Source organism: Lipophrys pholis (genome assembly GCF_963383615.2).
Source record: "Lipophrys pholis genome assembly, chromosome: 8".
Classification (NCBI taxonomy): Eukaryota; Metazoa; Chordata; class Actinopteri; order Blenniiformes; family Blenniidae; genus Lipophrys; species Lipophrys pholis.
In genome coordinates, this window is record NC_137630.1 from 14,948,986 (window position 1) to 15,089,738 (window position 140,753).

Consider the following 140,753-nt stretch of genomic DNA (forward strand, 5'->3'; position numbering starts at 1 on the left):
ACTTCTTTATTGTGTTAAAGGGAGGTACTGTTGGCGCTCTGAGAATCACGTTTTATCTCGAGATAAGAGGCGCTCGCGCAACAGATGAGCGCAGCTCTTAACATCCCTGCAGTATCAAATGCTGTCCAGACACTGCTTCTAAATATTTGGCTTTATATTCACATCAGTGCTTTACCATATTTATTTTATTGGATAATATTTTGTTTCATTGATATTCCCAACTGAATGTTTTTGGTTGGGTTTTTTTCATACATTAGCCTAATAACATCACAGTAAATGAAAAAAAGGACATTATGACTCATTGATAAGCTGTTTTCAAGTCAAGTAGAAACAATCCGGTGTGACGTTTCTCTAAAATAATCACGATGATGGCTGAAAAGCTTGAACAGATGCATCGGTTTATAATAGAATTATATTCTAATCTATATACATCTTTATATAGATTAGAATTATTAATTGATTCAACATGTAATCAAAAGTGTCGACCAAAATGGTTCATGATATTACAAGAGAAAGAACTATATTTTAATAGGCCTATTAATTAAAGAATTCATGAACAATTTATCAGACCAAAGTTTATTATAAGTACTTCAAATACTATGTGTAGCTTTAAATCAACACAGCTCAGTGGAATTACATATTTTACATTTTCAGTTTTGGACACGGATATAAGATCAGTATTGAACAAAAGTTAATTCAATGGTGAGAATGAGTGAAAATGATAGGTTATATCTACTTTTTTTTTTAAAAACATTTATTTATTGATCAATACAAAACATTTTGACTGTTGGTCATGCACGGAAGTCATGTACTTGAAAGTATCACAGAAAATGTTCTCTACTTGTCAAATCTTTGTTGTTGTTTCTATTGTACTCTGTACCATGTCTCAACAATGACTCACATATCTTAAGCCTAACTTCTTAAATAAACATTTACTTAATAATGAGTGGATTGCTTTGTCTTATTCAATGATGAATGTCAAATCTAACCTGCATCGTAGCATTTTTTAAATGTTTTCATAATGATCATTTGTATGGCGTAGCCATCGATTAACTACAATGACCAGGGGTTCACTTCAGACCCCTGCAACCCCAAATCAGATAAAACAATAAGATGGATGGTTAATGTTTTGATTGCTTTGAAAAATTGGTTCTAAATCCAAAACATTTTCTGAGTAACAACATTTTCAGGCCAATCTCGAGATGTTCTTTAAAACAGCAGTAAATAATTTTCATACATAATATATCTGGTATTATTTCTGTTTGCTATTATTATACAATCAATAGAGTGCTCCAACAATAGCATTCAGTGCAAAACATTTCACTTTAAAAACAAATGTGTTCCATTCTGTTTAAGACGCTTTACAAATTTCATCCAATAAAATTATATTGCCGTTTTAAATATTGTTTACATGCTGTAGGGCCACTTGAAAAGAATTATTTTATTGAACATTGAAACAGAAACTTAAGATGTTGGATAATATATTTAGTTATTTAATCTTGTTTTAAATTAAGGAGTCATTATTATTATATTACATTTATTCAAAACCTACAGTTCCCACAATGCTTTGAGGGATGTAAACAGGAAGTGTGTTGTTGCCATGACATTAACTGTGGATTTATTCCATATTTCCAGTTGAATAAATGAGCAATTACCCAAAAATGTAGAAAATATATCAGTTTGGTTTTTTTCAGATATTCAATATATGAATGTATTGGAATTACCGTAGTATAGCAAAACATGTAAACCGTGGCTATTTACACAGATTGAAAAGCATCTTTTCTAAAATGCTTAATGAATTTTATTCGGTTGAACGTCCCACTTTAAATTGTCTAAATATCCGTATCGTGTGTTTGCTGAGACGTGTGACCACCCGCACCCCCGGTGAGAGCCGCGCAGTCCGTTATTCACGCAGACGTAGAGGAAGAGAGAAGTGGGTCACACGCCGACGTGTTTCCCTTCCACTCAACAAAAGAGCGTCTAAACACGAGACACTTGTGCAGAAAACGCCTCTCTTTTAGTCTTTTAGAACCCGACGCAGAATGATGGCGAAGAGAAGACGATGGCAGCGGGTTTGATTTGTCGTGACCTTGTTTCATTTCCTGTCACTTGGACGCGGAGACAAGCGTCGTCGGTATCCGCCAAACCTCTCGCATTCTGGTCTGAACCGGTTCGGAAAGCGCGCGGACCCGTGCGTGCATGCGCGCACGCGCTGCTGCAGCCTCCTTGCACGGTTTCACAGTGGCACTCCGCGCGCCCTCGCCGGAGCCCCGCCCTTTCACCCCGCTTGGCCCTGTCCTATTGGTCAGGTGCGGCGGCGGCCCGCCCACATCTTCCGCATGTTGTCTCAGCAGGGAGGCAGCTGACTGCCTGTGATTGGCCGACGAGGCGCAGCGCGTTTGGTTTTTTTGGGGGGACACGCCCCCGACAGTTTGTCGCGCACGGGGACGCGGCGAATGGAGTTGTAAACGAAGCGCGTGCACGTTTCAGCACCAATACCTCGTGGAGAGCAGCCAAAGGCGGCAGAGATTGGTCGTGTGTGTCGCTGTACTTTACTGTAACAAACCCAGGAGTTTGCGGGTTGGATCGCCGTGATATCGGGACAACTCAACCGGCAGCTCGGAGTCGGCGAGCGGAAATACAAAGCGGCGCAGCTCTGAGCTTTGTTCGCCCGAGCAGCAAGAGCTGCGCTTCGGCTGAAAGAAACAAGTTTCTGCGCTTGAAGCAAACTATTTTTTTTCATTCTCTGTGTCGATTTTTCTTTTTCTCTCTCTCTCGGTTTGGGTTCAACCATCAGCACCCCGGGAGGAGTCGATGGCTGGAGGCGAAGGGAAACAAAGGTGATAAAGAAGACTCTCCGTCCCAGCCGGCTCCGGTCCAGACAGCGGTTGAGTCGTGGTGCTTGTTTTTAGCCACATCACAGCCCAGATCAGCTCGCTCTCCGCCGCGGCCGAGGTCTCCATTGTGTGAGCATCCCCCTGCCGCCCGAATCCCGCGCAGCCTGCCACTGCACACCTGCCGCCCCCACACGGATTCCCCCCTCCACCTCCACAACTTCTTCAATCCCCCAAAGAGAGATGTGTTCCCGGGTATGGTTCGTGACCGACCGGCGCATCAGCCAGGAGTACCCCCAAGTACAGATCCTCCGGGCGCTGAAGGAGCGCTGCGCCGACGAGGATGTGGAATTCCGCTCTCTCCTCATGGATCAGATCGTGTTGACGATCAGCGAGGGGCAGCTAGGCAAGTATCCCCTCCTCCTACCTCCCTCCTCTTCCCCTAACATCGATCAGCGCTCGCCTGGTCGTAAAACTGCGTGTGATAATGATGCCGTTTGGTTTATTTTGGGATCGATCGCGCGTTGTGCGCCTCCGGACTTAATGGCTGGCGGTCATTGTCTGGTGTGGAGCGGGGAGACGGGCTAGCCCGGTCTGCCTGCCTGCTAGCAAGGAAGCACAGCCGTGACCGCCTAACCCACTTTCCAGATAGACTGCCTCCAGACTGAGGGGCGCGATGACGCTTCATTTAATTCCCCTCAATACGCTGCGACCCCCCCCCCCCCCCCAAAAAATAAAAAAACATAAAACCGCTGTGGATGATCATACGTACATATGGAACACAGTCGTATTAATACTACTAAGCCTTGTGAGGCTGTGTTCTCAGGTTTTGACGAGTCTCATCTTGGAGGGAACATCTACAGTATCAGTGACACATTTCAGTTAAAAGCAATAATCTTTGTCCAACCAGAAGCTGTGAAGGAATCTTGCATCTTGTGGCAGGACAATGTGTCTGTTTTCAACTGATCCATTTCTAGAATTAACTTGACAGAAACCTAAAGTAACTCTTCATGTTGGGTTTGGCCTACTATTATGTATGCATGATATTTTATCTGCCCTACCAACACTGTGTTATGATCACATATTCACTAAGGAAGCCTCAATGAAGTGACGGTAACAGTATAAACTTTCAGCAAACGGACACGCAAGGAATTCAGCAGGGTGGTGCGAAGTGGGGCCAGAGCACACTATGAGGGGTGTGAAACTCTCAATTAACACACAAATGGTGTAGGCTGACATTGGCACAGGCTGAATTGGACTGGAAAGGGGGGGTGATGGGGTTGAGGCTGGACTGCATGTCCCTCTCCTGATGGCATACTGTCACCTCATACTGCCACACCATGCTGCCTAAGACTTTTTGTGAGTGTTCACGTATTAGCAGGTTGGTATTTAAGCGTGAGACTTGTCAATTAGGACTTGACATATATTCCACCGTGCAGCACATTAGATATGTGCAGACTGTGCCCGATTTGAGAACGTCTCACCATCACAACAAACTAATCTAATTAGCACAAGATGACAAAACATGGCCGGAAATACAGCTTATATGACCCAGTGTAGGTATGTGGGTGAACACCTGTCTAGACCTGCAGTTTAGGACGGCACACACGAGCAAGGCAGTTTGCATGACCTGCAAATCCATGCTTGCCCTAAGTCTGCCGACAGTAAATGTCTTCTGGGCCAGGGCTTGACATCTCAGATTAACGGCCAGTGGACAGATTGGCCACGCTGTCAGCTTGCTGCACAGGAAGCCACAGAGCTCATACCTCATGGCTGGGGTCTTGAAAGTGCACACTGGCCTTGTGCTCGTAGCATTAAGTACAAGTCTCCAGTCCAAAAACCTAAAGGGGATTTCACATACTGACCGCATCATCTTTATTAAAGTGGAGTTGGTTTCAATCTTGTAACATGCACATCCCTCCAGGCTGTTTAAATGTTTCTGGGTTAGAACAAAGGACTGGAACTCGAGTTAATACAAGTATGAAGGCGGACGTAGAAGTACTTTGGGAGGGAAAGGTTAGTATCGATTAAGAAATAAGATAAGGTATATTTTACAATTTTCATTCTTTCTCCATTCGACACACAGCGTTTGACTGTTATGAGATCAGTAATCCCTTCGTGGTCACAGACCTCCCTGTTAAAATGTTATTCACCTAAAGCTTCAAAAAGTGGAAGATGAATAATGATAATCTCCATTAAGTGATTCAGTTTATAAATAATCACATGGCTATAAAGAAGCAGCTTTAAAACCTGCATTAGTTGATCAATCAACATTTATTAGTAAGAGAAAGAATGCACACATATTTGTTTTGGGAAAGGTCAAAATGCAGTTGCCTTCTTACAGCTGATAACAACTTAACAGTCTGCTGTTTCAAAGGTTTTTGCCTCGTCTGTCTTTAAGTCTGGTTGAGGTCCACATTTTGTGCAGAAGTTAATGGGTTCAACGTGTCCCAAGTAGGGGAGATCAATACGCAGTCTCACACATGCACATTGTTTCATTTAAATGGCAAACGATGCCCCCACCCCCCACCCCCCCTGCATGAGGGGCTAAAGCCAGAATTCAGCAAGCTAGAGGCATTTCACATCTCATGACTGGATGGATTTAAGCAGAGACCGGATATGAATTGATGCCACAATCCTCCGTGATCCTCCTGTGTGCTACCAGACTCAGTTTTCTTTTTTTTTTTTACCCCACAGATGATAAATGTAACACTTGTGTGTGAGTGGAGGCTGAACATTGAGGCAGGTTGGGTTTCAATTTATCGTCTGTGTGTGTGTCCGTTTCAACAGATATGCTGCCCAGATGCTTTACTTTTGATGTCAACACTTTATTGGTTGTCTTGGGGAGAAAACCCTGTTTGGATGTGTGTTGCATATTTGATTCAAGGTGGCTTAATGATTGCTGCTGCTTCACCATCGCAGCAAGTAACTTTCACGTTGTTCTTGTTGCGTTACCACACTCCACAAGTTATTTGCTGCGAGGCTTACCGGTTGAAGCACACACATGTTCGGCAGACATGCGTTACATCCCGAGACAATACAGGGAGTGTGCTGTCTTTTCTGGGGTTTAATAGATGTGTTCTTCCAGAAAAGCGGCTTGTTTGTCAAATTAGCCAGCAGTATCTCATTTGCAGCTTCTCCCATGCAGCCTGCAAAAGGTCAATTTGCATTTTATTGGTTTTGCTGACAAGGCTCAGAGTATTTGCGTTTTGCTGTCGATAGGATGGAAGCCTGCACGGCACACATCTTCACTTCACACACTGAGTTTTACAACTTTAGTCATTACTAGTTTTGTCAGACATGCAGCATTAAGCGTTGTTTGGACTTGTAATGCATGTCTATTCAAAACACGTTTTTTTAAAAAGAAAAATTGTTTTGTCTAAATATAAATATATACTGCATATAATTTCCATGGTGGCAGTGGTCAGAGAGAATAGTGCCTTGTCTATGATTACCGGTACTAGAGTCTGAAGTCTTTCAACATACTTTCCAATGCTGAAAGAAGTTTCTGATCGCTGTGGAAACTGTGATGGGAATTAACTGCAGTCAATGACCACAAATCCTATAAACATTATTGAAGGTATGACGGTGCATCTTCATCATCCTGTCCGATTTTCTTCTTCTGCCATATCTCTGGCGCATCCCGCAGGATGCATATTTTTGTCATGTGACAGCTAAAATAGCAGCAGCGTGATGTTTTTTTTGTTGTTTTTTTTTTTCTGCCACCAAGACTTGTCAGAAAGTATTTCCGACATTGCATTAGGTCAAAATATTAAAAATAGCCGTTCCGCGGGCGTCCGGGAGCGTGCAGGCAGACTCACTGATACTCTCCTGTTACCGACCACAACACGTAAAATAGGTGTCATTAGTCACAGTAGTCAGCGTTTTATTTAACTTGAGTGACTGAATTCAGCAGGCCTAGTTTCGCCACTGGCTTTCATGTGGATCAGCCTTCACGTGAATCCCTTTGCTCAGCAAGGAAAAGAAACACCGTCATGACTACTTAGAATTAGCATGAAGATCGTATGAAACCTCCTGAGCTAACAAATTCTCAAGTGTTCATCTGATGGAACTCAGACATGAGAACATGTGGATTGATCTGAATTCTGTCACACTCTATGTGGCTTGCTATGTCAGTGTTTTGGATGCTGCCATGGGACACAAAACACATCTTCCTTATGAAAGAGATGCGAGTACAGTAGTCATTACATGCCCTTGCAATAAAAAGACAATGGCTTTTTACGGTCTGTCACCTTACATACAAGATCATCTCAATGCTATTGCTCCACCTTCCGAGATACTGCTAGTGCATTTAAATTTTCCCGAGATTTTTAGATGAAAGTTTCAGAATTCAGTGTTTAAGCACTCTCCTGCCCTAAATCCCCGATATAAATGATGTCGCTGTTCATCTGAGCGAGTGCGGTATGGATTTGTGTCTTCTAATCTGAATATAGTCCAGTGACACTGTACATGCTTCTCTTGCCAAATGTTTATCTTCTGATATGTCTTGTCAGCCTCAAACGGCTTAGAGTGGCAATGTCCCTCTTTCACTGCACGGCTGCTCAATATACAAGTGGTTGTTTCTTCTCTTGCCGGGCCTTGCAGTGGGCTTTTTTTTAATGGATGTTTTTGTCTGTGTTCTAAGAATGAGAGATACAGAAATATGCAATGAAAGAGGTTGTGGATTAAAGTGTTTCCCCGGCCACACTGATGTATAGAGGACATCAAGTTCTACCGTGAGACTGCAGACAGGGCTGGCAGGTTCCGCGAGCCAAACACTGGCACAGCGTTTTGTCGGCTTGCTTTGTGACGTTGCAGTGACATGCTTAGAATGCTTGTTATGCTTGTTGGCATTGTCAGGCAAATTAATAATGGCACTCACTTATACAATGCCTCCAACTGTGAAAACATCACAAAGACCATGGAAGAAGTCAGGAGGAACTCTGAACAGGTTTTAGCCACAGAAATTCAACCTTTACAAGCCTAATGCTGCAGTCATTATAAACCAGAATGATCAGGATTTCTGAAAGCTGTTGCAGCGATCACATGACAGGCGGCGCGGCGCACACGGACGCTCACGCAGATGAATAGGACTGATTCATGCGGTTGCCTCATTGGTGTCTGTTTGGTCCCCCTGGAGATCGGAGACGAGGACTGTGAACACTGTCTGTCAAAAACCATGAGACCACCTCCCCTGACACTTCCCACTGTAACACCACTCACTGTGCTCTCGCTGGCTGCACAATCACAGCAGTGTGTGAAGAGTGCTGAATAGGGTTGGAGAGACAGTGAATCCTCCTGCTTCTGTACTGAGGCTGTGAGGAAGAGGAGGAGGAGGAGGAGGAAAAAGGGTGGGGCCTCTTTGCAGCTTCATACTCTTATTTTCATCCGCCACGTTTCCTCTGCGGTAGCTACAAGACATTGCTGACCTTTTCCGCTGCCTTTTTACATGTCGACCGTGCTTTACCTGTCCGTGCACACAATGACCCAGAAAGCCGTGGCGCGCATCAACCAGGTCCTGATGCGCAGCACATCTGCTGGCAGTCGGACGTCTCTCTGTTGTAATAACGTGTGCAGCAAGCTTCAGGCTTCTCTTGACCTGTGATGATCCCAGACAGTGCCGCTGCCGCTGCCGCTGCCCGTGAGGCTGCACAATCTAAGATGGCTGAAATCCCTGCCACGGTCGAGGTGAAGTGCTGTGCCAGCGACAAATAGGTCTCCTCCCTTGTTTTTCAGTACAAAGAGTACATGTGACACCGTGCATGTAAGCGCTGGGGTTTGTCGTCACTTAATCTGCTCATCCTGACGAGCTGTCGCGTCGCAGGCTCAGAAGTCTCGCAATCTGCCTTCATTTCTTCCCCTCAGACATGCTGACAAAGTATCACCGGCCACAAGTGAAACGCCGCCCAACTGTTGGTTCACGGCTCGGAAATGTGCCATCTGTATCGGCTAAATCTCGAGAAAAGGATTTCGCTTGTTTCAAAATTGGAGTTTGTACTGGAGATGCGCGCACCTGAGAAACCCTGGAGTCGGGTGATGTCAGTTAGAATTGTGTGTGCTTATTATTTTCCCAGTCAGAGGTCCTCACTTTGCATCTCAAGTCATCAACAAACACAAAATTGAAAGTCGGATATTTGTTGTTACACCTTTCGACAAATGTGCGCCGTTTTAGTGAGCCCTGCTTTTAGTTTTTATTAGGTCTCTGTGTATATTGTTAAAGTGGCGAAGCACAGTGAGTGCAAACTGAAAGAGTCTTTCTCTACAGGCCAGTAAGAGCTGGAACCTTCGGTTTTCATTTCGTTGCTTCCTACGTCAGGCGACGTCTTTTTTTGATACTTTGTTTTCTCCTTTGCTTCCTCGTGCCAAAGTGTGGTCAGATGGATTCCTATTTGACATTGAATTTTTTCAGGAATTTTTTTTATACAAATAATATTCATGCTGTCCTCTGTATTAGAAGTCGGCTGATAGTAATGTCTTTTGTGTGGAGGTAAAAAATGACCTTTTATCATCTGGAATAATAGTTTTATTAAATGAGGGGAACAGAAAAAAGCACAAGGGATACATTTTATCTGTTAACAGTGGTATTTACAAATTCTCCTCTTAATTGTGACTATGTAGTTTTGAGTAAAGTTCTTAGCAGAAGATAAACACAGTGCGTGGTGGCGGTGCAGGTGGAGCATGGCAGATGTAAATATTCATATCAGCGGGCACTGTTTGTTCCAACTTCTCGACTCAACAACATCGGCCCTGCAGCTGGCCAACTCTTCCTGGCGCTGCAGGCCAGCCGACTGCTGGAGCCGTGTCCACAAACAGTCTCCATCACAGGACTAAACTTTTCCACCGTTACAGGATGGGTTCCAGATCAAGGACGAGCAGTCTGAAAATGTTTCCAGGCTTTAAATATGACTTGTAGGATGTAATGGAAGCAGTAAACAATGGCGCAACGCGAGGGAGGATACAACAGTTTATGTCTAATCCTGATCATTCTCCCACCTCTCCAATCCATCCCCCTTGTTGTCATCTGGCAGGACTCCGAGTGGAGCAGGAGCTGGTGACGTCTTACCCACAGGTGGTAGTCGTGCGGGTGCCCACACCTTGGGTGCAGTCAGACAGTGACATCACCGTGCTGCGCCACCTGGAAAAGATGGGCTGTCGGCTCATCAACCGGCCTCAGGCCATACTCAACTGCGTCAACAAGTTCTGGACGTTTCAGGAACTGGCCGGCCACGGGGTGCCTCTCCCCGACACCTTCTCCTACGGTAAGGCAGGGATTCACTTTTAACCCTCCCACATTGTGTCTGTCAGGAATAGTCCAGTGTGTCCAGGGACGGACGCAGTCTGACTCTACCAGGATGATGTGGAGCTTGGAAAGCTTGGAGGTGTAACGAAACCTAATGTTTAATGCAAAACAAAGCTTTCCAGCTCCTGCTCGTCGGCCCCGGGGTCTTAATGTGTCGGCTCCCATGAAGTACAGAGAGCAATCAGTCACGCATCTCACCTGTTACTATTTCCAGCCGCTCCCAGAGCCACGTCCCCTCTCTCGCCTACATCTGAGCAGGAGCACCACCCGTCACCACGTGCACATTCTCACTGTGCTCGTCCTGTTTGCCTCATTAGGCTGTGTGCACACAGCACAGTGTGTCAGTGCCCGAGCAGTGGAGACGGGAAGCAGCATTTCCATTCATTTGACTGTGTTTTTAAAGACATATCGTTTAGTTGCATTATTTATATTTTATTCAAATGAAGTGAACCAAAATTAACAGGCCACACACTAGTATAGTAGTAGTTTGAATCAGTGCAAAAACATCTCTGATTCCTCGGTGACTCTTAAGTTGAGCAGGGATGTGAGTTTGTGGCCGTCTGTTTGTCCTGTGATGGACTGGAGGAATGTCCAAGGTAGAACCTGCCTTCACTTTCGGACACCTAAGATGGATTAAGCGATATAGAAGATGGATGAAGTCAGTGCAAGTCGAAAATAGATGCGAACATCGTCTAAGCATAGATGCATCCATCCATTATAGCATTCCAGCGCCTGTTAACGTCCAGGTTGGTCTTTTCTCACTATGAAGGGAGACTGCTCACTGTGCAGCCTGTGTTAATTCAGTTTCACTTCATTCTACTAAAATATCCAAATGTAACTAACCTAAACCGGTAACCTAAGACGTGACGGTACTGACTGACGTTGTTTTTCTAACATTTCAATCACATTAGTTGCAGTACAGGCTTTAGCACACATGTGCGTGTATAAAACAGATTAATAAGCCCTGAGTCAGACGTCCACATCTCCACTGTAATTGCTCCAAAACAGAGACAGCGTCTGGATGACCTCATAGCTCTCCACCAAACCAAACCAAACCAAACCAAACCAGTGCTCGTCATTATGTTCACACTGCCTCCGGCACTGTCGGTTTCATACCTCTGGCTCAAAAAACGGAAGAACAGCCAGAAGACAAAACCATGACTTGTTTTTATTTGTTGTACTTTGTTGGTGTTATGAATCACTACAAAAAGCTGTCAACCAGGGACAAACATTACTTCCTGCCACCCCACCCACCCCACCCCCCAAAGAAAACTGTTCTGTATTGTTTCAGAGGAGGAAAAGAGAAGGATACAGATAGTGAAAGAAATAAAGGTGGAGGAGGGGGATGTTTGGCCTACATTCCTCCCTCCTCTCTACACAGTAGGCCAGGCCTTGCATACAGAGCAGCTGGAGAGCTTATGTAACACGCCCCCCCCCTGCCACTAAAGACCCCACCCCATGCCCCCTCATGATTTTTCAAAATAAGAGATGCCACTGCCAGCATTGCCTTGGCTGATGCAACTTATGACTTGGTTTTAACCATATTTCATTTGGTGTCTGCCCACCCCCCCTTTTCTTCCCCCTTCTCACTGAAAACACATGTGAGTTAGTGCATCTGGAAAAAGCCATGTGACAGGGTCACTCACATCTGTTCCCTTGAAAGAATGCCAGATAAGAACAGACAGGAAGACAAAGAAAGAGAGAGAGAGAGGGAGAGCAAGAGACACAGAGAGACCGTAACAAGGAAGTGGACTTATATCGACACCTCTTTTTTTCTTTTTCTTTTTTTTCAATATTTCTTTTACACATTTTCTGATCGCCACTCAAGACGAGGCCCGAGAAAGCCGAAGCACATCTGTTGCTACGAGCTGCCGTTATAAATCAGCATCAGATATGGTCAGCTGCTTCACATTAATGCATCGTTCAGTGACTCCTCTGTTCCGATCTCATGAATCAAGCAGCAAATATAAGCTGAGGACACCCCTCCTGCAGCCTCGCTGTTTTGAGTCGCTTCAGTTTCCATAGCGACACGCCACATTCCCTCTCCCCCGCCCTGCTACGTCGCCCGTAATGTGTGAACCATGCTATCAAAACAAGGACAGCGTTTAATATTCTGTACTCTGTGTGTGTGTGTGTGTGTGTGTGTGTGTGTGTGTGTGTGTGTGTGTGTGTGTGTGTGTGTGTGTACGGGCGTTTCCCAGGAGGACACGACAACTTCCGGAAGATGATTGACGAGGCGGAGCCGCTGGGCTACCCGGTGGTGGTGAAGAACGCACGTGGCCACAGAGGTGATGCACTCCTCTCACTGTCACCTGCTATGTTCCCGCCTCGCCACGCCTCAGACTTGTGTACACCCCGAGCCCCCTGATGAGATTCCAGTCCACCCTTATATGAAATTCATTAACAGAGTGTTAAATGATTAGGACTGTGCTGCTGCTGCTGCCAACTCGAAATAGAAGCTTGCGGTAAGGTTGCGTGAGCAAAAGATTAACCTCGGTGTCTGCTGACCCATTAGCTCTTTCCTATTCACAGCAATGGACACTTGGCGGGCTCTACCATTGTGTGAAGAGGTGACAATGCTCCTGCAATGCCATCAAAACACGTTGTCAGAAGAAGCGGCCTTTGGTCAACCACTAACTTGACCCTGTTTTTGGGGAGTTTTGTGTCTCGGGTTGCTTTCAGTCTCTCTGCAGTTGACCGTTGACACTGGCCGAAGTCCAGCTCGCCATCCTTCCTCAGCACAGTCCTTTGGACAAATACAAAAGAGGGTTTCACATTGCTATCAATTATGGAGCATATCCTCGATCCAAAATTTTAATTCAATTCAACCTCCTCCCACAGATATGCACGGGTGCATAATCTCCCTTGTTTTTTTGTTTTTTATTTCCTTTCAATTCTCTAAAACCATCCAGGAAGGCGCACGTGTCCAGCTAAGTCACAGAGCCCGTTTTTGTTTTTGATTTACTAGTGTTACGTCATAGCGCCTCCGTTTCCTTGCTTCCGTCTCCATAATGTCACCGATGATGTGCGCGGACACGCGCCGCGGTCACACGGTGTTCCCTTGGAACAGGGGTCGGAGGTCTCAGCAACAAGGAGACGGAGCCGGGCGGTGCTAATTAAAACAGGCGTCTTCTATCCTGTGTGAGAAGCAGTTGTGTGGCTGCTCAGAGCACAGCCCTGTCCTTTGTATGAGAAATGGGAACTGGCATGAGATGGGGTCAGCAGAAGACGCGGCCCATCAGCAAAAACTTTTTTTAAGGAAGTCATCCAAGACAAAGTGAAATTGCACAAGCAAGCATCTTATATGAATGTTGATGGTTGAGGTGTCACTGAAGTGTAACGGCCAGCTCGTCGCTCAACGTCTCCCTCCATCGTTTGTTTCCTTCCAGGCAAGGCTGTGTTCCTGGCGAGGGACAAGCACCACCTAACGGACCTGTGCCACCTCATCCGCCATGACACCCCCTACCTTTTTCAGGAGTATGTCAAGGAGTCTCACGGCCGCGACGTGCGGGTGGTCCTGGTGGGCGGCCGCGTCATCGGCTCCATGCTGCGGTGCTCCACCGACGGGCGCATGCAGAGCAACTGCTCGCTGGGTAGGCACGATGACAATGATCACACACACTCGTATACACGACGGTCCTGCTACAGCAGACAGATAAAAGCAGGTCCCCCCCCCCCCCCCCCCCCCCCCCAGTCACGTGGTTAAATTGTGTCGCTTCCTCTGCTCTGCTCCAATTACATATGAAAACTATTTTAATCCTTTTGTATGTTCGTTTTACATATTTGTTTGTTTTTTTAACTTAACTAAGAAGTAAATGTGAAGCAACGGAACTTGCTTAAAGAGTTTAAAGAGATTCTCATGTCTACGGCCTGAGTGAGTCAGGATCGACACAGACAAAAGCGCATACTTTGTTACAGTAATGAATAGCTGAAGTAAAACCCCAAATATTTGATGATGCCACCCAACTAAAACCCCTCATGTGTCGCACTGACTTTTGTTCAAACACAGCTGCCAGTAATTTACTCTGAAGTCCTCAGATTCACAGTATTTCGTGTTTCAACACTCATATTTTGCAGTTTGAGCTTTTATTATGAAAACGCTTTTGCGACTCATAATAACAAAGACAACTTTGTGTTTCACTTCACATTTAATGAGATGCATTGTGCATGTAAAGCCGGTAAAAGTTTACTGTCCATTTTCAAACTTGCACCCAAAAGTAATATTGAAGGTTTTTTTTATTTGCAAATAACTCATTATATCATCCAGCACCAGTGGGGAAGAAAAATCTTTTACAAATGAATGTAAGTTGGTGTTCAGTGTAACTTTTGATTTAATTGAGGCACACGGAAAAGATTTTACCTTCTCACAAAGGTCACCGCATTTACATAGTAACTCCGGCTGATTGTATTTTTCCAAAAATTGCTTCCCCCCCCCCCCCCCCCCTGTCTTTTCGGGTGGTGGCCTGGAGCTCAGTTATTTGGTGGTTGTAAGCAGGGAAAACTGGAACATTACTGCTGTTTTCCCACTGAAATGGACTCATGATTACTGCCTGTTAACAAAGATCAGGCCGGCCTGTGTTGTATTTTTCTCCAACAAACGGACCACGTGTCCTCGGTCATTGGAAAACTGTAATCACTCTTAAACATGAACACTGAATCGTTGTCAGCTTGTGGTCAAGCGTCTGCTTCACATACTCGTCGAGTGAAACTGAAAAACCAACGAGCGCGACCTTAGTGTCACCTTAAGACATCCGGAGGCGCAGCTCTACCGCTGATGAGACTGATTTTCAGTGTCAGAGCATGAACAGTTTTACTGGAGCTAAGCTGTAATGCACTGTGACATATTTGGGACATCGGTCATCAGATTATTTAGTATTTATGTAACAGTTCATGATGATGTTTTTACTCACTCCTGACAGATCTGATAAAAGTGCTTTTGATCATTTTGAATTTTGAATTTATTCAGTGTTCCACATGGCTTTTTATGTCTTTTTTTTGCTTTGCTTTGATTTGATGATTCTGCTTTTCACCGACTGACTCCGTGTGTGTCTGAATCGTTAGGTGGCGTCGGGATGATGTGCCCATTGAGCGAGCAGGGCAAGCAGCTGGCCATCGAGGTGTCTAACATCCTGGGTATGGATGTGTGCGGCATCGACCTGCTGCAGCTGAACGACGGCTCGTTCGTGGTGTGCGAGGCCAACGCCAACGTGGGCTTCATCGCCTTCGACCAGGCCTGTGGCATGGACGTGGCGGGCATTGTCGCCGACTACGCCCTGTCGATGCTCCCGAGCCGCCTCACCCGCAAGATGTCCCTGCTGTCCGTCGTGTCGAGCACCAGTGAGACCAGCAGCGAGCCCGAGGTGTGCGCCGTGCCGGCCGGCGGCGGCTCGCTGCCCGAGGCCGTCTGCAACATGAGCGTGGGCTCCACTTCCAGCGAGAGCGACCCGGAGCTGGCCGAGCCCTCCCAGTCGTCCTCGCCGCGCCAGTCCACCCCCCCGGCCCTGCCCAACCTGCCCGATCCGGTTTACAACTTCAACACCCTCCTCGCCAACGAGATCAAGCTATTGACTGAGTGAGATTGAAGCGACGCCCTGCACACACAGACAACACAAACGCTTATTAAAACACTCACACTCACACACACACACACACACAGACACACACACACACACAGATGTACAGATGGCAATGAACATTCCTCTCCAACCACACATATCAGTCCAAAAAGTACTAAAACATGATGCTAGTGGCAAAACATGAGCAGAGATAAAACAGCACACACTAACACAAGCACTGACACCAAAACATTAGCCTTCTCCTACTCCAAAAAAAACAAACAAAAAAAAAAAAAAAAATCCGATCTGAGGCTGCTCCCCTGACTCTTCTCTCTATGAAACTCTATTCCTAAACTAGAATTTCCACTATCAAAACTTAACAAACACAGCAGCATTATGGCAGGACCGGGATACCTTACATGAAATAACTTCCAGTACGGCCTCTAACTAATTCCTATTTTCTACATTTGAGTAGGTGAAGGATTCCCACGAGTGCATACAATGGCAATATTATTTAAAACGAAGAGAGAGAAAAACAAAAACCTTTTTGAGGTGTTGTCTGTGCGTCGTCACAGAAAAGATCATCTTTTCAGACTTTGGCGGCGTCTTTTCAAGCTGTAAGGGAGAGGAGCACATCCTCGTGCTGGGCACATTTTACTGTCAGTTTCGATGTAGCAGGCGAGAGAGCAGGATGGAGACGGTCCTGGAGCAAACTGGGGATGTACACATTTTCTGTTAAGCCTCCGGCTTTCCATCACGCACACAAGGAGTAACGGATCCGATTGTCGCCGCATATTAACTACAGTTCAAACCACTCTCAAATTAAAGGCCGACAGCGGGACCCGGAGGCTGACATTGTGTCGCGGTGAATTACTTCTCACGCACAGCCCAGAATATTACCCATAATGACTTAACCATCATCCCGATTGTGAGTTGGTTTTTTTTTGTCTTAGAATTCATCTGCCGTTCACTGTACAAGAAGCAAACCGACTGGCCCGCCCCAGCAAACTGCTCGGTCACAGAAATAACAAGGAGACATTTTGTTTCGGAGGCACAGCCTCAATTCTAAAAATCGATTCATCGTTTGATTTCATCCTCCTTCCCTCGATATGTTTCATTAGCCTTACCAGCAGCAGCAGCAGCTGCTTTAAAAAAAAAAAAAAAAAACACTCCATTAAATGCCTGGCACTTTATGATAAACAGATAAAAAAAAAAAAAAATGTTCTCGCTCAGCTGACACACTTAGGAAAGACGAGGCCGAGTGTGAAAGGTGTGTGTGCACCTTCAAGCAAAGAAAAACAACAACAAATAAATGAAAAAAATAAAAAAATACCTCAAAACAGTGACTTCTCACTGCCATAGGATCACACAGACGTTCAGACATACAGTACATATCAGCCCGGGTCGTCATGGCACGCCGGGCGTTCCTTCCCTTTATGTGTAGAAACTAACTAAAAAGACAGTTGTGTATTTTTGTTTCCTTTTTAGTTTTTTATGTAAATATTTAGGTAGCGAATGACCTTCTCTCTGCGTTCTGGTGTCCAGCGGGTGAAACTGGAACGGCTGAACTAACTGCCAACAAGGACATTTTCATAAGCTCTGGTGGACAAACTAGTTTGTACAGACCTGCAATATTTAAAAAAAAATTAAAATTAAAAAAAAAAAAAAAAAAAAATTGAGACTGAAATTTGGTGCTAACACTTTCTGGATTTGGCGAGATGCGATTGTTTGTTTTTTTTGTTGTTTTTTTTCAGTCAGACTATTTGTCGGATTCACTTTTATAGTTTTGGTGTTGATAAGATGCAGAATCCATATCCACAAATACGTTGGGCAAGATGTACAAACTATATTTTTGCAGTCTTCTAAAATGGAATGTCACTTTTTCTTTCTTTTAAAGGAGAAAGAAAAACCAAAATCCAGGGATTTCAAGCAGCCTTGTTTACAGTTTTAGTTGCGTTTTGGATTTACCCCTCTGCGCGCCATCTGAAATGAAAACCACGGTCGTAGGCATCACGAGGTTATCCGCCAGTCATCGAAAGATTTTTACAGCTCTGATCAAAAGCACAAATGTAAAGCTGGGAAGTTGTTCCACGTAGTGACAGCCATGTTGTTTTTTTTGTTTTTGTTTTTTGTTTTTTTTGTTTGTTTTTTTGTTTTTTTTTAGGCTTGTAACCCTTTCTGTTGAACACCAACTCAGGGAAGCAGCCTGGATCTCAGTCCTGACCCCCTCCAAGCTGGGAGACAAACCCCAAAACACAACACATACCTACAAGCAAAACAACAAAATACACACAAACAACAATGAAAAAAAGGTTGTAAACTACAGTATAAGACAATGTGGTGTACACCATGGTTAACATGCACTTTTTTTCCTTGCTTGTTTTTTTTTTTTTTTTTTTCGTTTTTTTTTTTTAATTGTTCTTTGTTCTCTTCCTAATTTATGGTATTCTCAAAGAGGAAAGTGGGTTTTGTGCACTAATATTGTCTCAATAAAGTGTAACCGCTGTGAAGCTTGATCTAATTTTCCTGTTTTGTGCGCCCGTGATTCACAAAGCGTCTCCCAGGCTAACCGGGTGAAGGGTGCCAAAACCTAAGCTCCACCAGACGAGAAAGAAAAGGCAAGAGTTCAGTCTGCCGTCGAGTTGTCCGAGTGGCTCCACCGAGGGAGTGACACCATTTACACTACTGTGACGTTGTCTGGTGTCTGTAGAGCCAAAAGAATGGAACAGGCATAACTGTGAAATCCAATGAAATGCAAACGCTGGTGGAGTCCATCATCAAGTCATATCCTGGAAAAACTCCGCCTTTTTAAAAAAAAAAAAAAAAAACTCCCCACCTTTCTATCGAAACTTCCGTCGTCCCACCACTTTGTACATAAGTGTAAAGTAACGATCACATATCTTCTCCGGACATGTACTGCCAGCCATGGGAACATGTGAACTGTTGATTTCTCTCCTCCAGCGCCTGTGTTTTTAAGAAACATCCGTAATTATGCCGACAGAGCACGTCCATCCAGCCATCGACGGTTCACTTCACAGTGCCCGAACAAACTTTCTGAATGCCTTGAGTTGGTCTGGTTGGAGGTTTACAGCGTCCCAGTACCGGCAGATTGCGGCCGTGATGTAGTGGATGTAAGGCAACGGGGATACCACGTTACGAGGAAGGTCTCACTGAGACCTGTGTGATGCTCGGCCAGCCTAGAACAAATATGTGTAGGGACCTCTGGACGCGTTTAACAGCAGAGCACAAGGTTACTATTTAAATCCAAACTGCTGCTACTGTATATCTGGGTCAAAAACTAAAAAGGGAATATAAGCAAATCCAAGTGTTTCCATTGTTTTGCTGCCTCTCAACACGTCAAAAAACTGAATCTGAATGCCAAATAAAAACACACGTCATTGTATAATACAATACAAATAACACGAGTAGTGAGATGATTTTAAAAAGGATTGTTTTGATATGAAGAATAAATGTTTTAGAACTGTATATATTATGTAAGATTCGACAGCAGCGATCAGGTTCATTTTATGTCCGTTTTAAAACGAAACTGACGCCTGCTGAAAGGTTTACAATATTCTTTTATTTCCAGGAGGAAAATGCAATGTACTTGCTTTAGTGGAATAATGCAGCAATCTACTAATGATATCTAAGATGTGGGAAGTCTCAACTTATATCTGCACACGATGACTTGTTGGTGGCGTTCTTGGTGAAAAGGTACGAGATGAGCGAAAAACATGTTTTAACAGATGCCCTTTGACAATTCTTGTTCTGTATCATTCTGACAGTGTTGGGGGGGAAAAATGGATCGCAAAATCATGTAATTCACAAATGTGCAAAATGATGTAAATATATATTCCTCTTTTTTTTTTTTTCTTTTTTTTTTTTTTTTTTAGATTAAAATAAAGATGAATCATTATTCAAAACCAGTGAAATGGTGTTCCTTCCTTCCTCCCTGTACTGCGCCAACGAGAGCTCAACACGTGCAACTCATTACGAGTGCGTTTTATTGCAACTGTAAAGACACGGCGAGCTGTTTCGTTGGTATTCCGTCGTCGGGCGGGTGTGCTTGAACAGATCCAGTGCGATGACTAGTCAGAACCGGGACGTGGGTCTGCCTGTGGATTCTGCACCAGCTGCAACAGGCCCCGTATGGACTCTGCCAGGTCCTGGTTTGGTATCAGCTGGCTGGCCTGCAGGGCTGCGCTGCCAAATCCCGCTGCCTGGCTCACAAACACAAACAAACACAGCAACTGCAGCTGTTAGACTCTCTGGGGAGAATAAAGCCGACTTATATAATGATATCACTGGAATTGGACCGCGACCCGGCTGACTTAATTCACCCCACTTTACCCCTGATCTGCTTGGCTTTTACAGTATCCCGCACACATCGGTTAATCAGCGGCAGAAATGTGGAGGTTCTGTTTGATGCTGTTCACAGAAAAACCTGGGACGGAAACGCGTCATACTCAGTTGCAGAATGTTTCCAGCTTCTCAAGATTCAAAGCCGTAAATTGTTTGTGTCTTTAGAATTATAACTACCCACTTAGTGGTGAATACACACAATCAAAGCTGGGCTTTTTGGGTGTTTCTTCCATCCATCGCATCATCATCCCCTCAAAACTACTAAGTGATCCTAATAAAAATAACTCTTTGTTTTCTTGCAGTGATGTCCTTTTTCTCAGTACAGCGCAAACCCGGCAGCCCACAGGAGAACCGTGACGTCCGACGCAAACAAAGAGCACAAAACCAAAATTGCCATTACACACCACCGCCAGTGAACCTCCCAGTTATTTTCTTTGACTTAGTTCAGCGAACAGAAGGAGACAGAGACTCAGCAGTGGATTTTAGGCTGGATTGAGCGCCATCTGAAATCATCTTCCCACCAGAGCTACGTGACATGTCAGTTTAGGAGCGTATTTGAGAGGACGCAGGGTTCCTCTGTTCCCCGAGGACACATATCTGTTGCAGCCAACTGTACCATCCGTCACAGTCGGGGCAAAATTTCACAGTCGGGGCAAAATAATATTTTTCAATCTGCTGAGGAATGGGGAGGAACGAGCTTCTGGCTGCTTTGATTTGAGCATAATCTTGGCAAACCAATCACTTGAGTCCATATTACAGCTGCTGTTTTTACTCAGCGTGGCAGTTATGTAGCAACTGAAGTGAAAAGAAAATCCTCCAAGTGCATTTATTTCATTCAATCCACCAAAGCACTTGATGTGAAAATGACAAATTCCAAAACACACAGATTAATTTGAGTGCGTTATTTATTCATCGATTCTGTCCTACATGGTTCTCTGCTTGAGCTTTGTCGTTTAATCTCATCCAGCCTCACCCCCTACTCACAAGAAGACCTGTGTGGTGTCTAACCGTCTATGCGGATATCGGATCGGAAGGCACTAAGTACACTGCTGTGGTTTTACCCTCTCAGCTGGTATGAAACACCAGAAATCTGCTGATTCACGTCACACAAACAGTTTAGCTGACGCCGGCAAAAAGCGTCCACCCATAGAGCCGTAGATATACGCTGGGGCTGGAAACCAAGATGGAAGTCACAATGTCGGGCCAGCCTCACCGACTAAAACCTAAATCCCAACCTTATCTTTGCGGCTTCAGCAATTAGAGATAATCCCGCTCCGAGACAGCAACGCAGGAGGAAACAGGGGAACTGTGTCAGAGTGTCACGGGGTCAATCTGAACCTTTAATGCCTGACCGCGTCAGGTGGCTCACCTTTTGGACGTCTACTCCGAGGAACCATATAATAGCCAGACAGTGGTTCAGCAGCGCTTCCTGCGTTGAGTCTTTGCTGGATTCTTTCTGCTCAAACTCCAACATGGTCTGAAACATCTTGTCCGCTTCGAGCTGCTGTGATTTGTCTGATTGAAATACAAGAAAGCAAAAGTTTTTCTGTATGGTTTTGAATATGTCTGGCGCTTTTGGCTGACGGGCGCAGCACCAAGGTTTAGGGTTTGGGTATGGAATCTTTAATTAGCACACATATTGGCCGATCGTGAAGCACGGTTAGGGTTAGGCACTAAGGGATCCATCATACAAGAAGCGCAATTGGTAGATCGTGCCCATCGCCCAAAAGCACTGGACAGCACTGTACACTTACACATACTTACTACTTCTCATGATTTAATGAACACAAAAGATTCAGGTGAGCAAGGTCGAGGCCTGCGTTTATCTCCTGTCTGTTGGGAGCATCTTTTCCTTTTCGTGGCCACTTTTGTCCTCCAGTCAACATCCCAGGACGCCTGGGAAATTGCAGTGCAGCTAACAGGCTTAGCAACATATGTAGGGCAGCAGCTGTGATACAGGGTAGTGGTGCGGATGCTGCACGGCCAGAGATGTGTCAGCAGTGGTCTCTCGTCAGCCCTAAGCGTGCTCGTGTAAATCTGGGGTTTAGCTTTCGGATTGCACAGCAAGACAGCTCAGCTAAATATAGTAGAGTTTGACCTTATTTTTTATTTATTTTTTTTCCTAGTGATACGCCAGTGGAGAGCTCCTCTTGGTATCTGACATGATGCATGATGGATTGGTGACATCACCGCCTCACTCTACTGTATGCAATGCAAAGGAATACTCTACATTTTTGGCTTTATAGATTCCCCCGTGTCTCACATATTTAATAATAAAGAAATATACCATAAGAGAAATGAGGGTTGTGGATGTTGGTTCGGTGGAGCTCGGTCAGGTGGCTGTGCCACGATTCAGCGGCCTACAAAAAGAGCAGAAGACTTTAAACTGCAATATCAGGAAAGAACCATGAAAAAAAAAAGAAGAAAAAAAAGAAGATCTAGTCACAAGGGCTGCAGCTAATATTGGAACTGGCTTACCGCAGAGTACAAGGAACGAGCAACGGGCAACTTCCCTTGTTTGACAAATACACCAGCGATTAGAAAATAGCCATCAGAGACGACGGTGCTTTCTAGACCAAACGCCTCAGCGGCATAGTATATCTGAAAACGTTAAAGACATGAGAAAGAAACATACAGTGAATAAAGAAAAACAGGCTGTGATATCCTGGTTGTCTGTGTGGCTTGATCGTGAAATATAATCTCGTCTGAATTTAGGTCACAAGTCCAAATACATGAATGTCACAAATAAATTGTATATGTCTTTGTTGGTCCGTCACGAAGCATTTACAGCACAGCTGTACTCTGGCTTTAATTACTGGTTGAACGTCCTTCAGAAGCAGTAAGCTCAACCAAGCTCCTCCGGAAGCGGCTAATCAGACCTGCACGACAATCAGGAGGAATTACCGCCGTCTCCTCCCTTCGTGCAGGTTCCTCGGTTCAGACGTCTTCTTCCGATGTCTGTTGTCAATCTCCCTCGACCTCGTTCCAAAATATCTCTATTGGATCGGAAGTCTGTGTTCTGCGACCAGAGATGGACTTTCTTTCCATGCACTGCCATCCTGCACTGGATTTACGTTTTGCAGGGCTCCCGCTGCATCACCATCCTTCTACTGAGCGGGTGGGAACCCGAATCTGACGTCACGCAGTTGTTTTTGTCTTTCAGAAACAAATGTTTTCAAGGAAGCAAAGCAGCCCCAAATGAAGATGCTCCCTCCACCGTGCTTTCATGATGTGTGATGATTCTCTTGTGTTTGAATGCCATGTCGAACAGCTCAACATTTACCTGATGTCATGTGTCTACTGAACTCATGAACAGAGACATTAACCCGTTCCCTTTACTTCTACATGCAGCAGTGAGGCCTTCTTTTATTTTTAAATTTCACTTTTCATTGACTCACCTAGTGATGTTTGCTTTGACATTTACTTTTTGTGAAAAGTAAAGTAAGTAAATTCTGGTAATAGGTCAACTCAAATAGAATTTACTGGACTTCTGGTCGACCAGCTCCACCGACACTGGGAATCTTTCATGTTTTAATTATAGAAATTATAGACGTTTTTGTGTGGTATTAGGTGAAACTTTCTTTTCTAAGCATCTGTGACGTTGGTGCTAGTCAGATTACATTTGATGTGATATTCCAGCAGACAACATGAAAGATCAGTAATGTAGAGTCGATGTGCCTGAAATAACAGGATAAATTATTTTCTGAAAAATAGAAAGATGGGAAGGAGCAGTGGCTGGACTACATTGAACAACTGGACACTTTCTATTGTCCTTGGTTTGTCTCAAAAAAGTTCAATAAAGTTCCATCTAGTCTATGCGTAAGACTGCCTCTAGATTTCATTTGAAATAGTCAAAAACACATCTTGTATTTAAACTCTTTGTGAAGTGTGTGGAATAATGATACCGACATCATTTGCAAAGTTGTACAGTGCAGCTTCCAGGTCTCCAGTCAGTACATGGACGCGGCCCAGGCTCCTGTGCAGCCGGTGGTGAATTTCATTTGGACAATCTGGACTGTTTGACACCACCCACTCTGTCTGGGACAGGAGCTGCTTTACCAGAGTGACATTACCCAAACCTGCAAATACATGAATGAGCATGAAGGCACCGCGCAGGATCAAGCGTGTGACAGGGAGAGGAGACGTTAAGCAGCAGGTGCACTCTTGCTCTCTTCCCTCACCCATATTGGCTTCAGCCAGCAGCAGGTAGGCAGGGGCCAGCTCATACGAGCCAGAGCCGTGGACATCTATCGAGCAGCGAAGGCAGGAGTGAGCAGCAGGCAGTGCCTCGTGAGGCGTTCCCTGAGAGAGCTTGTTTTGAGCCTCAGACCTGCAAATCTCAATCAGTTCTACCTGGGTAGGAAACCAAAACCGAGTCACGCACCAGGTACATTTCTCAGATTATAGGATGATTAGACAGAAATGAGGAATTTCACACACAAAACAACATGTCCTGGAGTTTTAAGCTTTTAAGCAAAAAGCCTAAATATGCAAACGCCCTTACCTTTTTCAGGTTGAACTCAAGATTGTCAGAACACAGCTGATCTGGGTCACGGAGGGGAACAAGCAACTGACAAATTCTCTTGTGGATCCCCACCCAGTCAGCACGCTGGTGCTCCGCATCACTGGGGGATCGCAAATAAAGTCATCAAGTTTTGGAACAAGACTGACTTCACATTACAAGACATATACAGTGGGTGAGAGATTACCAGTAAAACATGTGCATGAAATGTAGAGATTCTACCAACACTTTCAAAGTTAAGTCCATGTTCCCCTTCAATGAGTGAACGGAGGGCAAACTAAATTGTATGGCATTACATAACTGGTCTGTAATTTTGTTCATCTGGCTCTGCTGCTCTGCACACTGCTGTGGAAAGTGTCTTGATTTTCCATGCGTTTCTCCTGCAGAGGAGCATGTGCATCTACCCCTGTGTGTATGTGGACTGTACGCAGAGGCAGGCAGACATCTGGCCACGTTGCATCAACAGTTGCTCTGGCATAACTTATGCATATGTGTGCACACACCATGACTAAGCGAAGGCACATCCTAGGATGATTTTAGTTGTCTCTGGAGATTTCACTGTGCAAAAACCTTGTCGTTTGACCATAAACAGTCACCACAAGCAGTAAATAAAATTATTATGGCTCATTTGGGGTCCACTGAAACCATTTAAACTGTGAAAGTTTTATTATTTTGACTGCATAATGAGTAATCTGCAATGGAAAGACAAAGACATCTTGGCCCCCACAATATCACTTGTTTTTGGGATATTGTGGATGATGTATGGGCTACAAATGTTTATCAAATTCAAAACATGTGCCTCTCATTCATTCATTTTCAAGGCCGGCAGGAAAGTAAGCAGAATAAGAGGCCTTCGGCTCCCTTAGACTGGCTTTAGTGGCTCATCCCTTTCAACAAATCCCTACAGGGAGGGATGCTCCACCACATGCTCCTCTTCACTCCTCTTACTTTGCCAAGAAGGAGCTCAACATCCAGCACCATCTTTATGGTGCGTTGGGGGAAGACATGGATCAATAGTGATCAAATAAGATTTTTGCAGAATAGAAGAAATGCAGGCAGCAGTCTGGTGAACTGCAATAACTGTTGTGGTAATGTGATTTCCAGCTGTGTTCCTTTTCCTCCTGACAACACAGCCACTAAAGCACGCCCCTCCATACAGACCTGCTTGTAGTTCAGCTGGGGGATAAGAACATGGCAAACACTGCCATCTAGCGACCAAATTGGAGAACATCACTTGACCAGATTCTCTCACACACACACACACACACACACACACAAAAACTCAGATTTTGATCTTTTATAAACATGTTACAATGTTTACACCTTAAGTTCGAGCAAGTTTTTCGTCTAATCCTTGATACAAATGCATCTTACCAGTAAAAGGTGACTTCACACGCAGCACATTGCAGGCGAGCAACGCTCTCACAAAGTTCACAGAACTTTTCCGTCCCTTTAGGTAAGGCAAGGGGATTTATTTTTCTAGCAGGAAGTCCTGTGTTCATCTTGTACGGCTGAAAATAGACAAATACAAGCCCGGTGGTATCTTCCTCTGCTCGGTAAAGTTTCAGCGTCCTGTTGGGTGGAATGTTTACTGTTGCTATGGCGACCACTCCATCACTTTCCCTCTCATTTGTAAAGTTTAAAACATACAACTATAAAAATTCTAAAAGGAAATTTTATGTGCCTGCCTCTCCTTTCACGTGGATTTCCGTTGATCTCCTCCATGACGTGCCTCTCCCATCCACTTTGCGTGGGAAATCTTTCACAGTTTTTTGCCATTTCTTTGGGAACGGTCAGCCGAAATGTTAACAAAAGTCAGACTTTTTGTGTCCATGCTCCCAACAGTGCTGGACTAGTTATGTGCAAAAAATAAATAAACAGCCGCCTAGGTTAGTAATCTTTGTCCCTCACCTGTTAGAGGCAGCCACAAGAATCTCCAGGCAAAAAGATAATTACTCAAAACTTTGACTGTTTAAAGGGGTATTTATTGGGGGAAATACTAAATAGTTTGTTTTGTCAGGTTTGGGTACAAAAATAGAATTCCAGGAAGAAAAAAAAGCATGTTTAATAAGACCAACATCGCACAGAAACCAAACACTTAAAAACAAAAAGCTTAAAAACTTTCCTGTGGGGAAATACTACAGTAGTTTCCAATGCATGGGAATAATTGGTAATGACTTGAGAGTAAGTTACCTTGTTCTGGAGAGGTTTCTTCCTGGATTGAGGAGTTTCCCCTTATGGACATTGTCTATGTCTGCTCAATGAGGGATTGTTTTTCCCTGACAATGCGCCATGAGATGGTTATGTTATAATTGTTATGAGAAAAACCCAAGTGAATCGACAAAACGAATTAACAGAAGAAACTATTGAACACACACTTTATAAATGACTTACGATATATTAAGTCCAATAGACAAGACTTGAAATGATAACATAAGATTTAGTCCAAAACCATAAGTTATGAGGGTTACACAAACAAATACCACATATTTCTAATAGCGTTTTAATGCCTATGAATGCCAACAGAACTTAACAATAATATATTTTTGATAAAACAATAAAACAAACCAACAAAAAAAAAAAAAAAACATTACAAAGTCCAGCACTCAACCAAAAAGTAGTACAAGATGTGAGACAAAGTTTGTGTGTCCAGCGAGTTACAGAGGCTTTTGGACAAGATTTGGACAAGACAAGGTTTAAAGCCTGTGAAGCGGCTCAACACTCGAATCTTTGAAAATCACTGTTGTAGAGCAAATAGTGAGGGTGGATCAATTCAGAATTTTCTATGGAGTTACTGTAGCATAATATGCCCTTTATATGTTTTCCAAACTATCTGATATATACAAATAAAACATACACTTACATCAGCTGAAGCCTGTGCATACTTATAATATAGCCATCTGCACATCACTTTTTTAAAAAAGAAAGAAAGAAGAAAAACCAAGAAGGTAAATCAGTTTAATCATCTTTCAAATGCTGGAGATATCATCATCTGCCTTTTTCTGGTCACTCTTTCTTGCGCAGATGGATGTATATGATCCCACTGCACAGCAACAAAGGAACACACACCCAGGCCAGGATGAAGCAGTAGCCAAAGTGTCCTGAAGTCAGATCTTTGGAGTCCGGAAGGATTTCCCGATTGTGTAACGTGTAGATGAGAGCGGCAGAAAAGGCTGTAAGACCTGTAAAGACACAAAACAACAACAAACAAACATGTTTTATTCTTATATGGAGTGCAGCAATGGCGTTTTCTTTGCATGTGACTCGCTTTTAAAAACGTAGCCTGAGTGTGTCAGTCCAGTAAAAGCAAAAACAAAATAACCTATAAATAAATCACTCTCAAGAAAAATTTTGGCATTTTTATCGATGCATTGAAGTACAAAATAAAGCAAAATTTTCAAAAACTGTATTCTTCATTTGCAGCATGCTTTTATTGCATCCCCAAAACAAATGACTTCATTTAGCTCTCCAAAATTTGCAGGACAGCCTCTCAATTTTTGCTGCTTTCCTCTTGCTTTTTTTTTTTTTTTTAAAGTAATTTCACAGTATGGGTTTGATACAAAAGCCACTTTGCCCGTTTCAGGTAGAAACAGAAAGATTATATTAGAATGAGCAGGTATAGATGCTCCGGTCGGACAGTTGGAACCCAGGGTAAATACGTTTCACACCCAGATGATAGAGAGAAATCAATTACAGCATCCACAGAGGGTAAATACTACAGAGATAGCAGACATTGTGTGTTATCATTTTTGATGAAACGTGTGTTTAAACAGAAATCGTCTCGCAATGATTGCACATTTGACCCAAGAGGCAGATTTGAGAATAGTGGGCTTCACACGAGTCACGTTTAAATACGACTAAAAATGAAACAAGGGTGCCCTGGCACTTAAAGAGAGTCAAATAGGCACCGAACGCATGAGCTGACGTCTAGATTTTTTCCTGAACAATTCGGGAAGTTTCCATTTTAAAAGTGCATCTCCTGGACCTGCCATGTTGCCTTTACACCCTCTTTTTCGGAGAGTCTAATTACTCTGGGCCACGTCAGCGTCACATTGTTTCACTCCACTGTTACCTGCAAAGACTTGACACAGTCCAGTGAAGTAGAAGAGCCCGCCCTTAGACATGGTGAACAGCTGACCCAGGAACACCAAGAAGGAGACCGAAGAGAAGACCACCGAGAGGACCATCAGGACCTGAACAGCCTGAAGCCACTCTGAGACAGAGAAAGGATTTTATTTTCTTAGGTTGTAGTATTTCTTTTTTTATTCAAATTCTTCTTCTTTTTTCTTTTTTTTCCACATTCAGTAAAATAAAAATGATTGCTGACCAGTTTCTTTGGACGACGCACACAGCCAAGTTCCTGTAGAGTTTTCAAACCTACAGTTGTACCACAGGTCTGAATTTTCCATGCCGTCCCACACCCACCAGGACTTTGAAGACACATACAGTTGGATATATTGAAGTGACCCAGCATACACGTTAGAACTGAGCAAACAGCGTGTGCAAACCTCTATACCTTCTCCATGGTCGCAATGAACAGCATTGCCAGTGTGATGAGGTGCAGCAGGGTGACAAACATGAGCAGGTACGCCATTTTTCAATTTCCTGCCGAAAACAAACAAGGTCGTTTAGATTTCAACTACTGTGTGAAACATTACACCCGGCGAGGGGATGGGTGTGTGCGTGTGTGTGAGCGCTTTACCATCTATGTTGGTTCCTCAGTGAAATCAGTGTTGGCTAACCTGAGGTTTTGCTTCGAGACATAAAGTGGAAAATATGAGAAGGCGAACAGAGTATACTCTGTGTTACGTAAGGCCACACTTCAAAACAGAGGGCGAGGAGGGATTTCTAAAGCCTCTCTCTGACTGGCCTTGTGTGTTGCCGATGCAAAGCAACAAGGCAAAAAAAAAAGAAAAAAAACCTGGGTGTAACCCACTGAAATCTAAATAGTACAAAAATATTTACCCAATTAACCTCTCTGCCCTTCTGAAAGGTTGTCCCCCCCCCCCCCCCCCTCGTCTTCGTGAAGGGTTAACAGTCAGATAATTCAACTCAATTCAACTCACATTTGGAATTCATTAAAACCGCTCCACTCGTAAAAGGAGACGAGATTAAAGTCTGATGAGAACACAGTGGATTTTACACACACATCTGACTCTGCAACTACAAACCCAATCACAGAGGTAGTCGAGGGTTAGTTCAGTTCACAATAAAGAGATGAAACAGACGACAGACAGAGAAAGGGGAAACGGGATGAAATTGCCTGTAAAGATGTGTATCTGTAGGAGAGGCCCGTTAGGGTGGGCGGTGGCGTCACAGTTAAAAACAAATTATGCCATTACTCCAGCTTTTTAACCATCATATAAGAATGAAATGTAAAACTTGACAGAAAGTTGACATTTTTGTTCAAAAAACACAATATGCTGCAGATTGTCTGTTCAAAGCAGAAGCATCGACACCATATGAAAAGACTCAGAACATTTGATGACAGTTCATTGGTGGAAGATGTGGTACAACAGGGTGACACCTCTCTCTTATAAAAAGTCCTTTGGAGTCATGTTTTCACCACACATGCTGAATTGATATCAAAGAATTAGGAAAGAAATCTACTCACGCAGGAATAATCTGTGTTCCCCTGAATCAGATCTCAGCAGCTTCACCACCCTACTACATCGTGCCCCTCTTGGTGGTCCAATCTTTTCCAGCTTTGCCACACCTCCTCTGTTTTTTCACTCCCTCCAAAGTTTCCAAGGAGAACGCCCATTTCCTCTGTGGAGAACAGAGCTCTCTTCAACTCCAACTTGTAGTCTGCCAGTAGTTCCCCCCCGAAAAAAAAACCTCTCAAGTGAGACCCACCCATGCAGGCAGCGTGGGCACACACACACACACACACACACACACACACACACACACACACACACACACACACACACACACACACACACACACACACACACACACACACGACCACATGAGAATATTTCTTCTGTAAACAGTCCTCTATGGTGTAACGAGCTCACTGCCATGCCCATCAGTCCATGCCATTGGTAGATCTGAGAAATAAGCAAGCAGCTGCAACATCGCACACTTCTCTCCAACAGAACATGACGAGTATTGACAGTTTGCGGCGTCTATAGATGGAAAATATGTGCGATAGCTTCAAAACTAAATAGATTAGAATAAGTGGAGGTACATTTATAAGATTAGAAAACAAAACAAACTCAGAGGTAAACCTCACAGCTTCAAAACCAGTGTAATTGAACGTTATCGTCTTAGTAAAAGAAGAATTCATGGCAGAGCTGTTGCGCTTCATCCTATTGATTTGCACATAGTTATGGAGGGACTAGGAGGTTTGAATTCCAAATAATTCTTCTTTCTGATAAAATGCTCCTCCAAAAGTTGCTCATGAGATGTTTTACCTTTATATTGCTGACATACAGTCTATAGTTGTGCACAAATGCACCTGATAAAATGATAAAATATTGGGAATATTTAATTGTCTAGGCCCCTCTGTTGTTTTCTGTTTCATGTGACCTGGGAAAATAATAGGTAAGTATTTCGAAGCAAGTATTGTGACTAAACTTTCAAATACTCCCGTCTGTAATATAACAAGTCTCCTCTGATCATATACATAGAAATAATAATTCAAAATGTAATCTTTTATAATTTGTAAAAAGAGGTATATCTCACTATGCACATCACAACATCCACCAGTCTTCTCTGAGGTCTTCCTCTTCCCCTGCCTGGGAGCTCCATCTCCAACATCTTTTGTTTGATCTATTCATGAGCACATGTCCAAACTATCTCAAACTGGCATCTGCAGCTTTATCTGTAGGCTGCTGCACTCAGCGGTCTCTCTGCTCTGTTCTTTTTCAGTCCTGTCCATCCTGCTCACTTCCAATGAATATCTCAGCATCTACATCTGTGACACATTCAGCTCAAACAGTGTCTACAAGCCAAACACCATAGTATATTTACAACTGTCTTGTAAACAATCTCTTTCACTCGAGCTTCATCAGCACTGACACTCATCTCCACCCACTCCACACTGATTCCTATCAGCACTGTCTTTTTCCACATCTTTTGTTCATTATTCTGGAGGATTGACCACAAACATCATCCATCCTGATTCCTTACTACCCACACTGCTGAGCTAGGGGGAAAAAATTATATTCAACCATACAGAAAGAATAAACAGTTTCTGTGTCGCCCCCTGGTGTTGATATTAATGCCCTAGATGTATGCATGTATGTATACACGTTAATAGATTGTAATATTTGTTTATCTTATCTATATTAATGTTTATGGTAATTGTGAATTACATAGATGTCAAAGTTTAAATAAAAATGCAAGGTAGTTTGAATTGGTGTAAACGATTTTCTTTTTTAATAATAATAATAATAATAATAATAATAATAATAATAATAATAATAATAATAATAATAAACAATGCTTTTGTGAAAGTGTTGTCATTCACCAAATCAATTTAATTTGAGATAATCACAAAATAATACCACACCACAGTAGGTAGTGATGGATGCTCCCCCGCCGCCTCTCGGAATGGTACGGTCCGTTGCCTAGGCGCTACTAGAAGCCAGTGGACTCCGCCACGCCTGTCGCTCCGCGCTGGGCTTTCTCTCCGCTTCAGAAGTGAGTACAAACTTTTGGCCTCCACACTGCATGCACTCTGCACTTCACTCCGCCCCGGCGGAGTCCGTGTTGCACCGGACTATTCAGATACCATAGCTTCACAAGCTTACGGGAGCATCAGTCGCTGCTAAGCGGCCACGGGAGAACGCTATGGCTGCCCGTTAGCCAGCTAGCGTTAGCTGCACCTGAAGTATGTGACTTTGAGATAAAGTTTGCTCTCCAGCGAGCTCTGCGTCTCACTCACATCACTCAGTCTGGGGCTTGTGTTGGTGTTATTAACTCAACCCGCTCAGCAGAACTGTTGTGGCCGTATTTACCCGAGCTGGGTTGAAGAGAACGCAAGAGGCTGCTGTCCTACTAAAACCCTCTTTTCGCTCCTCCTCCTCCTCCTCAGACATTTTGGAGAGACGAGGTTCAGCACGAAAACAATGATTTACAAGTAAAGTGAAAGTCTGCAGTTTGTTCCTACTCTGCAAGAAGTTGGGAAAGAGTGTGTCGGAAAAAAATGCAACGCACCATGCAAAGGAAAGAAGGATTTCAAGGCACCATCACACTGTTTTCTAGATGCTAATTCCCACGAGCGTGACATTTTATGTGACCTCAGGTGATCAGGAATCAGCACATATAAGCATGTAAACTGTCCCGACCTGTCAGGTAGCCATTGTTATGTCTGCAGGCTGTGTCATGTCTTGTTCTAAAGGCACTCTCATCTTTTGCAGGGGAGTTTAACGCCCTGGAAGTTGTCATGGATGGATTACAACAACAGCAATGAACAAGTTTGAGGATCTGCTGATCGTTGGCACGTCGTCTCAAACTGAGCTGTGCACTAGGAGACATCATGTAGGCAGAACTGTGCACCAGTATTTTCACTGCTGAGGGGGAAAAAAAACAAAAACATTCATCCCTCACAGATGATGCAGCCTCATCTGACTTAATGAATGACAATGGAGCATGAGGAGGTAATGTTTACTGCTCACAGATGGCTTTTTTTGTTGTTGTTTGTAGCTATTTTGTTGTTCTCAGAGCCTGACTGCTATATCAGAATTGTAAAATTGACAAAGAATCACATTGGATATGACTGTTTAAAAGAAAAACACTCTGTAGCCAACGTTCTTCAGTATCAGGATAATGTTAGTAGTCTATATCTGTTCTTGTCCAACCTTTTTTCAACAAGATTATAGACTGGTTGGTTTGATGTTTAAGTACACCAGACACATGAGACCTGATGCTGAGCTCATGACAATAGGTTGCATGTTGCTGGAGCAGCAGCAGTCCTTGCAGCCGTCTAAAGGCTGTCTGAGGCCTTCTCCGGTTTCAGGCTCTACAAAGTACAGTATTGAATTCTGCAACAGGTGTTTAGTGCTGGCGTGCCACTCTGACGACAGCTCCCTATACTATGGTATGTGTCAAAGAGATCAGATTTCAACAAGACTGGCAGCCTTGATGTTGACATTTTTTTCTCTGGACCTCAGTTATCAGGGGAGTTCAAAATGATTGTTTTAGCAACTGTATGTAATTAATTATTACACATTTTTGCAGTATTATGTGGCATGTCATATATTGTTAAACACCAGTCTCTAGGATCATGTAAAATTGTATTGCGTATTAAAGTTTGAGAACATTCTGATGTACATGGGAACAAACTGTCCAATTTCTCCTCTTGATCTTCAGGTGTTGACCAACACTGACCGTATTTCTATGCGGCTTCAGGAGGATGGGCTGCCGCCACAGGCCAGTCCCGAAGAGAGGCAGCAACATCTGTGGCAGCAGCTGCGCAAGAGTGAGGCGGATCTCCAGTCAGCCACCCAGGAGTTGCAGACATTACGTCTGCAACAGGCAAACGAGATGAAGGAGGTGACATTTTTCTGTAGCGAGCATTATATACATGATGCAGAGCTGTGTCTGATGACTAAAGCACATGTATGAAAGCTCAGACCCATTTTGAAATTTTGAAATTTTAACCCAGCCCTAATTTTGCAAAGCCTCACGTCATTTATTGCCCGGCAGGTGGAGAGCTATGTTGCACATATCCGAGGATTGTTGGAAGAGCGTGAATGCCTGACTGCAGAGTATGAGAGAGACAATGAACACTTGCGGGATGAACTTCACCAGATCAAACGGCAACAAGGTAGAATTGGTGTAAAGTCTCTTTCACACTATCCCGGCAACTCACCCTCCCAATTATGGGGTGCAGTTATTGTGAACATGTTCAGATGACATGGGGGAGCAGGATCAGCAGAAGCTCCTCTCTTTTAGGGTTGTCATCAGTGCAGACTCTGATTTTCAGCTGTCTGAACAGCTTTAAATATGAACTCCACTCAATAATCAAGTTGCCTAAACGATTCTTCTGACCTGTAGGGACCTGCTTGAAACTTAAAGCACCATGACGATGCTTTGTGCTGCAATATTGCAAGTCGGATTATACTTCTTCATTTATAATGTTACTATCATGATGACACCACAGGAGGGGGAGAAACATGCTCTTCTGATTTAAACCTGGGTCAGTGTGACATTTGCTAAATGCTGATGATGCACAGACTCTGTCCCAATTAAACGAGCTGTAGTTTAATGTGACATTTCTTTCTTCTGAGCGACACCATAATCCGCTTTGTCAGAGCTACTGTGTGGGATCGCTTCTATTTATGCAGAACCGTCTGCTTGTCCAAAATGTGATTGCATGGAACTCCCTTTTTCTTCCAGAGGGTCAAAGCAAAGAGCTGGCTGAAATGTTGGCTCAGGAGGACTTGGGCGAGATGGGCTTGAGCAGCCCCAGCGAGCAAGTAGCTTACTTGCTTGTGGAGCGGGCAACGCTGTTGGAACGACTGGAGTCTGCTGAGAGGAGACTGGAGAGTCAGAGTCTCCCTGGCAACACGGAGCAGGTCAGCCACCAGGAAGAGGACATACTGAACCTACATACTGTATAATCAGATGATCGTTTGGTTTCTTATGAATATATAGCTCTTGGCCACTGTTTTGCAAAGAGGCACAGATTCTTTTTCTTTTTCGAAACTATGAGATCTTGAACAACACGTGTGCAGTCATAGTCGTGTTTATCGTAGAAATGTATATGCACTCATCATTTAATACTTGCTGAGTATCAAAGGTATAAGCCAGATAAATATGGATAGATTGGAAAGGCGAGTCTGTCCTCTGCCTTGACAGGAGCGGCTCTGCCAGCAGATGGGGGAGGAGTTGAGGCTGCAACGAGAAGACATACAGAAGACTATGGATAGCATGACGAAGGTAATAAACTCTTATTTGCCCCGTTTGAATTACAGGTGTGGGACGTAATTAAGCTTGGAGCCACAAGCAACTGAACATTTTCTTTTCACGACCATATCGAGACACAGCTGGATAGTTTTATAGTGTCTGTTATGACTGTGCACACGCTGGTCTTCCCTCTCAGCAGTGTTCGTCACAGAGTCCATGGAAGAAGCTGTTTGGCCTGCGGAGGTCTGGTCAAAGCAAACACAATATTACCCCTGTAGGTTCCCACTTTTCAGGTTTCACTAACCAGCTAACCAATCAACTAACACTGGTATTGTGTCAAAGAACCAAACCGAGGCGTCACAAGCTTGTTTCATGGTGTGCTGCTGCTGCTTTTGGAAATACTTTTCACACTGTTTGTTAATATCCACGTGACTGCTATGAAATGTCACCATCATATCTGTGAAGTAGTTTTTTCTGCGATTTCCTGGTCGGCTGATGGTTAAAGGTGCAAAAACACACTGCTGCAACATTCAGTTGGCCTCCCTGCATGTCATATCTCTCCCCTTGTGTCTAAAAGTCCCACCCAGGAGCTATTGCGCACTGGCAGAATGATATGTAACAGGCAACAGCATCTATTGATGATCTTTCGTTGACTGTGAAAACTCGGATATAAAAGGCCGTCTCTCACTCCCCTGCTCTTTTCCAGGCCTGCAGTGATGATGAATGTTCACCACTATACGCATGCCTCTTACAGCTGCATGTCGGTTCTTTGCATCTCCAAGTCTAACCAGCAATTTTCTTCCCTGCTCTTCTCCTCCCACTCTAACCATCCAGGCCTAATTTTTTTTCCCCCTCTCCATCAGGCCCACAATGAGCAGATTTCTCAAGAGCGAAATGAGCGGCAGCGGCTGGAACGCGACCTGGAGGAGGCGTCGAGGAGACTGACGATGGCTCATCAGGATATCCGCAGACTGACCAATGAGCTGGATGCTGCCAAAAACAACAACATGGAGCCAAGTGGTAAGACTTAAAGTATCTATTCCTGGATGGATAGTTAGCCTATATTAAACTTTGCTGTGATGCTTTTGTGGACTGCAGTGATACAGTTTGGTGTTGTATATGTCTTTAAAAAGGGCCTCAACATGAACGCCTACCATTCTATGGGCTCCCTCAGTAACTGTCCAAGTTGTTGCACTTATGAAATTATTTGATGTCTCATACACTGGCAGTAATGGCTTCCCTTAATGCAAATTGTCAAGCGATCGCAAAAGAAAAAAAGGGCACAAATGAGTAAAAAAATAAAAAATCTTTTGCTGAAGAAATACAAACGATATGCTTGTAATCTCAGGGCTTGAGCTTCAGGGAACTGTCCAAGAAGTAGAGAACCTGAAGATGGAAGTGGACAAACTGAAACACTGTGGTGAGACAGAGGTCCTCCAACTTTTATTAGATTTTATTGAGCCATCACATTCTGTGAGGATCTTAAAATTGATCAGCAGATTTTGAAACTTGATGCTTTTACGTGATGGACTACAAATACGGAAGGTTGGGATGTTAAGGATGCAACTATTTTAGCTCACCACTGAAATGCGATGATGGGTGTGGTATTGTTCTAAAAAATGCTTTTTGATTCGGGAGTGGATTATATACAGAGATACTTTGAAAATTGCCTTTAAAAATATGTTCCTCTATGAAGCTGGACACATTTTTTATTGCGTTGGTCTTATTACTATTTAATGTTTCCTTGTTTCTTTTACTGCTCTGGCAAAGTGTTTCCTTTTCTGAGAAATCTCAGTTTGATCATACACCCATAACAAAAGGCCAAAACAATATCATGTAATTGTAAGACCAGTCCGACAAAATACTTCTGTACATTGTTGTTTTTGTGATTTGTTCCACAGATATGACGAATTTGCAGCGAGCCAAAGAGCAAAATGACATATTAGATGCTGAGAACAGAGCACTGCGGGAAAGGGTGCTCACTGTGGAGTCTGAAAGGAAGATTCTCCTGGAGCAGGTTTGCATTCGCAGAATTATTCCAACGAAATAGAACTTGGCATAAGTTGCTGCAGAAGTTTAACGCTCTTGGTTGTTTTGCTCAGATGACAATGAATGAAACCGCCAAAAAAGATCAAACGAACAAGAGTTCAGTCAGTGAGGCACAAAACGATCAGTCTGCTGTCGCGGCTCTGGAAAAGGATCCCGTTCATAAACGGTAGCATTCAAACATGCCATACGTCTTGGATCAGAGTGTGACCCACTCTGCATCCCACACGCACTCTCTGACTTTCATCCCCGTTGTTTGGTGACAGGTGTCACGAGGCGCTGGAAGATGGGCTTGTTCAAGTGAGAGAGCTGCAGCGGCAGCTCCAGAGACGACGCAAGGAACAGGAGGAGCTGGAGGAGAGGAATGAAGAGTTGGAGGCTCTGCTGGGGGAGGCTCAGAATGTTAGCAAGGAGGACAGGCATCGGCATGAAGGAGAAGTGGAGGGACTGCACAGGAGGGTGATGAGCAGAGCAGACATGTTGCCGAACATTCCTGATTTTCTTTTCTTTTCTTTTTTTTTTAACTGGATTAAAGCTGAACAGATTATTCGTTCCTAACCTGTCCCCCATACGATTCTGTGATTTTGCAGATCAAAAGTCTGGAGGCAGAGCTGAAGAAACAGGATGCTCATGAAAAAATGTTGAAGAACGGAGAAGAGGTCAAAACAACGGAGTCCTTTTTACAGTTGGTATGTCGTTACTTATTGATTCATATTTTCATTTTCATCCTTTCGAGCATGTACAAAGTCAAATAAACAGTTCACACCAATCAACCAAAAGATTTCCCACCAAACAAACCGTGAATAGTTAACAGCAGAAGGATGTAATCTGGTTGCATGTCCGAAAAGGAGCAGGAAGAATTATAACTTTATAATCTCACACCGTCTCCATAAATAATAAAACCATTTTTTAGCTTCCACCTATTTATTAATTAATTCATTTAAACATGTTAGAACTGTTATATTAGGACTAATTATCTGTTGAAAATACGTAGATACATTCCATATATTTTGCTGAAATAAGGTAATACGTATATGATATATAATGAAAATATTTTCCTAACAACACTAACACAACTAACACATTAACAGAGAGCATATAATATAATCTAAATAGATTTTTAATTGGTTGATAAGGTAACTACTATTCACCTAATTAAATCTGATTTAAATAAATAAAAAGGTTGGACCAAAAAAAAAAACAATCACGGAGAACCAAATTAAAACCAGTTCTTCCTTACAACTACATTTGAATTTGGCCATCTTCTTAGATTTTTGGATTTATTTGATATTAAGTTAAAGCTTTGAATATTAAACATTCATTCATTAAATAATTTGCATTACGGGCTTCAGATTGCATGGCTCAGTGTCACATTTAAATGCTTTGTAATCTACTTTTGTTGTGTATGAAGCACCTGAGAGACAGCAGCCAGGAGAGACTGGCTCTTCTCGAAGCTCGTCTGACTGAGGAGAAGGACTGGAGGAAGCAGCTGGAGTTGGACCTCAGTGCTGCTCAGGCTGCCCTCAAAAAAGACAAGGAGGTAATAACACAAAGCAATGCTTCGTCTATGGTGGACACTCACTCAAATATGCACCTAAAATACATTTAAAGTCAACAAACCACCTCAGGAAACCAAGCGACTTGGATAAAACATGCACAGGGAGATCTTGCAAACTCCTCATAGAGAAGCACAATCCTCGACTCCAACTGGGAATTTTCCCACCGTGAGGCGAAAGTGCTCACATCTACAGCACTGTGCAGACTCGTATCGAGTTGTTATTGTAATCAAAAGTATATTCAGAGTGTCATGTCAAACAATAACTGGGTGTCGTTCTCCTCTTCACTTACGCCAAAGGCTTTGCAGATCGGTGAGCGAGAGCTGAAGAAACTGAGACTCGAGGTGAACAGCCTTCACACAGAATGCCAACAGGGAAAAACTCTCATCAAGAGCCTCACCCAAGTCAAGGGCGAGAAGGCCGTTCTGGAGGAAAAGGTTTGTCCATTTCACACATCTCTCTGCTGTTTAAAACACTTCCTAAAAGTGTCCCCTCCAGTGGTGTTGATGATAATCTAGAAATAAGCATTCAGTCAAACCTTAATTGAGGTTACAACTGAATATGCTGCATACATTAAAAGTTGCACACTTACAGTATTTCACATTAAACACAAATACATACATTGTATTAAAGTTGAGTGTGCTCCTGACCAACACACTGAAATACATGAGACCACTTGTAAACATAGGAACAATCCTCATTGTGCACCTTTTCATACCGACATGTCTTTAACTGTCAGGTGGCTCAGATGGAGCGAGCTCACAGCAGACTGCAGAATGAGCTGGGAGGCTACATTAACAGTAACCAGCTCCAGGAGGACCTGCGGGGAAACAGGGTTCAGTTCGACCAGCTGCAGGAAAGGGAAGACCGGCTGACTGCCGAGCTCAGCAGCCTCCAGAAAGAATACAACACTTTAAGGTATTTTTCAGCTCAGGCTTCAGTATTTTGGAGACTTGTGGTTCGTAATCAATAGATGATAAAGGAGCACAGGAGCGAGCTTAGTTTGCGTTCATATGCATTGTTTCCAGGGATGAGATGGCCTCGGCGCGGCTGCAGACGGCTGAGCTGGAGGCCAAGCTGAGTGCAAGCATCCAGGAGAAGCTTGCGACTGAGGGGGGACAAGAGAGACTGGAGCTCGAGATACAGCGCCTCAATAAGCTGATCCAGTGGCATCAAGAGCAGCTGTCCTCAACAAAAGAAGCACTCAGCAGCAGTCGGAAGGCTGAACTGCATGTAGCTCGGACAGAAGCGAGGCTCAGTCCAGTGGACAAGGCCAAGGGAGAGAACTTGGGTCAGGTAACTACACCGTACCTTCGGATGGGGTTGCATGATTCTCATATTAAATGACATTGCTTTTGTGATGTAGATTTTAGAAAAACATTCCTGGTGTCATGAAAGAGAAAGAGTCTGTTTTAGGCGTCAGACTGAGTGTGATACAACACCAACACCAGCAACTTCCTGTTACTGATGACCTCTCCCTTTACTCACCTGTACATGATAATGGGGTTTCCCCTTCTACCACCGACATGATTCGTACATGCATGTGTATGTATGCTGTGTTCAAAGCTGTCATGTCTGATGCAGGAGCTGAGTCATCTGCAAAGTAAGCTGGTGGAGGAGCAGAAGTTGGCCTCTCAGCACCAAATGGCCCTTCAGGCTCAGGTCAATGAAGCTCAGGCACTTATCAAGGTACGTTTGAACAGAGCAAATTGTTAACATGCCTCAAACAGCCATTTTGGATATACATTATTATTTTGACAATATGTTTCTATTGTTTATGCAGTCAAATTCTGGGAATGCGATGGGATTATTGATTGATAGTAAACGCATAAATCTTACCTGAACATACATGCAGAATTTCCTGTATTTGTCAGTAATTCTTGCGGCATAAACATCTGAACACGGTTTTCAAATTCAGTCCCAAGACTCACTACTGAACCAGAAGGCAGGGGAGGCCAAACAGATGAAGCAAGACCTGCAGAGGGTCCAGAGCCTGTTTAACTCTGCAGAGAGAGAGCTGCGCTATGAGAAGGAGAAGAACCTGGACCTGAAGAAACACAACACCATCCTGGACCAGGAAAAACTGAAGGTTGGTCTTTGACGGGACTTTCCTGAATGCTTGTGACATTTATCACCTCATTGACCTTTCTTTGAGTCACTTCTCTTTCAATGTTGTCTTCATGAGCAAATGTGAAAGTGTAACACAGGAAGCAAACAATTCAGGGCCGTTTATTTATAGTTTATTTCATAGACGAGGCAGTACGGCGGAATCAAAGAATAAAGAAAAAGCTGAATTAAATTCACAAAACAGTACGACATTATGTGTTAACAAAACTTATATATTCAAAATTTAAACTGCTTTAAAAAAGAAAAGTTCAATCATAACTATTATTCTGGGTTTCCTCTCAAATTTTGGGCTGATTTATGTTTTGTTAGTCGTTTGTTCCATTTGCTTGTAGCATAACAGTTAAATGCTGATTCACCATGATTCATTTGCCTCACCTGAAAATGTAGATCTTGGAGGCCCATTAGATTTATGTTTGATTAATATTAATTTAGGAAAACACAAAACAGGCTGACTAAATTGCAAGTAAAAGCAAACTGCATTGCATCTACTGCTGCCCTATTGATCTGAAGTTTCCTTTCCATGTTGCCTCAGTGACGCGTCCTCACATCTGCTTTTCGTCCTTTAGCTTTGTGCAGAGCTGAAGCAGATCCAGTCCAAGCTGAGGCACGCCGAGCAGAAGGTTCAAACTCAGGAGGCCGAGTGTGAGCGGCAGCAGCAGAAAATAAGGGAGCTGGAGCTGGAGCTGGCTCGCAACAACACAAACCGCAACGCCACCTCCAGTCTACAGGAGGACCTGCAGGCGGAGAGGGCGAGGCTCATTTCTGCTGACAAAAAGGTCAGTGTTGTCAGGAGGAATCATTCACTGATGGCCCAGCATTGATCAGCATTACAGATGCTGCCATACAGACCTGAATTCATCACAAAACCTTATCTAATTTGGTGTTTTGTTATTTAAGTATGTGTTTAGCTTGTTTTAATAAATAGACATTTGTCTACAGTTATATTGAAAACCACAGAATGAAGTAGTTGATTGGCCTGAGCATTGGTCTGTGAAATAGTATGTTATATGTCCGGATTTCTCTGCAGCTGCTTGTCTGAGTAATCAGGATACATATGATGATACTGTGCAAACAGCATTGATTTGTATTGCAGTATTAGCAGTCACTGAGTACCTGATCTACAGATCTTGGAAGAGGAAACTGCGATACATGCAGTAGTATTTGGGGCATTGTGCAGACACTACCCCCTTTACCCACTTAATGTGGGTAAAAAACAACGACATGTCCTTCATTTGGCTTCTGTATGAGTGAATTACCAGTGCAAGCTGTTTCCTAAACCCTTCATGAAATATTTCTGCTGTATCGGAATATCCAATATGCAGATAAGATTGTTCCTCTTAAGCTTATTTATTCAAGACATGTTCTTCTTCTGTGAAGTTGCTCTGCTGCACACAATGTTGGAGCTTTTCCACATGATTCACAAGCACTAAAGGCCGTTGCCTGGAAATCCAGACACCCGTTGAGAGTGTAAGCTGTGATGCTGCTCAAGTTTATTTGCGCTGGTGAGTGAAGCTCGTGGCTCTGTTGTGACGGAAGGTGGTGGAACTGCAGCAGCAGCTAAAGAGCGCTCAGCACCAGCTGCGGGTGGAGGAGGCCCGGGCCAGCGAGAGCAGCCGCCTGGAGAGGGACAGCAGGGATCTGTCTGACTCCTTGTCGGCCTTGAGAGCCCAGCAGCAAGAGCAGCACATCACCAGGTGACACAGACAGCAATGCAGCTGAAACCGTAGTAGTGGTACTAGTAGTAGTACTTGACTCCTTATGTCCTTTCTTAACATTTTCCCAGGAAGCTGTTGGAGCAGCGTGAGGAGGAGCTGCAGCAGCAGGTGCGGTCGCTCCGGCTGAAGGAAGCCTCCCTCAACAGGACAAACACGGAGCTCAGCCATCGTGTCCAGCAGCTGGACACTCGTCTGTCCATCCTCGATGCCGAGCTTGGCAAGGCAAGAGAGGAGGTGAGAAATGGTGATCTGTATTCAACTTCCATCCACAACATGCTCCTCTAGTAGCTTTATAGGCTGTGTACAACTTCACTCTTATTGTGGTTTCATCATCTCAAGTCTTCTTCTACAGACACGTAAGATAATGTCTGGTTATCTTATTGTTTACATATATATATAAAATAAAAATCAAGCATGCTTAAAAAAGCTGTGGAGGTTCAGCCCCTGCTCATGTGTGCAGTATTAATCTGAATTAAACTGTTTGTGTTTTTTGTTTTGTCCAGACGAAGGAGAGCCAAAGGTCCAGTCACCGAGTGCAGGAGGGACTAATGACCAGTCAGCAGGAGTGTGAAAGACTGCAGGGGGAACTGCAGCAGGTTCTCCTTCAACTTGATGCCTACGTCAGGTAAACACACACTGTGCAGACGGTATAATGTTGGATTATGGAATTAATATGGCAACACAGTGGTATAATGGTTAGCACTGTTGGATGGCCGTAAGTAGAATTAGTCAATAAGTCACTAAAGGTTTTTGTTTCTGTTCACCTGTTTATGTCCTCTGTTCCACAAAGCAGAAAGTACAATGAAAAGCAGAGTCAGCACAAAATCAAACTGCGCCAGGCCAAGCAGATGTTTCTTAAGGCGACGGCACAGAGGGACTGCACCATCCAGAGACTGGAGAACGACCTGTCGCTGGCCTCCAGCCTTTCACACAAGGTCACGCATGATGCAGGATTCACAACAATCTTCTGATAAATATTTAGTAGTTAAGGGATTAACTTTGGAATAATGCTCAAAGGATGTTTGGGCGAGAAAATAAACAGGCTTAATAGGCTTTTATTTCACAACAATCTCCCTGCTGGCTGACTTTCAGGAGAGGGAAAGGATCCACACAGTGTTGGAGGAAAATGAGAAGCTTCTGGAGGAGAAGAGGGATCTGTTGAGAAAGATAAGCGAGGCAGAAGAACTGGGCAGCAAAGGCATGAGGACTGCCTCGACTGTCCAACACAGGTACATCCCGCCATCCATTCTTCTTCTTCTTCTGTACCACGTTATCCAGTCCAGGGTTATGGGGCACTGGAGCCAATCCCACCTAACAGTGGGCAAAGGCACGGTACACCCTAGGACACTTTATCAGAGGACAAACAGAGAGACAGACAACCACGTTCAGTCCATTCAGATTTAAGGGTATTAGGCAGGGGTCTGCAACCTGTGGCTGCTGGATAACACCAAGTCGCTGACCTGTGCATTTCTGTGGCTGTGTTGGATAAGTTTGTTGGAAAACTGTGAGTGAGTGTGAGCATGTATCTGTTCAAAGGGTGAACGTCTTGGAAGTGGAAAACAGACAACTGCAGGAGCGAACGCTGAAGCTTTCCAATCAAGTCAGTTCCTTAGAGCGTGCCCTGAGGAACGTCCAGTCGTACTACAGCTTGGAGGTAGCGCTGCACTCGCCCTTTGTTTTTAGGTTGTTGTGGATGTCGTGTTCCCATCGTGCTCCAGGTCGTGCACGGTTAGTGGTGTCATACCAGTGTGAAATGTTTGTCATGTGGCTGACAATAGTTCAGGAGGGCTCCAATCTCAGCCGATGCTTTATGTTTTAAAGGTAAGAGAAGTACAGTGACTTAATGTGATATGGCTGATCTGCACTTCAGTTTGCTGTGATTAAAAAAAACAAAAACAAAAAAAAAACGATGACGAGTTTTGATGAGAAATGGTTTAAATGCTCTACAGAATGCCAAAAAAGGGCTGCCCCCCTCTGACGGCATCCTCCAAACGTCTGCCCTCAGGTAGGCCCACTTTGAGCTTTGAGAGAGAGAATCGCTGTTGAACTGATCGCTGGGAGTGTGAGCACGTCTTCACGGCTTTGTCGTCTCATCAGTCTGACCGCAGGTGCCTGTGACCCGCTGGACATCCTGGATGCCCTCTGTCGGGCAAAGGTGGGTGAGCACGTGGTGGTGGACGCGACGCGGGCGACTTTATCCACACAGCCACCCTCAGAGCAGGGGTACCTGAACCTCGCCTGCCCACTGGGTCCTCCAGTCGCCAAAGGCACAGGGGAGAGTTTGAATAAGAGTCACCAGGTATGAGAAGGACAGTTGTTGTCTGCAACAGCAGCTACCAGGATGGGAGCAGTGTTGGAAGGTCAAGCATTCACCACCAGAAACCTGAATAGGAAACTGAACAAAAACATGTGAAATGCAAATAGTCCTTGTCGAAGGACAGTAATAATGTGAGGAAGCTTCCACTGCAGTTCTGCTCAGGGCGTCTTTCGGCTCGCGCTGTATTTTCATCCTGCTCCACTCCTGGAGCATAATTTGGAGATTTACTTAACAAGAAGCCAGCGGAGTGTTCATGGAATATTTTATATTTAATATTTTATAGAAATCCGGAGGTGATGGGTAATTAGTTTTTTTTTTTGTAAAGCTTCCACACAGTCTTGTGGGCCGGTGTGGGTCAGCCGTTTGCATGACATCAGAAGTGAAGGCCTCGTTTCAGCTCGCAGGAGAGGTCGTCTTGTGTGAAGTGACAGAGCGAGACAGGGTACTTCACAGTCAATGTCAATGAGACACTAGAGGTATTTAAATAATATAAACTAAGCACTTTATACAAGGTTTTATGTGTTTACGTCTGGAAAACGGCAGTAGAATGCAATAGTATATCAATATGTACTTTTTATTGACCAACAGTCTATATGGCAGCGGCGTGATGCCTGCACTGCCTGGGATGTTGTGTACTCGTGTGTCAAAAAAAAAAATCTTAAAACACATTTTTAAGTTTACAGATTTCTATCACAGTAATATGTAATGAGACACTGTTGCGTGCTGATGGGAAGTAGTGTCCTCTGATAACGGTCAGTGTGATTATCTTGTGAGCCACTCCAGTATTTCACCTGCATGTAGTTTGAAAAAAAAAAAAAAACTCATGTAAAACTTCAGAAAAGCAATAAAATCCACACATTTCTTTTTGTTTCTATTTTGAATTGAATCTATCACTTATTTTATTAGTATTCAAATGACCAGCTACACTGTCAGCAGCGACGTGGGCTTCGTTCATGGCATTAACGTGTGGGATTGTTAACGTTGTTCCCCTCAGTGGAAACTCTTTTGTCTTCAAATGTGCCTGAAATGATGAAGTGTTAAACTTTATCCTGCTGCTGTGTGAACAAGTCTTAACAACAAAAGCCTGTTTGGAGAAAGACGTTGACTTTTAATCCGCAGGCAAACCAGATTTTTTTTGTTGTTGTTGTATATTTGTTAAAAGCACATTTCTAAATATTATTTTCATAAATAAAAACTGATAAAAGTTGTGTTTTGTTGCGTCTCATTTAAAAAAAGAAGAAAAAAAACAGATCTGTTGCCGAATACAGCTTTGAATGGAAACCACAAAGTCCCCTATTAATTTATAACAGTCTGTTTATTAAACAAGGTAAAGATACAAAGCTTTTTTTCCTTTTTTTTTTTTTGTTTATTTTTTTTTTTAAACATTGATAACCTTAGTTTAACTTCTCAGTCTTGGCTGTGCATATTTAGTCGTCTAGAAACCGTATATGAAACCACAATGCAAGACAGGAAAAAGTGTAATAAATCTACGCATTATCTTTTCATAGAGAACATGGGTTAAACAGTTATACAGATTACAGCTCAGGAACTCCATGCGGAAGGAAAAACGAAATTTAAAAAAAAAAAAAAAAAAATAATGTTTACACGACTGAATACTGCAGAACACAATACAGAGTAATGGAGATGGGATGATAAAATAGTTAAGGCTTACATGTAAATAACTGATATAAAACATGGATATTAATAACGTACAGGTCGACTAAAATAATTACAGTAAGTTCATACGGAAACTTTTACAAAACCCAAACAGAACATGTGTATGACAACTTAAAAATAGGTACTAGAAATGAGTAACGTGATTTACAGTACAGCAACATGTACATTTTCCCATTATCTCACGAGAGAGAGAGAGAGAGAGAGAGAGTAAGTTGAAGAGGCAGGGTCTGTTGTTGGCGTAAATGTCTGTTTTCAGGCCAGTGGCTTGAGTAATAAGCTTTTTTTAATTCTTTTGAAAACATACTATATACTGTATATGTATTTTACATTATTCTCAGTTCCATCTCAAAATGTAACGTCGAGCCATAGCACCTTTTCTGAAGTGCCCTGAACAATACAGGGCACCCTTTTTAAGTACCATTCTGAGGTTACAGTTACAGTAAAAATACATCAGACAATACTGTGTACAATAAAAAGAATACTAAAAAGGAGAAAGAAAAAAAAAAAAGGAGCAGAAGGTTTACCTCTGCATAAACTCATAATACAGACCTACTGAATATGACTCACACTGCAGTTTATTTCAAATGGGTAAAGCTTATTAAAGATTTAACCAAAAAAAAAAAATAAAAATCATAAGTGGGTTAGAGTAGCTGTACAGAAACTTCACATTTTGGTCCAATGGTAAAAATTCACCACTCGGGTAAAAATGTTATATTAGCTGAAGTGTACTTTAATAAGAAAAAACAAAACAAACCCCAAAACAAATCTGTTGAGCTGGCACTGATACATGTGCAACATTTACTTCTATTCTTGAGAAAATAAGAGCCAAAGCTTAACTGAACGTGGAGAGCGGACACACACTAGACAGAGATTTGATTTCTTTTAAAACCTCGCCAAAGGTTCATATATGGCACCAACTACTGGGACGAGAGAGACTGAAACAAAAAAAAAAGCCGTGTTCCTCCGATCACATCTCGTGATCAGAAAGGTGCCGTAGAAGTAACATCAAATACAGAGTGAAAGATTCTTAGAAACAAAACATTCGTCTTTCTTCCCTTCCATGTTGCTCTTTTTTTTCTTTTTCTTTTTCTTTTGCCTCAAGTTAATAATACAACTCGCTAATACAATCATGAAGTGTTTCAATTGTCATCCACCGATTGCCTTTCTTTCTAATTTAGACGACCCTGTACTTGCACAAAAGTGTGAGTTTAAAAACTGAAGAAGAAAACAAACTAAAGAAAGTCACAAACGACTGGCATTTGTACACAGTCACTACTCGTAGCTGCCACGAATAATGCCCTTTGGCATTTTCCATACGACAAGATTGAAACAATTTGAGCCAAAACCACAAAGGCCTAAAAGTGCTTTAAAGATTATCTTTGGATGTCTCTAGAATACACCCAGCTAATTTTTTTCGTTTTTCCACTTTCTCAATTATTTGAGGGCAAAATATCATCTGGCACATTTTGGAAACCCATTTCATGGAAGATGGGAGGAGGGGGGATTAAAAACAAAAACAAAAAAAAAACAACCTAACATTTTTCTAATGGCCGATGCATCCAGCGGGTTTACATGACGCTTACGAAAGTGCTTATCGAATCTGACGCAAGACATTCGTTGCCGCTCGATTCCCCGGACCCCATCTCGCTGGACTGTTACATTCACAAAATAATGCTGTGCTCATTGTTGACAAGACGGCCCGTGTCGAGACGGATGGAGGCAGCCTGTTTACTGGATCTAACAATGAATGCTTATGTCAGCTGTCATAATGCTTATGTAAGCCTTATGTAGATGGCCGTGGGTGCAGGGCCTCTTGAGCTCTCCGGCTGAACTCCGAATCTTGTTGTCGAGCGTCCGGGGGGGGAGTGGGGGGTGGGGGTGGGGGTGGGGCTCAGATGAGGGAGATGCGTATGGGGATGCTGGGGGACTCGGTCCTCTGGGGGGACTGGTGGCTCACTAGGTGCTCCACCACTGTGTGTTTGGACATGTGCTTCATAAGGTAGGTCTCCTACAAAATCACAAAACAGCAGAGAAGAAAGAAAGAAAGAAGTGAAACGGGTGACAAAAGTGCACACTGCTTATTTTGAAGTCAGAATGTTTCTTTTCTTCTATATCACTGGGAAAGCCTCCACATCGAGACAACCTGCGGTGTACTCACTGAGGTGTACGCCCGGCCACACATGCTACAGCAGTAGGCCTTGGCGTTTTTGATGGCATGCGCTGACAAGTGGATCTGCAATGATGCAGAGTCTGAATAGGCACGGTAGCAGTTGGGACATTTGTACGGCTTGTCCTTATTGTGCTGCCTCTGATGAGACTGTCGGAAGGAGAAGGGGAGGAAAAAAAACCCACATTCAAATTATAATTTAGATCCTTGTGATCGGTATTTTCAAGCAATCAAATGGCAAATAAGAAAGTGGCTGGTGTGACTGACCTGGAGGTTCGACAGCTGGGTGAAAGCCTTTTCACAGCCGGGGTGAGCACATTTATACGGCCGGTCGCCAGTGTGGATTCTGCAGCAGAGAAACTTTCACTATGGAGATCGCTGCAACTGAACCAAGCTGTCAAACCTTTCTCATCAATGAACTATTTGTTTTGTAATTTCAAACATTAAAACAAGTTACTGAATCTCGAAGAAAAGACATTTTAACATACTTTGACACCAAAGGAATACATCCTTTTCTGCTGTTCTTGCAACAATCATAGCAAAATAAAAGCACACATAGGCACATTTACACAATAATCAAATATAAAAATAAAAGGATGAGATAAATCATATACAGTATTAAAATCTGATATATGCGTATCAGATATGTACACAAAATGAAAAGCCAAGATGGGACTCCTCGCATAAGAAATGCCAGTATTTAATAAAAAAATAAAAAGTGTGTGTTCGTGTTCCCCTCCTTCAAAAGGTGTGATTATCCTGAAACAACTCTTATACCCCTGCAGTTATTTTTAAACTCATTTTTCACAGTTTTTTTACATACTAGATCATTTCATTTATATTGCTCTTCACAGCAGGAGCTTGTATTTACAGCAACATTTATTATAAATAAGGCTTTAATTCACCTTACATTTGACACCTTTTTCCAATTTTTTAGAGCAATGGTGTCCAAACTCGATCTTGGATGGGGAATGTTCTACATGGTCCAGGGGTTTCTGCTCCAAAACCCCTGGATGTGGCGACTACGTTGTCATTCTTAACACTTAAGAAGTTCCATTGTGGCGTGCGGTTTTCTCGACTCACCTTGTGTGCTGCTGCAGGTGTGACAGCTGACGGAAGGAGTTCTCGCAGTAGGAGCAGTGGTAGGGTTTGATCCCCAGGTGGATGCGCAGGTGTTGGGCCAGGTACGAGGCGTTGGCGAACGTCTTGGAACAGTGGGGACACTTATGGGGTTTGGCCTCTGTGTGGGACTTGGAATGAATCTGCATCTCTGACTTGGTTAAGAAGGTGAGCGGGCAGACTTTGCATCTTTGTGGGGGAGAAGGAGTGTGAGAAAGACATGAAAACAGTCAGATCGGGGGATTTCAGACAGGAGATGGATTCTGTCAAGACTTGGACCTCAAAAAGGATGGAAGCAACTTATTAACTTAAAAAAAAATTTGTAACATGAAGAGTAGCACCTGTGAAATCTAGACCACAGCAAAGCTTTCATTTCCAATTCAAAAGTGTAACATTGATTTAGTTTTTAAAATATTCTACTTGTAGAATGCGGTGAATGCAGCCCGACAGCTCAGCTTTGCAGTCATTGTTTTGTTGTACTTTATTATATAAACACATACTGAGATTTGATTGCATCTGGCTGTTGGTAGTGGCACCTTTTAGATAATAGTGCAACTCATTGACTTCCACACCTCATCCTCTGGAAGCCTCAACCAATCTTTCTCCCAACCATCACTCAGCTATATTTCACCACCGCTAACACCGAGACCGCAAACGGGTCAACAAAGAAGGCTTGTCTTGTTGACGTACGGCGCAGCCAGTCCGAGATCTCTCCTCCTCTAACACACAAGTCACATACATTAAAGCGATCGCCCGAGTATTGGTGACAACCTTCCTAATCAAACAAGCTGTTTGGCGAGCATGTGACATCACATGTAAACAGTAAAGATTGCTGCACAATAAAACCCAGAAAAGACATCCTGTTTTACAGCTTTTGAGTCTATCAAGATGTTAAATGTTTGGGAAGTCTGTTTGAATGACACGTTATGGCCTTATGGAGCTAATTACACAGTAACTCTGTAATAACTGGGCCTGATTTGTATTCGTGGTGTTGCTCAAGTCCAAAACGAGGATTAAATATGAAATAATCATTTATTCGAGGGTCAGTTGGAGCTGGCCTTTATAAATGAAGCGCACAAGTGAACATCCCTGATCTAGACTATGGCAATATGGCAATGCAACTCATCTTCTGAGAATAAACGGCACTTATATCTTATCAAGCTTTCAAGTTCTTTGAATTACACCCTCATCAGAACGTAAATCTGTTTAGTGTTTTTAAACACAAATAGAAGCCTTCTGTGTCCTACCTGTAGGTTTTGCCTTCTTTGGGAGCGACAGTGACACAGCCGCTAGGATCCGCTAGGATGGGGTAGGGCACCACCAGCAGAGGACCGGTCGTGTTTTCAGCTTTGATCTTCTTCCTCCCCCGCGGTGCCTTTGGTGGGGGGCCCAATAGCCCCGCGAGGCCTCCAGCCTTCATGTGGTCCATGCCAGGACCGCTGGCCAGCCCGGAGATGAGGTTCAGAGAGGGGGCACCGCCCAGCCGGTGCTGGCTGCTGGAGGTGGGGGTCGTGGGGGTCAGGGCGTCGGAGGTGCTGTGGCCGTCAGGTCGAGATGAAGGAGCCAGTCCTGAGGGGGGGGGGACCAGAAGCACATTGGTACATGTGAGTCTTTTAACCCTTTGATATTTAGAATTGAATGGAGGTATGATTTGAGCATGCAATTGTTTTCAAGATGCAAGAGTGATGATGTGCATGCGATTAGCAGCGATTGGCCCAAGGACGAAAAGTTTTATTGAGCTATAAAAAAAAACATTTCTTGTGGCACTATGGAAAACTTTAGTCTAACACAGATTAATATAATCTCTGATAATCAGCTTAATGAGACAAAGAAGTGATCATTTCCTCTCAAAGTTTTGAGATGTTGGTATATCTCCCAAACTCGAGCATTTATAATCCAACTCTGCACCGCATGGCGTGTTGAGAAAAGAAACTATTTGCTGAAGCTGCTCAGGGGACTAAATGCCATAACCCGGTTCAAAACTATCCAGGATGAGTTAAATTCTATATATACACTCTTCAATTCTAATACCTTCCACTCTCTTTGTGCTTTTTCACTGCATGTTTTCTACTATCCAAGGCCTCCTATTGGCTTCAATTTCATGTAATATAATCAACCTCTTTAATCTGGCCACACTCAATTTTAGTGCGAAAAGCTGGCCGTCGTAAAACAGCGAGACGTGACAGTCATTTAAATATGCAGATAAGCGCACAGACAGTGTCTCCTGGAAGGCATTCATGGTGTTGTTCTTGTTCGTGCACAAAACTGAGACAGAAGGAACAAAGCAAAGAAGGAAAGGAAAAAAAAAAAAGAAGAAAAAAAAGAGCCCCTGCTGATTTTCTCACTTCGAACTTTTGGCCAATAGCTGAGTAAAATGTAAAATTCGCCAAATCCCCAGACTAGAGACAAGATTTAAGATGTCTCTGTGAATATCCCACAATGTTTAAAGCATATAACTATACAAAAGGTCTTATTTATAAGCAACTATGTGTACTCGTGCCTCTCGATTGAGCACATCTTGTCTTTCCCCGTACGAGTGCAGTACCTGAGCGATGATTGACCCGGCCAGCTTGCTCACTGAGCTGCCTCATGTGCCAGTCCTCCCATAAACCTTTGGCCTTCACTGCTGACTTGTCGTCCATATTTCCGTCTGAAAATGTGTAAGGTTTACAGCATTACAATCAGTAAAGGGGAAACCATATCAGACATGTCTAAGAATTTGCTGCATCAAATCAATTTGCAAGGTCCTCGTTCAAAAGGTAATTGATGAAAGAAAATCAACCGCAAACCTTTAAAATGTGTATGAGTCAGATCATTAACTTCACCTTGGAGTTGGAATAAGTCTACAAATAAATAATGAAGGGTTGAGTACGTTTCTACAACACTGAAAATACAAAGAGGTGTTACTCATACCCACATTTTTACAGTTTCAGTGTCTTCCTACACAGGTTTTACTTCTCAGTTCTATGCTCCTATTGTTGCCTTTTAAAAACAAGCTTGCAATTTCCTTTTCAAAGCTAAATTACTTTTAATTGTTTTTATTATTGCTTTGAATAGAAGACATCAAGACACATCTCTAAAGCCACCATTCAGAATCCAATTGAAATAAAAGATTCAATGTTTCAAAACCATTTCTGATGTCATCTAGTCAAAATTTAAATGAGTGGCTTTTGGAGGCGGTGTAGCTTTTCACTGCACTAAACATGGCTAATTAATTCTAATTGCATTCATCTATACTTGACAGATTGAAGTGATCAATTTGATTAGTTTTAACTCTTAACTACGAGCATTATCTAAGCTCTGCTTTTGAAAAATTAGTTTTATTGAAATTAGCATATTATCACTTGACTGTAAGCATCGACACAGAACGTTTGACACTTTGGTAGAGACATGAACGAGGAAAAAGTCAAAGGCTGTACCTTGTCCAGAACCAGAGGCAGGGCGAGCGTGCAATGCAATGTCCGGCTGTCCGGAGCCCTGCGGCTGCGGGTGGTGTCCCGGCACCTGCTGCGGCTGGGGCTTCGGTACTGGCATGCCATGCTGGGCACTCCCGTCCGGGGAGGAGGTGGGCACCAGTAGAGACTGCTGGGAGGGGGTGGAGGTAGGCGGCAGGTGCAAGGGTCGAATCTTCTCGGCCATCAGCTGCTCCTTGATCTTGTTAATGAGGACCAGGTTATCCAGCTGAAAGGGTTAACGGGTCACGCTCAACAGAAAACAGCCACCGTGTGTGAATGTCATTCATGCCCCCCCCCCCAAAAAAAAGACACAGGCAGGAAAACGGACCAGCACACAGTATACTTCTTTTGTTTTCTCTTCTCTAAATCAATGAAAACAGACTGACAGATTCACAGAGTTTGTGTCAGAAACAGACTGGTGCCGAATGGCTGAAAAGACATTCACACATGGAAACAAATGGCAGTGAAACGTGGAAATGTCACAATAATTACATGGTACAAGTGGACTTACCTGGCCTGGCATGGATGGTGGCGGTGGCCAAAAATATGGGTTGTTAAATCGAGGCTCTGCCATCCTGGAGTGAATGACATTTATGTGAGTCGTACTCAAAAGGTTAGATTTAATCATACACATTAATAGTCTCACTAGAGGTTTGTCACTCAGGGTACAAGAAGCATTTCAGATGCAAAGCGCCGTTTTGAAACTGCAAAGTGTTTCCGACTGAAAGGTGTAGGCGGGCCAAAACTAGGAAAATTTAAAATTTGACACCTTAGCCTCATGCAACACACCACGAGCAAGTTTCTGGTTTCAATGAATGAAGCCACGCATTTCAAGCCTTGGTGCGTGTTTTTTTTACAGAGCGCCATCACATTCACTTTTATTTCCGTTTCCAAGCACGTCAAGGCCGAACTTGAGGTAATAAAGAACGGTTTATTTTGCTCTTGTATCTGATGAGGACAGATTTGGGTGGGAAGTTCATCAGATGGTTTAAGCTCACTTGTACTTTTCTTTGGGTTCAGAAATGATTAATCTAGACGATTTTGCCTGCAGTCCCTCCATGACCTTGTGGCCTTTTGTTGTTGTTTCATTATCACACTCAAAAACCCTGACTTTACAGCAACAGTTTCTTAAATCTGCAGGGTCAAATTCTATATTTTAAGTGTTTTTTTCTTTTGTGGGGAGGATATAACAAAAGGAAAAAATATAGATTCTTAAAGCTTCTGCTTTTTAGAACAGTGTAATGTAATCATGATATAGGCTATAAGATTATCTATTGGCCAAAAATCTAGTTTTTTGGAGGGATAAGACTGATTGAATCAATGTTCCCCAACCTGGGATCAAGGACCCTTTTGGTGGAGGCACCAGATGTCACAAGGCTCTACTGCCTGCAGTAAGTTGCCAAAATTAGATTTGTAAAATGAAAAAAGAAAAAAAATACTTGGGACCTTGTAGAAACTAAAGCAGACCTGTAAAACTGAGATAGCAAGATATCTGCTTGGCATGTCATATTATGAATCTATTATTGAGTTACAGTCGGCAAGAAAAGTTATCTCACACCACGTCTTAAAACGTCATGTTGTTTCTTTAAAAGCCATTATTTACCTGTATTGTAATATTTGGCTTGACCATTACGTTTTGGAAAGTTCTTCTGTGACACTGGGAATATAAGCTCAAAGATTGTTGAGGTGCTCTTCTAGTAGCAAAATGCATTATTTGTGTTTGCTAAACTTTGTTTGCTTATATCAAAATTTGTGATACTGGAATTAGTGTGAGTATAACATAATGTGTGTATAATATGTTAAGTGTGTGCCTCCTGAGATTTGTCAATGCTTATGTTTCCATAAATGTCTGTCTTCATCTCCTTAATCCACTAGAGCTGGGTTTTTTTTTTCTCCTGTTATGGGAGATTTATTCATAATTCTGGGCTTTCCAGGTTCTTCTTTGCAAGCCAAGAACTGTGCAGTTTTTCCTTGTAGTATGGAAATAGACCAGTAATACTGCCAATCATTTAGAAATGTCCAAACTATTTTTTTGGTGCTCTGATCATCACTTTCTGCAGCACTTCTATTGGTTGTTACTCTTCACATTCTGCGTTGTCATGAGATAAGTCATTTCTCGCAATCAGAAGATCATTTCATGCTTTCTGACGTTCTACGACTGATAACGGCAGTCTTCAACCCCCTCTCACTGTATGAAGCAAGACCACAGAGCCTAAGCCACTGGAACTGCTTTGCTGGGCTTTTGTTGGAGACGTCCAACACTAGTATGACATCCTATTCGGGCAGTGGTGGGCTAGAGGTTGGAGAAGCGGACTTGGGATAGGGAGTTTACAGGTTTGAATGCCACAGCTGGTGTGTCACCACTATGGGTACCCCCTGAGCAAGACCATAGACCATCTGCTGTAATGTGGCTGCACCTCCACATCCTAGAAATGGAATCGGTCAATGCGGAATAAAAGGAATTTAAACGGGGATAATTAAAGTATGATTAGTTTATTTACTTCTGTCATGGCAGGAGAGAATCAAAATCCAGTCATACAACTAGAATTGACTGAAAAATCAATTTGAGGTCGAGGTCAAGACATTTACAGGTCCTTGTTTGCACAAATAAAACACACGTGTTTTTCTATAACATCAAATCTTTCAGACACATCTCTGTCTTCCTCAGGGGTAAGTTTGCGGAAGACAGCTGAAAACTTAGACCGCTCCATCCTCTTTCACTTTCAGGGAAAAGGGAAGCAAAAATAACTAATAAGCAGGCGTGTACATCCAAGCTATTTCTATTAGTTGCGTTGAGCTCGAAGCCAAAATTAAAGTCACATTTGAGGCTGCAAGTGTAAAAGTGGGAGTTGCATTGAGGCTTGCTAACAGTGTAAAAACTTGTAAAATATGTGTTTTTCCCCCTCCTCAGTGTGTCTTTAAATCGGGCCTACGGAGTGAAACATGTGGCTGTCACGCACAAATAATGGTTTTAATGAAGGCATTAGCCTGGCTTAGCATTAGCCATGTAGCTCCAACATTAGGCTCCTTTTGTCTGAATTCCTGGAAATAAAGTGAACGCCGCTTTAAATTCGCGGTGGACGGGGGACGAGAAGGAAGAAAAAAAAAAAAAGAGAAAACTTTGCTTTCTGTGAGTTTTCGGACATGTTGGGGGGGTCCCGTTGCCCCCCTCCGGTCCCCGGGCTGACGGAGGGTCGACCGGACCGAGCCTCCCGGTGCCACTCAGACACACTCAGACAGTTTTCTTAAAACATTTCCAGACAAAAGAGAAACAAAAATGGCAGCCTTATTTTTATAAGGCGGGACGCCATATTCTGCAGACCCCAAATTTTTTTAGGAGCACGAGCGAGGAGCCTGCCGGGGACGAGGGGCGGCCGGAGGGGGACACAAAGGTGTGTTTATCATGTCAAAGGCATGAAGGATTGTTTACGGCGAATTGCAGGTTTGAATAGCCCGGCCTCCTCCACCTCTTAAAAAAAAAACTGACACTTCCTACAACAACCATGCCTTGCAAAAAAAAGAAAAAAAAAAAAAAAAAAAACAGCACGGAAACGGGCAAGCTGGACTCATTTACCCCGAACGACACACACACAGACACACTAAACCGTCCAGAGCCGCCGCCGTGAGGGCTCTTTCTCCCCCGCCTCACCTCCACACAGACGCCGTGCCATCTTTAAGCAAATCTCACTTTTAGGGCTGCCCTTTTTTATCCCCCCACAATCTGTAACTTTTGGACGAATCGAAGGGCAGAAATAACGTCTTGTGCACGGTGCACGCGACCGCGAGCCCGACGCTGTAGCGGGGACATGCACAGCGGCGAAAACATTAAAAATACATGCAGAAATACCTGGAGTCCTGCGTGCAGATATTGTCTTGCGAGCACAGCTATAATATAAAAGCTTGATGTTCTCCCTGCCTCCAGTCGGACCACCGCTTCCGGGTCGCTTTGTTCACTTCTGGGTGCTGCTGTCGGCTCAGCACGGTGCAGACAAGAGGGCGAATATTCTGCGAATGTTGCTCCAGATCGACCGCCAGACGACCGGCTTTATTCACGATTAACACAGAGGCGCATCTCCGGTGGGGCTGGTGGCGTTGTTTCAGCCGCTGCACGGCTGCATGTACCCGGCAGAGGGGTGGAAGAGGGACGAGGGTGCAGAAATAGCACCCATCGCTACCGAGGAAAACTCAACTTCACTGCAATAAGTGCTGCGTGTCAGAGTGGTTTAATCTGCATCATGATTTATTAGTCCAATCGTACAATGAGATGAAACTGCCCAGTAAAGATGCATTTTAAAATGACCTCAACACTGAATAGATGAAGAACATACAACAGTCAAATGAGTATAGTAGCTATGCCCAGGTGTGTGAGAATTAATGGTTATTTAGACATTCAGAGCCAGATAAATAAAACATCACAATGATTTTTATTTTAATGACATAACAGAGTGCATATGTTAAAACTGAAGTTACTGAAATTGAAAAGTGGATCTATATAGAAGTGCATAACTATCATGTGACTTATTTTGTAAGCCTTAACTCATTTTATACATGGAAGTATTGACTGGGAGGACTTAAATATGCCACAATTATACCGTTTAGTCTATTGGAGGAATATCTGAGATTACATTATTCACAATTATTGATATTACATATTGTGTGTGTGTGTGTGTGTGTGTGTGAGCCAAGTTCCTTGATTTATGTAATTCATGCAATAACCCCCCCCCCAAAAAAAACATGCATAACAGCTTTCAGCAGAATATTCATACACTAAAACATTCTTAACAGAAAAATATTTAGGTATTAGGAAAAAATGTTCCTGGTGAAGTAGCAAAGGAGGAGCTTGTGTGTGCATCTTAAAAACCAGAAAAGGAATCAATTGAACAAATCTATTGAATTCAATAGATTTATAGAACTATCATGAACACTTGATGAAGGGGGAATGCCTACATATTTTCAATATACTCTTGCTCTAATACACCACGAAGCTCTGCCAACATGCCTGACATCATTATGCCATGCGCAAAAAGTAAAGAAAAGAATATTCAGAAGACTATTTCTCTGTTGCAACACAATTTCTTGGAAATAAAACTGGAACTGCCGTCCATCTGCTTTTTGGAATGGTGTCATGTTTGTCAGGAACATACATTTGTGGGAGGAGCAGCCGAGCCGAGAATGCAGTTTGACCATTTGCCAAACAGCTTTCTTTTTTGCTGTTGCCTCTTGTTTTAAGGATTAAATGATTGAATTCAGGAGAAAAAAAAACAACCAAAAAAACACAACTGACTGGGTAATTTAACAATTATTATGGTTATTCACGCTACCAACAGGAACCTCAGTGACGTGTGAAAGCACTATACCAAACCACCACAGGCGAGCACGTCCATCTCATAGTGCTCACCAGCCTGCTCACACACTGCGACCAGCATTCCTCCAAGGTCAGCCCATCGGGTGTAATAGGTTGGAAGTCCGGGTTTGCTTGCAGCGTACGCCACCGTCTTCGATCTCAATTTCTGGAGGTGGTTTCTGATAAAGCCTACTTTGTGTTGGGGAGCATTGCCATCGAGGAGGAGGTAGTTTGGGCTCAGATTTTAAAGATATAGGATTTGCTACTTTACTGAATCTCTTCTGGATTTCTCTCTGCATTGGCAGCAGGTGGTACCAGTAGACCAGAGAAAAGCAGGGTCGGTAGCAAAGAAAATACTTTTTTTATTGGTAGAGAAGAGCTGTCACCCACATACTCCGCTGTTCACTCTACAAAGGCAGGACCTTTTACTAATGTGCCATTATTCACGAGGGGGGGGGGGACATGCTTTACAGCGGTCTAAGATTCTTTACAAAGACCTCTTTCTGACTTCCTGTGTAGGTTAAAACATGTGAAGTCAGTGAACTCCAAAACCAGTATTACTCATTTTGGTATTGTGAGGTTTACACATTGGGTTTTGTTGGTTCTAAGGTGTGCCAACAAAGCAGAACAACAAGGAAAAACAATATAGAAACAAACATTTCACCTAGTCAGTTGAAGGCATTGATTTTCATTATTATTAGAGATTTTTTTTTCTTTCCATCAGTTAATCTATTGAACTGGAAAAAAAACAGCAATCCTTCTCTGATGACTAAATGGGTAGAAATAGTACATCCTTGTGGATCACAGTATTTATCATACCAATACAATTAGGCTTATTTGTGACATAAATCACTACCTCGGTGTAATATGTCTGAAACATGACGACTGTTGTGGAGGTGGGGTGATCTTGAAATAAGAGGATGATAAGATCGCTTGATTAAAAAACATAAATGGTGCCTGTTTTTTTTCTTTTGATATGTTTTTGAACTGTGGGAGGAAATCAAAATGTCAGGAGGAAACCCCCACATGAACAAGAATATATGACAATTCAATTCAAGTGAAGACTCAAACCACTGTGATTTGTATGTATGAGCAGTAAATTACAAAATGCATTTTGAAGTTAATTGAAATCATAATACCGCAAATGTAAGTGTGTGTGTGTAGGGGGTGGTGGGTGTCTGTGCATACTATGAAACTGAATCCTTGCGGCGCTACTGAGTCAGTCTGTGTCACTTTCTTTGTCGTCACTTTAATGATTCTGAAGAATCTGAAGGAAAAAAGAAGAAGCAATGTACAGGAACATCGATGACGTTGCCACCAACAGTAGCTGCTGTGTGTGTGTAGGTTATCTTACCGTGTTTCCTGTTTCCGTCATCATTTCTTCGAAGCCCTCACACTAACATATCCGTCCTTCAGCGGTGTATTTTGTGTCAGCTCAGATGAAATCAATAGACGAGCGTGTGTCAGGATGATCACCCTCATGGTGAAATTTGATCAGGCTCACTCCTGGTGATACCTAGATTTATTTAACTATTCTTTCATTTGAGTGAATATGCCACTTACACAAAGCTGGTTGCCTAACATCATGGATTATATGTTGGTAAGTAATAAGATGTTTAATTTGAATCCATATCCTGCATCATTTATTATAAGGTCACTAAATGTTTCTGAATATTTCTTTGTGACTGAATCACTCTGTCATGTGTATTGGGACATTAATTTAAGAGTTAAACTTTGACATGCCTGAGGTGTGAGACCTTTAAGTTTGACTGCAAAACATCCCAGTTGTGGTGCTCAGGATGTGTACCAAGCAGCTGTATATAGATAGAGACGTAATAGAAATGGTCCCTTAAGCAATGATCCCGCAGCTTTGATTTCAAGTTTGTACTGCACCCAATAATTATTAATGATAGCTGAAATACCCATAACTAGTTCTCTGCTTAATTGAGCGGCTTTAAGGACGTTGAATGTCCAAGTCTCACAAACCTCAAATAACTAATTTCCATCAGCTTCATCCGTAACACTTTCACCGCTCCGAGGTTTCCACTGGCTTGAGCTGGGAGACATGAAAGGCCGGATGGACCGAGGGAGTTTCAGTTTCACCACGGTGGGATTGATGATCCTTTCCACCAGAAACGGACCCAGGAACTTTGGAGAGAGCTTGCGGCAGTCTGTACGCAAGGGAACATGTTTAGCAGAGAGCCAGACAGCCTGACCTGGTGTGTAGGAAGGGGCCTTAGAACGTCGGCGATCCGCCAAGCGCTTATTCTCTTCGGAGGAGCGGAGGAGGGCAGCACGGGTTTCGCGCCACAGCCTCCGACACCGACGAAGATGGTCCTGAACTGAAGGGACGGCGATCTCATCCTCCTGAGTGGGGAACAACGGGGGCTGGTATCCTAGGGAGGCTTCAAACAAACTGAGACAGTCCAGTGGCAGAGCAAACATGTGTAGTGTGGGTCCGAGGCGTCCACCTCCACCACAAACTGTCCCTCCGGGTCTGGTTGTACCAACACCGGAGCAGAAGTGAACAGCTTCTGATGATCAAAAACAAACTTAAAATCCTCTAGAAAGTCATTATAACTAAAGTGGGTTAGTGGAGTGGGAGAACTATTTGCCTCAGCCCATGTAAGGGCGCGGTCCCGCAGAAGACCTAAAATGAACTGAATCTTTGCTGCGTCGGCTCCAAACACAGCTGGCTGGAGTGAAAACACCTGCTCATACTGAAGCAAAAATCCCCGGCAATGGTTCAGATCCCTGGAAAAACAATCTGGCGTAGGAATCCGTGATTGGAGGCGTTCGGGTGGCTTTACCGGTGCGGAGGGGTTCTGGACGGATGAAGCCGGAGCGTCTGAGGCGACAGCCGGCAGGTGATCCAGTTGCTGCTCCAAACGGTGAAATTGGGCGTGTATCTGAGTCATCATGGCTTGAAGTGCCTGGTCCACTTGACCCAGACGGGCTCCCTGCTGTGAAACAGCATGACAGAGCTTGGCGACCTCTGCGTGTGTTCCGGCGGTGTCTGCATTCTGGCCAGTCTGTTCTGTCATGATTCCAGGGGGGGGGGCAGACCCAAGATGCAGAACACACGAGACAATGTTGGACAGATTTGAAAGGGAAAAACTCAAAAGTTTATTGGGGGATCCTTCAGCTTCCAGACAACCAGTGCAGAGAAGCTTCTCCACGGTGCAGGATGGGAGAGGATGGCGAGGACCGGGAGTCCGCAGGAAAACAGGAACTGTTCCGAGCTCAGGGATCATCACCAGGGGACAAAACTCTGACGAGAGAGCTGGCACAAACGACTACCCTCACAGGAGCACAGACTGGCGACGACCACTGGCAGCTCCAGGCTTTTAAGGGCGGAGCCGCTGATGAGCCACAGGTGAAACGAGTTATCCTCCCCCACGGCTGCGCCTGCTCTGCTGTCAAAATGCGAGGGGGAGGAAGGAACACCACACACAGAACAGAAACACAACACTCACCAAAACAAACAGAACACAAAACATAAAACTGCCAGGACAGGAACCAACGAATCCTGACACAAACAAACAAACTAGAAATATGTATAGTCGCTTTTAAGTCATCAAATATTTTATATTATAGATGTTATTAAATCACATTCTGTCTAAAAACATGCCCTCACAGCCATGACATGCAGATAACAAATAATTCAACTGTAAAAATATCATGAGAATAATGAGAATAATAACAAGCCCAGAATGATGATACACATAATCCCAACAAGCCAATCAACAAAGCATCTTTTAATTAAAAAGCCTAGAATGTGTTTCCTTTTCTCATAAATGATGTTGATTTGTTGTCAGTTTATGCCTTGTGCGTGTGAATGAAGGGCAAATTGAAAGGCTTCTTGCCCTGATCTTGAATACCCACTGCCCGTCCTCCGCAGAGCACATCCAATAGATATTCCCTTCGTTTGAAGCTGACAGACATGCATACCAACAGGCCAGCTTTAGAGAACACAGTTGCTGCGTTCGATTCGAATGAGAAACTAAAGTTTGATTACTGTTGGACTTTTTATTAAATGACGTGCGACATGTTTATACGCTTACAAAGTGCAGCGTGTCCTTCCTTTTTATAGATTGCGGGTATGAGAGCAGGCACTCCTGTCTCAGAGCTTACATTCCGACTTTATGCCTTCGACGTCTTTGCTGTTGTTAGTTTATATAAAGTGTCGACAGAGAAATTCTATATTTTCTTTGCATAACTTTGTCGAGCCGTTTAAAAACCATGCCACTCCGCTTTAGGGGCTGTTGGAAAGCTCTCCCACAAACACCATGACAAAAAATGAAATAAAAAGCTCCAATCATGAAAGAATATCATGATACACTTTGGAAGATGCTTTACATGCTCCAGTTACAACTTCAACATTTACTAAATGAACGACCAACCTAAAGCCATGGCGTGCCATTCTGTCAAATGTGTTTCTGTCACGACGCCACAGCAAACCAAGATAAGATCTGGCTTGACAAATAATCGCCCTCACAAATATCAGAGTGGCAAAGGTGTTGAAAAATGAAAAGGTGAAAAATTGCCCCTCGATGCGCCAAGTGGTAGGAAGCCGTGTTTCCGTTGCAGCTGCCCTTTGGTTTGAAGTTCTTGTGTCACAATCGCCAGCCAGTTGGCGTGCGAGCATCTTCCTCCGCCATCTTCCTCCACACTGTACCGTGGTGGTCACACCTCAGTGTTTGTTTCAGGTTTTCCATCTGATATTTGGCATCGTTTCCAGCGGACAGGTTCACAAAGTGACGGCAGAACTAATTAACAACTCCCAAAACTGTTACGCTCAATGCCCACGTGGTAGGTTTCAAGAACACACTCTGGATGAATGATCTTATGATGAGGTTATCACCTGGACTCACTGTCTTTCTTTTCCTCTGCTCTTTTTCAGGATATTACAATCGCAGTCCTTGCAATGGCCAAGCTGGAAAATACTTGTGTGAAAAATGTGGCAATGACACATACACAGGAGTAAATAACACTTATGAGGAGTGCTTCCGGTGTACGCCATGTCCACGTATGTATCTTTCTTGTAAAGATACCGTTGATTGATTCACGTCCTGCTACTTTATGTGACGTTGGAATAGTTTCTTTCTTTCTTTCTTTTCATAATTTTCAAAACGCTGCAGACACTGTATGTCTGCGTGGTGTCTGAGATAAGAGGGTTTCGTGCACATCCTCATACAACCCCAGTTTTACTTTGTCATCGATCATGCCTTAAGTCTTAGTTCAGCCAGCTAATAAGATTGAGCGCGGATCTGTACTTGAAAATGAGCTTTGTGCTAACCAGTGCTCCGACAAGTTTGGGCTTTCAGTATTTTCTAGCGTTGAATCTTGTTTCACAGAATCACTTTTTTTTCTTTTGCAGTTTTGGAAGAAGAAACAGAAGAATGTGCCTTTAACAGCAACAGAAAATGTGATTGTAAAACTGGATACTACAAGAAAGACTCTGTCTGCGTTAAATGTGGTTATTGTAATGGTGAGTGACGTAAACAGTGCTGACTCGTATTCAGCTGCCATCTTTTCTGATTTTCTCTCTCGTTTATCACAAATTTATTATTGAAGTGATATTCTTGTAATTTTTCAGACGCTGAACATTCTGACTGTAAATGCCAACCTTGCCTGAGGTGGGAGATCTTTGAGTGTGTCAAATAAAAACAGAACAAAATTTTTTTTTTTCTATTTAAGATATTCTTTCACGACCAAAAAAACGGTTTATGGGGTGAGCAGTTAAGCAGCAGCGGGGAAAATTTGAGGGTCAAAGTGATGCCTTTTCCGAATACAGAGCCTCTAGAGTCTAGACTGTACATAATTTCTTATGTCACAGCCTCCTTCTAAAACGGATTGAAAACATGTGCTCTTCAGATTTCTACACATAAATCAACAAATATATGTGTGGTGAACCTAAGAAGAGAACTAATTCAGTAGCCTTCAATTGAAAAGAGGGAAAACCTTCTGATTTTGTACCAAATGTCTTTTTTTTTTCTTTTTATTTGTTGCTTGTTTAAGGAACTGGATGTTCCTGTGGTTTTCCTGAGGAAATGCACTACCTGTGCTGAATAGTACAGCTGTGGGTGTTGAAAGGCTCAATTTTTAACAAGCAGCTTCGTTAAAGACTTTACAAAAGTAGTGTTACACGTAAGACATTGCTACGGCTGTGCTGCGGTTCGTTGGTTTTTTGAAGGAGCATAGATAAAAAAAAGACGTTTCGACTTTTGCATGTGGCTGATGTGACATACTGCCGGATGCCCACGTACCTCAACAAGCTTACGCCCTATGGCTTTTTTCATGTGAACAAAGGGTATCTAAATGGGAGGCTTTAGCTGTCTTATTTGTGCAAAAAAATAATAATGACAATTAGTTTGGGTGCCAGGGTGCCATTGACAGGAATGTGAAATGTGCTGTCAGAGCTTCATATTCTGGTTATTGATCTTTGGGGGGTTTTTTCTCAGGAAAATATGTCTGAACAACCCAGAATGCAAGAGGAAATGTGAAGCATTTTTCAATCAACTCTCCACCACAGCTACCACTACACTTACAACAGCCGCTCAAAGAAAAAGCACAAAAGAAGGTTAGTGAACTCTCAACAGTTGCCGGTGTATAGGAATCATAGGCTAGGAGCAGGAGAATGTTGAGTTATTGACAAACCCAAGCTATTTGAGGTTACATAAGAAAAAAAAAAAAATATTGTATTGTTTGTGTTTGTTCTGAATACATTATTCAAACATGTGTAGTGTAAGGTGGAAAATGTCATGTTGTTGAGTTGCTGTGTGGCCTTAAAGTCTGTGCTGCTCACTGAGAAGAAAATGATTTCATTGACGCATCTCACATACGGTCTGGGTGTGGCTGATGCGAGCCTTATTAGAAATGAAATCATCCAGATGGACAATCGATATACAACTGAGCCTGCATGTATTCCTTCAACGAAGATAATGGAGAGGAGGTTGTGATTTGACCCTTCTAGGTTTTATGATTTGGCTGAGATTTAATTCTTTGACATCTCCTGAAGATTATGAAGGTTTGACCAACAGATTACTGGTAATGATGCGAGATCATATGATAATAATATCTATGGATGGATGCATGGATGGATGGATGGATGGATGGATGGATGGATGGATGGATGGATGGATGGACGGATGGACGGATGGACGGATGGATGGATGGATGGACGGATGGACGGATGGATGGATGAATGGATGGATGGATGGATGGATGGACGAATGGATGGACGGCTGGACGGATGGATGGATGGACGGATGGATGGATGGATGGATGGATGGATGGATGGATGGACGGATGGATGGATGGATGGACGGATGGATGGACTCACAGATATGGTGCTGGTTTGATTTATTTAATATTGCACCATGTCCCCTTCTCTGTAATCCTGTGATGTGATAACATTGTATTTGACTGTATTTGCAACCAAACGTGAGAATCAGACTGCATGTTATCCCTCACTGCTGCTCTTTGGGGGCTCTTTTTCTTGTGACTTTGTGAACTCGATTATTGACGACAACACACACTTCTGCTTCAAGTGTGTGTTCAGCTTTGGTAGCCACAAATCCTGTATTGAGTTAAGGCTGGCTCTGAGTTCTATGTCTTCATCAAAAAACAACTTTTTGGTCTGTTGTTTTGTAGTTAGTTGCTGAACATTACATCCACCGTCAGTGTTTGATTGAACTTGAGGAATGGTAGAGTTACGTCGGTGTTTCTGTGTGTCTACAGGAGACAACCTGATGTTGTGGCTGCTGGCGGTGGTGGCGGCGGTGCTGGTGGTGGTCGTCTGGCTCCTGCTGCTCTTCACCAAGAACATGCTCCGAAAGGACGAACGTTGTCTCCCCTGGAGTGCAGACAAGAATTTGCCCGTTGAGGACCAGAAGTGCAAAGGTAACCACATTGTAGTGAAGTGTATTCACTTAATATGTGAAAATTTGAGTCATTTGTACTTTGTACACCATAACATTTATGTAAAGTGTAAATCATTTGTCCAGCAAATTCAAAGACCCCTCAAGACTTGTCTTAAGACAAAGATGTCTCATTTCAATTAAGAGGGCCACTTACCACCCACTTTGTTCTCAATGGGAACATTAAAACGATGACTTAGAAACATTTAAAAACAACTCTACATTTCCCCCCCTAGATTTTTAGGACAGAAATATTGAGAACACTTAAAAATATATTAATTTATTGGACTTTTCTCCAATTGGAGTGTGATCTGAGTATTCTATATGTATATATACATACACGGAAGTACAGAAATGACAGAAATCCTTAAACTGGCATCTACATCTCATCTCTCAGTAAGATTACAGAATGGATGAAACTATAAATATGTTTTTATGACATCATGGACTTTTCTGTAAATGTCTCTCTCTGTGGACATTCATTGGAGCTTTCTGATTCCTAAATCACATACAAGTTCAACTGAACCTTCACTTCCCCTGCACTTTTAAATGCCACATATGATTTCTTACCCAAGTCAGGTCTTTTACAGAAATGCCAGTAAATTTGGGTGTACAAATGTTTCTTGTTTCTTGACTGGCTGTTTCTCACCCTTGAAGCAGGAAATGGACTGATCGTATCTGCTTTTCTCCAAACAGAACAACACAGTCATCAAGGCAGCAGCCCGACCACACTGGTTCGTTCTCACTTTCATGCACTTTGTGTTGTGTTTAAATATCAGCGCAGATAAAAGCGGTACTGTGGATGGATAGTGAGAACGTTTTCATTTATAAAAAAAAACCCATTAAACTCTCACTATGGTGAAAGTTGATTATTTGTAGGTACATTGAACTGAAATCGAATCTAATATAAAATAGATATTTAATGGCTTCCAGAACGGCTGAATAATCCCATTCATCACTTTACATATTTCCTCTCCTTCAAGACAATTAAGGTGTGTGAGGAAGCTCCCCTGATGCCTCTCAATCAGAGTGCAGCCTCACAGGCTCATCTGACCTTCACAAGTCGTTTCCTACCAGACACTGACCACACAGGTAAGAGTCCATATATATATATATTTGTTAGTTTAAGGTATACATTTTTAGTTTGTTGATGAGGAGACACTCATCTTACCTTCGTGGCTATTTATTCTCATTTAAACTGACCGGTACCCATCTACAATCGGGACAGACGTCATTTAAAAATACAACAGAGGTCATTTTATTGCCCTCTGTCTGCTACCACAACAAGACCTGCTTCATTTATCCATCTTCAAAAACCGCTTTATCCAAAGTTTAATGGTCCCAGCTGACACTGTCTGGGCAAAGGCGGACGTCACTCCAGACAGTCCATCACAAGGTAAACACAAAGAGAGTTGCAATCACACACACTCAAATGTATGTTTGAGGGAAACCCCATTTTCTGTGAGGCCAGTTTGTTAACCAGTACAACACTGAGTGGTACATACAATAACCTTAAAACAATGTGTACGATAATAACCGGTGGGGTCAATAGTGTTTCTTTTTCTGCAGAGTAAATAACATACTATAATAGAATTGATTTAAGCCAAGACCTTTTTTTAAATTGTTTTTTTCCCGTGACCTGTAATGGGGCCGAAAATGACAAAAAGAAAACAGCAGAATGCAGCAGGCAAACTTTTTTAGACTCCTACGTTGCACACCTGATATAAGATCACATAATTACGGCGTGGATGGGACTTGTTTTGCTTATCAGACACTTGCAGACTCTGCACATGCAGACTCAATAGAGAAAAGCCATCAAAGCAGAGAATCAAACTGGGGGTCTGTGGCTGGAGATGACAGCGCTCCTCACGATAACAGATAACAATGCCACTGTCCTAACTCAACAACACAAGCACAGTATCTCTTTGTTTTATTTTGAACTAACAAGGTAGTAAAGTTTCAGTAAAGAAAATCCAGGAATGGATGGAGATTTTATTGTAGTATATCAATACTTTATTGCCGACTGTTTCAACAAGAAATAGTGTTATATATATATATATATATATGTGTGTGTGTGTGTGTGTGTGTGTGTGTGTGTGTGTGTGTGTGTGTGTGTGTGTGTGTGTGTGTGTGTGTGTGTGTGTGTGTGTGTGTGTGTGTGTGTGTATGTATGTATGTATATATGTATGTATGTATGTATGTATGTACTGTATATATATGTCAGTTTTGCTCGTTCAATGACACAAGTCCTGGGAGTTTGTACTTATTTAGGCACAAAATCTGCTTTCCTTCCTCTCATGTTTCAAGTACAATCAAACATGTGTTCTTGAAAAATACTTTGAAATACTTGAACCTGAAACAAGAGGAAGTATTTCAAGCTTGATTTACCAGAGTGCTCATAGTGGTTCTTAGAATCGTTGTGCATCTCATTACGTTCACAAACTGACATTTAAATCATCCATTAGTAAATCAAGACCGATGAAAAGGAAATATGGACGGATGGGTGAAAATACAACCGTCAAACCAAATGAAATTTTAAAAAGTGACAGCAACATGTCCCTCCGTCTTATCATCGGTGTGCTGTGCTGTTCAGCTGCTTATTCAGCAGCTCATTTATCGCACATCAGTTGTGTGTGCGGAGGTGGAAACTGGGAAATTGCACGCCCCCTCACGTTTTCACATCAGTCAGCAATACGACATCAAGGGAAATGGCAAATCAGATAATAAATCCTTATCACCTTTGTATCGAAAGGTTTCGTTAGTGTGTTTATGTATTTATTTTAGTTTGGATTTTTTATTATTTTTTTAACTGCCTTCAGTCACTGGGAAAACATTAAAACCAGTTTAGGACCTCAGTGACATGATAAGACGTTCACAACTGAGCTGAACGCTTGAAAAGAAAATCTGAGAATATTGTCCTTAAATACCTGGCATTCACCTCACGCTTTCCTTTCCACTGAGTTTGAATTTTTCCATGATGCTTTACGAAACAGATAATGAAACATTTTGGCCAGCATTTGGCCTTTTTTTCCATTGTGAGCAGTAAAGTACATTTTCCTCATACCACACAAAATCTCCTCTCTTCACTGTCTAATGGCCAATAACATTAATACCCACCAATAATGTTGTAATGTTGGCCCTTTTCAATATAATAAAGCCCCATAATGTAATAACTTGCTTATAATGTAATAATAATATATTTGAATCAGTGCTTTTTATATAATAAGTTATTGCATGATTGAAGTTGTGTTTTGAAAAAAAAAAAAATAAATCCTTTCAAAATGTAATGGCAAATCCAAATATATATAATACCACATAAATTATGCTGCATCTCTTGTAAATGAAATATTTTGTGCAGGTTTTGTACAGTTTGCTTATTAGATATAGGTATAGTGGATGGGATTGTCTATTTTATTACATCATTGACAGTTTTTATGTTGTTGGTTGCTAGAAGGAACTTTCTAAGTGTGGCTGTGGACATACAGTGAGCTTCATATATTTAACACGTGTGCAGAACAGACAACAGAGTCGCAGCAGTCATCTTCCAACCGTCGCTTATGTGTTTTGTTCTCCTCTCCTCCTTTTTCTAGCTGCCAGACACGAAGAGCTGTCAGATCACTGGCCGGCCATAGTCCTTTATACGATTATCAAGGCGGTGCCTCTGCGTAGGTGGAAGGAGTTCCTGCGGCTGCTCTCCGTGGCTGACCATGAGATGGAGCGGGTGGAGCTGGATGCCGGTTCGGCTCAGGGCTTCATAGAGAAGCAATACCAGATGCTGAGGCTATGGAGCGAGCGCTCTTCTGCGGGCATGGGAGACGTTTTCTCGGCCTTACATTACATGGATCTATCGGGCTATGCCCAGCTGCTGCAGGAGAGCCTGGAGAAACTGCCGTGGAGATCTGAGCTAAAGCAAGGTCCACTGACCTGCAGGGGTCCCACAGACTGTGGTTTAAGTGGAGCAATGCAGGACACTTTAGTGTCTGTACCATAGATAACCGCAAGAATGTCATAAGTGACTCAAACAGGATCCTCGTGATGGTGATTACCAGCTTTATAATGTTCTACCTTGTCACTTGGACCTTCATATAGGAGAAGATGCAGCTTGGAACATCGAGAGACTCCCTCAAATGCCTCACGTCGGCTCATGTACATGTAATGTTCTTGTTGCCTACTGGAGGAGGAGAGATGACTCAAAACATGATTTTGGGAAATCCCCTTCTGTTGACTCTGTGCTACTGTCGGTGCTTCCTTTAACACACAACGTCACCTCCAGCTTTTTGTGCCCGTCACGTAAAGACAGAAGGATCTGTGGTTTCGCTGCTGCAATGTAAATATACCGTACTCTATGCCTGTGTATTGAGTTTCATTATGGAAATTGTACTTCCTCTAAGAAATGTACTGTATTTTCTTTTTTTGTAACTTTATGAATCCAACTAAAGACATCCTCAGTCTGAATTCTATTTTAAGTGTAAAAATATTTTCAGAGTATTTGTGAAGCCTATAGAGAGCCGGCATGGATCATTCCCCTCCCGAGTCTGACATCTCCCTCATCTCGTGTGACGTGAGCGTTTGGTGTAACAACTCTTTTGAAGCTCTTCTTAATCACACTTGCAAAGGAGGAAAACTAAAATCCCCAAAGGGACGTCAGATTCTCAGTTTCCTTCAAGTTATTGGTGTCAGTGTGCGGCGAGTCTGGGTTTTTCCTCACCACACACATTCCATTTATGGCAGCTAGCCGTCTGTTGTGGTGTCTGGGTATCTGACTTTTAAAAGTTTGTTTGTCAGTTCAGTCACTGACAGTAAAGGACATGGACTTTCCAAAGGGAGGTGTCAGTTTTCAAATCATGTCCTAGTAAAGATCTATGTTATTTTGCCCTTGGTAAAGAGACATACATGAACGTTTTGCCTCCTTTTACTGTTTTGGGTGGCTGTACGTCGTGCGTGCAGAATTTTTAGGATTTCCGGAGGTTGTTATCTACGTTTATACAATCCTTCCATCCATCCATCTTTGACACTGCTTTATTTTATTTAAATTCTTATTATGAGGCGAGAAGCACAAGCTAAGGTACAGCACATATTTCAGAAGGTCATTATATGTGTTTGGCCACAAGGTGGGAGTGTGGACTGCTTGTTTGAACAGCAGCAGCTGCTGCGCAGTTTTAAACATGGGGCCCTTTTCAAAGTAGACACAGGCAGGGTGCTTTAGGAGCTTTTATTCTTGAGGTGGATTAGACCAACCTCATGAATTGCAAATTCTGTCTCAGCACAAAGAACAGCTGTCCTACATTGTCCATATCCCCTGGATGTAAGAAAATAATAAGTCCCACATGGAGCTACTTTATGTTTGCAGGAAGAGGTAAAGATATATATATATATATATATATATATATATATATATATATATATATATATATATATATATATATACACATTTGTTTTATTTCAATCACATGAATACTTGTTCAAATAACCAAAAGGTGGCGATTTAGACTGTTGAAGCAGTCAGGAAAAAAAATGCAAGTATTTATGCATTTGCAGGATTTTATAACTGAACTATATAGAATTTCCGGTGGGAGGAATGGCTGCTTTTTTAATTTCCACTTTCACAACCCTTTCCGTTCTCTGCATTCCTAGAATGTTCTAACCACTCGGGTCCGCCTGCGTGAAGAAACAAGATTGTATCGCCTGACGTGTACATGTTCGTGATTTCCGAGCGACTCTCTGCGGTTTCCTTCACGAGCGTTTGTGGTTTCCACTGGCAACCGGGCCGCGCGCACAGGATCGCCAGCGGCTGGGTGTTATGCTGAGTTCTGCACGACTGTCAATTGATGCATCCCTACCGCGGAAGTAGATGCAATGACGCGCTTGCGTTTGAAAATACCAATGATTATTTGACGAATGTGGCCCCCGCCATGTAATTTTACAGCAGGCTGGCTTGAAATAAAACATAAATGCAAACGTTACAAAACCCGGTAAAGTGAAGACAAAACATGTTTTCCTTTTGCAACCCATATTTTGTCCTTGGATGATGTAGTTTTGTGTTGGAACATTTCACAAATAATTAATCCCAGTCAGAAATAGGTGCCATGAAATAAGTGAAATAATTGAAAAGAGCAACTTGACTTTACTTTAAATTGATCGACGTTAACGAGTCGTGCATTCCTCATGGGGGGGAGGGGGACTCTCGGCAGACAAGCAAAACTTTGCATAACACCGGTCCCATCCAGAGAAGAGAGAAGAAAGAGTCGGGAAGAGTTTACCGGGATGTGACGCTTATCACGGTCAGTTTTTTTGCGTTAGTTTTTTTTTTTTTTTCCGTTTTGTTTTTTTAAACTTGTATTGTTGTCTTCAAGTCACATTTCCACCTGTTGCAGATGTTCAGAGAAAAAGGGTTTTCTCTCCACAGCTTCTGTTGTGCGAGCGGACACTTGTTGTCCCGGCAACCGAGACTCCACAGCTCTTGAATTACAAAAATGGGGCCCAGGTTTTTCTGCTCCGGTTAAAATGTGAGAAAGAGACCGTATCTGTGTGTCTCTTATTCAGACTTCTCTAAAGTCTCCTGTCACAAAAAGTTAAAAGAGCAGGTCGGCTGACTGTGGGCTTCACAGTGGAAAAAATTTAAAATATAATAAATACATTATATCACATATCAAATATTGTGTTTTTTTATTTGTTCAATGCGTTTCCACTTAGTTCTATTTATTACAAAAAAGCAAAACAAATGTGTTTGTTAGTTTTGCCACATTTCTTGTATTTGTACCTTATACCTTTACACCATGTATCTCTACTTTAAAATCACAAATTGATAAATACCTTTGAATGAATATTCAAAGCTTTTGATTCTTATATTTTTAATACATCTGACCATCACTTTACAAAGCCCATTCCTGCTCCATGCCTTCATTTGTGTACCACCATTTCTCACTGATGTAAAAAAGTAATGTGTTTTGAACATGATTATTTCATATAGGAAATTGAACTGTAGGTCTGATAAATCCTTTTTCATAAAAGTGTTTTGTACTTTTAAGTGAATATTTTATTTTAAATCTATACTTTTACTTTAAATTGAGTTGAATAGTATGGAATCAATAACAGTAAATCTACTTTGGTACCCATATCTCATACGTCCTCTGATACTTACTGTATTTGATTGCTCCGTGGAAACATCTCTGCCAGTGTCAGTGGTTAACAATAAGCATGAAACAAGCATTAATTGTAGGTTGTCACATAAACCTAGTTTACTGGAAGGCAAGGCAATTGCTATTGCACCATTCACAAACAAGGCCATTCGTAGTACTTTACAAATAAAATAAGAAAATACAGTAAAAAAATAAAGCTGCAAGCAGCCTTGATCGGGACCTCACAGTCTGGCCTCTGGCCCCTCGGGATCAGCCTAATCATGGCCTCTTGCCCATTTAAACATTGATCAAATATAAATTTGGAAGGTTTTAACAAAAAAAAATCCCTTTGATTTTGAAAAATGTGTGGGCTTTTATTTAAAAAAAACAACCAACCTCTGATCTAGCTAATCCCTAAACATCAATTTTTTGGGGTTTTTGTGTCATTTTTTATTTAAAAAATGTCATTGAAAAGCATGCCAAATTTGGTCAAAATCTGAGCATGTTTCGGGGGTAGGATGTGGGTATATTGACGCGGCAGAATAAGAAACAGAAATAAGAAACATTACAAAAACAATAGGGTCCTTGCCTCCAGACCTGGCTTTTCAAGCTTGGTCCCTTAAAAAAAAGGTGATTAAGATTATGAAATACATGCAAATAAAGCTATTAAGAAAGACGAAAGGAGAATAAATAAACAAAAAACCTTATTAAGATAAATGTGAAAGTTTTGTGAAAGTTGGTTAAAAGTCCTGTTGGTCGATGTATTAATACAGGACCCAATGTATTTATATGTGCACTTTTAAACTAGCTACTTCATTAAAAAGCACTTTCCAATGTCATTGTCTGAGCTTTTTCAACCCAGATGATCTCATTGAAACCTCTGTCTCATTTTCAAAGGAAACCCAGTTTTCACCAACATGTTTAAATCACATTTTAAATGAAGTCTTGGTAATTTTGAACTTTTTTTTCTGCCTTTAACAGCTTAAAGGTGCAAAACAAAGAGAGCGGGCCACCGGCCTGATGATGACTGCTTTGGTACGACCTGCCGTCAATGTCGCAGAACTGTGTGACAATGGTGACAAACTTCTTGAGGCTGGAGAGCTGGAGAGGGCAACCTCCCTGTACATGTCTGCCTTCAGGACTCACGCCACCTCTGCCGTGTCCCACATGCGGAAATTGGACAAGTCCAGCCTGGGTGGGGTGATCTCCACTCTGGAGAGTTGGCTGAACCGTCACGTGGAGAAACAACCTACTCTGGGCCTCAATAAAGGCATTGCAGCTGTCTTCCTGTCGACTCTCAGCCCCAACAATCTGTCGGCCACCATATTCAAAATGGAGTCTCTCCTTCAGAGTGGCGGGCATAGCTGTGAGGAGATTTATGCCCGTTGCACTACGCTGCTTGAAGGAGGACAGAACCTTCCCTCAGAAGGTTCGACCGGCGTTTTGTTGGAGATAACCCGAGCACTGGCTTGTTTGTTCTCAGAGGCTCACCGGTTCAGGGGACTGAAGCTTTACCTAAAAGCTTATCGAAATAGCACATCTGAAACTGTGAAACTGGTGAAGAGCAGACAAGGAGGACACCTACCCACAATAATCAAGGCCTTTACAGATCAGTTGATGCTCGAACATCCCGCTCTGACATTTGACAGCAAGTCCACAGTGACCACAAAGGAGGCCGATAAGCTTGATGTCGCCTTATCTACAGTCGTTGAGTTTTTGCAGGCTATTGCACAGAGTCATAGAGATGTACAAGAACTTTATGCCTCATATTTGTATATGACTGGTAAGTTTGGGGACAGTATGGAGGTATACTCTGCTCTCTTGCATCATGGTCAAGAAATGTCAGAGAGTACTTTGGAGAAACAATGCCAAGACACTGCTGAGAGGAAAGCACGACTCTTGACCCGCCGTGCAGCTGCCTGCTTCTCTGCAGGTGGAAAAGGTGCGGAGGAGTGTCGAGATCTGGAAAAAGCATTTGAGATCCACCCTGCCACTGCCCGAATTTACTTCCAACAACTCTTCACAGATCATGGTACTGGGTTTACTGCCCGCTGCCATCTCCGGCAGCAGGCGGAGAGAGGCCTGTCTAGTTACAGAGAGAGGGTTCTGATCCGTGAAGACCTGCGATCCACTGACGGAGTTGAACTCTTGGACCCAGTCATCACTCAACTGCGCACTCTGTGTCTTCTAGAGCCGGACGGGGGAGGCAGAGAGCTGCGGGTGCGACTGGCAGACTGTTTGCTTCTCAGAGGGGAGCACAAAGAGGCCCTTTCTATCTGTAGCCAGCTCGCGGCTGCACAAGGTCAGCAGAGCTATCAGAACACTGTCCAGGTTCTCCGTGGATATGCACGACTTCTTTCTAATGACCACAATGGCGCATTAGAAGACTTCCAGGCTGTGATTGAACACAACACCCCACATCCGTCCAGCTGTGTCAGGGCCCTGTGTGGCCGGGGGCTCCTCCGCATGATGGGGGGCTTAAACTACCTCACTGCTCTCGACTATGTGACAGCCAGCAGGCTCCATCCTCAGGAAACAGCATTGACGGTCCGCTGCTTGGTGCCATGGAACTACCGTGGTTTACTGTTCACTGTTCTGCTGGAGCAGGGACGAGTCATGCTGGAGGGGACTGGAGAGAATAAATCCAAGCCCACTTCCACTGAAAACTCCCAGCAGCCCCCACAGGAGGAACAGCATCGGGCTCCGGCAAAGACACGCAATCACAGATCTGGGTACAATATTTCTCTCACCCACAGTTCACTCGACTCATCACAGTAGGATAAGCACAGGTGGTGCCAAATATTTTAAAGATGGGATGATTCCTTTCAACTGTTGAGTGAATATTCATTGTTTTAGATATTTACTTATTGTGAGAAGTAACACCAGCCTAATCTCCACCATGTTCATGTGATTTGTAGAGTTCCTTGCCTAACCGGCTGCCACAAAGATTATGAGCGCCAGCAAAACTCAGCCATCCCTCTTTTAGCCAACTCCTCATCCATGTTCTCTCATCGTAGACTGTTTTCTTGGTGTTGTACATTTTCCTGCATTAGTAGGACTCCTGCTGGTGTCCAGTCTTTGGCCGCTTTGCTGATGGAGCTCCAACCCAGCACTGATGGGCCTCGGATCCTTGCAGCAGATGCCCTTTACCAGCTTGGCCGGGTGGAGGAGGCATACCGCTTGTTACTTTCCATCGGGCCCTCCAATCCCCGAGCACCAATCCTGGCTCGCCTCGCCATGCTGCAGCTGCACAGAGGCTTCCTTTACGACACCAATCAGGTTTATTTAATGGACTTTAAGTAGTGCTCGTATAGTGACTTGTTGATTGTGTGCCATTCCCATTCAACACATTTACTCCGTGGAGTCCTTTTCACACTGCTCGTGTTCACAAATAAGGATACGGAAAGAATAATCTACAACAGCTTTAAAAAAATTCCCTTAATTTCTAATTGAGTAGAACATTACCATAACTAATCTTATCTTGCTTCAGTATAACAACCACAGACACAACAACAACAACAACAACAACAACAACAACAACAACAACAACAACAACAACAACAACAACAACAAGGCTAAAACATGACGAACAGAACTGCTGGAACCAATAAGCATTAGAATGCTTAATGAAATATTTAATCTCAATGTTTTCTTCACAATGAGCTTTATCGCTGAATTTGAGACAGAAATTACCTTGACGATGTATTTTTCGTAATTCATCATATATTTTTTCTTCTTCAAAAATACATACAAACAATGTTTAATTTATAATATATATTCATGAAGTTTTATAGTTTTAATATCTATTCCATCAAAATGCTGTAACGCTGTTTGTTTGATTACACTCTGCTTATCTCAGAGTATATTTACTATTTTGAATACCTTGCAGTTATCATATAGTTGTTATGGAATTAATGATTGAAAATTCGATGTATGTTTGTGTTTTCTGCAGCTGCTGAAAAAGCTCATCCTGTGTGGGGACACCAGCTGCTTGCGCCCCCTGTTGGCAGTGGCTCAACAGAAGGACCGAGCTCTGCTGCAGGGTCACTGCCACTCGGTAGCCAAACGCATCCTGGACAGCACGAGAGAGGAGGGCGTCGTCAGGGAGGCTGTGGCTTATCTCTCCATCGCTATCATGGCCACTGGTGATTACAGTCCAATATTCACTCCTCTGCCTCTGATTGATGACTTCAGTAGTATGTTCATCTAGATTAGAGGAGTCGCATTAATTTCAGGGCCCAGATATACACAGTTAGAATTGAGTTGGATGGCAGTATTGTTGAAGACATTCTGGAGAGAAGCTGGAAGGAAGTCAGTGGACTTGAGGATGGTGCAGAGCGTTTCTTATAGATGAAGTTAAAAAATACCTCAGATATGTTAAGAGGTGGCCGTAACCCCCATGGAGGTTGTGAAGTCCTCTTGATCTAATGGGTGAAGCATCTTTTTATGTCTCAAAAGTAAGTGAGTCAGCATTGAATTAATTTATGTCACAAAACTACTAAAATTAGGCAATTACATTAAAAGCGTATAATTCATTTGAAAATATATTTTGAATAAACCTATTTAAAAGTGCCTGCAATGTGCACAAAAGTATACTCGCAAAGTATAGCAAGGGGATAGAAAATGGTGGTGTGTCAGGCTGAAGAGAAAGATGAATTGGTCAAAAGGAAAAAAAAAAAGAGTATCAATACAGTTACATACAGAATATGGCTTCATTGAAGCAATGGACAAAATGGTCCACCAAACACCCCGAGAAGGTTTGTAAAGCCAAAGGGTTTATCCTCAGAGAAAAGAAAACTCATTGTTCCAGAATATAACAAAGAGAGTGTATTTCACATATAGTGTGTTTATGAGATTCCTTCGATTCGGTTTTTTTTAATGGTAGAGGGTGTGGTGGCGGTGACGTCGCCTACATTTATCATGATTAGAATTTGGGTCCCTCAGGAAAAAGGTTGGGAATCACTGTCTTAGATTATTCAGCGAGAGCAGCATCCCAATTATGAGGAGCCAACCTTCGGGGAATCATGAAAACACCAAAAGCAGACGAAATAGGTAGAATCCAGATAAGCATGTGTATGTACTGTGTGCGGATGCTTTGTCTCAGTTAGGACCATGACCTGTCTTTAGAGATAGAGCTGACGGCCTTCAGACGGTAGGATTCCTGTCAATGTCACTAAGTGGAGCAAACAGTCTTTCAAGTGATAAACGAGGTGAAAGAGCTGACAAGAGGTCAGATCAAGTTGCCTGGGGTCTTCATAGAAGAGTGATGGTGGTCAGTTTTTCTTTATCAGCATAATAACTTGTAAAACTCAAATGTTTTGCCTGTGTTTTATTGGTAAAAACTCAAGTACATCCTATTTAAAGTTCACAATAATCCACTTCTTACAAGATCTATAGATGTTTCAAAGGAAAAGAAAGTGCAGTCTGAATTTCTCCCTGCCGATAGTCACTGATCTCTCCAATACAAACATTATTGCCATAAGTGGTTTAGTTCTGAGTCTCAGTGGAACGTATTGACCTCTATTATGACTGAAACGGTGCGATCATCACATTTACAGTTCTGCAGGTAATGCTTTCCTACATACTGTCACACTCAGCGAGGCCATGGTGTGGTTCCAATTAGATCTTTTTGTAGGTCTGTTTTGGCCTGTGGGCTGCATATTTTATTCCCAAGATCTAGTTCAAGGAGTAATAGAGGAGAGAAAGGTGGATACATTGCAGAAGTTTTCCTCTGGCTGTTTCAGGGGGAGCAGAAGTATATATTTTTAAACACTGATGACAAAGCAGACCATTTGTTCTCTCAGCTCTAAAGTGGAGCACATTATTATTCTCTGCATCTAGATCTATGTTTGTTTTTTTTAATAATAATATACATATGGGAATGGACAATTAAAGGAGAGAGTACTGCAAATGCTGCAAAAGCAATCAAGTCACTGGTCTCCCCAAGGCGGAAAGGCTGTGGACTCCCTGCTGGAGAGGGCGAGGTGTTACGCTCTGCTGGGCCAACGAAAGACTGCCATATTTGATTTCAGTGCCATTCTGAAGGAGCATCCAAAGCACATCCAAGCCCTCTGTGGAAGAGGATTCACCTATCTAATGCTGAATCTACAGAAGGTAAAAAAAAAAAAAGGGCCCATAAAAGATAAAAAGCAATAATTCAGGACATTATTATACATGAATGTTAAACTTTAATATATATTCCAACCCGGTTTCTCCCTTAGGAGTGCATTCATGACATCTTGGCAGCACTTCAGATAAACACTGACATTGTCACCAAAGACATCCTGTCTCTGAAGGACAGGGCGCAGAAGCTGGTCTGTGAATGGCTGCATCAGTTCTGTCGCTCCAATCTGTCAGATGCTGTGGTCACTAATGCTGTTCCCTGCCATGAAGAGCAGCTCAGAGACGTTTTTCTAATTGGTGGAGCTCTGATGAAGACCGACTGCAGAGATCCCAGATGGCATCTTCTCTATGTGGACATACTCAATGCTAAAGGTGAGATTGGTAGTGTGACTGATGTAATTTCACGTGCTATCTTTGATTTAACTAAAAATGTTCTGGCATGTAGGTCATGGCTTCAGCTGTTTTTTTTAATAAAAGAATTGTGGCATTTGTTGTTAATTGTTTACCGTCTGTCCGTCTGTTATGTTGATGCTACAGGTGAAGTGAAGGCGGCAGCAGCTCATCTGTGCCAGATATTTGGCCAGGATCCCAGAGATGCAGTGGCTCAGGCCCGGGTGGGTGTGGTGGAAGCCTGGCAGAAGAACTACTGCAGCGCAGCGCGCAGGCTCAGCAAACTGACAGAGAAAGACTCATCCAGCCTGGACTTCTTGCTGGCCCTGATCCCATTTAATCACAAAAAGTGCACGGCACAGGTCAGTATGTGCAGTAATCCCATATCTTAATCCTCAATTCTGAATGAGTGTCATTGCCACAGTTTTTTTTTTTTTATATATAGATATATATTTTTTTTTTTCCAAATTCAGCAAATACTACCATGGGTGTATAAACTTTGCAGAATAATTACAAGATTGAATTCATGTGTGGTTAAAGTTAAAATGTCAATTGATCAAATTTACAAAAAAATGTTAGCTTTATCTGTTTTTGATTCAGCTACCAGTTTGAAGAATGTGGAAAAGAACAAGTATGCATGTATAGATAATTGCTCAGCAATGACACTGTTACAGGCAGCAGCACAGGAGGCCAGCAGCGTGTCCTCAGAAGGTCACTGGGATCAGGCACTCGCACTCCTGACTGTCTCGGTTCAAGCCATGGGCAATCAAAGAGTGCAATATCTTCGCCAGCGGGCTGCCTGCCTCGGACAGCTGGGCTTACATGAGCGGGCCATAGCAGACTTGGACAGAATCATCCAGAAACACGGAGGAACTGACCCTCGCTCTTCTGATGAGCCCCATATCTGGGCGGAGGACCTGTGTCGACGAGGCCGAAGCCTGGTGCTGTGTTCAAGGGAAGGGGCAGCTCTGGAGGACTTCACCAAAGCACTGGAGCTCCACAGGGATCAGGCTATTCAATGTGTAGAAGCTGGTCTTGGGAGGCCGCATGTGGCGGAGTGCTTCCTACGGGGGGCGCTGCAGCACTACGGGGAGCAGCGACTCAGTAAAGCATGGAAGTTGATTGACTGTGGCCTCCTTGTAGATAGTGAGAATGTAGAGCTACGCAGACTGAGGGCAAGGGTCAAACGGGAAGTGGCCGGCCCCTGTAACGTCAACTAGTGAAGTTGGACAGAATTAAAGCAGAAACTGGATTTTCAGTTTGAATTTTTCTTCAAATTTATAACTTTGGATGATTAACAAACAAAATGTTTAAGCATTCAGTATCTTTATAGTTACAGCAGTGTTTTAAATATGAGAGGATTAGGAGCTTTGTGTAGTTATTCAAATCACAAACAATTAAGCTTGTGTTAATACAAATAGTATTAAAGCATCTGCAACTTAAACAGTGTGTATGTGGAAAACAGTCTAATATGGATTAATGCACCCTGAACAAAACCAAAAGAAGATCAAGCTTAGTAGCATAGTTTAATTCAAACCATCACACCTATAGAAGAGATTTAAGAAAGTGTCAGATGTGCAGGTTCCATGCTTTCAAAACAGAGGAGGCATTTCTTTAATCATATCCAAGGCAGCAAACACATTTTAAGATTCATAAATTCATTAAAACATTGATAAATATTGGAAATTATTTCATATCATTGACATTGAAAAAATCTTCAAACTCTTTGCCAGATTATAAATACTCTTTGCACCTTATCTAGGACTTCGTCATTGAGCATTTAGTGCATCATGCACTCAGCCATTATGCTGACACAGTGATGTATTGTGGCTCCATATTGCCGAAGTAGGATTTCTCCCACTCACTCATGAGGTCAAAGTGAAGTGGACGGTCGCAGAAGGTGCAGGAAGCCGTGGCCAGACTGCTGAGCGGGAGACCTGCCTCCTGCCACACCTCCAACAGCTTCTCTGTGAGAAAGAAAGGATAACATAGGGGATAGTCAGTCAAATGCATCTATTTATTTAAATTTTCAGCTGTTAAAAGTTACATTTAGGACATTTTGATCAACTCATTATGAGATCATGAGAAAGTTGGGTGTCAAGAACCCCAGTATAAACTCTCAGACAGCAAAGGAAACGGGCTCTAAGGACAAAAATACATCTTATGAGCTGGTTATTGTCTACGCCTAACTTGATTGGAGGCTTCCTTCAATAACTCTGACCCCAGTTATTGTGACGATCCAGACACTCACCCACAAAGTACTCCATCATGTCGGGGCTGTGATGAGGGGACGGAGCCAGACGCAGCAGCTCCTCACCGCGAGCCACTGTGGGGTAGTTGATGGCCTGGACGTAGATATTGTGTCTTTGCAGGAGGGTGTCACACACCTTGGTGTTGAGCTCAGCGTCACCCACCTGGTAAACGAAACATAAAACATCAAACATGACTTTAATTTGAACTCAATCACTGTATGTACATTTTAATGCAGCTGTGACGTGTGAAAACATTTTCTTCCTTCCGTGAAAAAATGCCAATAAAGAGATTTTGTGAATATTTCAGGGGTATCAAATGTATGTCATCAACAATTGATAAGGTTTGGTCCGGTGAGATGACAGTCTTCAATATTCTTACCCTCACGGGGATGATGTGGCTGGGGCAGTTGACAACAGGCAGGCCTTTATCCATGAGCAGCTGCCTCATGTGTTTGACATTCCTCTGGTGAGCTCTCCGCAGCGCCTGGCCCTCGGGGCTCTTCAGGACGCGCACAGACTCCAGAGCCCCAGACAGGACCATCGGAGGGAGGGCGGTGGTGAAGATAAAGCCGGCGGCGTAGGATCGCACCGTGTCCACCAGAGCGTCGCTGCTGGCGATGTAACCCCCAACACAGCCAAAAGCTTTGCCTGGAACCACAGGAGAGAACAAACTGTGTGTGAGCTCACTGGAAATAACAAATATCATCAGAGAATTGATTTATGAATATAATATCAAATGTGTTTTCTTTGACAAGTGCTGATTAATAATGTTACACATCAAAACGATGCTGGGGAGATTTAAATACCTGATTCAAAATAGCATATAATTCCTGCAATATCCATGCTTATTAATTTCAACAAGGCAAAGTAAATTTATTTGTATAGCATAATTCATGCCGGAGGCAATTCAAAGTACTTCACAGCCACACAAAAATATAAGAAGACAGATACAATCAATCCATAAAAACATGTATATAAGCATTAATTAATTACAGTTAAAAACAGAGCACAGATAATACTTTGAGCTGTTTTATGCTTGACCAAATAAAACAGTTTTCAGCCTGGATTTGAACATTGTCAGTGTTCAGGCCGGTCTCACATCACAACAACAGTCACAATAATAAATTAAAGCTTCAAAAGTTAATTCAATCATTAAAATGCGACACAAATGTAACAAGTACACAAAAACTTTTTTTTTATCATAACAGAAATCTTCAGATAAGTTACCAACCACAAAATGATCATAAAAAAGGCCTGTCTTAAGTGAAGAAAAAAGACAAATGATAAATTATCTATTCATGATGCTCCCAAAAAAAGTGTTTGATATGAGTGTTATTTGGTATGTCAATAATTGTTGTCATAATACAAAAGTGTGTTCTTATGTCCACTGAATTTGAAAAAGAAAACAACAAAGAAAAGGTTCTGACTTGAAAAAATATGCTGCAATGAAAAGTCACCTGGTGGTTTTTTGTTTTTTTCCCCCAATTATTTATATTTCTTCTTATAATTGACAGGTGACTGCATGCAATTCTATCCCGGAGACGTAACATTTTGTCATCTCAAAGTAGTTTTACCCAGAAACACTTGCTGACGTCACAGAGCTGCCCAGAGGACGTCTTTATCAAAGCATCCAGAGAGGCAGCAGAGTCTACACCCAGCTGATAAAAGCCTCTGCTTCCTCTGATGAGAGCCCACTCCTCTCTCGCTCCCCAGTCAACCAAACAGGAGTGCAGCGTTATGCCTCTTTAGAGTTATTGCCACAATTCTGGCAACATGACAGTGTCAGTTGGTGAAACAGTGGCTGCAAATGGGAGCTTTGCCATGAGGAGAGCAAAGTAATCTATGACAGTTTGAAGCTGTTTGCCTTGCCCCTCTAAATGTGGCTGGTGGATGGCTGATGCAACAGATGTTCTTGTTTGGGTGACTTGAAGCTTTTAGAAAACTCACCTAAGGTCCCGGAAACAATGTCAATCTTGTGCATAATGTTGTCTCTCTCGCCCACTCCAGCTCCATGAGCTCCATACAGGCCCACGGCGTGAACTTCATCAACAAACGTCAGTCCTCCGTAACGATGAGCTACGTCACACAGCTCTTCCAAGGGACATATGGCACCTGACAGCCCAGAGAACAAGGAAGTATAATTAGGACAGTGTTTCGGTAAACAGCAGGTTATTTGAGTCTCAAGAGCTAATGTTGCACGCACTTTATGCTGATTTGCGAACAATAAAATCATCCAAACAGCAAGAAAACACTCATTTAAAACAGCCGTTGGTGTAAAATATCAGTGGTGAATAGAAATCACTACAGTGAGTGGTTGCGATGAAGAGCAAGTAATGCCAACTAAAGAGCAGATTTTCGAAATGTGCATGCTTAAAATCTGACACTTGTACTTATTGCATTATGAATATATAACCGCAGAGCCTTTACACAGAATGCCATATCCATCCATCCATCCATCCATCCATCCATCCATCCATCCATCCATCCATCCATCCATCCATCCATCCATCCATCCATCCATCCATCCATCCATCCATCCATCCATCCATCCATCCATCCATCTATTGAGTGAATCAATGGATCATACAATGTACTCACCGTCCATTGAGTGCACCGTCTCAAATGCCACTATTTTTGGAGTGGTGGGATCTGAGCGCTGGAGCAGCTCCTCCAAGTGACGACTGTCGTTGTGGCGGAAGATGAAGCGTTTGGCCCCGCTGTTCCTGATGCCCTGAATCATTGATGCATGGTTCCCAGCATCAGAGTAGATCTCACACCCTGCATGTCACAGTGAGCACGTCATTTAACCAGCATAGATGCTTTTCATCTGCCATCCCTCTGAAACTCCTCAACATTTCCACTATAATCCTCTTTTGAAATATTACCCCAGGATATGATTAAACTCCTAGTATAATTGATTTGTCTGATTTGCTGTTGGGTTACCTGGCAGCATCTTAGCCAGAGTGAAGAGGGTGGAGTCATTTGCCACGAAGCAGGAGGAGAAAACCAAAGCTGCATCTTTCTGGTGCAGTTGAGCGAGCTCCTTCTCCAAAGACACGTGGAAGTTACTGGTGCCCGAGATGTTCCTGGTCCCACCTGCTCCTGCACCGTGCTTGTCAAGAGCGTCGCTGAGGATGGGGAAAAAAAAAGAATTGTACGGATGGACTTTTACTTAAGTAAAAAGATGTCAGACATGAAACCGATTCATTCACACTGTCAAGGAGACACTCATATGTCAATGGTCCGGCCGTGCCCAAGGACACTGGGACTTTTGAACAGAGCAAGATGGGACCAACAAGCTCAATGTCTATTCTGGCTGACAAATATCCAAATGGCAACTGTTTGTGTTGTACTTCTGATGACTATACCTTTAGACACACAGCAATAGACATATCACCGGTTTTTCCACACACGTTTCTAATTTAACCTGTCCTATCATACCTGATTGCACCGAGGACTTTCGGGTGCCGACTCATTCCCAGATAATCATTGCTGCACCAGACGGAGACCTGAGAACCTGCCCGCGCTGCAATAGAGTAATCCTCAGCGAAGGGGAAGACCTCAGCGCTCCTGTTCACCGTCTTGAAGACTCTGTATGTGTGGTCATTCTTCTTCTCTGCAATCTTCTCAATGAAGAAGCGGTCGTAGTCGTAGCTGGGGCCGACTGCAGGATAAAAGGGTTCGGACTTGAGTTACAGCTACTTGTTGAGGAGCATAAAAATCTTGTTCTGTCAAACATACCCATGTTGTCTTTGAGGAGGTGGGTGACATCGTTGGTTTGACCTGGTGCTGGAAACACAGAGTCCTTCAAACCTTTCCATAAAGAAGACATGAAACCTGTGAGAGATGACGGTGTGAAGCTACTATTAGAAAGTTCTGCTTCGTTGTCAATTCTATTGGGCACTTTAGCCTAGATATTCCTCGTACCATCTTGGACGTCCTCCTGTACTTCAGGGCTGGCTTGCACCATCCCGATCTGAGAGGTGACAAAGGGGCAGCCCTTGGACGCGGACACAGCCACCTGGGTAGCGGTTTGAGCAAACAGCCTCCTTTGCTCAAATGCGTGACTCCTGGATTTGGTGGGCGAGGTGCTCAGGTTGTTCTCCAGAGAGGCCGAGCCGCTCACAGTGATCTGACGAGCAATGATGGGGCAGTGATCAGCCAGAGACAGCAAGGCAGCTCCGGTTCTCCTCAGAGACGGCATTGGAGCCGACTTCAGGAAGGGGCAGTGATGGAGGAACGCAGCCATGGTACTGGTGCTGTTCTTTCTCTGAGGTATGACAGGTGACAGAGAAATGATCACAATCTCTTAGAGTCTGTTATTTCCTTTAGATTTAAATTGAACTCAAGATTTTATGAACTGGGTTACACAACATTCACGTTCCCATCAGGAAAGAACAGTAATAATGATTCAAATGAACCACAGGGATCAGTAGGTGCCTCTTTCTGGGTGTGGCTTGATGGCCTGCCGTGGCTTATCTTCACTCTGCAGATGCTCCAGAGCTGATCTGACAGCTGTGATCAGCTGAGGCGAGTTACCACAGAAGTGATCATACACTCTTTGATAAAGCACAGCGGGTATGCATCCACTTCTTTAATCCCAAACAATTTGGACATATCCTTCGTATTAATTTCGCTTCAGACTCAATGAATAAACAAACATATAACTGATCAAATAAATAAACAAACAAACTAATAAGTAAATAGACATGTGTAGACTTACAAGCACAAGCTGGTTGTATAAAATGTCCTACCAACCTTTTGTGGTCTACAGATAAAGCAGCTCTTGGTCTCTGTGGTTTTCCATTGTTGTTATATGTTATCTTATCAAACACCAGCCTGCCTTTAAAAGCCACAAATAGGTCAAATTTACCCCAGTATTGTTTTCGTTTTTATTGACGTCATACTAAAACTAACCAGTAGTTAAGAGCCGAAAAAACTAAAACAGGCACACATCATTAAACTACTATGATAAAATCAAATGACATAACCTTATCTTGTGTGTTCACTCACTGTCAGTCAATTTGAAAAATTTTAGCATAGATAGGATATTACCTTAACAAGTGCTGCCTTTATATCATCGCAATAATAATCACTAAGCGTAATAAAAGAAGAAGGCTGACAGGATGCTCACCTGTTGACCTGCACTGAGGACGAACTTCAGAACAGCAAATAGGCAGAAGTTCACAAAGTGTCAACACTTATTGGTGTGATGATGGTGAACATTACGTAAGCCGCTCTGCTCCCTCCCATCTGATCTGACGTTTGGATTTGAGTCATTTGGGGGTCGGGATGGGAGTTGTTTAAGAGTGTGTGGGTGGGTCATAGATGCTGATAGGGTCTCATTAGAGTTGGGACATGGTAGGTCACTTAAAAACAGCGGCTGTAGTGGATAGCTCACTTCGGCCTGGGCTGAATTAATAACTACCTAAACTATTATTTTGGTTTGATTGTTTTTATTGATTATTTTTGACAACATATGAATAACAAATAAGACACACATAAATGTTCCACATTAACGATATGACATTCAAGTTTGATTGATACAGGAATATAGAAAAAACATGATTTGCACCAGAAATAGTCGTGAATCACATGAGGAGACTGTGATGTGATATGTATGTGTTGTATGTATATATGTACTGTATATATTTTGTATGTGTAAAAAAGCGGTATGCTTCATATTCAGTGTAAATGTTATGTGAATTCAGTGTTTCATTTATTTGCTACAGCTACAAATTGATTGCATTTGGAACATCAAGCATTTGGTTCTGTCCATCCTTCAATACAGGTACAGTATATATTAAAGTTGGACAAATAACAAAAGCTTCATGCAAGAGTCAGTAGACTGCAATAAAATCCCAAAGGAGGGTTAAAAGGAGTCAAAAACAAAGATCTTAAAAGTAGTTTTTAAGCTCCTTTCCCATGAATGTCAGCTAAAGATGCATGTCCTATACATAGAGAGGCGGTGTTCAGAGTTACAAAAATAATCTATGATGTGACCATTTGAAAAGTTTATCTCGGACATGTTGGAAGCACAACAAACAGAAAAGAAAAGAAAAGAAAAGAAAAGAAAAGGAAAAACACAAACAGACAAACCAACTCAACAGTGCAAAGCAAGCAAAAATAAATAAATATTGGTCCAACATACCTGAAAGGGAGTTGGAAGAAGCAAAGCTTATTTACCCCAACCCTTTCTCCACCTCAACCATCACTTATGTATACCCCTGTAGTTCTTTATTTGCATATTTACAACGAACTCTGAATATTCATATCTACAAGAAGAAAATAGTAATATGTTTGTTTTAAGATGTTTTGTGTTTCCTCCCACAGCTCATACATTTACCCTTAACTGGTGGCCAAAATAATTCCAATGAGATTATTTTATAGCCTGTCGTCAGGCTTTAATCTGACATCTCACCAGCAGATGGTGCATTCCTCTGGGTTCTTTTTTTTTATGAATCGTGTGGAGGAGGAGTTTTCTGCTGCTGACGAGGAGGCGCATGAAGAGGCAGCCCGTATCCATCTCATGCTGACTGGATCATCATCATCATCATCACCACCATCATCACCACAGTCCACCATCCTCCTTGAAAAAAGGAAAAAGAAAAAGGACATCCTCTCCAAAAAGAAGCCACAGCAAAAAGGACGCGACATTCTTGTTTCTGTGTGGTGAGACGTCGGATCGAGAGCAGAAAGATGCTGGCCTGCACAGAGCTGATCACCATGTGTCTCCAGTCCGCCAAGCACGAGCACCTGAGGAAGCTGCAGGAGCGTGACCACAACCAGAATCAAGGCATCCCGCTCTTCCAGGACGTGAGTACACACTCAAAACCGACCTACATCTCATGTCTTTGTGATGATGCTGTGCACGACTGCGTCCGTATCTTGCGCGAGCCAAAGCGCCGTTTTTCATTCTCCTCCTCATGAATGGCTCACTGTGAGTAAATAACATGACACTTCATTCACACAGGCTCCATGCACAGCAGCTCCATTATGTAAGAAAGGTGAGTGCTTTGCCTCACAAAAGAGCTCCTCCACACAGTCATCTGACATGCAGTTGTTCATCACTGCTCATTCCCTTCACCAAATACATCCTTTCTGGGGATCACTGTGGGGTTATTGTGCACATCTTCCCATGATAATGAGGGTCATGACCATTGATTCTACACAGGATGAATTCTGTGTGCAATACATGATATTTCCATGAGCTGCCCCTACTGCACAGAAATGCATTACTAAAATAGAAAGATCACACACTTTGAATTATTCATTCAGGGTGTTACAGGATATCACCACAGTAGAAAGGCTGCCTGGATGTCTTCATATAGATGTCTATATAGAACGATGCTCTAAAAAAAATTAAAGAAGATAATGTGATCATGATGTATTCAATTGGATTTGAATTCAGATCTGTTACTATTGTCTTGCTGTGGAAATCCCCCTGAAAATAAAAGCTAGTGTTTTAGCAACACAATTCCCCAGCTTTGGACTCCCTAACAGCTGGCTTTAAATTAAAACCAGTTTCCTCAAGGCAGATTATTGGCCAGCGGAGGGGAAATCAAACTGCAGCAAGTGCGCATTTGGTTTGAATACATTTTCCCAAGCCCTGCACACTGCATCTCATCCAAGCAGGCACTTCCTCGCTGAGCATTGTGGTTAATGGATGGCCTTTAATTCCTTAATAGATGCAGAAAGCAGGAGTGTGATCTCTCTCCAAGGGCAATTTGTCTGATTTTACTGTCTCTGTCATCTCTTTGCGTCCTGTGTCCAAAGAGCACGTTGTCATTGACCTGTAGTGAATGTGTTCTGTTTCATTTTCTCTATTATTGACAGCTTTATTATGCTGCCCTGCACACTTGTACTCCATGTATTTCACAGGGAACCGGCTTGACCATTTCAGTCCGTGCTCAGGGTCATTATAGACCACTTAGCCTGTCAGACCCCTCAAATAGCTGTGTGTGTGTGTGTGTGTGTGTGTGTGTGTGTGTGTGTGTGTGTGTGTGTGTGTGTGTGTGTGTGTGTGTGTGTGTGTGCGTGTGCGTGTGCGTGTGCGTGTGCGTGTGCGTGTGCGCGCGCGTGCGCGTGTGTGTGCGTGTGTGTGTGTCTATTTATTCAGTCTGAGAAGCTGAAGGACTCATAGTTCTGTGAATCTTTTGCAAACACAGGGAAGTGTTTTCGTGGCTCTATTTGAGAGGAGTGTTTGAAGCGTCTGCTTCAGTGCGATGCTCTTCATACCTCGATGAAGATGCTGTAGGTGTTCTGAGCGTGTCAATTAATTTGCCCCTCTTCCTGCAGTTTCCTTATCTTCTGTATCACTCACTGTGACAGTATAACAAACCTTGTGGAAAAATTGCAACTGAGCGCGGAGCTGATTTTACTTAGAGAAGATCTCGCTCAGCTCTGAGTCCGTGGGACGACAACACTGCCATCGACTCCACCAGCCACCCACGTAGCGGCATAAAGGACCGAAAATCTTCTTGAGTTTCCATAGAGCTGAAGTTTATTCTTAACAGTCTTTCTCAATTCTCATGGGGCATCTCCCTTGCTGGTTTCTTCAAAGTGATTCTCACATCAATGAACGGTTCAGGGAGATTTTGTGATCAGCGGTTGTGTTATCTATACTGATGTCATGCCATCACAAAAATGCAAAAGCTTGCTCAGTTTAAATAGAGTGCAAAGAAAGAGAAGCACAGTTGATGAATAAAATGCCATACCATACCATACCATACCATACCATACCATACCATACCATACCATACCATACCATACCATACCATACCATACCCTTTATTAGACCCATATGGAATTTCATTTTGGGAAATCACATGTACAAAAGAAAAGGCAGAATCAAAAATACAGCATTTAGTTCAGATGGACTGAAGACCTGTCCAGGGCGTACCCTGCCTTCCTCATAGTTACTTGGAAACTGCAGCTGTAGTGTAACTGTGAAGTAAACAGAGGCAGACATGACATAATGAAATCTGCTGCTCTAATAGAAACCAATGGACTGATAACAATAGGGGGCAGCTGTGGCTCAGTTGGTAGAGCACATCGTCTTTCAATAGCAAGGTTGGTGGTCGATCAAACTTCTCACCCTATTCATTTGTCACAGTGTCCTTGGGAAATACACTGAACTGAATGGTTCCCAATGGAGGTCATTGGTGTGTGAGTGTGCATGGATGGGTGAATGGGAGTTGCAGTGTAAAGTGCTTTGAGGCTGCTGAAGCTGTGAAACTGTATATGTACATCGTGTACAGTCATTCTGATCCACTTTGGATCTTACAGTGACGTGGATCCAGAGCAGCCTTTTCTATTTTGTACCTTTGTTCTCTCAGTGATAGATTTATTTATTTATTTATTTTTTTTATTTTTTATTTTTTTTATTTATTTTTTTTGCCCTTGTCCTGTTCGGCAGCTTGGGCCAACAATATGATGTGATTGAGAGCCTTCGGAGTCAGAACAGATTTTGGTCTTGCAACAGGGAGAGACCTGGAGTCTCCTCCTGTTGCCTTCTCCGTCAGAAGATGGCATGGCTGCCGTACACGACCGGGGGGGAACGCTCAAAGAGAGAGAGAAGAGAAAAGAGAGAAAAAGGTTGAGGGAGGAGGGAGGAGGGAGGAGGGGGGAGGGGGTAGGGGGATAACATACAATATCCTTGTTGTGCTCCATATATTATTTGCAGTTATCACACTGATCCAAATATTTTCCAACTGTTTTTGGATTAAACCAGCCTGAGCTGCTCTATCTAGACAGTAAAATGATTTCTTAGATTAACCAGTGATAGATTTAACATTCAGTCTGCTGAATGTTGTCTCAATGGAAAACGACCACTTGATATTTCACATGTGGCATTTACGCTCCACTGTGCTTGAAAGGTGACAGCTGGATGAGAGTTAAACGCTCCGGTGTGGTGGTGCAGTTATTCACGTTAATCTAGTCAGGACTCAGTAGGTCACCACGGGGTGACGAATCAGGCGAAGAAATCTGAAATGAACAAGGTGGTGCGTCTTATTTCAAATCCCATGCTCTACAAATGACTCTTTTTTTTTATCATTGATTTGTTGTTCCACAGTCATTAAGACGTGGATATTACCGCTGATTGGAGTTTCTCGTGCAGAGTTTAATTGACTACGCATAAAAGAGTGCTGCTTCCTGTGTGTGGTTTGGGGGGGGTCTCACAAAAGTTGGGGAAATGGCTTGAAGCGCCTTAAAAATTCAATCGCTCCTGAAGCAAGAAAAGAAAACGTCATTCAGAAGCTCCTTTTTGGGTGCAAAGAAATGTCAGCGTCTCATTTCCGAAGCTGTCTCGTGTCCCTTTTGTTATTGAAAGGAGGAAATTACAGTGTCCCTTAAACATTCTCCTCCACATAAAGAAGGTGGGATTTGCTCCAAAAAATGGTTTTGAAAAGATGAATTTCCTCTCATGTGTTCGGTCCCGTGGGATTGTTTAAGTCACTGCTTCTCCAACAGAAAAATGCTTTTATTTGAAATGAGAACGCTCCACAGGATGACAAGACACTTATTTTCAATTTCTTAAAACTTGAAAAGAGTCGTTTCTCATTATTGGTAGTACTCAAGACCTGTAAACATCATCATCATCATCTTCTTCTTTTTTGCAGATTTTCCGCCGGGCAGACAAAAATGGTGAGTAAGGAAAAAAACACACACACACACAGATAATTGGATTAAACGGTTAATTAAAACTCAATTAAAACTTCTTTGAAGGAGTTGATGCAACTTTTGCTGGCTGTGCTGCGACTGGCTTTGGTTCAGAGGGGATTGATGTGACCTTGGCGGAACTTCTAGGCTTTATTGCATTGCTCTCCTTGAGAGATGGAGAGGATGTCAATAACCAAGGTCAGGTGCAGCTGCATTGCTTTGGTTGTTTGACGAGATTCTATTTGACAGCACACACTCCCAGGGGTTCACTGGACAGACATTCTTCATACCAGCAGTGATGCACTGCTCCTCTCTGTAATCCCCCCCCCCCCCCCCCCCCCCCCCAAAAAAAAGTGTTTTCCACAAATGAATAATGATTGTCATGTTATGAGGCCGAAACTCCAATTTCTGATCATATAATTGCTTTTTAAGTGACATTACTAGGATTTTTAGTTGCTCCCTACTTATTATAAAAACTGAGGCCACATCTTGGTCATCACTCTCACGTCACAATATGAAAATCTTCACAACGGGTCGAAGTTCAGGGGACTTTCTGTGTGGATATCATTCCTGTGTTAGTTTTTTTTCCAGGTACTCAGGTTTCCTCTTGCAGTCACAAAACATTAATTTGAGTTTCATCTGTGATTCTAAAATGTCTAAATGTCATCTATTTTCAGCCTGGATTGCTCCAATGCCCTGTGAGTTCAGATAAAGTGATATTCAAGTTGCATGAATGGTTAAAAAAAGAAGAAAGCATCTGACCACATATTAAAATAATTTGCAGATACTGTATTTTTTTTTATTTCCATGACTTTAAGAAAGAGATTGGAGTTTATTTGTCTAAAATATATAATATATAGGAGTGTAATTATTAGTGTTTTGCATTGGTGCACCAGTAGAACTTAGATTATTGCATGCACAGATCTGTATTAATGCTGTTCTGTTGCAGAAGCCTTTTTTTTTTTTTTTTGCAAATAGTTTGAAGTTCCGTGAGCTTTGCACTAAATGTGAATTTTTTGTATTCACCATGCAAACACGTCGCTCTTTCATTGGATTAACAGCATCAACCTCAAACTTCAAAGAAGCACCCCACAGTCCCCTCTTCACACATCTCACATTGAAACTCACAGCACACTCAACTCATTTCCAAAAACATTGTTGACAAACAGCAAAATGTTCTTGATGGCTCTCTCTTTTTTTTTTTTTTTATTCATCCAGCTGCATCTCTATTTAATGAAATATAAAATGCGAAAGGATCAAGTGATTAACGCTCGAAGATAAACAACAAACTCGGATCAGTTCCCGGAGGAAGATGGTGAATTTGTTATATAAAGGCAGGATTAATGATGCAAAATGTAAAACCACCTATTTGGTTCCTAAATTTTGAATGTGTACAGAAATGATAAAGAATAGAATAGAATAGAATAGAATAGAATAGAATAGAATAGTGTGTTTTATTTGCCATAATATGAGTGATATATAATGAAATTGCATATTTCTCCTGGTAAAGGTTAATCTTTAGTGTGCATCAGTGGAATATCCTGGTAACTGAAACATCACAGCGACGTGACCTTAAGATAAAATCTGCTGTTGGCTCATCTTTATAACTTGAAGCACTTAACCTTTACATACTCTTTCATGTCAAAGTTGACCTATTTTGACAGCATTAAAAATACCCTAAATGTATTTATTTCACCCTGACATTTGTTGGGTTTCCTAAATTGACTTAAAGTTCTCTAAAAAAATACTCTGTCTCACATTTTTATCCAAATATTTGACACTGAGGCCAGACTTGACCTGTGTCTGTGAGGCTGGATTTTTGAGTCCAGCTGCAGTACTGGTTACTAGCCTCATCTAATAGTGATCATATCGCCTGTTCAAGAGGCCTGGGGACCTTTCTGTGCAGAGCAGCTTCACGTGTTATAGAGAATATTGTGTGATATTATACCATAACAAATGTTGTTCATCAAAGATATTGTTGTAATATATAGCCATTACACTTGATCTGTTCTGTAAAACCTTTTGTTACGGTATAATGGTCCATTTATTAGTGCAAGATATGTTCTAAATCAAATTCATTCTATATGTTTTAGCACTATAAGTGAACTTCTGCTCTGGGTCATAATCAAACTACACCATATGGCGACGGCATGAACTATGATCCTTATGTAAATGTTAATTTTGACTCTTTAAAGATGGGAGTGAAAATAAGACCGCTTTACTGCATTTTTTTATGTTTGTTACTTGCAGCTTTCCAGCCAGGCTCTGCTTGTCTCTCGTGATTTGTGCACCCAAGAGAAAAGTGACTCCTTCCAATCAGTACTGAGTAGGCTGCCATGAGTTGCTTTGAGTGTCCATAATGAGGACTGACTACCAGCCCACCACACTGCTCTGTGGGACACTCTGACCGCTACACCCGTGTCTGCGACTGTGATCAGGAAATGCATTTATTCTAAGTGCACAAACATACAAATAAACATACAGAGAGCAGATATAGAGAATGCAATCACAAATATTTCTCTGTAATATATTGACACTGCCCTAGTCGGTGTTCAGAAGCAAAAAAATTTGTTGCACGTTTAATTTTTTTCTTCAATTCCTCTTTGAATAGTCATTTTAGAAAATGGCATGAAAGGCACAAAAAACTCAATAAATATAGTTGGAAATTTAACAAATAAAATGAAATTGCAACCAACCAACGTTTTCCCATGGAGTGCCTCCCCCAATGTGTCTGATTGATTAAACATTACAGTGAAGCCAGACACTTCCAACTCTTACTGCCATACAAAAGCACCAGCCTTTTTAAAATGCAGACGTCAAGCTGTTTCTGGGTTCCAGAAAGAGTTCTATTATGTTCTTTGACATGACATGCAACTCGAATTTTAACAAGTCACTTGTATTTTCTTATATCTTAAAATTGAAGCTGTTAAAACATGCAGGTGAATAAATTACATGAAGATGTTTTGTCCACGATTGGGGTACACGTGAGTTTACTTTTCATTTGACGTCTGTGAGGGTACGGCGTGTTTCTCTTGCTGCATTTTTTAATTAATGTTGCATTCACTGCTGGAACACCGAGGGCTTTAGGCAGCAGCGGCATTCTCACAGGATGTAATGACGTATAAAAAAAGGGCTGCAGCACTTGATGCAAGACTGTGCTTTTATTAGTAGCTCGTGAGATTTATCTATTTTATATTCAAACAATAAAAAATGGTTCCGTTAGCTCGGCATAATCAGGGCTCAGGCTAACAATGATTATATCTTCAATTGATCTGTTTGGTTGTGTCGTATGATAAGCAGTCTACATCAGACAACTGGGAGCCTGAGGGCCACATGTGGCCTCCGTCTGGCTTCTCTGTGGCCTCAAAGAATTGTCATGCAAGGGAGAATGCCTCTTAACTCAATATAAATGGAAATGATTCCTTAAATATTGTAAAACTAAATGTATTTAAAGGTGGGGATTATGCAATGCATTGATTCTGATTCAATATCTCGAATTCACATCCATTCAGTATCAAATTACTCAATCGGTTCCCATCCCTGGTTTAAATTCTGAACTGTACTCACTTTACAGTCACTTTTTTGAACAACAGCACCTGAGGGAGTCATATAAAAAAAGACAAAACATAGCTACTAGAAACAACAAACAGCAACGCGAGCAAGTGTGTCCTTACTGCTCACTTGCTCCTGAATTGTGCTTCTGGGCTTAATGAATTATTGGTGCCTCTTCTGCATGAGCACTTTTTCGCTGTGGGACTGACTGAAGCAAAAACACGTGTCCCTGGAAAGCTTCAGCGCAGTGAGAGCGGGCTTGTTTATAACTCACAGCTCGAGCTGCAGTTTCATTCGGTGTAAAGAGAGACAATTAAACCCAGTAAGCTGCCTCGCTGCTGTCGTGAGGAACTGATTTACCATCCATCGAAACGACATTTAGAATTCCCCGCAGAGGTTTCACATTGATATTTGTTTGCCAGTGCGATTCGATATGAGGCTGCACCAGGAAATGACATGTTGTTATAGAGCACCCCTGACAGCCCAGTCTTGATGTCATTAACTGGCTCTTTTTTTCTCAGAGTGCGATAACTACGAAGATTCGTCGAACGGCAAAAATAGGGCACATATTGACAAACTATGTTCTCATTGGAGCATGTGTTGCACAGACTCTCAATCACTTCACAGTGTGGAAACGGCCTGCGCGAGGTGTGCGCCAAACTACGCGCAGTATTCAACTGGAGGACAAAATGAGGCATTCAGCCTTTCCCACGGTGTGCAGCCCGACAACACTGCATTAGTGCACTGTTCCAGCGGACAGTTAGAACATGCTGTTACTTCCGTGGATCAAGATGTGTATCCTGCTTTTACAGTCGCAGAGCCTCTCTTTTTCCATTTATGCAAAAAAAAGTGTTGTTACAGTTTTTGACTTCATTTGCAACTAATCTCTTTTATTTTGATTAGATTTCACATGGAAAATGAATTGATAGAAATAAAATCATCATAGTGGCTGTTCTCTAGCTGCAGGCTAAACACGTGAGTGAATTGATAATGCAGACTATGTGGAGGCTTTGGATCATTGGGTAGAACACGTCATCCTCCAATTACAAGACTGTTGGCTTGATCCTCCACTGTTTTGTGTCTCAAAGGGTCCTTAAGCAAGACAATTAACCCTATAATGTTCCCGGCGGAGGTTGAGCACCTTGCATGGCAGCCGTCACTATTACTGTCGGTGTATAACACTGTGAAGTGCTTTGGGACTCCTGAAGCAGTGACATTATTCGCTCTTACCTTATTCTAAGATTGTCTCTCCATGATATAAACATAGTCTGTAATTAATCGTAAAACCCGGGTTTCCAATGTTCTACCAGCTTAAACAACACATCTGTTATGTGTCATGATAAAAAAAACACCATTGAGCATATGAAACTTGAAATGTGCAGATTCTACAACATGTGTGAAACAAAGAAGAAGTAACAAATGTACCATGGATGTGTGATTGTGCACCGGACAGAAAGTGTCTCTCCCATGTGGGGAAATGTCTTGGTTCACTGCGCTCCATAAATGACTCATGTGCTTTTGAAACAAAACGTCCTGCTGTAACTTCTTTATGCACAGGTTCAGTTAAGCATTCAGTTCAGAATGGTCTTTTGAAGAGAAAAATGTTGAAGTACTTCAACTTTTGTTCATAAATGGTGACATTTGGATTTGATCTCTTCTCAGTAGAGCACTGGCTGGTTGGAAAACTGCCCTTAACTTTGAAGGACAAACACTGAGCGTAGCCAGGAACTCGGCCGCTTCACCGTTGGGGCTTTGATCCACCGGAAAAGCTGAACGCTTGCATAACGTGCCATCTGAACGGCGCTCGTTTCTGATTGGGTGTGATTCCAAACTCGGATGGAGAAGGCTTGAGAGTGAGTCAGAGGTGCAACAGATTGTGTTTACTCCTACATCGCGTGCAACAAGCTTTTTACTGGAAAGTTTTAGAGAGAGAGAGAGAGAGATTATGGGTCTGTCTCCTCTACTAGATTCATCTTCCAGCTGGGTTTTAACCCACAAACAATGTTTGTTTGGAAAAGACTCAGATTGTTGATATTCCTGCTGATAACTTCTGTTTAGAGTCAGGCCCAGAGACAAAACTGGTCCCACAAACGAAGCGATAATGTGATTTCCAGTTGACTCAGGCCCATCAGCCAGTGCTCTGCTCCCTGACAAAAAACAGAGAAATGCAGTGATTGAGATTAGTTGGGTGGAGTCAGTCCTTCAGGGATCTCCTCCTGGGTTTCTTAAGGTGCGTAGCTCTTGACTGACTGTCACTATTTGCTCTCAAAACCCACGCACACTCAGGGAGAACATGCAAACCCATAAAGGCCCCCTCAACTGGTGAAATTCCCCTAAGATAGTAGAGCTAACTTCGTTCCATTGTACCTTGATTTGTTTCATCGGCAGTAGAGAAATACAACCTGTGATATTCTCATTTACAAGGGAAATCCAAAGTTCGGTAACCCAATTATGACGAAGCAGGAATGTGATTTTCAGCTTCATGACATGACTAACACTGATCGTTTATTGCAGTAATAGAGTTAGAAAATTATAATTCCTGTGAAAAGATCAGCTCACTGTCATGGCAGATACTTGTTTGTTGCTTTTTTGTTGGTTCTGGGAGGGCAAATAAAGCAGCGCTTTCGGGAATCATTCCTGGAAGTAATAGTGCTGTGAAGTCACACTACCTTACTTCCACCGTGTTAAATTCTGGACAGGCTCTTAACTGCGATGATAAAACATTTTAGGCAGGAGTGAGGTGTAACTTTCACGAGTCCGTGTCTCCTGCAGACGACGGGAAGCTGTCCTTGGAGGAGTTCCAGTCGTACTTCACTGATGGTATCCTCACTGACGACCAGATGCAGGAGCTCTATTACTCCATCGACCGACAGCAGACAGAGTAAGCTCATCTTCCTTCTGGCTGTTTTCCAGCTCTGTTCCCATCTGTACCCCCCCCCCCCCCCCCACACACACACACACACACACACACACTCCACTCCACCACCCCCTGTTCTCCTGCTGCCTGGCAATAAGATGCCACTGCCTCACTTCAGTGGCGATTATGTAAATATTCCATCGAGAGCCTCCCTTCTGGTCGAATGACTTTGCAGCGGTCTGCTTTGTGAATGACGGATGCACACAAGAGCTTAAAAGGTGTAAACATTTCCCTGTGCATTTAAAGATGTTTATTTGTGTGAAACGTTCAGTGATATAGATAAAAACACGCCGTACGAGTGGGAACCATGCTGATGAAAGATTATGGTGTACTGCTGGCATCCTTAAAGTAAAAACCTGCCTGAGCAACGACTCTAATTTTAAATGTCACAGCATGAACTTCTCCTTAAGATTCCCTAAATTTCATTTGTGTTCAGAATATAATGGGCTTCCTCCCTTCTTTTAATAAGCTGAATATTTCTTGATGTTCTCGATGTCAGAATGATAAACGGACTGGGGAAACTGGAAAGCTAATTTGTCTTGCATAACTATAATATGACTGTTCTACAACATTTGTGCGTTAGTTGAAAAAGTAGTGTGCATTTTGACAGAATGTACGCCAGAGTTTCTACAACATTTTTGCAATATTCTTTTGACAGATTCAGCGTAATTACAAATAAGATAGTTGTCTCAGCGAATATTTCTTTCATTCCTGTGTCCGTGTATGCACACTATTCGGAGACCAGTGTTTGCTGGGATACAAATAAATAAAATTCACTTTAATTTTGTTAACCATAGTGTTGCTATCCCATTTTATTCTTGTAGATTTTACCTTATAGTACCTAGTAGTTTTGTAATCAGAGAAATACAACATTCATTTTGTAGTGCTGCAAAACAATTAATCAAGAGTATTAAAAAAACGTGTACGGGTAATAAAAGAAATTATACCGCCGGCTGTAAAACATGGATTCAGTCACGGTTAGGCCAGCAATGCATGAGATAGTACTACACCAATGAAGTCAGTATCATTGGGTTACATTAATCTAGTTTATGATGGTTCATTTCGGCAAATTTAAACCATGAAAAGAAATTCCCATTATCAACCTCTGTTGACACGTCTATCGAAAACGGTCTGTGTTGCTTTGGGAATATAAAAACTACAAAATGTGATTGTCAAGTTACCACCTGTAATAATGATCTTGTTTTCTGATAAGTGGAATTATTGCTCTCAATATAATTACACGCAGAACAGTGTTTATAACTGTGTTATAAAGCTATAATTGTTTGCTGTATATGTATAGAGCGATATCTGTTGCTGAGTTATTTTTAAATGACCACTGGAGAGGCGGCGTCACGTCACAGCAGAGTGGAAAAATATCCGGCACCTTGTTTCAGGCGTCATCAGGTCACATCCTCCGCTGCAGCTCCTACTGTGACCACCATCGAACCAATCCAGAGCCAAATGTGATACTTTCCAGTCAAGCATGTGCCCGTCCGTCATGAAGTATCATTGACTCACGTCTCTCCCTCCACATCGCTGCGACTCTCTCACGCCTCTCAGTTTGAAAACCCAACTCCAAATTGGTGGTCTGAATGACGAGCTGACAAAACTGCCACCCTTCAATCTGGCCGTGAGCGCAGCTGAAAGGACGCAGCCTCCAGCCTTACAGTGCCTGGCAGATATATTTCAGGCTTGTCTGTCCAATTAATATAACTCCCTTTTTTGTTTGATTCTGTCTCCCAGCAGCAACCTGGACATAGATAAACTTTCAGGTAAAACATCCTTCTTGTGGTTTCTTTTGCAGTTTTCAGCCATGACAACAATTTAGCTTTAAAGTAGCCAGGGGCTGTAGCCAGAGTTTCAGAAATACTGAGGTCCACCGCTCATTATCCCAAGTCGCCACCGAAATGAAGACCAAAATTCAATTAAAACTGGAACATTTAAATCTAGTGATTTCAGCATATGTTGTGAATATGTTTGTGTGAATCCACTCATAAAACCACCCAGTTCCAAAGCATTGTTTGAACTATTTTTAGTTGCATACACATCGGAAAAATACCGAGGTCGAGACCTCAGTATCCTCAATGGAAGCTACGGCCCTGAAAGTAGCGACCAACTTTTTACTCCTTCGTGGGGTGCAATCTGTGAAGGGACCAGAGGAGGTGGTGCTATTTCATTGAAATACACATTTTTTATAAGCAAACAGGAATTACTGAACCCGTCCACCTCACACCGGCTTTCAAAGGAGAACCCGCTGACTCGTGCTCATACAGCCCAACAGCCACCGACAAACTATTTTAACGTGAAAGTCCTACTTCAATCAAAATGTGCTACTCAGTGAAGGTCCTCCCTGAGTTAATAGCATGACTTTCACTTTTGATGCGTGTCTGCCGGCAAAGTGGCGTCATTAAAAATATTTCAGCAGAGGAGAGGATGGGCTGATCTCTCCCGTCTCAACCACAGATTGCACCCTGCTCCTCGGTAACAGCGACACGATCATCATTGTGATTGTGAGAAACTGCTATTTATCGCTCACAAGACCACATTTCTTCCCCTCCAGAGTACTTCACTCCACATCTGGGAGAATACGTCAACGTCCTCTCTGCCCTGGAAAAGCTGAATGTGGCCATTTTGAAGGCCATGGACAAAACTAAAGAGGTGGGTGAAGATCGCTTTTACATTTGAATTTTCTTACATTTCACACATCATATTTTTTATTTTGATACAGCGGTGCAGCTTTGCGGAGTTGTGGAGACCTTTTTGTTTTTCTCCCCTTGAAGTGTTTTGGACTTTGTCAGCGCCTTGGCCGACGGTTTGAAGGTTTCTCCGATCAGTCCGCTGCTGTGGCGTAACTGATGAGAAGAAAACAGGCCAGCGTGACGGACTCTCGCCTGCTATCTGCTCTGTTTCTCCTTACTGACAAACGAGAGTTTCAATGATTCAGACAAAATGAAAGGGGCCTTCTTGAACACGTGACAAATGCTACGGCTGTGTGTTTTTCTAAATCAGCAGGGGAACAAGCATTGAGGGAGTATGGAAGTGTCTTAATAATGCAGAGTTGCAGTAATCACTGAATAATCCATTGAATTGCACTCATAAATCAGCTTTAATCCCAAATACATTTGTGCCTTAATTGCTCATTTTTAATTGTAAACTGAGGAACAAATCTGCACTTTCCAAAAGAGTGAAACTTTTGCAATTAATCTGCTTTCAGATAGCAAGACGGATTCATTTACATTAAATAATCGCCAACCTAGAATTGGTAAACATGCTAATTAGATCCTTATAAAAACCCTCTTGGTGAAACAGAAGCGTACACTTTGATATTCTGCGAAATGTAAAGGGGATTTAAGCGTCTGCTCTGACAAGTGGGGCTATAATCATGTTGTTTTAAGAGCACGCAGTACGGATCAACATCAGAGAGTTTCCACTGAGACTTAATCAATAGCTCAGCTCAGTGTGTATTGATCTCACATGGCTCTGCATGTTAAGCCCACTGGTGAATAGTTTTTCTATTTGGCAGACGTGGACTGTGAACAAAGATGACGAAACCTGCCCGTATGTAGATTTCCCACTCATAAAAGCCACCAACAACACTTTATTTCAGCTCATTGAATTGCCTTTATTTTCGCTTCGCTCCCTGTTTCTTTTCTTTTCTCTGTACATTTCTTCTCAGTATCACACATGCATCCCTACAGCTCATGCATTTTTCATGCTGCTACGAGTTGGTCGTAAAGCTGTCTTTGCCCTTAAGAGGAAAGTTTATTTTTAGGCACCTTGAGATCAATCATTTGATTAAACCACATATTTTTATTAAAATAACTTTAATGGAGGCGAATAGTAAAATGAGCTCTCATGTTACACTTTTGACAGTTGCAGTGGAAATTATTGCTGATTATGCAGTTGTGGCAAATCTGGACTCTGGATATATTTGGGTGAATAAATAAATAAATAAATAAATATGGTGAATGTAGCACTTTACACAAGCTCTTCGTTATAATGCTCTCACACCATCTGGAAAGACAAACACTACTAAAATAAGACATATTTTCCACGTGCTCGGTCGAGGTTCTCTGAAATATAAAGAAAACCATCACCACGGTGTCGCAGGCCATCTGTCTCCAAGTGAAAAAGACGATAAACTGAGACGAGCACTAACAGTTCATTACTCATGAAGTTCTGCTTATCTGCTGACCAACAAAACACACGGCCATTTTTCAAAAGTCTCCCAGTTGTTTCCTCTGCACTCTTGTTTAACTGCACGGCGGGGGAGCCGGTGAAGGTTGTGAGGGTCATTATCCAAATGAATCAAGCTTGAAAATGTTTATCTGGAGGAGCAAAGGCAGAAGACAGCTGCCAGTGTGCTGGAACATTTAGTCGTCAGGAGGCTCGGAAAACTGGCACGAGGAAAAAAAAAAAAGGTTTCTCTCTGTGGGATATGTTGTTGTCTCTCTGTGTGCTTTTAATTCAGGCTAATCTACACATATTTTAGTTCTCTGTGCTTATAGTGAGATATGCGAGTTAAAAATCCCATTTGTTTTTTGTTTTATCATTTATCTTTGACACAGAAAGTAACCTCAAAACACAATGATTATGGGGATAAAAATGGTGGATGATCTGAACCCACAGTAGAATTGACTTAGACTACAATTAAACAAATGGTTAATAAAGACATTAAAAGATTCACCCACCCACAAATATGATTGACTGGTTTTCCTCTTGTTTGGTTGGCTTTCCTTCAGGAATATCAAGGTTCATCCGTGCTGGGTCAGTTTGTGACGCGCTTCCTGTTGAGGGAAACCTCCACCCAGCTGCAGTCCCTGCAGTCGTCGCTGGACTGCGCCATGGACGCCGTTCATGACCACGGCTGCACAGGCAGGAGGGTACCGAAGAAGCCGGAGGACCTGCCCGTCCAGAGGATGGTCAAGCGGCCTGGCCGGCGCATCCAGAAGAACATGTGTCTCTCTCCGACCGACCCCTACTCCGGCATGCTGACCACGGGTAAGATTCAGGAAAGCCGGAAGGGAATTGGAGTGGAGCAGAGCAATAGTGCCTATATTACAAACTGAGCTCAGGAGGATATTTCAGAGGAGTGAACACAAAACAAATCTCTCTGACGAGCTGTCACTGTTCAGAAACACTGTGCTCATGTTGTGTTTTTGGGGTCAGGGGTCAGCGTGGAGCCAGACAACCACTGGGGCTCTCAGATCAACCAGCTGGAGGAGCTCATCGACAAACTGGAGTGTGAGGTCGGTATAATTCTGTCTTTTCCAGCGTTTTGACTTTCGCACAGCTCAAGCTGCATATTTAGCAAGTGTGGTATTTGCATATTCTCCCTGTGCACACCTGACACTTTTTTCTACGTACCATGACTGCCACTCACAGTCATTTGAAGCATTTGAAGTTAACTGGTGACTGCAGATGGTATCAACTTGGACAAGAAAAATGTAAAAATCCACAACCTTCTACCAGGCAAAAGTACAGATACATATACTGTGCATATTGCTCCTATACTACAGTGGAATTTAAAAAAAAGCTTCCCACAAAACTCTTTGGTGGTCTTCAGGCTTATAAGTTTCAGCATTCCTCTTGTGCAGTTACACTAAAAGCACACAACAAAAAATTATGTTTGTCATCAAGAAAAACACATTTTTCTCATCTTTTGGGATACAATTTCATTTCACTGTTCCAGTCAGTAAATGAATAGTATACAATTGAAATAAAACACTTCGAGAAATTCTGAAAATTGTGATATTATTAAGTATCCAATACAATACTCGTTGCCAGCAGGTATCTGAATGTAAGTACTCTTACTCTGTGCAGTTTGTCAAAGTGTAGTGGTTAAAGTCAGTTAGAAATTAAAACATACATCCATATTTTTCACGTGTATATCTTATTTTTATGAGCTTTTATGAGCTATTTATGCCAAGCAATCATCAAACAATTCTCAACTTATTATTGGAGTATTTTCACATCGGCCAAAGAAAATAAAGTCCCTGATTTGCATACTTTGCCACACAACCCAGAGAGGTAGGAGCTGCATCAGCTCACACCGGTGGGGATGTGTAACACACATACAGTGTGTGTGCTCCACAAAATGGCTTTGAAGTGTTTTGACTGGAAGTGAGTTATCATGTGGATTCAAACAGCACTTGTTTTCATGGGGAGCTTAAAGGATAGGAAGTTTAAGTAAAAACGTAGACACTCATTACTTCAAGGAGAAATACCTGAAGACTACTCGCTCAGCTTGATTCGCCTTCATGTTATTGCCTGTACGACCTGTCAAGTAACTTGAAGGATTAACCTGAAAAAAACGCAAACATAAAAATGCCTGTAATATAATCTGGGCATTTAAGCCTTTTAAACGGCATAATTTCTGCAAGACTAAAGGAAAAGACAATCACTCACAGCCAATGGCTTTGTCTCATGAGGAAATATTGCTCTTCAGGAGGATTGGGTGCCACGACAGGCTCAGCTGTACCCGACAGAAATGTTAAGCACACCATATGAGCCCCGCTGTGTGTTTGCAGATACAGAGTTCGCCCTGCGGTAGAAGACATCCAACATGTTGACAGAGGAGGATTTGCACAAAGTGCATGGCTGAAGTGCTCCACACAGACAGACAGAGACACTGAGTGTCATACATAAGTATCAGGCTGGGAGGCACACTGTGGCCTGTCAGTTATTGGAAAAACGAAGCTGAGCTCACTTGGGCAGATATCGATCGGTTCTGCAGATAGGCAGATCTAGAAGTAATGAATTATTTAAAACAAAACAAAACAAAAAATGTCCAGTGTTGTTGGATGATGTTATTTTTAAATATGCATCCAAAGCTTTGCAGCTGCTTCTGAGAAGAATCAGACGGAAAAAAAAAATGAAACGTTTGGGTATAATATACATCCTGGACAGGGAAAGTATAGAGAGCCAAATATTCACCAATAGGGACAATTCACAATCACTAGTTACCCTGAGATGCATGTTTGTGGACTGTGGGAGGAAACGGCAGCCACCAAACAACATCACAAATATAATATCAAAAATACTTGTGGAATTTCACGAGACAGAGCCTAAGATGAGGATTTTGACGCATTCAGGAGGTTCATTTGGAATTGCAACAGAAGTCAGCAGGTCTGAGCAGAACTCTGCCAGTTCTGTTCAACCATCAACTGTTGAATGAAATATGTGAAATATTTTGAGGGGCACATTCACATTTGTCAAGTAAAGACTTCACGAACTTCAGGGCATTAAGCTAAACTGATAAAGCAGTTCGTTTTTTTATCTTGGGAATGCAGACAAGAAATGGATGTAACCCAGGGCTGTTTCTCTTTCTTGTGAAAGCCAGTGGATTGTGAAAGGCTGTAACCAGAGGCCGAGTCGTCTCAGTCATTTCTGTTGCTTGGTTCTTGTTCTACTCTGTGGCTAAATTAAATATTTATTCCCCCATTTTCAGAGTCCACATCTTGAACCTCTCAAAGAAGACACACTGGCAGGGACGTATAAATCAGTAAGCCGAGCTCATGTTCATTATAGTATTTAGAACTAACAAATTCTTGATACTATATTTATCATAATCACTTCTTTCTTTCTTTTTTTTCTAGAACATCCTCCTGATCCAGAGACAAATGTCCGTGAAGGAGAGAGATGTGGAGCAGTTCCAACAAGCTCTCAAAATCTACACAGATGCCACAACCAGCCAGCTCAACAACCTGCAGTATGTCCCTTTATCTGCCTCTGTGCCACTGCTCGCCTCGGGATCTCTGTGATTTGAAACAGCCTCTTCAAACTGCTCCGTTTTTTTGTTTTTTTTTGTTTTGTTTTTTTCCCCCAGACATGAAGCGCTAACCCCCGCTGCCCTCTGCTTCTGCTTCTGTCTCTGTTTTTTATTTTTAGCGTTTCAGTCCAGAACCTGCCAGACAGATCATGCTTCATCATGTATGAATTTTGGCAGGATCGTCTCTCCTGGATGAGGTAGGAGGATCAGAGGAACGTCGCCGCACATCAGACTACAAAACACAATACGCGCTTCTTCACAGAGGCAACATTTTCCCTGTCGCATACACCCGCTCACAAGCTCGCTTTGAAGTGCTACTGCCTCGCTGAGAGGAGACTGGCAGCTTCAACTTTATTTTATTTTTTTTCTTCTTTATCTGTTTCCTCTCAGCTACCTGCAGTCGTCCATCAGTAAGACCTTCCAGCGCTGCATTATCGAGTCACTGGAAGAGCCAGAAATCGTCTCCACCATGCTCCTCCCAGGTAGAAACCCAACATCAGAACACCACTGTCATGCTGCCGAAGGCTCGTAATTTATCACTCAAATACACGTTTTCCAAAACCCCATTTTATTTACACCAACCACTCTGTTGTTTATTAAAAAAATATGTTTAGGATGAAATGTTTGAATACATAAAGTATGGCATGCAGATCTGGCAGGAAATTTGAAGAGATGATTAGTTCAGATGGTGGTTAGATGCAGTTCGGTAGAGCAGATCGCTTCACCATGATCCCCAAAACCCAAACAAAATTCAATCTCACCATTTTCAAAACACTGAACCACAAATTGTTCTAATGGAGGCCTTTGTCATTGAAATCTTGCTATTTTAATGAAATTCGTTCATCATTTCCTTCATATATTTGCCTCATGTGGTGTCACTGTGTGAACCAGTGGTGTCAAATTTGTTGTTGTTAAACTTAGTTTTAACTGTTACCCTTATTAAAACAGCAGCCCCAGTAAAAGTTCTAGTTTTCACACTTTCACAGGCCATCGGCGGGCCTATACTAAATAGATCCTTTAGTATAGCTTGTTTTTGTTGCCTCAGGATGGTAACAAAATAGTAAAAAGACAAACAAAGGCTTGTATTGCAGGTCCTTCGGGTGAGATGCAGTGTGCTATTATTAGATCCCGACTCTTTCTCATGAAGCATGAACTATCGTTTCTTTTCGCAGCCTCTTGGTGGATCATGAACAACAACTGACCGAGCGAAGCTGCTGCCGTTCCACAAAATGAAAGCGAGAGAAGCAAGCGGTTGTAATGCTGCTTCTTTATTTTCTTTTCTTTTTTTTGTTCTTTGATATTGAATTTATCCTTATGGCATGACCAGGATTGTTTTTGCAAAGCTTCAGGGTTTAGAAAAAAAAAAACGAAGGAAAAAAAGTCCTGGCGAATCGGTCAACAGTGAAACACACTGAAACCTTGGATGGAGACGACTGAGATCCGATCGGGATATGTGCTGACCTGCATTTTACAGTTTGGGCACATTTTCTGCTTCTGATGTGATGGAGACTTAAGATATAGTGATTTAAAAGAAAAAGATGAAGTGCATGATTTATTTCCCAGTGCTAGTTTGTTTCACTCAAAGCTACATCTTAGAGTAGATATATTGTCAACAATGCCACAACAAAACACATGAATAACAGCTGACCCGTCCACCCATCACTTGTTCCTCCGTACAAGCTAAAACAGAAACAGTGGGTCAACCTCTCCTCTTGTTCTTCTCTGTGGTTTTGTGCTTTGTCGTCCTCCTCAGGGCTTTGCTCCTGTTTGCTGAGGGGTTAGAAAGCCATTAAATAGAGCTTAGATAATGAATGAGGACGGTTTGTATGAAAACTTTCCTCGTCCGTGCCACTCCTGCACTTTAGAAAGAAAAAGAAAAAAACACATATATGAAACAATGGACCTTATTGTGAAGAATGGAGACATTATTGTAGATTGTCTGTTATTAAAGATGTAGAATTATAAAAAGCCAAAAGCTGCACTGAAGTGCAGTGAGATAATAGTGGGAAAAAACATTAATTTACCAAATAACCGTGCAGTTAGCCTGTACTGTTACTCTAGATATGAAACCTCAAAAGCCATTATTTTATCTTTGCAGTGTGTAATCAGAGGAGTTTAACGTCACCGTGCACAAATATAGACGTTTATATTTTGAGTACCAAAATTAGACTGGATCTGTTCTATGTAATGACTTTAGAAGGAATATTTATTAGGATCGTGTACAGTAGACAAATGAAAGACGTGAATTGTGAGTAATTGTTGTAGAACACTGGTAAAATGTACTGTGTGATTATCCATTGATTTTTGTTGGTTTAGTGCTGTGAGGAATGAATGTGTTCACAAAGTGTTTCTTTTTAATGTACAGTTGTCATGTGGATGCTTTTTGTTTCCCAGCATGAATTAAAGTTTGACATTTGGATGACATGAAAAGGCGAGTCCATTCTTCTTTTTTTCCATTCTACATCCTTCAGATGCTTCTTTAATACTAATTAAACTGTGTTAGGACTTACATGCGAGGCTTCAAAGTCAGAAAAAAAGAGGTAATTATCTCCATTCTCCACAGTAGAGCAGGATTGATGTACCTCGCACTATAAGCAGCTAACATGTGATATGTGCCTAACAAGGAATAGAAAACATTTTTACACTAATCTGGTCATATTAAAGCTGCCCTGTGGTTTTCTATCCTCAATGCCTGGATTTCTTCACTCAAACTTCACACCACAGAAGCAGCTGACAGCTCAGCCTAGCAGTTTATTTCATTAGTGTTTACAATGCCCACCATATATTAACAACCTCAACTCAGCAGATCACGTAGAGGAGCCCTTTATACTTTCTTCTAAAAATAAATCCTTTTAATAGATATCAGCTATAATGCGCAGTGCAGTGCACAGTACCAATTAGGGGATTTTCAGCCATTGGAATAGCCCAGGATGATCTGTTAAACCACATTTTAGCAGGTAAAAGCATTACTTAAGGCATGGATAAATGTTGAACCAGTTATTGTCCCAAATGTAGGAGAGAAATCTCTCCTCGGGAAGACATTTTACTGCCTCTACTGTACATACATGTTTGTGTTTTTTTTTGCAGATCTGACGCTGAAATCCTTCCCTCCTGCTATTTTCTCCCTGGTGACAGAGGAGCTTTCATACAGATGCAGGGAGCAAAACAACCAGCGGCTACATGTGGGCTGAAAAACAACACACTACACATTTTCAATGTGTACATGTAACCTTCAGGCATGAAGTCAAGTAAATCTCTGCAATCAACAAGGGAATAGTTTCCAGCGTAAAATTAGCATATGACAAGTGATGTGTGAAAAATATTCCAGCTGCAAAGTGTGTAGAGAAAAACACATTTCCACGGCAGACTGAGCCCACAATAGTGAATATATATAGTGGACCTAAAGCAAAGCAAAGCCAAACAGCGTAGAGTGGAATAATTACCTGTAAATGGGTGCTGCTTGCAATGTTTGGCACTTATTAGCTGACCGGGCTTTTCTCTCCATGACGTTAATGCACCTCAGTGTCACAGTTATGCGATCAATTAGGAGCTTAAGCGCACACATTCGTGCAAATTAAAAACAAGCCGCTGGAGAGAAACAAGAGGGTAAGCAAGACAGGGCGCAGATGTGTGTGTGTGTGTGTGTGTGTGTGTGTGTGTGTGTGTGTGTGTGTGTGTGTGTGTGTGTGTGTACACAGAGGGGTCAGCTGTCAGGGTGCATCGATGCCTAAAGGTAGTGAAGTCAAGTAGAAAGCACAAGCTCTGGTTTCCACAACATTTGCTGCACAACAGGATGGAGAACACAGCAAAGAGCCCAGTGTCACTGCGTTTTGCAGGATTTATTATAGAATACCAAGCATATCAAGAACATGTCATTTATAATTTCAGGTAAAATAAGTATATGAAATAAAAAATTACGTTCACTGACTGCACGGTCGGTTGTTACAACATTGAGAGTAAACGACACAGACAGGAGGAACTAGGAAGAGTAAAGGGAGGAGTTTGAACATTTTTTTGCCTTTTGACCTCACTAGTTGCATCATTTCAAAACACTGGATTATCTTGTGGATTAAAGTATGAAGTTATCTAGTAATATGTTTTAGTAGTTAACATGTGGGACATTTCGCAGCTCACAATTGGGTCATGATTCCACTAGTGCATCAAGAGAGTCGTTCTGCTCTGGCTGCCTGAAGCTTTCAGCAAATTATATGCAAATACGTTCTTTAAATCTGATTCTTAATTTTATTCTTATTTCCAATTTGCACATAAGTTGATTTTTATTTTTTTTTTTTAATGACCCACTAAAACATCTAAAAGTAGTTAGAAAATCTATACACACCAGAGAACGTTAAAAAGAAAAAAATAGCAATGACAAGAAATGGTTACAAAGGAAAAAACAGCTCAATTTAATGTTTTTTTTGTTTTTTTTAAATATATATAGTAAAATAGCTATCTAGCTAAAACATCTAAAATTGTTTAAAAGGGGTTAAACACATTTAAGAGCTGATATGGATGTAATGGCTACTTAAACCTGCTGCAAAAGCTAAAACAGTTCAAACTGAAATATTACTAGTGACATTCTAAATTATAGCCATGAGACGTCATAAATGAAGCTGGGATACAGTCTGTGTATGTGCAGTAAGAGGATAGAACCTCTTTTTTAAAAGGCTGAATATACTTTGAGATGCCAAATCACTTTGATTTAGAGAAAAGTGGGGAAAAAATGGTTCTTTTACTTCTAAAGGTTTCAGCCTCTGAATACTGGAGTACGATTGAGGTTTGTGCTGCTCATATTTCACTAATTGGAGTCGTTGTGTCGTGTTCAGGACTGTCGCATCATAGCAATAGATAAAACATTGTGAAAGATGAGCTGATCCCGTTAACTTTCAGATTATTCTGCTTCTTAGTCTACCAAACAAAGATCTAATTAGTAGGATATCGGATAAACACTTCAGATGTGTACGTCTCTTAATAAAACCAGATTTATTGTTGAGATCATTTTACATTCCTCCCCATTTTTTATCACAAGTGACCCTGTTTTGAACTTCAGAGAAGTCCTTTCCAGCAATAGCCGCATCAGGGAACACACATCCTGAAGCACATAATTATACCCTTTTATTTTGACTGATTGAACATGAGTATATATGATTAGATAAATCACTCTACCAGAGCGATGGGCATGACCAGCAAACGCAACCAAGAGAAGCTCAAGACAAAAAGAAGAGAGTTGTGTTTGGAACCCGGAGAGGGAAAAAGAAGCATATGAAGGGCTAAATAAACCCCATTTCCAACATCATCATCTTGCAGAGGCAGAGCAGGGCTTATCGGGAGGGAAATGGGAGAGGCTTTGGTGGAAGAGGCCTAATGAAAAAGAAAGATGAAACGAAATATGAAAGAGCGAGGAATGCCAGTGGGTGATCGAAACAGGAGGCGCTTGTTCTGCGACGAGTGCCGGCAGGGTAAATTGGCACTGCGAAATACAGGACGAGAAAGAAACGAGGATGAGGAAAACCACCGAATTAAAAATTCACATGAAACCCCTTCAAATCATAGAATATAGAACAGTGCGGGGTGAGATGGTCGTGGAAAAAACCTAAAAACAACCAATAGAACCAACTTGAACATCTTGAAGGGAAAATATTGTGAGAAATGAAGCGCGACTTTTATTTTTTCATCGTCACCCACTGATACTGCTGTGAAGGAAACCCCGTGATCACTATTCAAAGTGACAGGCCCGCCTATAACGTTGTTTTTCATCATTTATGAGGAATCATTATTAAGAGGAACTAAAAGGTCAAACTATTAGGGAAAGTGATCAAATAAGCTTCAGTTGAAAACCATAGAAGCGTTAAGCTTTTAATTGTTTATGGATCTCAACAGCCAATCACAGTGATACTGTGTCGCCTGAAAAATCAAAACAAACATGTTCAACCCCTGTGAGGAGGGGCTCATCCTCCTATCGAGTGAAAACCACTGCTCCAATACATGGAAATACACTCATAAGCATGCAACAAGCTCAGATGTTCCCAGCAAACAGAGCCACATAGTTCTACATCCACAACCTCCTCCATCCAGCACCCCCACAGCTCAGTATATATGGCTTGATTATGTTAGAGGAAACTATTTTAAAACCTATCATCTGACTGAGGGGTCATTTGCAACCTGCAAAACAGCGATACATCATTTGTCCTGAAAGCTATCACTGCCTCTCCTCCTTTATATAAAGGCAAACATTAAAAAAAAAAAAAAAAAAAAAAAAGATGCATCGACAGCGAGGGAAGAGTAGGATGGAGTGGAGGCTGGGAGAGCAGAAGACAAGAGAATGTGCAGGGAGGAAAGAGAAGACACAGCGAGAGATGGAAATGGATTAAAAATGCAAGATGATGGGATTAAAAGGAGATTGAAGCGACCATGAAATGAGATTACACATATGAGATCAGCGTGAGAAGAAGCCCAGAAGGAATTTAAAAAAAAAAAGAAAAAAAAAAAAAAGATGCAAAAATAGCAGAACCACAAAAAAAAGAAATAAATGGAAGCAAGCCATGTGAATACATCAAATGAGATGATAATCCAACAACCCCTGTATAGAAACAGAGGATATGAGAGATTACATGCAGTAGTAAACCATTAAAGATCAACGGTGGCAGTGATCAATCGGGTGCGAGTTGAAAGCATATTTAGATTTACTTTGATAAAAGGTTCCTCAAGGTTGATCTGCTGACATCGGTTTTGATGATTCATCTCAGAATATTTTATTTGCATTGCTGCAACATTGTGAAGAAGTTCCCAGAAACCTCCACGGACTCAGACGCCGCTCCTATGAATTGATTCTCCTGAACAACTACGTCCATGTAGGGATAACTGCACTCCAAGGTGCTCATTTATCAGCGTATCAAACTCAACCAACACTATTAGCACTGGTGAAAGCGGTTTTCTAGGGTATAATATTGATAATAATTGTAAACAGCAGAGCCTTCAAAGCATCACTATGACTACAAACGGATGTAAGTGAAGGATTTATCATTGCACGACAAAAGCATCAGGCATCTTTCTTCATCTTTCAGTTGTTTCTGATCCAAAATAAAGACTCATCTCTTCAAAATCTTCACATTTGTCCCATTTCACTTGGTTTTTCATCCCCAAGTTTCCTGATTTTGTTGTAAACATTTCACATTTGAATGCACTATTATATCAGCGTGTTGTTTGAGGTAACAAACTGGGTCTCAATCTTAAAAATATGTGTTTGAATGAAATAACTAATAGTTTCTACTTTATCATTAAAAACAAAAATGGAAAAAGTCTTGTTGGGAAAACAAACCCCTTGACCCCCTGAGTTTTCCTGCGGCTGTGACTCACTGGATCTCTTTAGTGCCTCAAAAAGGAAGCACACCTCTCACTGCAGCTGCCTGCAGCATCACAGTCATCTCAGTTCATTCAGGCAACGTCGTACATTTATCTTAATATTTCTATTTCAAGTTGAGTCAGGCATGAAAGGTGTTTTTTTTTTAACTCTGTGAATGAAAAATGCTCCATAAGGTTCTTTCTATTTATAACATAGTTGTTGATCAGTCAGAGTATTGTCTGATTGTAAAGTATATTACCTAAAAAAAAAAAAAAAATTCTCCTTTTTCCTTCCACTTGCTTCTGTAAACCATGGAGATAGATGACAGTGACAGTTTCCAGTGTGTGGGCTGCACCACGACCCGTTGTTCCTCCAACATCTGTCATCACTGTCATCAGTGAAAGCAACAGTTTCTGCTGGTGCAACACACCGGCTGTAATTATTGTATCACTGCAGCCAGGCAGGTGGTTTATTTATAGGTGATGGCTATCTGAGAGAATCAAAAAAGAAAAAGATGAATGAAACATCCCCCTTCAACAAATGTTTTAAAAGCACAAATTAAATCTTTAATTAGATTAAACTGTTTTATATATGATGATGTGTCCGGATAGAATGAAGGTTATGAACTGTACAAATGAAAGTGCAAACAAGGTCTGTTTTTATGCATGCGTGCATTCAATCAAAAATATTTGAAGTCTTTCAGGGTCCACATTTGTGTTATTGACAAACGTGTTAAGATTTAAAACGTGTACCGATGAGAAAAGGTGGGTGGAGAGTAGTCTGAATTGGGTTCTGGAGCTGTGCTCCACCTCATACATCGCACTCATTTGCCAGCCGCGAGTGATTCCAATCCGGAGAGCTTCACATCCACCGGAGGGGCTCAAGATGCGCCCCCTGGCTTCTCCTGTGAGAACTGCCCTCCATGGAACACCGTTTCTGTGCACTCGCTCACCCGCATCAGGTGATGCCCTGCTAGGGCAGCGATTGGCTCCTGTCTCAGACCTTCCCCGAGGTGATTGGTGGAGTGACGAGCACTCTGCATGTGACCTCTACAATGAGCTTCCGCCCACCGGAGGAAGAGATGCCAGTGAGGCATATAAATATAATCGCTAGATTGACGAACTTCTCACTTACGGTGTGGATTTTTTCAAAATGTAAAAGATAAACTATCTTGCTAGGTTGCAAAAAGCAACATGCAATACATCCGTTTATATTCCTAATTGATAACGTGTTTAAAGTAAATTAATAATGTTGCACTGTCATGATGAGGCCCACGGCACTCTGGGAAATAGAGCCTCCCCTCAGTAACAAGAGAAATGTCCTTTTGATTAAAAAAATATATATATCGAAGAAGTCACTCAATCATATGATGGAGCCTGAGATAGTCTGACTCTAGTGTTTTAATTATCTGCAAACATTAAGGACATCAGAGATATGATATGAGATATGAGAGATAACAACAAACAGAAGAATAATGGTAAGGTAAAAACAAGTAAGTTAAGTTCCTCTCAAATTTGAGTTTTTTGTAGAATATCGACTAAATGTACGAACTTTATGATTGAAAATGTTTAATGTCGTCGTGATAAATAAAGGCTACTATCACTTTAAATCTTCCCATGAGCCCTTGCGGCAGTGAATACTTTATCTTTACCAACACAAACTTTCAAATGACAATGAAAATATAACAATTGTAACAAAGGTACAAAAGAAGTGTTTGAGAACTAAATGTTGATTTCATAAAGTAATTCGTTTTTAGAAATACACCCTGAAAGAGGAGGACTATGGTCTGTTGCTGTTCTTAAACTCTCGACTCCCACTAATATTTCCGGTATTCTGAAAGCTTGCACTCTGGGCTACTCGCAGAGAACCTGGTTTCTCCCTCCGCCCAGGGGAAAGTCCCCGGACCCGTGGCAGAAAGTGCTCTGGATCGATCCAGCTCTGGCCCGTCGCTTCACCGCTGAGAGCCGAGATGTTCCCCGAACGGAGCTCGGTGATCACGGGCCGGACTTGTCAGCGTTCATAGTAATGCAAGAAAGCTGTTGAGACGCCTTAACAGAACGGGGCTCATTCTCAGAATGCTCTTTTCTTTCAACTAGTTAATCTCTAAAACGGTACGTTAAAATGAGGTTTTGTGTTTAAACATTCAAACCGAAATTACTTCCAGTCATTTTACACCTCATGGTAATTTAATTAGTATGATGAACTTTAGTTTTTATTCCCAAATTGCAGATTATTCTGAGTGTACATTCAATGTGAGTGACTACTAGCTCTATCTGGGAGATTATAAATACTGTCTGAGGTTTCCTCGAGGAGTCAATTTACATGGACCCTCATTTAACAAGTAAAAGTGACAAAATCACCAGAAAATAAGGAGAACAAATACTCCCTGTGCACACAGCAAATACATTTACTGCATTTAACAACTTTTGACAACTTTTGACAACTTCAGATGTTGACAACAAGGATGTGTTCCTTGTTCTTGTTTTGTATTTAACTTATCATTAATTCTTCTGTTTGAAGTTATCATTTGGATCTCCAATGTCTTCAGTGCTCACAGATCATTAAAACTACAGTCAGGCGCTTTGCTTTATGAATTTGGGGCTTTTTTTGAAACTTATATGAGACCAAAACAAATGCAAAAGAATTGCATATTAAATGAAGTTGTAATTACTCATTATATTTAACAGTTCGCACAGTTTGAAATCATTATTTCAAAACTAATATCGATATTTTTCAAAATAATATTCTATTATTATGATAATATTAGTTCCACAATTTGACTGACTTACTTTCTGTTGTGGAAATTTGTGAGACAGAGCCAAATATGAGGAGTCAGGGCTTTCCACACACATACAGGAGAATGACAGGAAAAACAAACACAAGTCAGCCGACTGGGAGCAAGGCAGCGGGTCTGAGCAGAACGCTACCTAACTCTGTCATTTTCGGATCTTTCGCCAGCCTATGTAGAAGTAAAAACCCCAAGAATGGATAGATAGATAAACCTTTATCAGTATGACAGGGCAACGAAATTCATCCCTCATCCACCGTGGAGCATTTCAGCATTTCACTCACACATTCTAATACATAAAACAAAACAAAAGCATCACACTACTGGACTGTACAATAATAAATATGTCTCATTGTGCATTAATTAGAGGGATTGCTCTGTTAAAAAAAAAAAAACAACAACTGTCCCTGGGTCTGTATGTGTGTAATTATGATATCCTGAATCTCCTGCCAGAGGGCAGCAGTCCAAACACCCAGTGTCCTGGGTGTGTGAGGTCATTCAGGATATGACAAGCCCTCCTGAGACAGTGGGTTTTTAAGAGGACCTCCAGGGAAGGGAGAGGGTGATCAATGATTTGTAGTTTTCATGTAGGCAGTTTCGATGACCCTCTGAATGGCCTTCCTGTGTGCCACCGTGCAGCTGGAGAACCGCACGGAATAACATCTGTTGTCCTTCCTTGGCACCTGGCGTCTGGACGTCAAGTGATCAGAGTTCTCAGGCCTCATGAAGTCATCTGATGTCGGGGAGGTTTGACTCTTGTGACAGTGGTGTCTATTCTAAGGAACTTTGAACATCATAACATGCTATTGAAACCCAAATATTCCATATCACTTCCTAAAGAAGTTAAAAAGGGTCATTAGTTTCTACAGATGTGACAGAGATGCAGCTCTATTTGCACCTGAGCTTGTCGGCAGAGTGTCAAATACTAAACATTAACCGTACCATTGCAGCCATTGCCCTGAAGTTGTGGAATAACTTTCCTCTGTCCATTAGACAGGCCCCTTCCCTGTCTCTATGTGAAAACTTTTAAACTGTGCACTTTTTACATCTTATTTAATCTCTTGTACAGTACTTTGGTCCACTGTGGTGGTGTGGCGCTTTACCGCTTTATAAATAAAGTTGCTTGCTTGTAATTTCCCAGCATGCCGTGCGCCCCAGCAGGACGTCAAAACATTTTTTTTATTTACTTTAACAAGGTCATAAACTATAAATTAGTGGTGAAAGATTAAGGAATTTTTACCACCTATCAAAATATTTTATCTATTGTTCAGCAAAAGTTAATTTACACCGTAAGTGAGAAGTTTATGAATCTAGTGGTGATATTTATATCTTACTCCATCGTCACTTCCTCCGGTGGGCGGAAGCTCATTGTAGAGGTCACATGCAGAGTGCTCGTCACTCCACCAATCACCTCGGGGAAGGTCTGAGACAGGAGCCAATCGCTGCCCTAGCAGGGCATCACCTGATGCGGGTGAGCGAGTGCACAGAAACGGTGTTCCATGGAGGGCAGTTCTCACAGGAGAAGCCAGGGGGCGCATCTTGAGCCCCTCCGGTGGATGTGAAGCTCTCCGGATTGGAATCACTCGCGGCTGGCAAATGAGTGCGATGTATGAGGTGGAGCACAGCTCCAGAACCCAATTCAGACTACTCTCCACCCACCTTTTCTCATCGGTACACGTTTTATTATAAGTGTAAACGAACAGGGAGTAGAGTGTATAAAAACATATAGTTACATTAAATAAAAAGAAAGTAATAATGCTGTTTTGATGCCTTGAATATATTGGAAATGCTGCTGATCACGTTTTGGTATAATCACATATAACACAATATTATAATCCAGAATCCAACTTATATCCACAAAGGTAAACGTTTGAGTTTTAAAATGACCAATACACTTTTTGGAGATTCCATTTTTTTTTTTTAAATAAAGACAAGCATGCAAATAATGTGGTTGTTTTAGTGTTGGATATATTGTACATTAATGAAAACTATCTAAATTGTTTTTTTCTTTTTCAATGATCTAATACTTTTATACTTTTAATAGTATTCTCACGGTTTGGCTTTCAATTTGAAATGGAGCTGTCCACCAATGACAAGAATAACACTACATACTTGGAAAAAATATTCCAAAATACTACTGAATTATATTTATCCGACTCCATTATGAGTTACTTCCACCTTTAATAAACTCTTGCTCAAGGTAAATGTTATAGATGAGCACATGAGGGAATAAACTATCAAAAGGCACATTTCTGAAACTAATTTCAACTGTGGAGGTCACATGACTTCCGGTGAGAAGTGGAAGTGAGGAATGGCTGCGCCCTTCTGGTTGGACTGTTTGGGATTATTTTGCAGTGGTTACAGCGATATTTAAACTTCATACTGAATGCTTTTCTTTATAAAGAACAATCAACGACAATTAGACACAGTTTATTGGTTATTTCAAGATTCTAATTCTTTTTTGGTTTTACACATAATAACATATTGGATTTTTCCTTTTTTTCCTCACTTAGTTGTTTATGTACAGTTACCTTTCTGTCACTCATTTACAGACAACACACGATCAAATTGACGAGTCGATTTTTGTTTTGCATGTGACGAAGTCAAGATGAAGTTCGAGGTGAGAAATGAGCATTTTATCAACGTTTCAGTTTCGAAATGTGTTTTTATCGCCACCTGGTGGTTACAAGTGGGTCGTGCAGGCAGTCTGCTGAGTTTACAGTAAATGAAGAGAAGCCTATCTGACGTGTGTCATTGTAATACCAAGTATATGTGATGCATTCTGAACACCTTTCTTCTTTTCAGCTTTACATTAAATATTACATAATAATCAAGTTTAAAAAGGATCTTATAGAAACATTATTTGCTGCATCATCCATGTTAAAGTCCTTGTTGAAAATGCCCGCGTGTCTCCATTTTCCCTGTGGTTTCACCTTTCTAGGAGAACAAAGAGACATGTCTTTCCATGTTGGACTCACTAGAGGGAGCACCAGCCCTGCAGCATCCTCCTGATACTCCCAGGGATGAGAGTCTACGCACACACACACACACACACACACACGCACACACACCCTCAGCCATCCTGTAGCACACGGGATTAGGCATTACACACAAAGATTATGGCATCACATGGTGGCCCCTCCAAATGGTGCCTTCCAGTAACCTACTTCCCCCCTCTGAGATATCCCATCATTCATTTGGCGAGGGCGTAGGCTCACGTAGCAGCATCACAAAGGTGGAGCTCCTCCCTTCTGTATGCTTGAGGAAGGGAAGGAGGGAGGTAGAGACAGAGAGAATCAGGGTCAGATGAATTCAAGTCTGAGTGACGGAGGCTGGGTGTGCAAATGAAGAGGCGAGTGTGTGTGCATGTGTGAGGGAGGACGAAACAGGAGGGGCTAGAGAGAGAGTCGGGTGTGGGTGTGTGTGTGCGTGTGTATGGTGTATCCGTGCATGAGCGAGAGAGAGGAAATCAGGCAGGAGACATAAAGAGAGGAAGGAAAAAGGGGGGCAGGAGGAAAAGGACAAGACAAGAGGACGGAGAGTGAAGATGGCTGAGCCGGAGCTGAAATCCAGGAGCAGCCGGGAGAGCGTTGCCAAGGCGGCGAGCCAGGAGAAGATGGGGGGTACGTAGAGTGCATGCTCACACGCCTGTAAATACCACATGGTGCAACGCTGCATCATGCCACCATGCGCTCTGATGCAACATTGCCTGATGCAGAAGTGGAGCTGCAGACCTGCCGCCGCTCTAGATTTACAATGTGGTTTCATGGTAACAGGTGATGGAGGCGATAGGGCACATATTCAACAAGACAAAGTAGACAAATAAACACAACTATTTTAAGCAACGTGTGTTTAGATTATCAAAAAGAAAAGGCGAGTTGGAAAATATTGTGTATACCAGAACAGAGCTTTATTTCTAAAACTCATATTGTAACTCATATTTCCTCTCAGGTTATTTAGTTTCGTTTGGTTTCATATTATCATGAATCAACATTGTCTAAAGCTAAAAGTAACAAACTCTCAAACTTTAACATTTTGGATCTCACGTGTGTTCAGAACTATATAATCATAGTTAAAATGTGAAGTGTGATCATCCCTCTGCCTGCAGCCGAAGCAGAACCTGACCAAGATGGCCTGATTGTGGAACAACCCGCATCTCCGTCCACTCCCATGGTCCCCGCCCCCGCCGCCACGAGCCCCACGGGCAGCTCACCCGCGAAGGGCGAGAAGATTGAACTGAAGCGCAGCATCACCCTCTTCAATGGCGTGGGCATGATTATCGGCACCATCATCGGCTCGGGCATTTTCGTCACGCCCACCGGCGTGGTCAAGGAGACCGGCTCGGCCGGGCTGTCGCTCATCGTCTGGTCCGCCTGCGGAGTGGTGTCCACCATGGGCGCGCTGTGCTACGCCGAGCTGGGCACGACCATCGTCAAGTCCGGGGGAGACTATACGTACATCCTGGAGGTGTACGGCGAGCTGGCGGCCTTTCTGAAACTATGGGTGGAGATGCTCATCATCCGGCCGTCATCGCAGTACGTGGTGTCGCTTGTGTTTGCTACCTACCTTCTGAAACCTCTTTACCCAAACTGCACGGTGCCTGATGGTGCCGCCAAACTCATCGCCTGCCTCTGTCTGAGTGAGTAAAGTGTGCAGTGGAACATCTTGAGTGGGTACACCTGTGAAACCCAGTGAGCAGTTCTGCTTCAGATGATACAGTAGAGAGACGTGTTAGTGGGTTAGGGAGAGGTGGTTGGGTGGTGTATGAAGGCGAGAGGACGCTGGAGAGAAAAGGATGCTGAGGATGAAGTTGTCGGGCAGGAGTAGGAGAGGAAGGTCAGTGATGAGGTTCCACGGATGCAGTGATGGAGGACATGTTGGTGTGAGGAAGGGAGTATTGGAAGAAGACGATCTGCAGTGGTAACGCCACTTGGGGAAAAAAAAAATTAAGCTAACTCGCGGACTTTTCTTTTATTTAGAAGTTTTTCTTACAATTTGGTATTCCCATTGGAATAAACCCTTATTTAGCCTGTTTTACTGGATCACATCAGATTTCACAGGTGTATCTAATAAAGTTTCTGCTGTCCGCTCATAATCTAAACAATTCAGCTCCTATTTCAGACCCTTCCTCACAGGTGACTAATCCCTAATCTGCTTTGTACACCCCCCCCCCCCCCCTCCACCTCTTGTAGCCTCCCTGACATTTGTGAACTGTATCAGTGTCCGAGCGGCCACCAAGGTCCAGGACCTTTTCACCGCCTCCAAACTAGTGGCCCTCATCATCATCATCTTCTTCGGCTTCCTACAGATTTGCACAGGTGAGTTAATTATGGACTGAAAGAGCCACAAAGTGACAAAAAGTCCACATTGTTTTTATTTTTAATCCGCAGTCTGACACAATTTTTATTGTTCATGCATTTATCTGTATTTTTTTTTTTTGGTTCATTCAAACTGACACACTGTGTAACTCTGAGAGCAAAACGGGGAGAAAAAAAGAGGTTTTCATTCGCTGCATGAACTAAAAACAAGTTATCTCCTCATCCTATGTAAGAAATAACCTGCTTCTAGTGTGAGGAGGCAACGTAATCACTAGTAGTGAATTTTCCCTTTTAATTTTATCTCTGTAGAAACTGAAATTAGTGTCGACGTAAAACCCGGCAATTTAATGAAATCTACCTCAACGATGAGTGATGTTCCTGACTGTCAGTTCTAGCTTCAGCTGTGAGGGTGTTTCTCAGCGTGATGCAGAGCGAGCTGATTTAATCTCGCAGGCTTGTTTTCATTATGTCTAATTGTACGACCGCCGATAATAACGGTGCACAGTCAGTGAAATAAATACCACAGAGGTTGTGTATGTTTAAAAAAAAGAATAGACACACATTTCAACCCAGCATGAGCCTATCATTATTTGTTCTCCCTCAAAATATCTCATATGGACAGTATATTGCTTCCATCGCTAATGATCACAAAATTGTTGGCGAGCACTAATGAGCCTAACGAAGCAGACCGCCCTCCTTTCAGTTTGTGTGCACAGTTGCTGAGTGTGAACACAGAGCTCGCCTGTCTGCAGCCATGTGACGGAGTCGGTGTGAGCGTGCAGCCATGTGCACCAGTGTGGGCGGACTGTGATGGCGAGCATGCGTCTGTACATCATGTAATCCTGTAGGAATAACGGAGCAAGAGACACTCTGAGGGAAAAAAATATGAGACGCTCGTGACAAAAGATCGTATGGACGGTCTTTCAGTCTAATGAAAATCGTTACAGTCAGACTACCCCAGGGTGTTTTGTCGTTGTGGAACAGGAGAGGCATGTGCTTCATAAAAATGGGAGTCGGGCCGATTCAAAAAGAAATAGCGCGGGAAGACAGTGTGGCCATCAGTTGAACCACGCCACATCTGCTACCCCCCCCCCCCCCCCCCCCCCCCACCCCCCACCACCCTTTCTGCAAAGCCACACCCACCACCATTGTGCTCCACACTATGTTACCATGGAAACTGGGTGGCGAAGCTTGCCGGCTGTTGTCACACTCTGGTCTTTCAGAGGAGGATAGAGTGAGAAAATAATACGCGTGTCATAGGCCTCGCTGGAAGAAGTCTCATTAACATCTGAAAGCGACAGGTAGAAGAGAGAGAGTCACGCTCAACCACGACCTCAAGATCACACACGCACGCACACACGCATGCACGCACACACACACACGCACACACACACACGTGGTGTCCCTCTCTGATGATCCACTGGATTTGCGGTGGATAAATGAGGGGATTGAAGTTTAACTTATCAAGAGATTCTACTGTGTATGTTCAAATGTCAGCCGGACTGGACCCCACTGTGTCTCTGTACATCACAGACGAGGCTTATCTGGCCAGTTGCTGGTTGAAAATGTCAAACATGTCGGAGGGCAGCCAGCAGCCGACTGGCCTCGGTATAGAAAGTATAAATTGGCGGCAGACACTCAGTGTGAGCCTGTTACAGTTTCCCCCAAGCAAAGCTGTGTGTGAGAAGTTGGTCTTTCAGCTGTTTCACATTTATTTTATTTTCCTTTCTGTGTATGTGCAGGTGACGTGCCGTATCTGAACCCGGAAAAAGCATTTGAAGGCAGCAAGCTGGGAGTGGACAACATAGTGTTGGCTCTGTACAGTGGTCTCTTTGCTTTTGGAGGCTGGTGAGACAATTATTGCATATTTACAGATATACAATCTAAATGTTTGCTGTTATCTTTTCTCCCATACTGAATAAAATGTTGTTTGTTTGTTTTTACAGGAATTACCTGAACTATGTAACTGAGGAGATGATCAATCCAGAGAGGTGACTTAAATGTGATGAAGGTTGTTTAAAGGATAGTACTTACTCTTCTGCAAGTGTATGCGAGCAGCATGGATATTCTCACCCAGCACGGAGCTTGTCAGCATGCAGCAGATTGCATGGAGACAGAAAGTACAACATGTTGTGAACAGAAGCTCAAGTTTCGCTGCGTTTCAGTGATTTCCATTGAAAATACACCTTTGTAGTTTTTAAAAAAGAAATCTGTAGCAGTGTATAACACAGCAGGTGTTTGTCCTCTCAACTTTTGTTGGGTCTTCATGAGTAAATCTGCACACAAAGCTTGTTTAATGATTTTTCCTGTAACTTCAATGCGAGTACAGGCAACGACATCAACACAATGTGCATGTCAGCTTAAAAAGGAAAGAGTTACACCAGTTAGAATTCTGACTGGGGAGTCAGCACTGAGGTTAACTTAAATGCAAAGTTAAGATATGATAAAGTAATTTAACATATATTAATGATAAGTGCCTGCAGTCGGTGGTGAGAGTGGAAGAGCTTATCATAACCAAACCACTCAAAGAAATGAACCGTGACCCATGATAGTAAAAACACACACGTCCCCCTTGAGATGAAACAACCCACAATCCCTTCTGATTTGCTCTACTCAGTTAGTTTTTATGTATTTATTTTTGTACATTTAGCATTTCCAGAAAGAGCTGCGACACATTTGAGTTCAGTTTAGTTTTAGTTACATCCTCTTTGTTGATAAAAGAACAACTGAATGTATTTTATTTTAATGCAGCCTTCTTGAAAGGTGACTTATGGGAAGTTACTTGCTACAATAGTATGTTTATGGCAGAAACTTACTCTCTAAACCTTTTCTCACGTATCCCCTGTTCTTCCTTGTCTGAAGTTATGTACCTTTGAGAAGCAGTACAAATATTACTTGTGTAAGAAAATCACATCGCAGATTCCTGGAAATGAAAGTGCTGCAGTTTTCTGCACCTCAGACGGATCAAATGTACAAAAACAAGCATGTGTTTTGATGGGCTGTAACATTGAGCATGACTCAGCAGTCTTTTTTCGTCTGCATGAAGTCTCACACAAATTCAATCTGATATCATGAAAACCTTCCAAAATTACAGAAACAAAATATATATATATATCGTGTCAGGAATTTCTTTGAAAGTGACGTTTGGCGCTTCTTCTCCACAGGAACCTGCCTTTGGCCATCATCATATCTATGCCCATTGTGACGGTGGTGTACGTTCTCACCAACCTGGCCTACTTCACCACCATCTCCCCGGAAGTCATGGTGGAATCCGAGGCTGTAGCTGTGGTGAGTTGACACACGTCCCCGCCGTACCGCTCTTACATCTTTACCTTAGACGTTCAGACTTGTGATTAGAACAGTTCTTTTCAGCACGGTGTGTGATGTGCTGTTCTTTCAGAGTTTTGGGGAGTACCATCTTGGTGTGATGTCATGGCTGATTCCTGTCTTCGTGGGTCTGTCCTGCTTCGGAGCCGTCAACGGATCCCTCTTCACCTCAGCACGGTGTGTGTGTGTGTGTGTGTGTGTGTGTGTGTGTGTGTGTGTGTGTGTGTGTGTGTGTGTGTGTGTGTGTGTGTGTACAGGGAGGATGAACCTGAATATTTACAGCATTTTGTGCACGGGGGGGGGGGATTAACGGGCTGCTGTTGCATCTGCGGCCGTCATTGGCTGGAAGTTTTAACTGTCCATTGAAAAAGAATTCCTGAAGAGCCTGTTCTCTTCCAGTTTGTTCTATGCTGGAGCCAGAGAAGGTCAGCTTCCTGCTGCTCTGGGACTGGTCCACACAGATCTGTTTACACCCGTGCCCTCCCTCATTTTCACAGTAAGACTCCAGTCACTTGACATTTACTTGTGTTTTGTTACGCTTCGCTCGGTGATACGATCAGCTAAGGTCAGGTAAGGTAGATTTACATCCTGGATGAACTACTGGTAGGATGAAACTGGCCTCCAAATCTCACACAGAAACAGAAGCATTGTTAAGAAATGAAAGTATAATGAATTAAATCGGGTTGAGCAGGCAACCATTCTGAAATAAAAACCTCTTTTTCAGGCAAAACATGTTTATGTCCATAGCCAGCATCTGACATGAATAACTGAATCTCGTCCTCCTTCTCTCCTGTATCAGTGCTGTCTGTCCATGATGTATGCCATCTCCCAGGACATCTTCTCCGTCATCAACCTCTTCAGCTTCTTCACCTGGCTCTGCGTCGGCATGGCCATCGCCGGCTTGGTCTGGCTCCGCTTGACCAAACCTGACCTCCGAAGGCCCATTAAGGTAAAACACGCACGTCTGGAACGTTACCAAAAGGTATTACATTTCGGGAAAGGTCATTTTGAAAGGATCCGAGACTCAGACTCTCTTGGTGGTGAAAACATCAACACGTCTCCCTGATTTCACAAAGCGTCTGCTGATACTTCTCCTTTAATGAAAGCACCATTGTGTCACTGTTGTTGGAAGTGGAGCCGCACTGTGTTTTCAAGCTGGAGGTGAGTTGGTGTTTGATTGAAGACCCGGCTCTTTGTTTCTCTTTCATCGTGTGAATATTACCTTGCTTGACCAGAGCCTTTCATCTTTCTTGTTAGCTGGAGTGCTCTCAGCTTATTTGTTTTCTAAGACAAACTACTGATCTGGAAAAAAAGAAAAAATGCCCCCTGCTTTATGTGTAATGCATTCATGAAGTAGCTTGAATATTGATTCGGAGTTACAGTATCCCGCATGTGTTTTAATGAAAAAATAAATCTAATATCCTTCATAGTTCACAGAAATCTCTGAAAACTCTTTAACAAAGAGTTTTGTTTCATGGAGAAATAGATATCTTGATATTAAAGCACACAGATATGCATTCTTACCACAAATACTGCTAAAACTAGCAAAGTGAAATACTTCTAAAAGCAGAAGGTGTCATTTAGCAAACATAAACCAGAATATTAAATAGAAAAATCAAATGTATAGTTTTCTTTTTTGTTTGTTTTGGGAGGATATCATGAAGTATATTTTCAACCAGAAATTCAAGCCTTGTGGGAGATGTCATCAAAACTTCTGTTGGAGTTGATAAACTTGGTAATTCCTCCCCAGCAAACACAAATGTCACATAATTTAGCTGCTTTCCAGTAAATACTTGACGTGTCGTCATCAGAACTCTCATCAAACCACCAGTTACCTGGTATGTAATAATATTTGTACCCTATTACTGCACTTAAGTAGATTTTCAGGTATTTGTACTTGAATATCTATTTTTCTAATGTTTTTTATTTGTACTTTTACTTTCTAAAATTAGATACAAATATCTGTAGTGTCACATTTTACATTCTTAAAACTGACTCTTCTTTTAGCACCATTGAAGACAATTTGGTGTTAAAGTGAAAGGTCCACAGCTGCTGAGCATAATATTAGAATTACATTCTGAAGCTGATTTAACTATAAAGGCAAAAGTAAGTAAAGCCTGATGATCACCTGGATTTTATTTCAAAATTATTGACTTTCTGACTCAAAACATCGATACAAGTTATCAATGAGTAAGTCGCTGTGTCCACAATGACCAATAGTGAGACAATAATAGTGTTTTAGGGTTCACCAAAGTTTTTATTACTTTTTATATATTTATTCTTTTTTTACAAAAGTATCACAATGTCTTCCTACATAAATATTGTGGGTACTTTCCCCTCTCTGTATGTATAGCGGCTTTAATTCCACCTCATAATGAGAAGCGTTGCCGTCGTTCACCTCGGCTCTCTCACCGGGTCATTCGATAAGCGTGTTTTAGTTTCTCCTTGGTTACGGAGACAAAGACCCTGAGCTGGGATGTTTTCTTTCGGCAGGTGTATCTTTTCATCCCGGTGACCTTCGTGTTGGGCTGCGTCTTCATGATCCTGGTGTCCTTCTGGGCCGCTCCGTTCGAGTGCCTGGTCGGCAGCGGCATCATTCTCACGGGCATCCCGGCGTACCTCCTGGGCTACAAGTGGAAGAAGCCGCATGTGGTCAAGAAGATGCTGGGTGAGTGACGCTTTCCGTTTGTTTTCTTTAAAGCGAGGTTGGCCGGGCATTCATTGCACCGAGGTATGAGAATACGCACCCGAAAGCAGCAGATCCGTTTAGTTTGTTTATTCGGCCGGCGTGAGGGAGGCTCGCACGAGGCGTCGATGTGATGTTTAATACAGTCTTGCGACACCCGACCGGCCGGAGCCGATCGAGAAGGAAAACAAATGAACGTGCGAGTTGTTTTCTCCCCAGAAATCTTCACCATGTTCTGTCAGAAGATCTTCATGTCAGTTCCTGAGGAGAGGGAGCGGCGCAAAGCGGACGACTAATCCAAGCAAGGACTGAGTCAATGTTTCTGTCTGAACGTTCCCATGATGTTTACAATTCATTATTTTGTTACTGCATTTGTTTTTTTTTTACCTTTTTTTTTCCAACAAGCAGGTGACTGTAAAAATGACTTACAGACAACGTACGTATATCCAAAAGTGGTGTGGAAGGCTTTACTTTACAAGTAATGAGTCACACTTAATGTCACGACTGTGAACCCATTTTATTTTGGACTGAATAAAAAATCTCCCGTGAGGCTCAAACAGTGAGTCACTGTTAGAGCCGCGACTTGATTTAAACATGTGAATTATAATCCAACCACGCAAAATCTAAAGCTGCACACATTGTACTCCAGTGGCCTGAAACATTTACCGTTCACCTGAAGTGTATAAATAAGTAGTTTAGGGAGAAGGAAACATTTAGATTTTCCTTCCAACTAACAACCAAACTACACGTGCTGTAGTTCATCATAGTTTTTAGTTTTTATATATTCTGAAAGCTGAGCTAAAAACTTTTTAACAACGACTGATATAAAAAAAAAAATCTAATAGTTGAAAGAACGAAAAAAAAAAAAAGACTGAACACTGGAAACGTCACTCACAATAACCAATGGAGAATATTTAGGCCGGGGTCAGACGCGTAACATTAACACACAGTAACACACAGTAACACTCATTATCCTCACATTAACATTCATGTCACTTAACAATTAGGCTTGTTTTTTTAATATTCTTAAGTACAAGGAGTTTTCAGTGATGTAGTAAAGCACAAACGGCTGTGTTGATACTCGATGAAATGACGGAGGACACCGGCACTTCTGTTTGTGAGCTTATAAGATTGATCATAAGAAGCTGTGGACCTGTACATGTCAGACGTCATTCTAGTGGTCGTAATTAGTGTTTGTATTGAATATAGTTGTTGTTGTGTGCCGGCCGTGTCAGTGTTGATATTCTTTTTTTCAAACTATTGTTCACATAATTAAGACCAAAATGAATGTAGCTGATTGAGAGACACTGGCTTTTTAGTTGTTGTTTTTTTATTTTTGTTATAGCAAATGCACCTATTGAAAAATTGAATACTAAACCGAACAGCTGAGCTTTTCCCCAAAGTTGCTTTTTCCAGGTCCACAGAACACCCACAGAGAAAGGACAGCATGTGTCATGTGGGATTGGAAAAAGTGCACAGATTGAGCCGACAAACGAGCTGGACTGAAGCTCTAATGGAGCGCAGTTACAAACAGCAGAACGAACCAACTAAACCGTCTTTCAAACATCTTTCACCTTTTTGTACCAACGTCCTTTATTGTGATCAGAGCTGGAACAAGGTTCTCCTTTTATTTCTTAAAAGCACAATCACTCCTACTTCATCACATACATTTATTAATCTGTTCAGGCAGAGAGAAGCACATTTTCAAATAGCACCGGCCCCTGAAGGAAGTAGAGGTGTGCTACACATTCTACCGAGGCAGAAGTGGTTTTAAAAAGTTTGCCAAGTTTATTGAAAGAAAAAAAAAAAAAAGAAAAGTCTAATCGCCGCGTAATGCACCTTTCCACTGACCAATTTGTTTATTGTTACTGCCAGATTGCTGCAAGCACAATAGCAAACAGCAGAGTTGTTGTAGGGAGATTTCAGCGTGTGCTCTTTACAAAATAAATCTGATTAGATAAAAAAACAGCCTGGGCGTCTAAAAAAAAAAAACCAAGCTCCAGTCAGAAAGATGTGTTTCTGCAGGCCTCGTTGTGTGTTTAATGTCCTGCTCAACATGCTGTATCTCTGTGTGTGTGTGTAAAATATCACTGTATGCATTCTCAATATTTTCCTTTACCTCATTTGCTCAATGAAATGTTATGAAAAAAGAAAAGGAAATGTCCTATTTTTAATTTGAATTTTGGAGAAAAACCTATTGTGACTGTTGTATCTCGGTGACCATGGCAGGTACATGTAACAATAAAAATATTTTGTTCAAGGCTCGACTGTTTGTGAAGTTGAAAGGTCTCCTGTGTCGCCAGTGTGGACGAGGTGCGTGTAGAAGACAGATGGGCTGGGTGGATGTTCCGCTGACGGCATTTCTCTGGAGATTATAACCTAAACCCTTGGTGCTTTGTAAATGCAGCAGCCTAATATAGCGGCATCAGGTAATCAAACTCCAGCTGCAGATAACAACACAACACGAGACAGCTCCTGTCCGAATGAAGACGTTTTGTATTCACATCATTTGATCAATAAGTGATCCATGGATGTTATCATTTCGGACATCGAGTGTTTGGGTGATCAGTGTGAAATACTGATCTTACCTCTTTGTCTTGTCTTGTTTGTTGGCTGTCGGTCAACGATGCTGCTGATGCCCGTGTTGTCGAGAGAGTTCATATCCGTCTTAAGAGGAAATGAGAGGCTCTCATGGCTGCAGATGGAGGTGGTATCTGAGCTGCTGCACACAATATTAGTGATGGAAGATACACTTTCAAGGGGCTGAATGAATGAGTGACGTCCTGAGTGTTTTGATGCAGTCTGTATGAAACAGCAACAAGAGTTGCTCTTTTATTTTGAAGTGATTTACTTTCAAACTCAAATTTGTATATTTTGTCTGAACAAGTAAAAATAACAGGAAAAATATATATATATATTTTTTTGTAATTATAACATGAGGTTTTGCATGGCTTAGATTATTAGATTACTCTGGGACAAAGCAGGTTATATGTCATGGAGAGGTTGTCTTATGAATGTGGAAGGAAACTTATGCATGCTGAGGAAAAATGCAAACTCCACACAGGAAAGGCCACCAACTGGACCTGAACCATGGCTTTCCTCGCTGTGAGGTGAGAGCACTAAACCTTACTGTTCATCTACTGATTTCACTATACATCAGTTTTCTTATCAACACTTTTTAAGACTTTCAATGTTTCCCAGCCATTTGGAAAAGGTGTCGTACACGACAGCAGGTGTAGGTGGTTTCTAGGATACACACATGCTTGTATAGTTGTTCGATATTGTCATGTATACATACAAAAGACATTTAAAAAACACAGAATAGGAATAGTATACGATATTTCTGGCATGTTCTGTGAAAATTCATGTACAATACCTGTGTGAGTGTGTGTGTGTGTGTGTGTGTGTGTGTGTGTGTGTGTGTGTGTGTGGCCTGGAATCAAACAGTGGATGGTCTCACCGCTCCTCCACTGCACCCTAAGGCCCCATTTCAGCAGTATTTGATTACACCAGCAGATGGCGACAGAGGAGAATTATTGAACAACTCGGAGACGGAGACGGTCACTGTAATGTTTCCAAACTATGATCAGCCACATCATTGGTGTGCATTTCAAAAAAACCTTTTATTTCTATTTTTCTTTAAATCTTATTGAGCCCTAAAAATAATACCGGAGACTGAAAATAAACCCAAGTGATTTTCCTTTCTATGGTAGTATTTCTTTTGTGATGTGTTCACATTGGAGGCTCAGCGAATCAGGAGCCACAGCTCGAGGTTAAAGGCCTTGATTCATGGCACTTCTGTGGTTGCAATCGCGTTGAAACCTTTGGCGTCTTTAGTCATTAAAAGACATCAGCATCACGCCTCATGTGCAGTCTTGGTTATTTGAGTGTCATTCAATGATCTGTGGAAGCTGATGGAACAACGTGGGGAGTTTTAGGAACCAGCTCTAGGGGGCACTGCGTCATCATCATCATGTGGAGAAAGACCCAAGAGAAGGAGGAGACAGAGCAGAGGAGGGGAGAAAGGGAGGGGGGGGGGGGGGATCAGAGGGGGAGGGATGATAGATTCCATTTCTATTCTACCTTTAATTCAACTGTGAAATTCATAACTAAAAGGCAGTTCTTCTTTTCTTCTCGGGTACTCCTCTGAAAGGCCGGGTGCTGCTGCTGCATCAACTCTGGGTTTCATCATCACACCTCAACAGCCTCCCCCCTCAAAAGAAATAAATAAATAAAACATGGCCAGTGGGCAGAGAAATGTTGGTTCATATGGCACATTGATCTAGTTTAAATGTGAAAACATGAAAGGCAGGGAAAAAAATGGTAAAAAGGGCAAAGTTGATTGAGAAAAAGATACAAATGGAAGCCTAAAATGCTCACCTAATGAGCCACAAGGCAGCAGCCACATTACCTTCCACAACATTAAAGATAATTCTCCCAATTAACCCCAGACACATGCAGGATGATTGTGTTTATAGGGTAGCGCAGCAATTCTGCACCTTTCATCAGAACACTGACAAATCTGCAAGACGAGACACAAAAGTACAGACAAGCACGTTGGATTTTCCACTTAAAACAGTTTTTATTACAGACAAAAGAAAACAAAAAGAAGTATTTGTGACACAAAAATGAAGCTAATGCTGGTACAAAGCAATGCACCAACAGCAATTTCTGAAAAAATATTTATTATCTAATAATCATGTAGTTTATTCAATAATAATAATAATAATAATAATAATAATAATAATAATGCACCCTGATGAAAATAAGCCAAAATGTTACTTCATATCATTCATAAATAGATGTGAAACCTGCAATCAAATTAAATAGTATGACCATATTGTAAAACATTTGATATCCAACAAAACAAAATGGGATCTTTCCTCACTGGCTTCAAAAATTAAAGAAGTACATTTGGCAGGTTTATACACAAAATTAAAATATCTACCCCCCCCCCCCCATGACTTTTTCTCTGAAACGCAAATCCTGCTACAGTGAAAAAAAAACAAAATATCTTAAGAATTTTTTTCTTCACAAAAAAAAAAAAAAGATAAAGATGAGATCAACACAATTCTAAAACACCTAATAAAACTAGTCAAAAACTTTAAAACCCACTGTTATGTTTTTTTCTTTAGTAACATTTCACATTTAGCAACTTTTTTTATTCACCTGTACAAGTGGTGTTGGGGCTAAGGGATGGTGGGCGGGGTTACAGGTGGGGGGCGGTCCTTATTGACCGAGAGTGGGAGGAGCTAAAAGGAGAGGTTTCAATCTTTGACCCCTACAAGTTCTGTAACGTCCTGAGGCCATGTGAGGAGATCATTGCTCCGCCACTGGAGGAGGAAAACGGAGCATTTTCAGTCCTTTGCTTGTCCCCCGCCTTCGGAGAGAAACAAGACCAGTGAACATAGTTTTAGTGTGTGTATTCCCTCACTGAATCCGCCTGCACGCAAATCACAGAACCAAACAGAAATGGATGTTTAAAAAATAAAATATAATCGCGAGGGACTTCAGCTAAATACACACATCAGAAGGAATCCATTTTGGTGATATTTACAATCACTCTGTGATAAATAAAGGAAATGGAGGAGTCCTTTACTAAAGTCGGGGGATGATTTACAAATGTCTTATGTGTGTGTGAGTATACCTTCATGAAAATGTTGCTTTGCTTTCTCTCAGCCGGGGTGTTTCAGTCTGTCCTGAAGTACAAACACCCCTGGTGAGCTGTCTATATTCTTCTTTTCCTGCACTAGATTCTCTACTCAAGACCGCTACGCTTTGAGACGCTTTGAGCATTTCATCTCCCCAATAAGGGCAGTCCATGGCAAACTGAGTAATGGGAGTGAAAAAGGAGAAAAATCATTCCCCCCCCCCCCCCAAAAAAAAATAAATCAAAACAAAATGAGAAGACATTTCTTTTCTTTTTTTTCTTTTTTTTTTTGGTCTTCATTTCCAGTATGTTGGCGTGAGCTTAAAGCTCGCTGCCCTCTCAAAAAATGGAAAATTCGCTGATAAGAAGAAGAAGAAGAAGAAAAAAAAAAGCAAAAAAAAAAAAAGCAAGAGAGATGCCTCAGGCTTCTGGCCGATCTAAGTGCTTGGCAAATAGGTGAAGTTACTGTAGCAGTCTTTGGGATTTTCAAAATCCATCAGAAAAAAAAAAGGAAAAAAGGAAAAAGAATGGTGTAGAAGCAGATACATCGATGATGTTGTTGTTATGTAGGAAAGCTCCCTGGAGTCTGACATTTGGAGGTCTTTCAACTTCAAGTGAGGTAGAGAGGCTTGTCCCGAGCTCCCATGCCACTGCTGGGAAAAGAAAAGAAACAACTGCATTAATGTACGTCCAGATATATATATATATATATATATATATATATATATATATATATATGGATGTGACAAATCACTGAAAGATGATTTAATCTTTCTTTTGGCTTTCGAAAGCAAAACAAAAAAAGTCCTTGACAAAAAAAAACAACCAAAAAACCGAACAGACATCAATACACGTGGAGTCAAAATCTGCAGATCACTCGGGACTTCAAATGTCACATACAGAGTCTGTGTCTGTTCCCCACTTATCGTTATTGCCACACTGGAAATTATTCAGGACCCTCCCAAATCTCCGAAACTACAACCACCTGACGCGGAGAGTGAAGGTCTGAGCAGAGGCTCCATCTACTTCAAAGACATGACTTGACCTCGGCGTGATCCCCTTTGACATACAGATGAATCAGCTCTAAACGCGGGCGATACCGACTCCCAGCGCCACGAAAGAAACAACACAGAGTTTCAGGTGTGAGACAAAACATTCCGTCTTGTGCTTGCTCGAGTGGCTTGATTCAATAAGGCAATGTGTGCTGAGCGAAACACAAGGAAACTTAATTGGATGTCACACTTTTTTCCAGGCCGGGTAATAGCATTGTTCTACTGCTGCATTACTCATTTCAATTTCAAGGAGATGCTCTGCTTTAGCGGGGAAATTGCAGTTTATGATTAATACTGTCTGAGTCTGTGAGTGTGAAAGTGAAGTGGTTTAGACTAACTCATTTGGAAAACGAGTAACTGTCAAGACAACTACTTAGTATGCTCCACAATCAAATGTCCTGGATTGCACTGAGACGGACGGAACGCTTGATTATAGATTAATGTGGTGCTGCTCATTTCATTAAACTCATCATACAAAAGCTCAAAACTAACTGGGAACTGATGCCTGTGATAGCTTTCAGTTTGGCAGGAACTTTGCGGGGCTATTTACGAAGAATAACCATGAGTGACATCACGGCCAAAAATGAAAGGTTTTAACAAAAAAGGTTTTGCGTGCATTAGACCCTGTGTTCATGCAAGAGACGTCAACTGGAAAGGGTATTGCTTGGGTGTTTGTTTGCTTGTCGTCACCACGGAGTGACGCCGCGGGTTTCTGCAAATAACTCTCAGATCTCTGGACCTCCACCCCCAGGTTTGGAGGCACAGATATAGAATGTAAATGGTGATTGGTTTGATGGGCTTACCCGCAATGGTTGGGTCCACAGTCCCTGTTGCAGTACTCGCCATCCCAGTCGGGGTTCTGGCCATGCACTGGGTTGGGGGCCCCTGGAGACTGTGAGCCCCCGACGCTGTTCTGGTAATCAGCCTGGATGTGGGAGAATCCCTGTTGGTGGGAGGAGATGAGAGAGGAGATGAGAGAGGAGAAAAGGTTCCATCAGTGGAAGTGTGATGCCGTGCCATTAGAGTTTACTGAGTCATGATACTGTTTGAGGCCAAATGCTGTCAGTGATCTAAAGTCGTTGCTCCTGAAACTGGGAAACTGTTCTTCAAACGTTTTTTTCCCCCCCTCATCATTTGCTCTTGTTCCTTGGTTTAAAATAGTTTTTTAAATTGCAATTCTTACATTGAATTGACACTGCTGCTCTATTGGTGACATCTCTTCTTCAGAAGTCTGTTATTAAACAGCTTCCTGTTTCATCAGAAGAGCGACTGAGGTTATAATACGCAAAAGGAGGCAAACTGGAAGTTTTTCTTTTAAAGAAACAGCAACAAACTGGGTAAGATTCACCTTTGGTAAAGGAAAGCATTCAATCCTGTGATCACCGCAGCGCCTCAGTCGCAGACGTATGCCTTCAGCTAATGTCACAAACACACCTGTGGGCGTGTCACAGGTTTTAATCATGTGAAAACCAACCTGTTGGCTGAGAGGAGGGGAGTGCAGAGGTGCCTGGAGCCCCATTTGGTGCGAGATGATTGGCTGCGACTGCTGCATGCGGATTGGCTGGTTGAGCAGCGAGCTCTGGTGCAGGGAGAGCTGAGCGTGCGGGTGCAGCGGTGGGCTGATCTGGAAGGGCGCTGGGGGAGAGGCACTCATGCTGGGTGGGAGCATCTGAGACTGGCTGAGGGTTGGGGCCAGGCTGTGACGGGGCGGTCCGCCGTAGCTCTGGAGGTCTGACAGAGGGAAGGAGCCCGGCGGGCCCAGATAGGGTGAGGAGGGCTGAGGGGGCACGCTGTACAGGGGCTGCTTCGGAGGCAGCAGGTGGGGGGACTGGCTGGTCTGCTGGGCACTTTTTGGTTCAGGGTCATTGTATGTCTGTGGGTGGAAAACACAAATGTGACATTAGACAACATATGTAGCCTGGATTCCCCCAAAACAATGCAGTTTGGGGGAATTTGGTCACTAAAGCCGGTTCATGCTACTTAAATATAGACTTGATTAGCTTTTTTTCTGGATAAGTATCAGCATTAAGTCCCTGACAGGCCGAGGTTCATACACACACGAAACACATCTTATCAATCTTCTATATACATCACATCCAATCTTTTAAAGCAGCAGCACTGTCACTTTGAACAAAACCTCTACTTATCATTATATTACATTCTATAGTTTCAAAGAGTTTATTTTATTCTAACTCTTTATCACCTCGATACAAAAGGCAGAAAGAGGTTTTGCTCCTATGAAAATCAGCGGAATCTGAAAAGCTCTTCCCTCTGTTTGCAGTAACTCAGCTAATATCCTGTCCTTTTACCTTCATAAATGTAGTTTTAATCTTCTCTCATAATTAGAAATTGAATGAGCCAATCGCTTAGAATGTTAAGTTTATTAGAGTATATTAATGATTACTTGCAAACTTTGCATACAACACCATTACATACGACAGAGAGCTTTTTTTTCAGAGACGTTACTGACCCTATTTTTATTAAACTGGTGAACGGATGTTGCTTGGCTAAGAAAACTGTGAAATCTTGGCTTCATAAGTTGTTTTCCCTTGCAAGGAAATTGGTAAATCGGACAGTTGGCTTACTAAGTGACATATACTGTATCTTACATTCAGTATTCGGTTAAAAGACTTTAATAGTGACAAATAAGCTTTTCTAAAACACTCACAGGTAGAAGTAAGCTTAACTTTACAATACATGACATAGCTCTGGCAGTTTTAGAAATACTTTCAGACATTTATGTTAATTGCAGCTGCTAATTTGGACTTATGATTCCCATTCTGAGGAAACAAAAACACACTAAACGTAAACATACAGGAAAAGAGTAAACATTTTTCTTTGTACAAACACAAACTAATAGATTCAATCTATTTAGTGTCAGTGAATTAATCGTCATATATCCATGTATTCATGTAACAGACGAGGAAACGTGGTAGAGGGTTTCTTTAATAAGACTACACTGCTTTGAAGAAAACAACAACAATCACCCCCAAAATCTTCTAAACTTGACCTTTCTCCATTGGGATGGCGTCACACTGGCCAGGTGCAACATGCACAAAATACCCCCACCTCCACCTCCACCTCCACCTCCACCCTCTCTTGGCCTCTGTGATGAGCTGTCACATTGCTCATCTCCAGCCATCAGTGTTGATTAGACGGTAATGGAGCCCATTTGTATGAATAGAGCTGGGGCCGAGGTAATGATCAATAGACACCTTGACAGATAGATGAGGAAAGGAGGGAGACATGCACACCCGCATGCATACACCTACATGTGTGCACTAAAGCACAGATGCACGCACGCACCCACGCACGCACGCACGCACACACACACACACGCACACACAAATACATATATGCAGGACTCTGGGCAGAGAAATGAGGCTGTTTGCCTGCAGAACAAATGGAATGACAAAAGGAATCTTCCCCACACTACATTGTGTGTTGTTAATACAAGACGGCACTAAACAATGCAATCCTCAGCCTTCTCTTTTGCTTTCTTTATTCCACACGCTACCGTGCTTGAGGATACACAATGCCATCATTCATGGGGTGAAAGGGATGTCATAGATCTGAATTAACAGGAAGGTGTCCGAGGTGTGAAGGTAGTGATTGCCCGCGTGGATTTTGATGTACTTCCTGTTTCCGATGATCAGAGTGTGAAATCGATGATCTAATTCTAACGTGTGACACTGCTGGTGGAAGATAAATTTCAGGAGGCGATGTTCTGAGGAAACATACAGAGTGTAACAGATTTACATCTGATAACACATTTTGCACGAGGGAGAGCAATTACTTTTTTTTTTTATGCTCCACATCAACATAAATGGCCATATGTGTGCTCTGACTGGCTGACCCCTCCCCCAACCCTATATCACCATACAGCTACAACTACCCACCCCCAATCTGCACCCTATGGAAATCAGGTATTGTTCCAAATATGGTAGGCTCTTTTTGCATCACATGCCCCTAACCCTCTCCACCACCACCGCCACCACAACCAGCTCATCCTACGAAAGCCCCTCCCAGCCCATTAGCAGGGATTTTCCATCCAATCCATCATCAGTCTTAGCCGGGGCATGTGTGTCATAAGTGTTACCTTGGAAACCAGACTGGCTCGGTACGCCGCCAAGGCTTTCAGGTACTCTTTCTTAGCCGCCTCAGTTTTCCTCTTGTAAGCCTGTGAAGAAGAAGAAGAAGAAAAAAAAAAATCAAAACAAGAGGCTTTGGGTGAGAGGAGAGGTTGACATAGTCATGAACGTACAGACACACATCTGTCATTACACACAGATGCAAACACGCACGCACACACACACACACACACACACACACACACACACACACACACACACACACACACACACACACACACACACACACACACACACACACACACACACACACACACACACACACACACACACACACACACACATGTCCTTAATGTTTTCCTTTCCATCAGAGCCAATGGTACAGAACACCTCTATTTCCTCATCACAGCACTAATACTCCCTCATCTCAATGTGTCTCCTTCTATTGTAGCAACACATCATTTCCATTCCAATCCACCTAGAGAAATGAACTGGAACTTCTCTCTCTCTCTCTCCCTCTCCCTCTCTCTATGTCTCTCTCTCTCTCTCTTTTCAGCTCCACAATAGCGCTATCAGTACGCTGACATTAGTGATAAACCAGAATGGTTGTCGTCATTTGGCACATTGGGATGTGATCCCTTTGTATGAGTTTTGTTTGAAACTGCCTTCCATGTTGTTACAGTGATGTACGGACCTCTGTCGTCTCACAACAACCTGCTGCCGTGTTTTCCGCGAACGCTCCTCGTTTGCATAAGAAATGTGGGTTTATGAGTGCGTATGAATATCTGCATGTGTGTCTCTGCACGCAGGTGTGTGATACGCGATACGGCACATAT

General features: G+C 42.3%; 11 protein-coding genes across 24 annotated transcripts in view; 6 read left to right on the forward strand and 5 right to left on the reverse strand.

Moving 5' to 3' along the window:
• Positions 1-2,521: 2,521 nt before the first annotated feature.
• rimkla (ribosomal modification protein rimK-like family member A) lies at positions 2,522-18,499 on the forward strand. Its single transcript, XM_080469260.1, has 6 exons — positions 2,522-3,240; positions 9,863-10,093; positions 12,336-12,422; positions 13,524-13,727; positions 15,196-15,706; positions 18,244-18,499. Exons 1-6 carry the CDS (start codon positions 3,078-3,080, stop codon positions 18,281-18,283), a joined length of 1,236 nt encoding a protein of 411 aa, XP_080325386.1. The 5' UTR covers positions 2,522-3,077; the 3' UTR covers positions 18,284-18,499.
• Positions 18,500-19,777: 1,278 nt separating this feature from the next.
• Positions 19,778-26,075, reverse strand: zmynd12 (zinc finger, MYND-type containing 12; the record flags this gene model as incomplete). Its single annotated transcript, XM_080470040.1, has 8 exons — positions 19,778-19,909; positions 21,421-21,566; positions 22,339-22,411; positions 22,530-22,652; positions 23,961-24,130; positions 24,233-24,404; positions 24,556-24,676; positions 25,948-26,075. 8 exons carry the CDS (start codon positions 26,073-26,075, stop codon positions 19,778-19,780), a joined length of 1,065 nt encoding a protein of 354 aa, XP_080326166.1.
• Positions 26,076-26,524: 449 nt separating this feature from the next.
• Positions 26,525-30,567, reverse strand: LOC308113260 (epithelial membrane protein 3-like). 2 transcript variants are annotated; one of them, XM_080469353.1, is made up of 6 exons: positions 30,188-30,244; positions 29,276-29,326; positions 29,090-29,178; positions 28,901-29,003; positions 28,646-28,786; positions 26,539-27,755 (listed from the first exon to the last, which is right to left on the reverse strand). In XM_080469353.1, exons 3-6 carry the CDS (start codon positions 29,165-29,167, stop codon positions 27,580-27,582), a joined length of 498 nt encoding a protein of 165 aa, XP_080325479.1. In that variant the 5' UTR covers positions 29,168-29,178; positions 29,276-29,326; positions 30,188-30,244; the 3' UTR covers positions 26,539-27,579. The 2 variants fall into 2 exon arrangements, with proteins under 2 accessions (XP_080325480.1, XP_080325479.1); XM_080469354.1 differs by lacking the exon at positions 29,276-29,326 and having other exon boundaries at positions 26,525-27,755; positions 30,188-30,567.
• Positions 30,568-33,106: 2,539 nt separating this feature from the next.
• Positions 33,107-46,244, forward strand: ccdc30 (coiled-coil domain containing 30). Its single transcript, XM_080469499.1, has 27 exons — positions 33,107-33,182; positions 33,895-34,077; positions 34,231-34,351; positions 34,924-35,102; positions 35,386-35,466; positions 35,630-35,707; positions 36,297-36,453; positions 36,782-36,853; positions 37,335-37,450; positions 37,536-37,648; positions 37,746-37,938; positions 38,070-38,168; positions 38,891-39,019; positions 39,335-39,472; positions 39,775-39,953; positions 40,064-40,331; positions 40,620-40,724; positions 40,954-41,124; positions 41,729-41,938; positions 42,699-42,856; positions 42,946-43,111; positions 43,381-43,502; positions 43,671-43,812; positions 43,970-44,106; positions 44,414-44,531; positions 44,827-44,882; positions 44,975-46,244. Exons 1-27 carry the CDS (start codon positions 33,162-33,164, stop codon positions 45,180-45,182), a joined length of 3,720 nt encoding a protein of 1,239 aa, XP_080325625.1. The 5' UTR covers positions 33,107-33,161; the 3' UTR covers positions 45,183-46,244.
• Positions 46,245-46,494: 250 nt separating this feature from the next.
• znf362b (zinc finger protein 362b) lies at positions 46,495-57,810 on the reverse strand. 4 transcript variants are annotated; one of them, XM_080469500.1, is made up of 10 exons: positions 57,460-57,810; positions 54,124-54,187; positions 53,577-53,838; positions 52,947-53,000; positions 52,703-52,807; positions 51,405-51,726; positions 50,122-50,346; positions 49,306-49,384; positions 49,030-49,188; positions 46,495-48,879 (listed from the first exon to the last, which is right to left on the reverse strand). In XM_080469500.1, exons 2-10 carry the CDS (start codon positions 54,184-54,186, stop codon positions 48,763-48,765), a joined length of 1,386 nt encoding a protein of 461 aa, XP_080325626.1. In that variant the 5' UTR covers position 54,187; positions 57,460-57,810; the 3' UTR covers positions 46,495-48,762. The 4 variants fall into 4 exon arrangements, with proteins under 4 accessions (XP_080325626.1, XP_080325627.1, XP_080325628.1 ...); XM_080469501.1 differs by having other exon boundaries at positions 53,577-53,811; positions 57,460-57,805; XM_080469502.1 differs by lacking the exon at positions 52,947-53,000.
• A 2,468-nt stretch (positions 57,811-60,278) lies between these two features.
• LOC308113854 (tumor necrosis factor receptor superfamily member 25) lies at positions 60,279-71,524 on the forward strand. Of its 6 annotated transcripts, none has more exons than XM_080470377.1 (11): positions 60,389-60,556; positions 62,102-62,332; positions 63,666-63,768; positions 63,860-63,985; positions 64,337-64,447; positions 64,556-64,595; positions 65,421-65,539; positions 66,700-66,861; positions 67,575-67,612; positions 67,862-67,970; positions 70,469-71,338. In XM_080470377.1, the coding sequence occupies exons 1-11, from the start codon at positions 60,509-60,511 to the stop codon at positions 70,867-70,869; spliced, it is 1,488 nt and encodes a 495-aa protein (XP_080326503.1). In that variant the 5' UTR covers positions 60,389-60,508; the 3' UTR covers positions 70,870-71,338. The 6 variants fall into 6 exon arrangements, with proteins under 6 accessions (XP_080326506.1, XP_080326507.1, XP_080326505.1 ...); XM_080470376.1 differs by having other exon boundaries at positions 60,394-60,556; positions 67,536-67,612; positions 70,469-71,524; XM_080470380.1 differs by lacking the exon at positions 62,102-62,332 and having other exon boundaries at positions 60,279-60,556; positions 67,539-67,612; positions 70,469-71,341.
• Positions 71,525-75,019: 3,495 nt separating this feature from the next.
• Positions 75,020-81,030, forward strand: ttc34 (tetratricopeptide repeat domain 34; the record flags this gene model as incomplete). Its single annotated transcript, XM_080470041.1, has 6 exons — positions 75,020-75,425; positions 75,930-76,728; positions 77,050-77,275; positions 77,949-78,141; positions 79,944-80,110; positions 80,218-81,030. The coding sequence occupies 6 exons, from the start codon at positions 75,020-75,022 to the stop codon at positions 80,899-80,901; spliced, it is 2,475 nt and encodes an 824-aa protein (XP_080326167.1). The 3' UTR covers positions 80,902-81,030.
• Positions 81,031-82,021: 991 nt separating this feature from the next.
• On the reverse strand, positions 82,022-88,039 carry LOC308113690 (5-aminolevulinate synthase, erythroid-specific, mitochondrial-like). 3 transcript variants are annotated; one of them, XM_080470112.1, is made up of 10 exons: positions 87,896-88,039; positions 86,689-87,031; positions 86,503-86,550; positions 86,203-86,425; positions 85,705-85,889; positions 85,360-85,539; positions 84,709-84,873; positions 83,141-83,409; positions 82,761-82,923; positions 82,022-82,476 (listed from the first exon to the last, which is right to left on the reverse strand). In XM_080470112.1, the coding sequence occupies exons 2-10, from the start codon at positions 87,008-87,010 to the stop codon at positions 82,313-82,315; spliced, it is 1,719 nt and encodes a 572-aa protein (XP_080326238.1). In that variant the 5' UTR covers positions 87,011-87,031; positions 87,896-88,039; the 3' UTR covers positions 82,022-82,312. The 3 variants fall into 3 exon arrangements, with proteins under 3 accessions (XP_080326238.1, XP_080326237.1, XP_080326236.1); XM_080470111.1 differs by having other exon boundaries at positions 86,503-86,574; XM_080470110.1 differs by having other exon boundaries at positions 86,503-86,598.
• Positions 88,040-89,204: 1,165 nt separating this feature from the next.
• Positions 89,205-110,089, forward strand: LOC308113692 (N-terminal EF-hand calcium-binding protein 1-like). Of its 2 annotated transcripts, none has more exons than XM_080470121.1 (12): positions 89,205-89,577; positions 93,384-93,408; positions 99,748-99,856; positions 101,639-101,664; positions 102,453-102,550; positions 104,635-104,893; positions 105,062-105,141; positions 107,343-107,396; positions 107,491-107,603; positions 107,783-107,860; positions 108,054-108,145; positions 108,836-110,089. In XM_080470121.1, the coding sequence occupies exons 1-12, from the start codon at positions 89,461-89,463 to the stop codon at positions 108,862-108,864; spliced, it is 1,080 nt and encodes a 359-aa protein (XP_080326247.1). In that variant the 5' UTR covers positions 89,205-89,460; the 3' UTR covers positions 108,865-110,089. The 2 variants fall into 2 exon arrangements, with proteins under 2 accessions (XP_080326247.1, XP_080326246.1); XM_080470120.1 differs by having other exon boundaries at positions 89,219-89,577; positions 101,636-101,664.
• A 9,987-nt stretch (positions 110,090-120,076) lies between these two features.
• On the forward strand, positions 120,077-131,046 carry LOC308113704 (large neutral amino acids transporter small subunit 1-like). The gene is made up of 12 exons (XM_080470139.1): positions 120,077-120,413; positions 120,735-121,416; positions 121,902-122,432; positions 122,986-123,111; positions 124,854-124,959; positions 125,058-125,102; positions 126,276-126,399; positions 126,512-126,615; positions 126,838-126,934; positions 127,238-127,387; positions 128,932-129,106; positions 129,344-131,046. The coding sequence occupies exons 2-12, from the start codon at positions 121,341-121,343 to the stop codon at positions 129,418-129,420; spliced, it is 1,611 nt and encodes a 536-aa protein (XP_080326265.1). The 5' UTR covers positions 120,077-120,413; positions 120,735-121,340; the 3' UTR covers positions 129,421-131,046.
• Positions 131,047-135,065: 4,019 nt separating this feature from the next.
• Positions 135,066-140,753, reverse strand: part of LOC308113834 (TOX high mobility group box family member 2-like) — a 74,152-nt gene continuing 68,464 nt past the window's right edge. For both annotated transcript variants that reach the window (XM_080470341.1, XM_080470340.1), the window contains 4 exons: positions 139,926-140,006; positions 137,301-137,699; positions 136,630-136,769; positions 135,066-135,427 (listed from right to left, as the gene is read on the reverse strand). In XM_080470341.1, the coding sequence (XP_080326467.1) occupies positions 135,385-135,427; positions 136,630-136,769; positions 137,301-137,699; positions 139,926-140,006 (663 nt within the window). In that variant the 3' untranslated portion in view covers positions 135,066-135,384. The remainder of the gene's footprint in view (positions 135,428-136,629; positions 136,770-137,300; positions 137,700-139,925; positions 140,007-140,753) is intronic.

What these genes read in the sequence shown, in the direction of transcription:
- LOC308113690 (XM_080470110.1), bottom strand. Translation starts at nt 87,010, where the DNA reads ATGGCTGCGTTCCTCCATCACTGCCCCTTCCTGAAGTCGGCTCCAATG. An exon ending in TCTGGCTAAGATGCTGCCAG is followed by an intron (nt 85,540 to 85,704) that starts GTAACCCAACAG and finishes TGTGACATGCAG; the next exon opens with GGTGTGAGATCTACTCTGAT. An exon ending in CATGATGGAGTACTTTGTGG is followed by an intron (nt 82,477 to 82,760) that starts GTGAGTGTCTGG and finishes TCTTTCTCACAG; the next exon opens with AGAAGCTGTTGGAGGTGTGG.
- LOC308113704 (XM_080470139.1), top strand. Translation starts at nt 121,341, where the DNA reads ATGGCTGAGCCGGAGCTGAAATCCAGGAGCAGCCGGGAGAGCGTTGCC. An exon ending in CTTCCTACAGATTTGCACAG is followed by an intron (nt 123,112 to 124,853) that starts GTGAGTTAATTA and finishes GTGTATGTGCAG; the next exon opens with GTGACGTGCCGTATCTGAAC. An exon ending in AATCCGAGGCTGTAGCTGTG is followed by an intron (nt 126,400 to 126,511) that starts GTGAGTTGACAC and finishes CTGTTCTTTCAG; the next exon opens with AGTTTTGGGGAGTACCATCT.
- LOC308113692 (XM_080470120.1), top strand. Translation starts at nt 89,461, where the DNA reads ATGCTGGCCTGCACAGAGCTGATCACCATGTGTCTCCAGTCCGCCAAG. An exon ending in TGGCAGGGACGTATAAATCA is followed by an intron (nt 107,397 to 107,490) that starts GTAAGCCGAGCT and finishes TTTTTTTTCTAG; the next exon opens with AACATCCTCCTGATCCAGAG. An exon ending in AGCCAGCTCAACAACCTGCA is followed by an intron (nt 107,604 to 107,782) that starts GTATGTCCCTTT and finishes TTTTATTTTTAG; the next exon opens with CGTTTCAGTCCAGAACCTGC.
- LOC308113854 (XM_080470376.1), top strand. Translation starts at nt 60,509, where the DNA reads ATGCCACTTACACAAAGCTGGTTGCCTAACATCATGGATTATATGTTG. An exon ending in AAATGCCAACCTTGCCTGAG is followed by an intron (nt 64,596 to 65,420) that starts GTGGGAGATCTT and finishes GTTTTTTCTCAG; the next exon opens with GAAAATATGTCTGAACAACC. An exon ending in GCAGCAGCCCGACCACACTG is followed by an intron (nt 67,613 to 67,861) that starts GTTCGTTCTCAC and finishes CTCTCCTTCAAG; the next exon opens with ACAATTAAGGTGTGTGAGGA.
- znf362b (XM_080469500.1), bottom strand. Translation starts at nt 54,186, where the DNA reads ATGGCAGAGCCTCGATTTAACAACCCATATTTTTGGCCACCGCCACCA. An exon ending in CCCAGCTGTCGAACCTCCAG is followed by an intron (nt 49,189 to 49,305) that starts GTCAGTCACACC and finishes TCCTTCCGACAG; the next exon opens with TCTCATCAGAGGCAGCACAA. An exon ending in GTGGCCGGGCGTACACCTCA is followed by an intron (nt 48,880 to 49,029) that starts GTGAGTACACCG and finishes GTGATTTTGTAG; the next exon opens with GAGACCTACCTTATGAAGCA.
- rimkla (XM_080469260.1), top strand. Translation starts at nt 3,078, where the DNA reads ATGTGTTCCCGGGTATGGTTCGTGACCGACCGGCGCATCAGCCAGGAG. An exon ending in GAACGCACGTGGCCACAGAG is followed by an intron (nt 12,423 to 13,523) that starts GTGATGCACTCC and finishes GTTTCCTTCCAG; the next exon opens with GCAAGGCTGTGTTCCTGGCG. An exon ending in GAGATCAAGCTATTGACTGA is followed by an intron (nt 15,707 to 18,243) that starts GTGAGATTGAAG and finishes TGATTCACAAAG; the next exon opens with CGTCTCCCAGGCTAACCGGG.
- LOC308113260 (XM_080469354.1), bottom strand. Translation starts at nt 29,167, where the DNA reads ATGGCGTACCTGCTCATGTTTGTCACCCTGCTGCACCTCATCACACTG. An exon ending in TCATTGCGACCATGGAGAAG is followed by an intron (nt 29,004 to 29,089) that starts GTATAGAGGTTT and finishes GTGTCTTCAAAG; the next exon opens with TCCTGGTGGGTGTGGGACGG. An exon ending in ACTGTGTCAAGTCTTTGCAG is followed by an intron (nt 27,756 to 28,645) that starts GTAACAGTGGAG and finishes GTGTCTTTACAG; the next exon opens with GTCTTACAGCCTTTTCTGCC.
- ccdc30 (XM_080469499.1), top strand. Translation starts at nt 33,162, where the DNA reads ATGACAATGGAGCATGAGGAG. An exon ending in GGACAAACTGAAACACTGTG is followed by an intron (nt 36,854 to 37,334) that starts GTGAGACAGAGG and finishes TTTGTTCCACAG; the next exon opens with ATATGACGAATTTGCAGCGA. An exon ending in TTGGCAAGGCAAGAGAGGAG is followed by an intron (nt 43,112 to 43,380) that starts GTGAGAAATGGT and finishes TGTTTTGTCCAG; the next exon opens with ACGAAGGAGAGCCAAAGGTC.